Source organism: Suillus fuscotomentosus, assembly GCF_016647785.1.
Source record: "Suillus fuscotomentosus strain FC203 chromosome Unknown F5891scaffold_38, whole genome shotgun sequence".
NCBI classification, from domain to species: Eukaryota; Fungi; Basidiomycota; class Agaricomycetes; order Boletales; family Suillaceae; genus Suillus; species Suillus fuscotomentosus.
The window spans coordinates 336,487-469,594 of record NW_024539550.1 but is presented as its reverse complement, the minus strand read 5'-3'; the positions used below and the strand labels follow the sequence as shown (position 1 = coordinate 469,594).

At 47.7% G+C, this 133,108-nt stretch overlaps 38 protein-coding genes across 38 annotated transcripts in view; 16 read left to right on the top strand and 22 right to left on the bottom strand.

Annotated features, from left to right (window-relative positions):
* The window catches only part of F5891DRAFT_1190741 (uncharacterized protein), a gene marked incomplete at both ends in the record, with an annotated part of 2,346 nt that extends 235 nt beyond the window's left edge, over window positions 1-2,111 (bottom strand). Inside the window, 9 exons of the mRNA XM_041367352.1 lie at window positions 1-182; window positions 232-270; window positions 320-609; window positions 660-788; window positions 836-1,150; window positions 1,201-1,332; window positions 1,397-1,770; window positions 1,826-2,031; window positions 2,085-2,111. The exon at window positions 1-182 is cut by the window's left edge and continues 235 nt beyond it. Coding sequence (XP_041224226.1) covers window positions 1-182; window positions 232-270; window positions 320-609; window positions 660-788; window positions 836-1,150; window positions 1,201-1,332; window positions 1,397-1,770; window positions 1,826-2,031; window positions 2,085-2,111 — 1,694 coding nt within the window. The remainder of the gene's footprint in view (window positions 183-231; window positions 271-319; window positions 610-659; window positions 789-835; window positions 1,151-1,200; window positions 1,333-1,396; window positions 1,771-1,825; window positions 2,032-2,084) is intronic.
* A 2,247-nt stretch (window positions 2,112-4,358) lies between these two features.
* On the bottom strand, window positions 4,359-7,276 carry F5891DRAFT_1043214 (uncharacterized protein). The gene is given in 12 exon segments (XM_041362131.1): window positions 4,359-4,861; window positions 4,910-4,948; window positions 4,998-5,287; window positions 5,338-5,469; window positions 5,517-5,831; window positions 5,881-6,012; window positions 6,077-6,207; window positions 6,264-6,446; window positions 6,502-6,707; window positions 6,761-6,996; window positions 7,009-7,050; window positions 7,255-7,276. 10 exon segments carry the CDS (start codon window positions 6,785-6,787, stop codon window positions 4,454-4,456), a joined length of 1,863 nt encoding a protein of 620 aa, XP_041224225.1. The 5' UTR covers window positions 6,788-6,996; window positions 7,009-7,050; window positions 7,255-7,276; the 3' UTR covers window positions 4,359-4,453.
* A 3,122-nt stretch (window positions 7,277-10,398) lies between these two features.
* Window positions 10,399-12,722, bottom strand: F5891DRAFT_955285 (Rho family DH domain-containing guanine nucleotide exchange factor; the record flags this gene model as incomplete). Its single annotated transcript, XM_041375312.1, has 6 exons — window positions 10,399-10,503; window positions 10,618-10,693; window positions 10,877-11,136; window positions 11,353-11,792; window positions 11,839-12,331; window positions 12,384-12,722. Coding segments are annotated over 6 exons (1,713 nt in total), but the record flags the coding sequence as incomplete, so codon positions are not given.
* A 648-nt stretch (window positions 12,723-13,370) lies between these two features.
* On the top strand, window positions 13,371-14,389 carry F5891DRAFT_981793 (glycoside hydrolase family 12 protein; the record flags this gene model as incomplete). Its single annotated transcript, XM_041377154.1, has 5 exons — window positions 13,371-13,718; window positions 13,773-13,981; window positions 14,040-14,142; window positions 14,205-14,299; window positions 14,356-14,389. The coding sequence occupies 5 exons, from the start codon at window positions 13,371-13,373 to the stop codon at window positions 14,387-14,389; spliced, it is 789 nt and encodes a 262-aa protein (XP_041224223.1).
* Window positions 14,390-14,887: 498 nt separating this feature from the next.
* On the bottom strand, window positions 14,888-16,043 carry F5891DRAFT_1043187 (uncharacterized protein). The gene is made up of 3 exons (XM_041362130.1): window positions 16,025-16,043; window positions 15,703-15,963; window positions 14,888-15,646 (listed from the first exon to the last, which is right to left on the bottom strand). Exons 2-3 carry the CDS (start codon window positions 15,780-15,782, stop codon window positions 14,962-14,964), a joined length of 765 nt encoding a protein of 254 aa, XP_041224222.1. The 5' UTR covers window positions 15,783-15,963; window positions 16,025-16,043; the 3' UTR covers window positions 14,888-14,961.
* Window positions 16,044-16,837: 794 nt separating this feature from the next.
* F5891DRAFT_1043180 (uncharacterized protein) lies at window positions 16,838-18,141 on the bottom strand. The gene is made up of 3 exons (XM_041362129.1): window positions 17,381-18,141; window positions 17,205-17,327; window positions 16,838-17,152 (listed from the first exon to the last, which is right to left on the bottom strand). The coding sequence occupies exons 1-3, from the start codon at window positions 17,640-17,642 to the stop codon at window positions 16,983-16,985; spliced, it is 555 nt and encodes a 184-aa protein (XP_041224221.1). The 5' UTR covers window positions 17,643-18,141; the 3' UTR covers window positions 16,838-16,982.
* A 1,997-nt stretch (window positions 18,142-20,138) lies between these two features.
* F5891DRAFT_1190735 (glycoside hydrolase family 12 protein) lies at window positions 20,139-21,160 on the top strand (the record flags this gene model as incomplete). Its single annotated transcript, XM_041367350.1, has 5 exons — window positions 20,139-20,495; window positions 20,549-20,760; window positions 20,812-20,914; window positions 20,982-21,076; window positions 21,133-21,160. 5 exons carry the CDS (start codon window positions 20,139-20,141, stop codon window positions 21,158-21,160), a joined length of 795 nt encoding a protein of 264 aa, XP_041224220.1.
* A 688-nt stretch (window positions 21,161-21,848) lies between these two features.
* F5891DRAFT_1043170 (uncharacterized protein) lies at window positions 21,849-22,319 on the bottom strand (the record flags this gene model as incomplete). Its single annotated transcript, XM_041362128.1, has 1 exon — window positions 21,849-22,319. A coding segment is annotated over one exon (471 nt), but the record flags the coding sequence as incomplete, so codon positions are not given.
* A 1,628-nt stretch (window positions 22,320-23,947) lies between these two features.
* Window positions 23,948-24,385, bottom strand: F5891DRAFT_955166 (uncharacterized protein; the record flags this gene model as incomplete). The annotated part of the gene is made up of 2 exons (XM_041375303.1): window positions 23,948-24,131; window positions 24,180-24,385. The coding sequence occupies 2 exons, from the start codon at window positions 24,383-24,385 to the stop codon at window positions 23,948-23,950; spliced, it is 390 nt and encodes a 129-aa protein (XP_041224218.1).
* A 293-nt stretch (window positions 24,386-24,678) lies between these two features.
* Window positions 24,679-25,361, bottom strand: F5891DRAFT_1190732 (uncharacterized protein; the record flags this gene model as incomplete). Its single annotated transcript, XM_041367349.1, has 4 exons — window positions 24,679-24,835; window positions 24,888-25,082; window positions 25,135-25,152; window positions 25,210-25,361. 4 exons carry the CDS (start codon window positions 25,359-25,361, stop codon window positions 24,679-24,681), a joined length of 522 nt encoding a protein of 173 aa, XP_041224217.1.
* A 424-nt stretch (window positions 25,362-25,785) lies between these two features.
* On the top strand, window positions 25,786-26,516 carry F5891DRAFT_981787 (uncharacterized protein; the record flags this gene model as incomplete). Its single annotated transcript, XM_041377153.1, has 3 exons — window positions 25,786-26,097; window positions 26,147-26,227; window positions 26,280-26,516. The coding sequence occupies 3 exons, from the start codon at window positions 25,786-25,788 to the stop codon at window positions 26,514-26,516; spliced, it is 630 nt and encodes a 209-aa protein (XP_041224216.1).
* Window positions 26,517-26,621: 105 nt separating this feature from the next.
* F5891DRAFT_1190730 (uncharacterized protein) lies at window positions 26,622-27,819 on the bottom strand (the record flags this gene model as incomplete). The annotated part of the gene is made up of 6 exons (XM_041367348.1): window positions 26,622-26,780; window positions 26,825-26,924; window positions 26,972-27,022; window positions 27,076-27,225; window positions 27,281-27,367; window positions 27,725-27,819. 6 exons carry the CDS (start codon window positions 27,817-27,819, stop codon window positions 26,622-26,624), a joined length of 642 nt encoding a protein of 213 aa, XP_041224215.1.
* A 6,078-nt stretch (window positions 27,820-33,897) lies between these two features.
* Window positions 33,898-35,930, top strand: F5891DRAFT_1190728 (WD40-repeat-containing domain protein; the record flags this gene model as incomplete). Its single annotated transcript, XM_041367347.1, has 9 exons — window positions 33,898-34,104; window positions 34,155-34,377; window positions 34,435-34,735; window positions 34,790-34,997; window positions 35,051-35,177; window positions 35,237-35,497; window positions 35,562-35,683; window positions 35,742-35,863; window positions 35,918-35,930. 9 exons carry the CDS (start codon window positions 33,898-33,900, stop codon window positions 35,928-35,930), a joined length of 1,584 nt encoding a protein of 527 aa, XP_041224214.1.
* A 1,995-nt stretch (window positions 35,931-37,925) lies between these two features.
* F5891DRAFT_454942 (uncharacterized protein) lies at window positions 37,926-39,319 on the bottom strand. Its single transcript, XM_041371894.1, has 6 exons — window positions 38,892-39,319; window positions 38,815-38,838; window positions 38,659-38,766; window positions 38,338-38,607; window positions 38,021-38,286; window positions 37,926-37,968 (listed from the first exon to the last, which is right to left on the bottom strand). Exons 1-5 carry the CDS (start codon window positions 39,114-39,116, stop codon window positions 38,239-38,241), a joined length of 675 nt encoding a protein of 224 aa, XP_041224213.1. The 5' UTR covers window positions 39,117-39,319; the 3' UTR covers window positions 37,926-37,968; window positions 38,021-38,238.
* Window positions 39,320-41,849: 2,530 nt separating this feature from the next.
* Window positions 41,850-43,106, bottom strand: F5891DRAFT_1148153 (Sec20-domain-containing protein; the record flags this gene model as incomplete). Its single annotated transcript, XM_041365063.1, has 4 exons — window positions 42,852-43,106; window positions 42,712-42,803; window positions 42,524-42,661; window positions 41,850-42,468 (listed from the first exon to the last, which is right to left on the bottom strand). Exons 1-4 carry the CDS (start codon window positions 43,038-43,040, stop codon window positions 41,850-41,852), a joined length of 1,038 nt encoding a protein of 345 aa, XP_041224212.1. The 5' UTR covers window positions 43,041-43,106.
* A 5,711-nt stretch (window positions 43,107-48,817) lies between these two features.
* On the bottom strand, window positions 48,818-50,578 carry F5891DRAFT_454679 (uncharacterized protein). Its single transcript, XM_041371893.1, has 9 exons — window positions 50,409-50,578; window positions 50,246-50,352; window positions 50,163-50,191; window positions 49,976-50,037; window positions 49,590-49,920; window positions 49,510-49,538; window positions 49,410-49,459; window positions 49,324-49,349; window positions 48,818-49,266 (listed from the first exon to the last, which is right to left on the bottom strand). The coding sequence occupies exons 1-9, from the start codon at window positions 50,437-50,439 to the stop codon at window positions 49,062-49,064; spliced, it is 870 nt and encodes a 289-aa protein (XP_041224211.1). The 5' UTR covers window positions 50,440-50,578; the 3' UTR covers window positions 48,818-49,061.
* A 2,077-nt stretch (window positions 50,579-52,655) lies between these two features.
* Window positions 52,656-53,143, top strand: F5891DRAFT_1190724 (uncharacterized protein; the record flags this gene model as incomplete). The annotated part of the gene is made up of 3 exons (XM_041367346.1): window positions 52,656-52,778; window positions 52,871-52,953; window positions 53,008-53,143. 3 exons carry the CDS (start codon window positions 52,656-52,658, stop codon window positions 53,141-53,143), a joined length of 342 nt encoding a protein of 113 aa, XP_041224210.1.
* Window positions 53,144-55,865: 2,722 nt separating this feature from the next.
* Window positions 55,866-56,697, bottom strand: F5891DRAFT_900777 (uncharacterized protein; the record flags this gene model as incomplete). The annotated part of the gene is made up of 4 exons (XM_041373458.1): window positions 55,866-56,042; window positions 56,089-56,247; window positions 56,306-56,458; window positions 56,506-56,697. Coding segments are annotated over 4 exons (681 nt in total), but the record flags the coding sequence as incomplete, so codon positions are not given.
* Window positions 56,698-58,350: 1,653 nt separating this feature from the next.
* F5891DRAFT_1129435 (uncharacterized protein) lies at window positions 58,351-60,985 on the top strand (the record flags this gene model as incomplete). The annotated part of the gene is made up of 7 exons (XM_041364396.1): window positions 58,351-58,470; window positions 58,526-58,843; window positions 58,894-59,311; window positions 59,381-59,937; window positions 60,037-60,274; window positions 60,300-60,587; window positions 60,645-60,985. 7 exons carry the CDS (start codon window positions 58,351-58,353, stop codon window positions 60,983-60,985), a joined length of 2,280 nt encoding a protein of 759 aa, XP_041224208.1.
* A 178-nt stretch (window positions 60,986-61,163) lies between these two features.
* Window positions 61,164-61,805, bottom strand: F5891DRAFT_981778 (uncharacterized protein; the record flags this gene model as incomplete). Its single annotated transcript, XM_041377152.1, has 1 exon — window positions 61,164-61,805. One exon carries the CDS (start codon window positions 61,803-61,805, stop codon window positions 61,164-61,166), a length of 642 nt encoding a protein of 213 aa, XP_041224207.1.
* Window positions 61,806-66,603: 4,798 nt separating this feature from the next.
* F5891DRAFT_1174117 (uncharacterized protein) lies at window positions 66,604-67,682 on the top strand. The gene is made up of 2 exons (XM_041365655.1): window positions 66,604-67,162; window positions 67,358-67,682. The coding sequence occupies exons 1-2, from the start codon at window positions 66,675-66,677 to the stop codon at window positions 67,431-67,433; spliced, it is 564 nt and encodes a 187-aa protein (XP_041224206.1). The 5' UTR covers window positions 66,604-66,674; the 3' UTR covers window positions 67,434-67,682.
* A 5,224-nt stretch (window positions 67,683-72,906) lies between these two features.
* F5891DRAFT_1174116 (uncharacterized protein) lies at window positions 72,907-73,236 on the top strand (the record flags this gene model as incomplete). The annotated part of the gene is made up of 1 exon (XM_041365654.1): window positions 72,907-73,236. The coding sequence occupies one exon, from the start codon at window positions 72,907-72,909 to the stop codon at window positions 73,234-73,236; it is 330 nt and encodes a 109-aa protein (XP_041224205.1).
* F5891DRAFT_1043068 (MFS general substrate transporter) lies at window positions 73,114-75,431 on the bottom strand. Its single transcript, XM_041362127.1, has 11 exons — window positions 75,200-75,431; window positions 75,130-75,149; window positions 74,959-75,066; window positions 74,823-74,908; window positions 74,759-74,771; window positions 74,626-74,712; window positions 74,443-74,577; window positions 74,004-74,387; window positions 73,839-73,955; window positions 73,648-73,788; window positions 73,114-73,598 (listed from the first exon to the last, which is right to left on the bottom strand). Exons 1-11 carry the CDS (start codon window positions 75,380-75,382, stop codon window positions 73,415-73,417), a joined length of 1,458 nt encoding a protein of 485 aa, XP_041224204.1. The 5' UTR covers window positions 75,383-75,431; the 3' UTR covers window positions 73,114-73,414.
* Window positions 75,432-75,872: 441 nt separating this feature from the next.
* F5891DRAFT_1279404 (uncharacterized protein) lies at window positions 75,873-77,529 on the top strand (the record flags this gene model as incomplete). Its single annotated transcript, XM_041370353.1, has 1 exon — window positions 75,873-77,529. The coding sequence occupies one exon, from the start codon at window positions 75,873-75,875 to the stop codon at window positions 77,457-77,459; it is 1,587 nt and encodes a 528-aa protein (XP_041224203.1). The 3' UTR covers window positions 77,460-77,529.
* A 238-nt stretch (window positions 77,530-77,767) lies between these two features.
* Window positions 77,768-78,424, top strand: F5891DRAFT_1174113 (uncharacterized protein; the record flags this gene model as incomplete). The annotated part of the gene is made up of 2 exons (XM_041365653.1): window positions 77,768-77,797; window positions 77,954-78,424. The coding sequence occupies 2 exons, from the start codon at window positions 77,768-77,770 to the stop codon at window positions 78,308-78,310; spliced, it is 387 nt and encodes a 128-aa protein (XP_041224202.1). The 3' UTR covers window positions 78,311-78,424.
* A 5,131-nt stretch (window positions 78,425-83,555) lies between these two features.
* On the bottom strand, window positions 83,556-84,437 carry F5891DRAFT_955201 (uncharacterized protein; the record flags this gene model as incomplete). The annotated part of the gene is made up of 1 exon (XM_041375306.1): window positions 83,556-84,437. The coding sequence occupies one exon, from the start codon at window positions 84,435-84,437 to the stop codon at window positions 83,556-83,558; it is 882 nt and encodes a 293-aa protein (XP_041224201.1).
* Window positions 84,438-86,856: 2,419 nt separating this feature from the next.
* On the bottom strand, window positions 86,857-87,677 carry F5891DRAFT_1190712 (uncharacterized protein; the record flags this gene model as incomplete). Its single annotated transcript, XM_041367345.1, has 5 exons — window positions 86,857-86,907; window positions 86,959-86,985; window positions 87,037-87,136; window positions 87,187-87,378; window positions 87,436-87,677. The coding sequence occupies 5 exons, from the start codon at window positions 87,675-87,677 to the stop codon at window positions 86,857-86,859; spliced, it is 612 nt and encodes a 203-aa protein (XP_041224200.1).
* A 960-nt stretch (window positions 87,678-88,637) lies between these two features.
* Window positions 88,638-89,149, top strand: F5891DRAFT_955269 (uncharacterized protein; the record flags this gene model as incomplete). The annotated part of the gene is made up of 2 exons (XM_041375311.1): window positions 88,638-88,715; window positions 88,763-89,149. Coding segments are annotated over 2 exons (465 nt in total), but the record flags the coding sequence as incomplete, so codon positions are not given.
* A 203-nt stretch (window positions 89,150-89,352) lies between these two features.
* Window positions 89,353-89,985, bottom strand: F5891DRAFT_981770 (uncharacterized protein; the record flags this gene model as incomplete). The annotated part of the gene is made up of 4 exons (XM_041377151.1): window positions 89,353-89,491; window positions 89,533-89,685; window positions 89,737-89,795; window positions 89,845-89,985. The coding sequence occupies 4 exons, from the start codon at window positions 89,983-89,985 to the stop codon at window positions 89,353-89,355; spliced, it is 492 nt and encodes a 163-aa protein (XP_041224198.1).
* A 310-nt stretch (window positions 89,986-90,295) lies between these two features.
* F5891DRAFT_981769 (uncharacterized protein) lies at window positions 90,296-90,922 on the top strand (the record flags this gene model as incomplete). The annotated part of the gene is made up of 3 exons (XM_041377150.1): window positions 90,296-90,358; window positions 90,405-90,520; window positions 90,571-90,922. 3 exons carry the CDS (start codon window positions 90,296-90,298, stop codon window positions 90,920-90,922), a joined length of 531 nt encoding a protein of 176 aa, XP_041224197.1.
* A 3,547-nt stretch (window positions 90,923-94,469) lies between these two features.
* Window positions 94,470-94,967, bottom strand: F5891DRAFT_932255 (uncharacterized protein; the record flags this gene model as incomplete). Its single annotated transcript, XM_041373982.1, has 1 exon — window positions 94,470-94,967. A coding segment is annotated over one exon (498 nt), but the record flags the coding sequence as incomplete, so codon positions are not given.
* A 125-nt stretch (window positions 94,968-95,092) lies between these two features.
* F5891DRAFT_933303 (uncharacterized protein) lies at window positions 95,093-95,458 on the top strand (the record flags this gene model as incomplete). The annotated part of the gene is made up of 1 exon (XM_041374001.1): window positions 95,093-95,458. A coding segment is annotated over one exon (366 nt), but the record flags the coding sequence as incomplete, so codon positions are not given.
* Window positions 95,459-100,687: 5,229 nt separating this feature from the next.
* Window positions 100,688-101,697, top strand: F5891DRAFT_981767 (beta-lactamase-like protein; the record flags this gene model as incomplete). The annotated part of the gene is made up of 3 exons (XM_041377149.1): window positions 100,688-101,034; window positions 101,090-101,322; window positions 101,381-101,697. 3 exons carry the CDS (start codon window positions 100,688-100,690, stop codon window positions 101,695-101,697), a joined length of 897 nt encoding a protein of 298 aa, XP_041224194.1.
* A 2,859-nt stretch (window positions 101,698-104,556) lies between these two features.
* On the bottom strand, window positions 104,557-106,887 carry F5891DRAFT_454315 (MFS general substrate transporter). The gene is made up of 11 exons (XM_041371892.1): window positions 106,511-106,887; window positions 106,440-106,459; window positions 106,279-106,386; window positions 106,138-106,223; window positions 106,071-106,083; window positions 105,936-106,022; window positions 105,753-105,887; window positions 105,308-105,691; window positions 105,137-105,253; window positions 104,940-105,080; window positions 104,557-104,890 (listed from the first exon to the last, which is right to left on the bottom strand). The coding sequence occupies exons 1-11, from the start codon at window positions 106,697-106,699 to the stop codon at window positions 104,707-104,709; spliced, it is 1,464 nt and encodes a 487-aa protein (XP_041224193.1). The 5' UTR covers window positions 106,700-106,887; the 3' UTR covers window positions 104,557-104,706.
* A 3,633-nt stretch (window positions 106,888-110,520) lies between these two features.
* Window positions 110,521-112,610, bottom strand: F5891DRAFT_1279399 (MFS general substrate transporter; the record flags this gene model as incomplete). Its single annotated transcript, XM_041370352.1, has 11 exons — window positions 110,521-110,808; window positions 110,858-110,998; window positions 111,055-111,171; window positions 111,226-111,609; window positions 111,669-111,803; window positions 111,852-111,938; window positions 111,987-111,999; window positions 112,054-112,139; window positions 112,189-112,296; window positions 112,349-112,368; window positions 112,422-112,610. The coding sequence occupies 11 exons, from the start codon at window positions 112,608-112,610 to the stop codon at window positions 110,625-110,627; spliced, it is 1,464 nt and encodes a 487-aa protein (XP_041224192.1). The 3' UTR covers window positions 110,521-110,624.
* An 898-nt stretch (window positions 112,611-113,508) lies between these two features.
* F5891DRAFT_1043003 (uncharacterized protein) lies at window positions 113,509-115,457 on the top strand. Its single transcript, XM_041362126.1, has 11 exons — window positions 113,509-113,958; window positions 114,010-114,059; window positions 114,109-114,152; window positions 114,209-114,228; window positions 114,279-114,331; window positions 114,382-114,464; window positions 114,527-114,625; window positions 114,678-114,817; window positions 114,872-114,896; window positions 114,954-115,170; window positions 115,224-115,457. Exons 1-10 carry the CDS (start codon window positions 113,896-113,898, stop codon window positions 115,025-115,027), a joined length of 651 nt encoding a protein of 216 aa, XP_041224191.1. The 5' UTR covers window positions 113,509-113,895; the 3' UTR covers window positions 115,028-115,170; window positions 115,224-115,457.
* On the bottom strand, window positions 115,458-117,298 carry F5891DRAFT_1042984 (uncharacterized protein; the record flags this gene model as incomplete). The annotated part of the gene is made up of 2 exons (XM_041362125.1): window positions 115,458-116,950; window positions 117,003-117,298. The coding sequence occupies 2 exons, from the start codon at window positions 117,293-117,295 to the stop codon at window positions 115,942-115,944; spliced, it is 1,302 nt and encodes a 433-aa protein (XP_041224190.1). The 3' UTR covers window positions 115,458-115,941.
* Window positions 117,299-117,362: 64 nt separating this feature from the next.
* F5891DRAFT_453878 (uncharacterized protein) lies at window positions 117,363-118,643 on the top strand. Its single transcript, XM_041371891.1, has 4 exons — window positions 117,363-117,725; window positions 117,785-118,175; window positions 118,241-118,519; window positions 118,587-118,643. The coding sequence occupies exons 1-3, from the start codon at window positions 117,576-117,578 to the stop codon at window positions 118,366-118,368; spliced, it is 669 nt and encodes a 222-aa protein (XP_041224189.1). The 5' UTR covers window positions 117,363-117,575; the 3' UTR covers window positions 118,369-118,519; window positions 118,587-118,643.
* The last annotated feature ends 14,465 nt before the right edge of the window (window positions 118,644-133,108 follow it).

Sequence of the window (133,108 nt, the reverse complement as noted above, 5' to 3'; positions counted from 1 at the left end):
TGGACGAGGCTGTACCCAGCAGCCAATACGGTGGCGAGCCAGATCAGGGTGATTACCACGAGCAGCAAGATGAACGTTCGGGCTTGGCTTCGCCAGCCGTACGTCTCGATATACATCGTGCCGCTCGTCGACCTTGCCATATTCGACGGAACTCCCGAAGCAGAGTATCCGGATCGAAGTTGCTAGATGCAGTTTTCAACAACATCCACGGAATGCATCAAGGTCACTTACAGTGGAGGAGAACTCCGCAATACCGCGCCAGTAATCCTCCTGCAAAGTAATCAGTCATGCTGATAGCAAAGGAAGGGGAGACACTCACCAATTCGCTGTACATCACTGATACATTGCTCGTATCGTACGCGGTCAAAAAGTCACCAATCGTATTCTTGGTTACGGTTTGGCTTAACGACGCTTGAAAATTCATCACAGTCGCGATGTACTGAGATAAAGGAAAATTCGAACTGCTTGTCGAACCAGAAGATTCGGCAATCCGATCGACAGATATGATGCCTCCATTATAAGTGACATTGACTGTGGTCAGGTAGGGAGTGACTTCGCAAACGATCGTTGGCAGGAAGTTGTACTTGTACAAGCCAGACATGAAGATATCTGCAAGCAGTTTACTCGCAAGATACCGAGGAATATAAGAAAAGCCGTACCAAACTTATATGGGTTGAATACCCTCGAGTTTGGGTTGGGACATACAACAGTGGGGAGAAGTCCCTCCGTTGCATTGTCTGCCTGACCGTTCGCGTTGCCAACGGTGAGGGAGGTTATTGAATTTATGTCTAAAGCTAATCAGCCGCAGACGAGTTCATGGCAGAGATGAACGCACTTCCTGAACAATTCGCAACGGCGACCCACGTGATGAACGTCATATTCGAGCCCTTAGGTCCTGGCGTCGAGGAAGGGGTGAGTGAAAAGGTATTCTGGCTGCGGTCGATCGGCTGACATGTAACATTTGCTGTGAGACCCTGCTGTGTAATACTATAGTTCTTCGAAATGCCTTGAGTGCCTGCATCGCGTCCGAGGTGTCCCCAGTCAAAACTGGTATTAACTGGTACTTGTCCACCAGTGAACGCCAGGCCGACAGCAGAACCCGGTGGGGTTGATGATCCAGAGTACTCCTGTATCGCGGGGAGAATTCCACCTTTCAAGTTTCAAAGTGAGGACGTCATCTTTAAGTGCCGAGGCACTCACCAGTCGACTGATGGTATGAAACTCCGTTGAAGCTGAACATACTACTCGTCTCCACACCTCGCTGAATGTCAACCGCAGCAATACCACTGAGGAGAGTCAAAACATTCAAGGCTTCAAAAGCAGGTGCTTGAACTGGAACGGTTCCTCTTCAGCACTCCAACTGTTGCTAGCCATTGAAATTGAAGCAGTTACATACCGGTGTTCGCATTTTCGTCATTAATGTCTGTACTCAACTGGTTTACAAAGGCAGCAGATCCTAAGTCTAGTTCCGTTCCGAAGATTCCCACAGGCCGTTCGATAAGGGTGGGTAGGAGGAAAGTGCTCCAACTGTACGAATCAGCGTCAGACATATCTCCGCTGGTTTGGTTCGTTGAGAATAGTGCAGACCTCGTGCTCAAAAATGTGACCATCGCATAAACTACCAAGGTGAGGAGCGACAGCTTGAGAAATCTCCGTCTCAATACCCAGATCGGCCTGCTCAGCGCTATGGCAGTGCGAAGCTTGAACAGTGTAATCGATGGCCCTGAGAGATGGTGCCGAAGGGCTTCCTTGAGGGCAAATCTGAAGAACCTGTACAATAACAGAAGGGTAGTATTTCGGACCGAATGTGTAAAGGAAGACGCACATCGAAGTGGTGATCGACAAGGCAGTTGCGATCAACGTAGCTATCAAGGTCAGGACGGTCGGATGCTCTATGATCCGATGAACGACATTATCAGGTAGTACGAGAACCCCCGAGTACAAAATTGCCCCGGTGAAGCCCCATGCAAAACCCATGATCACCGTCTGGCCGCAGATAGTGAGTATGAGCAGAGAAGTCGCACTCACGCGCTGCGAGAAAACCCAATCAACGAGGCCCCGGAGAATAATGGAGGTTGGCTCACGATTTGGACAAAGTCTGCAAAGTGCATTTTGAAGGTAAGAGTGGGGAATGGAGATGAGAAGCTCTGTTCCACATCTTAAATATTGCTGCAGGGCGCTATTAACTAGGTGTGTATCACGGCGGAAGGTGAGAAGCGAGCAAGCGAATTAGGTCTAAGTTCACCCTGCTGTCCCTCGTGTGAAGGGTGCTATTAAGAAACAACAAACCATCGGAGTTTCTTGCAGAATGGAAGAGTCAGTCACTGATGAGCCGGTTGGATTATGTTACAGAATGCTACAGAGCGCTCTGTAGCACTCCGTGGTGAATTACGTTTCCCTGATTCGGAGGCTGCTTACCACCTGATTGGCGCGCTAATACATGCCTCGCTGGTGTGCTGAACCCTGCAATCCATCATGAGATACCACAAACTTATTACCTAACAAGTTACTGCATAGCCTAGATTGGCGTAGCGCCATGCGTCCTAAGTACTTACCTCAGTATGCTAGAGTATGCCTCGCGCAAATCACGATGCAGCTGCGTCATGCTATTCTCGCCCTTCGTCCTCAGAGTAGCCTGCAGTGCAGAAAGCTTTTTGATATGGCTATTTGCATGGGCAGCTGTCAAGTAATATGTTCCACTGATGCCCAATGATATACTTACTGGGGATCCACTGGAGAGTAAACATTTAAATCGAGATTTACATAATGTTGTAATGAGTATGCTTGATAATCATTAGTAAAGGAGTTGAGTACAACACAACAAACGGACTCACCTGGTTGTCATTCATGATGGCGACAATTAATTGATGCTGATACCATGCGGACTTAAGATTTAAAAAGTCGTGATGTGCGTGCACCTAGACTCTAGATACATACCTGACATAAATGAAACTTACTTTAACTTACAGATACCGTGCCAAAGGGATTGAAAGCAAACGAGGCCGTCTATTCAAAGCTATCTGGATCTACAGATGCGCCTGAATGAGGGGCCGGCGTACTAGTTGATATCGCCGGTTAGATATGACTTGTGGCAGGAAGTGGAGGATGAAGCTTAAGGCAGGTGTCCTGATTGGTGTCTATGACTGAGTCATTCTAGTTGCCAATAATTACGGCTTCTATCGCAACTTGCGACTCCTAGTAACCTACGGCTCAACACAGTGAGTGTTCAGCCAGGCCAACGAGATCACGATCGACGGGATTCCACCCCCAGCCACCAATTTATTTTATTTCCTTTTATCGCTTCTATTTAATTGTGGAGCTGGACAAACAATCTTAGTATTGTTCGGGTGCGCCTGCAACTTTGGAACTTCAGGGCAACATCCTGCAACTTCTCACTACTAAGGCCTTCCTCGAACCTGGTGTTGTGCACCCGACCACGACATTTAACCTGCTGCCGCTGTCCTACCTCACTTCGACCTTCCAGACCTTGTGCCTCACGCAGCCACCTGCGATATCTCGTTCTTTCCTGGTTAGCATCCCGATTCTGCGCTCGTCATCTCATCGAGTCATTCTCCTCACCACCTACACATTTGGTCTATTGTATTGGATATATTATATATCATATAGTTACCATCAGGGGGAGTTTGTCGTGTATTCGTAAATGTACTAAGCCCTCTAGCTCTAGCGCTCAAAGTCTCCACGGCATTAATGTTGTTCAAATACTGATTTGGGTGCATTTCCGAAACTTAAGCTTGTCAGGTATATCCATAGAATGCCCATTTGAACTTTGTAGTAGACGCCAGTTGTTTATGTGCATTTGTGCAAAGTTTCGTTCTTAAGCTTAAGCTTGATCATCTAGCTACCGGCCCCAAAGTTCGAGATTCAAAACCCCTTCGCATCAGCTGAATTCCTCCCTGATTCGGCCTACTGCAAAGTGGGTTTATTTAGAGGAACTTCTCAACACCTCTTTTACAGTGTGTTGCATATGAGACGCTGGCGAAGCCGAGTTTTGAAAAAAACACGTACTGCAATTTCATGCAACACACGTGTTGTATAATGCATATGAGCTAAGGTTGCGACTACTTGAGGCTTAGCGGTATGATCATATCCCTTATCATATTGGTTCCCATAAGATCGAACTTAATATTTTCAGCCTTCCTGAAGCAGACCACCACTGTCGACTTCGAGTTTTGTTTCCAACTCCGAAGAAGTCTTTCATGATTCTCGAGCAGTAGATGCTCGACTTTCGGGCTCTGATAAGCACTCTCGTTCCAACGGTAGTGAGCAATATCCATGTGGAGACGACCTTTGGAAACCAAGGTGGGAAGCGTTGGACTGGCGCGGCTGGCACACGGTGGGAGTATGAAATACATTTGTATTAAGACTCATAGGACTACGATCACCGCGTCATTATAAGGCGTGACAGATCCAGTAACTCGATTACTATACAACGTTAAGGGGTCCCCGGAGGACCCACAGTGACCAGTCTCTTCTTGCTCATTCTCCTCCCCATCTTGTCAGTTACATCTTCAAAGCGAATGACGACGTCCTCGCTATGATGTTCTTCCTCATCATCCTCATCATGAAGCTGTGATCCAAGTCTTCCGCCAGATGCCGCAATGATGAGATCAACGGGATCAGAAAAGTCGAAAGATGGATCGGAGGCAGTAATCTTTTCTTGGACGAGGCTGTACCCAGCAGCCAATACGGTGGCGAGCCAGATCAGGGTGATTACCACGAGCAGCAAGATGAACGTTCGGGACCGGCTTCGCCAGCCGTACGTCTCAATATACATCGTGCCGCTCGTCGACCTTGCCATATTCGACGGAACTCCCGAAGCAGAGTATCCGGATCGAAGTTGCTAGATGCATTTTGAATAATGTCCACGGAATGCATCAAGGTCACTTACAGTGGAGGAGAACTCCGCAATACCGCGCCAGTAATCCTCCTGCAAAGTAATCAGTCATAGTGATGACAGAGGAAGGGGGAACACTCACCAGTTCGCTGTACATCACTGATACATTGCTCGTACCGTACGCGGTCAAAAAGTCACCAACCGTATTCTTAACCACGGCTTGGTTTGACGACGCTTGATAATTCATCACAGTCGCGATGTACTGAGATAAAGGAAAATTCGGACTGCTTGTCGAACCAGAAGATTCGGCAATCCGATCGACAGATATGATGCCTCCATTATAAGTGACGTTGACTGTGGTCAGGTAGGGAGTGACCTCGCATACGATCGTTGGCAGGAAGCTGTACTTGTACAAGCCAGACATGAAGATATCTGCAAGCAGTTTACTCGCAAGATACCGAGGAATATAAGAAAAGCCGTACCAAACTTATATGGGTTGAATGCTGTCGAGTTCTGTGGGCTAGGACATACAACAGTGGGGAGAAGTCCCTCCGTTGCATTGTCTGCCTGACCGTTCGCGTTGCCAACGGTGAAGGAGGTTATTGAATTTATGTCTAAAGCTAATCAGCCGCAGACGAGTTCATGGCAGAGATGAACGCACTTCCTGAACAATTCGCAACGGCGACCCACGTGATGAACGAGTTATCAAAGCCCGTAGCTCCTGGCACCGAGTATGGGGTGACTGAAAACCCATTCTGGCTGCGGTCGATCGGCTGACATGAAACATTTGCTGTGAGACCCTGCTGTGTAATACTATAGTTCTTCGAAATGCCTTGAGTGCCTGCATCGCGTCCGAGGTGTCCCCAGTTAAAACTGGTATTCACTGGTACTTGTCCTCCAGTGAACGCCAGGCCGACAGCAGAACCCGGCGGGGCTGATGATCCAGAGTACTCCTGTATCGCGGGAAGAATTCCACCTTTCAAGTTTTCAGTGAGGACGTCATCTTTAAGTGCCGAGGCACTCACCAGTCGACTGATTGTATGAAACTCCGTTGAAGCTGAACATACTACTCGTCTCCACACCTCCCTGGATGTCAACCGCAGCAATACCACTGAGGAGAGTCAAGACATTCAAGATTTCATAAGCAGGTGCTTGAACTGGAACGGCACCTCTTCAGCACCCCAACTGTTGCTAGCCATTGGAATTGAAGCGGTTACATACCGGTGTTCGCATTTTCGACATTGAGGTCTGTACTCAACTGGTTTACAAAGGCAGCAGATCCTAAGTCAAGTTCCGTTCCGAAGGTTACCACAGGCCATTCGACAAGTGTGGGTAGGAGCAAAGTGCTCCAACTGTATAAACCAGCGTCAGATATATCTCTGCTGGGTTCATTAAGAATAGCGCAGACCTCGTATTCAGAAATGTGACCATCGCATAAACTACCAACGTGAGGAGCGATAGCTTGAGAAATTTCCGTCGCAATACCCAAGTCGGCCTGCTCAGCGCTATGGCAGTGCGAAGCTTGAACAGTGTAATCGATGGCCCTGAGAGATGGTGCCGAAGGGCTTCTTTGAGAGCAAATGTGAAGAACCTGTACAATAACAGAAGGGTAGTATTTCGGACCGGATGTGTAAAGGAAGACGCACATTGAAGTAGTGATCGACAAGGCAGTTGCGATCAACGTGACTATCAAGGTCAGCACGGTCGGATGCTCTTCGATCAGACGAACTACATTATCAGGTAGTGCGAGAACCCCTGTGTACAAGATTGCTCCGGCGAAGCCCCATGCAAAGCCCAAGATCACAGTCTGGCCGAAGATAGTGAAGAGGAGCAGAGAAGTCGCACTCAGGCGCTACAAGAAGACCCAATCAACAAGGCCCTGGAGAGTAATCAAGGTTGGCTCACAATTTGGACAAAGTCTGCGAAGTGCATCTTGAAGGTAGGAGCGGGGAACGGAGATGAGAACCTCTGTCCGACATCTTAAATATTGCTGCAGGGCGCTATTAACTAGGTGTGTATCACGGCGGAAGGCGAGAAGCGAGCAAGCGAATTAGGTCTAGGTTCCCCCTGCTGTCACCACCTGTGTGAGGGGCGCTATTAAGAAGCAACGAACCATCGGAGTTCCTTGCAAAATGGAAGAGGCTGCTTACCACCTGATTGGCGCGCTAATACATGCCCCGCGGGTGTGCTGGACCCTGCAATCCATCATGAGATACCACAAACTTATTACCTTTGAGACAATTGTGGTACATATGCTGAAAAGCCAAGAGGACACGATATCCCGGAAAGTTCAAGCAGCTTAATCGGATATGAAAGAGAATAAACGTAAAGATGGGACTCCGTCAACAAGTTACTGCATAGCCTAGATTGGCGTAGCGCCAGGCGTCCCAAGTACTTACCTCAGTATGCTACAGTATGCCTCGCGCGAATCACGATGCAGCTGTGTTGTTCTATTCTCGCCCTTCGTCTAGTACTGAGGAGTCTGAGCAGCTGCACTGCAGAAAGCTCCTTGATGTGGCTGTTTGCATGGGCAGTTGTAAAGTCATGTGTCCTGCTAGTGCCCAATATAATATTGGGACGTACTTACTAGGAATCCGCTGAGGAGTAAAACATTCAAATCGAGTGTTTGTGATGAGTGTGACTCGGTTTAAACTTCAGCCAGGCTGGCCAGTTAACGGCAGTGATCACGATCGACGAATATTAAAATATTAATAGCCAGTACCCCAGCCACCCCATTCTGATATTTATTACATTTCCTCTTATTGCTTCTATTTACTTGTGGAGCTGGACAAACAACACTAGGGTCGCGCCTGCGACTGCGGAATCATACCTTTTACATCAATCTCTCCAGGTTTAAGCATTGGCAGATTTGTCTGGGGGGCCATTGGATTCACATGCTTGGCCCTGCTCCTGATAGCATGTATCAATTTCTCGTGAGTCTTCCCTGAAACCATCAGGCGGAGTTTGTCATGTATTCGTAAATGTACTAAGCCCTTTAGCTTGATTGACGCTAGCGCTCAACGTCTGCAACGGCAATATTGTTCAACGTTCAACTACCGATTTGGGTGCATTTCAAAACCTGTCAGGTATGTCCGCAGAATGCCCACCTGAAATTTGCAGTAGAGTTTATGTGCATTTCTGCCAAGTCTAATTCTTGATAGCTACCGACCCCGAAGTTCGAGATTCAAACTCCCATCTCCCTGCTGCAAAGTGGGTTTGTCTGGAGAAACCTTTTTTATTCAAAAAATCGCATTCAACTTGTATAATGCACATGAGCTGAGGTTGCGAGTACTTGAGCCTTGAGGTCCATGTACGTGACCATACTGGTTACCATAAAATCAAACTCAAGATTCCAGCCTTCCTGACGCAGACCACCACTGTCGACTTTTGAGGTTTCCAACTCCGAAGAAGGCTTTATGATTCTTGCGGAGTAGATGCTCAGCTTTCGGGCTCTGATGAGCGCTTTCAACGTTCCAACGGTAGTGAGTAATATCCATGTGGAGACGATCTTTGGTAACCAAGGCGGGAAGCGTATTAGCACTCTAACTCAATATGTACGATCACGAAAAACCACCATGTGGGCCTGGGGACCGTCAACGTTCCATCGGAAATCTGCGCTTTACTGTTACTCCTGTGCCCGCGTTCAGCACTAGTAAACGTCGAGTATTTCCTGGATCGCATTTGTTCAATCTATCCGGGTTCTTTGCCACTCCTTTGAAATTTTTGCAGTCTGGCAAAGGCTCGCAATTGGTAGGTTCCGAACAAAGCGTGTCCTCTGTCTTGAACCTAGACTTAGGCTTTCAAGGAACCGAACGAATACAGGCCTGATGACCCACCTGACCCATCACTCATTTACCAGCCTCAGAAGATCACTGTCTTCTGCAACCTCAGTTTTAAGCCCAGCACCTCGTTGATTTTACGTGATAATGTGTCATATCTCACAGCGAAGTGTCGCAGTTCCGTTCCGCTGTGCACTATCATGATCCAGTGAGATCGTATACCGGGTGTTCACGTTCTGCCTATGAGCTTCCTGGCTCGGGGTCTGTCCATACTGATATTGTTTGATCGTGAATAGCAGGTATTACAGAGTGGAATTACAATGAGCTCCTTTCATATCAGCAGAATGACATGCCTTTTTACAAAAGTTGTTTATTGTCCACAATCCTCAATGCACAAAATAATTCCGAGCAAAATGTATGTAATGTATAGTATGTGAATCCAAGCCAAATGCGTTCAATGCCAAAAGATTACAGATGCGTATGTCCTTGATCAACCATCCCCTTTGCCAGTTCGTCGCGCCTTCCCTTTCCTCTCAACACATCCATCAATGCCCTCGCCGCAGAGCTCTCTTTACTACCCTTCCCAACCTTATCCCCACGAGAAGGCGAACGTGCACTTCGATCATCCCGAGAAGACAACAAAGAAGAGCGAGTGCTCTCACTCCCGCTCTCCCTTTCTCCGTTCCTTACCCACGCCCGCGCACCAAGCACGAGCGAAACTCGCTTCCCCCACCCACCATGCAAATTCCCACCAGGAGCGGAGCGCGCTAGGACAGGCACCGTCTGCACCGCTACTGCAGGCAACGAGAATCGTTTCTTCTTCCTGGTAGTATCTTCCTTCTTTTTGTGAACATATCCGGGTGTGGGCTCGTGTTCGCGAGGTTGTTTTGGTTGTACTCCGTCGTGAACCTCTTCTTCTTGATGCCTGTCGTGTATCTCCCCTCCCCTACCGTGCACATTCACTCCCTCGTAGACAGCATGCACTTCTTCATGGTACACCCGGTCATCAATCCTTGACGCTCGCTCCTCAGCCACGGCACCCAAAGAAGTTGCCACAGAACTACCCACGCTCCCACCCCTCGCATGAACCTCGAAGTCATCCAATATATCGTGGTAGCTCCGTGGGCGCGGGCGCGTGGAGGGGCGGATGCGGATGGGGCGGGATATAGGAGCGCGGAGGGTTGGTGCGGTTTCTTGGTATCGAGATTCTTGATCTAAAGTGGTGGCAGCGTAACAGTCCCGTGCCGATGGATCACGCACGCGCATAGTGGGCACGTCTGGATCTTCGTCTTCATATATGTCGTCTTGAGCCGTAAATCGGGAGGAAGAAGGAGAGAGCGTGGTAGGAGAGAGCGAGGGAGAATCGCCATCACCTAATAAGATCCGCGGGAGATGACGGGTAGGACTAGGTGTGAACGCGCGCTTGCTTGGATTTGTGCTGAGCTCGCGTTTGGACGGTCTTGGGCTCGCGTTTTTACCAGATGGATGACCAGCATGACCGGCATTCATACCAACATTTCCCTCCATCTCTCGCTTACTCGCACTAGAACTCAATCTCGTCCTCGACGGACTCGCACCCGACACAATTCGACCCCTACTAGGGCTCAACGTCATCGCCATCAACGCGTGAGCACCACTACTCCCTTCAGTGGGTATAGGCGTAGAGAGCCAGGCTGGGATACCGTGGAGGGTTGGGGAGTGGTGTGTAGACGGATTTGCTGATAAAGTAGATGGAGTACTAGAACCACCGGTGATGGACTGGATTGGAGGAAAGGCAGCTTCGTAGCACTCGTTGCATGCACGTGCAGGTTTCGCTTTGGTGTTTTTGCCAGAAGGGGATTGGGAGGATGGGTCGGTGATGTAGAATGTCTGAGTTTAGGAGTGTTAGTTTGCGGTGTGGAAAACCAAAGGATCAACTGTAGCGAAAAAGCAAACGAACGACAGGGAACAGCGAAACACAGCTGAATAAAACACAAGACTTACCCGTCCAGAACAGTCAGCACACACAACCCTTCCACAAAGCCTACAATGATGTCGTCTTCTCCACATCCCTTCACCACTCCCAGGTCTTCCTTCTCCCCCACCACTCCCACCTTCCTGTGCATTTCCCTCGCTGTTCTCACCCACGCCTTCTTCGTCCGTGCCCTTATCTTCTTGACCTTGACTCACACTCCTCCCCCACTCAAACGAGGTAAACGACGGCAAAGAGAAAGACACAGACATCGATAGAGGTACCGTGAACCTCACAAGCCCAAACGGGCGTGCACACCGCATGCATGCGTCTGTCTTTGCGTCTGGGACCCAGACTGGTGGTAGGAAGGGCAAGGGTGCACGTTGAGGTCGGGCGGAAAGAGGGAGCCCTTCTACGTGTGTTGGAGTTGTTATATTCGGTGCTTGTTGAGATGCTAAATCGGGGAGATTTGGCTGTCGAGTGTCTAAAGTAGGCACTTCGTATTCTTGGATCTGAGATACACGTTCATCCCTCTCCTCAGGTTCGTATGCCTCCGCCCACAACACCCCACGCATCCTAACACCCCGGAGCGCAATCGACGGATCACGCGCCAGGAGCGCAGATCGAGCCTGGCGTAAAAGATGGAGAAAGGTATGTAGAGAAGTATCGTTCGATGCCGAGGTTAAGGGAGCTGTACGACGAGTGGCTAATGCAGATTCCGAAGCAGAGGAAGAAAGACCCCTTGGTGATGGGGGTTGCGACGGGACCGCATATACCGCGAACGAGCCTCCAGGACTCAACACCTCCAGTCGGGGCGGGTGATGCGACGGATCGAGCACCGCCTCGATATCGACGAGGGAGAGATGATTTCTGTACGTGTATGTATGTCGCTCGTCGCTAGCGGTAGCATGTGCCGCGAGAGTGAACCAGTGGGAATCGCGCAGAGTGGACGGATCGAAGTCTAGCCATACCAATACGTCGTCGAATAGCAGAAATTCACATATGCGATCTCGCCTGCCTCTCCCTATCGTTGGGCCTTCTATGGCTACACCGCCAGAGTCTATCACGAGAGGGGCGCGGAAGATTAAGGTGCGGCCTGGCTGAACGAAGTGTAGTGTAGGCGGAAGGCCGAGGGTAGCGCGTTGCAATGCGAGGAGCGAGAGTGTATGTGCGTGCGCATGAAGAGATGTATTGAGAGATGATGTCACTGGTGGTTGTTCAATTTAGAGACACAGACGAATAAAGAAACTCACCTTTCTCAACAAGGGCAAGGACCTTTCCTAGTCTATCCCACTCTCCCTCTCCCTCCTTTTCTCTCCTTTCTACATTTATCAACTCCTTGAGCAATAAAACATACCTTGGGCACCTTTGTACGATGCTCAAAAGCCAATCCGTGAGTTTTAGCTGCCCGCAGCGTGGATCGCGCTCTTGTGTTCGTAGAAATAGGGCAAATGGCGCGGGTGGACGGGAAAGGAAGGATATAGAACTTGGGAATGCGGTTATAAATGGCGTGTAAAGAGAGAGATAAGGAAAATGCGAGAGAAGGAGTGCTGAAAGGGGCGGTGGGTTAGGATTTGGGACGTCAAAGTGAGACAGAGAGGGATGGAGCAGCGCAGTCAGGGCACTGAAAAATGCATGATGAAAGTTCCAAATGTCAATAAAATTTGAGAAAATGGTAGTCAATTCCGTGCGCGCAAGGAGCGGACGGGAACTGTCGAGCGACGCTATGATCGGCGTCAAGAAGTGCTACACAGGAAATCAGTTCATCTCATTCAAATCAAGGGCCATCAATACTCACATCATGCACGAGATCCAGTCCCTGCACATAACTTCTTTCTGTATCCCAAAACTCTCTTATTACCTTTGTTCGTTTTGCCTCTCGTGCTATATCTTCTGGTGCAGGTGTCCTGGATTGTTTGCGCTTAAGTGAACGACGTTTAGGGCGCCTAACGACTGGCTCCTCGGGCAGAGAATCGAATGATGCAAAACTGGCGACAGATTGACGGTGTTGGGCAGATAAGAGGCTCGAGCTCGGTACGCTTGGTAGTGAGATCCGTCGGAATGGAAGGTGAGTAATTGGGGCAGCTGGAAGATTAGTACTAGATTCAGTGCTTGGAAACAGAACTCTTGGTGTCATGGCCGTCGCATTGGAGAAGGAGCTGTGACCCAGGCTGGAATAGACTGCGACACACACGCCTTGGGGCAACAACCGCGCCCGTCCGTCCGCTATGAAATCACTGAAAGCTAAACTTGGTTCGTTCCCGCGGCTATATCTATCATTACTCCAATGTCCCCATTTGTAGGCCGCGGGACCGCAACTTGAAGACAGGTTATACTGTACCACTGGCACCAATCATAATGGTATCATCCATCTGTTCGGACAACGGTTGTTCAATTGCTTCCACGGAAACGGTAGCCAAGCACGGCTAAATCTGCGGGATTCACTCTGAACTTTGGGTGTACCATGTGCCTCAAAATCAAGTGCAAGTACTACTTCTTAATCATCGTTTATCAGATCATTCAGACATAACTGCAGGACTTGGACAAGTCTTGTGTCGCAGGCCACCTCGAGTCGATGCATGATCACATACGATCATCGGCCAGCGTACCGGTAATGCCAATGTAACGACAGAGACATGTACTCAAGTTGTCGGTTCGTGTCGTTATGTGCCACTTAGCGGGATAGAGGGATTGATGGTAGTCACCATTTGCTGGCGTCTTCAAACGTCCTATAAAGTATGTGACCTGCATGCTCTACTCTTACTCAACCCATTCCATTTTCAACATGTTTTTTTTCTCCTTCCTCCTCTTGTTAATTCCTCTCGTCTCCAGCACGTCTCGCCACAGTATGCACCGCATGCGCAAGGTGCATGCTAGAGCCGTCGACAGCACATTGCTCACCGGCAAATGGGACTCTGCTCAGGCGGGACAGTACTCGCTGTCCAATGATTTTTGGAACGAGCAAAATGCTAACTGGGGCTCCCAAGAATCTCAGATCACGTCATTCAGCGGTAGTACTATTGGCTGGACAACCACGTACACCTGGACTGGTGGATTCCAAGTCAAGACCTTCACCAATGTTCAGCTTAATACCGGCATCAATCAACAGCTGAGTGCTTTTTCCAGCATGCCCGTAAGTTTGTCGAAACCGCGGACCGCACAAGGCTGATTTTTTTTGACACCATAGACTAGCTGGCAGTGGACTCAGTCGACCGACGAAGTCCAAGCTGATGTAGCCTACGACCTGTTCACATCTTGGAGCCCTGGCGGCTCGGACGTAAACGAAATCATGATCTGGCTTGCAAACATCAACTCTGGACCAATCTCCTATAATTACGACGCCGAGGGCAACGCTGTTCCTATTGTGACCAACATCTCGTTGGAAGGTTACACCTGGTGAGGTTTGCATCTGCATAATTATCTGCACCGCATTGATTTTTTTGTTTGATCGCAGGAACTTGTACTCTGGATTCAACGGAGTCAACCAAGTTTACTCGTTTCTCCCGACCAGTGGTAACATCAGCTCGTTCAGTGGTGACATTTACTCATTCCTTTCGGTATGTCTCCCAGTCGTTGTATCTTTATGAGCGCGTGCGGACTGATTTTTTTCTGTCTTTAGTACCTGATTGACAATGAGGGCATGAGCTCATCACAGTATCTCACCACTGCTCAGGGAGGGACAGAGGTCACATTTGGAACAGCACAATTCACTACGTAAGTGATGCATATATTGGTGCTCTATGAAGGGACTGAATGTGTTTTGTTTTCAGGCAAGGTTACAGCTTGGCTATCAACCAAGATTAGTTGATGTGCCCATTGTACAGGTGTCGATGCACATGGTGCAAGGATATCTGTATCGCTAGTGTAAGAGCTTTGGCCTCTTTCACTCGGTACCTCATCAGAGATATGTTTTTATTCTTTCGACTTAATCACTCACATCGTGCTGTGCACGAGTGCTATCACAGTACCAGGTCTTGCAGACATACCCACTCTTTCGACTTGCCGTTTACTTAAGTAAATACCCCACTCGTTTCCTACCCGCTCACTTTGAAAGCCGGTTTCGGTATACAAAAAACACGGCATCTACATATATCTATTTGAAGTATCGTACAGCGCCAATTCCATTTTGAAGCCATATTGAACCCCTTCGTTCGCTTTGATAGCCATTTTCCGCGTACATTACCAATGTCATGTACAGCAACGGAATTTACCGTGTTACAAAATTCGCATAGGGGGACTAGGATGAAACCCAGAGCACCAGGCCCGAAGTCTATAGATCATTATTCCCATCCAAGCTCCCAAATTTGTTGAACCGCCGCAGCAGACCGATAATTGAAAGGAAGCTAAGAAACATTTGCTATCGACCGATAGGCTATTTATACTACAGCCATCCATTCCTCCAAGGCGGACATGTAACGTATCCATTTCCCATCATTCCAAGCCGAGATCTTAATCCAGGCTTCGTCCGGGCTGGTGTAGCGGAAAGTTAACAAAAGACCTCCTAGTATACAATCCGCCAGAGATAGATTCGATCCCGTAAATAATTCTCCTGTACCCCCAGCCTGCATAAATGTTGCAAGGAGGTCAAACGCATCCTCGATCTTCTTCCAATGTGCTTCGCGATCCTTGCCCCTGAGTTCTAAATCCTCGAGTCTCTTCCCAAACGCCGCTTCAGTGCGTTTACGGAAGTGGATGCGATCTTGTGGGGTCTTCTTGTCGTGCATGTGCATGACCATGACGGGTAGTAACTGTGCTGTTATGGAGTGCGCGACGTGATATTCGAAGAGAGCGTGGAGGGCGCGACTGGCGGGTGAGCAGAGTGCGTGGGAGGAATCAGGGTCTGGGTATATGCGCTCTAAATACTCGATTATGGGCGTCGAGTCCGAGAGAAGGGCAGGAGGAGATGTGGTGTTATCTATTAACGCAGGGAGCGTGTATTTCGGTGTTCCATCTGGTGATGTGCTCGTAGGCGGTATTCCGAGCGATTTGCACACAGATGCGATACTAGTCGTCTCAACCCATTTTGTGACATAGGTCAGTTTCTTGTAGTTCAGTGCGAGTCTGTGGAAGCGAAGATGAGGTAGCGGTGACAGGCGTTGAGTGTTATCAACACTGACCTGACTTTCCATGTGTTTGGTGAGAAAGGCACTGGGAGGGCAGTTGGGATGTCCAGGAATATGATGTTTGTTGTTGTCATCTGTAAGTTCTTGCGAGTTATTGACGTTCGCTGTTCGTGGCTAGCTATATATTGATCTAATGGGTGTAATCAGATAATGCTCTATGGCATCGCCCTATATAGAGCCCGTTACGGTGTTACTAAAATTACAACTTAACCGCCGGTTCTACTATAACAGATTAGCTCGAAACGGATCGCCCTGGTTGGTGTACCAAGAGTTGAGTCTGATCTGATCATTTTACTATCCTAGTTTTACTTTCCTGATTCCTCCATCTCAAGTCACAGCAATGTTATATGGCGGCGGCGGAGAGTCTTGGTATTGCGCAGGTAAGAAGGAAAGGAGGAAGATGGGTGGTTGCTAAGGCACGAGAATAAGCAGAGTTGGGTTTCAGGTTCCGGCGTGGCAAGGGAAGGAAGACAAGCGAAGAGAAAGGGGCCTTCCCATGGTTAGGCCCAGGGACAAGGATAAATCCGTCATCAGAAGGATTGGCCTGTGACCAGGTGCGTGTCAAGGGAGAAGACTCCAACCCCGAGGCACGCGAACTTGGCACGGCTGACAGATGCCGGGGAGGTATGTATTGGAAGACAAAAGAACAGGCAGAAGACGAGCAAAGGGCCAAAGACACGCAGAAACAAGCAAATGACCCAGAAGAGAGAGATGGAGGTCTGTGAGTCTTCAAGTCTCTTATGTAACTCTCTACGATTATCTAGCCGCTTTCAAGTCCGGTTCTTTCCGCTGCTTCTTCTTCTTCCGCCGCTGCAGATAATCAAGGACTTCGTTACTACTGTTCTTACAAAAAGCACAGACTCAGCTTTCCAGACCCATTCTTAACTTAGTCAAGGCTCGTGCATTCACGTTAAACTCGCACTCGTCACTGGGGCTTCGCTTCTCGGAAGATCCACAAATCCTTCGTGCAACTAGTCTCGAAATGTAAACCTTGCGTTAAAGTCTAAGAAGTACATCTATCAGAGCACCGTCTTATGTAACAGTTTCCGCGGTATATCATAAATATAGAAATTATCCCCAAGAAGCATAAAACTATGACGCCAGCGCCTCTGCGGATGCTTCCGGTGTTCTCGTGCCGGGTCAGTGCTTAAATAGCCGTATATAAACGCTGTATGATAATAGTATTTGCTGATGAGTCGTACTGAGCGGTACAGTGCACATTCTTGTCTATCAAGTCTACTGAGTAATGTAAGGAAAAGGAAAGATAGTGAGCATCAATGATTGGTAGGTGAACCATAGTAATTATGCACAGCATACATGTTTTGTCTGTCATAAGTGTTGTATGCGATGTTATTTGGCGATTGAGAAGGTAGCATATGTGGATGCATCGGCATCGTTTGTACGTCATGGTTCATTGACCAACTCTCAGCTGGAAATTGCGATGCTGGCTTGGTTATCAGCAACATCATCCAAGATTTGGTAGGCGACAAACTCACCTGACGGATAGAAAGTAGACTGTGGCGTAGAAGAGCCAGAGGGACAAGTAGGAACCAAAGCCGCAACATGTTCTGTGAGAAGAGACCGGTACTCTCTATCAAGATGCCTAATGATCCCAATAGCTACAACGAAGTTCAGTAAATTCTTCATTCCCGAGTTATTTAAACCTACGAACCTTTTAACAGAACATCATGTCTTGTGAGGGGACTCTCTTTGGTTATTTCTTGTATGATCTGTCGCAGTTGTTCAAAGTCTTCTGCCTCGGTTGAACGATAGAGTCGCTGTGAGAGCTTCTTGCGACTCTTGCTGAAGGTATGATTACCGCCATTGTCCATGGTAGACATGCTTGGCAGGGTAGGAGACGAAGCACTGCTCGGTACTGTGATTGATAGTCCCATACTTATACTATGCGGGGCATGACCATCCAGAGACGCCATCAACCTATTTTGGTTGCATACGGCATCTATCCCCCCCTAACCCGCACGGATTTGGGGTCACCGATCAACCGGTCAGCGGGGTGGTGGGCGTAATGTGGCCCAGAACCTATAGGAGCCCATTAGAAGTTCATTCGATAAATTTGATAACCTCACAGCCAGTCACTAGTCAGCTGATTGGCATGTACCAAGATTATTAGCATCACAGGCCAAAATTGGTCGATGAGCGCCAGTTGAATTGAAAATCGCACAGCCTTGGTGCAGGGTTCGAATTGTATCATTAGACGCGGAATGCCAGCGCTAGTCCAGGCACCGCCGACGATAGCATCACCGACCTGAGACGAACATGATCCTGAAAGCATCTCAACGATGGGCATTAGCATTGATCCACGTTCAAAGGAGAATTGAGAAAATCAGTATTCCGAGAGGAACAGACATACTTCGCTGGCACTAACTGAAACTACTTGATAGTGATTGCGCGGTCATGCAATATGATTTTTTCTGGTCCATGATGAGTGATTTTCCGCAGCAGAATCACAACTCACAGCATACAATGGCCCATGGGATCTACACAGTGAGAACCGAGGCATTGCCTTGTGCGCACATGCTGTATGGAATTCCGGTCGGGAGCGCGTATGGAGTGTCCGGTGCACTGCCACACAGCCCTCCCGCCAACTATGGCTTTAAAGCTCACCGGCAACCACGGTATACTGCACGCCGTCCATTTGGCAGTGCTTGAAGTAACTTCTGCTGCGCAGGAAGGCTGGTGCTTCTAGACATCCATACATATGAAGGCACTGCAAAACCGACATTGACCGCACTACAATAATGGAATTTACTGTGCACCACACAAACACCCGCACCGCACGGCGGCACCTGGCAAGGCCCGTTATCTACCAGGTACTCTCAGTCATGCGAATTTGAGGTGTAAAGACTGATGCACCACATTTGTGATAGCAGGTGAAGCGGTGATACTATCGGTCTAACGCATAAAGAATCACTGTCGTTTGAAGTAGAGGCCGATAGGGCAATGGAAACCTAACAATGTATTGAGACCCAGCCGTTCATGACTGAATGCAGCTCACTGATTTCGCGGGAACCTAAGACTTTGCGGTTGCTAAACTGTACCATACCTGTTATTAATGACATTAGATCAGTATATTGTTTATTTACGCATTCGGCGTGCGCACCGCATGTCTTCGGTATATTGTGACTGAACACTATTTTTCTCACAAACAAGCTTGCATGCTCAAGTTATCCGCGCTACTCTGATTATTCCATTTGAATTCCGTGACTTCTGGCTCTAACTAGTAAGCGTCTGTGCTACTGGTGTAGGCTGAAAACATGAACATGAAAATTGGCGTACCTCAGCCTGCCTGATATTTCGGAAGTAACAAAAAAAAACAGGCCTGCCAATGGAATGCTAGCAGGTGGGACTAGTCGCTAGTGCTACAGCGAATCATCTTCACTCCCTAAGACATTTTGTGGGCGACTGGCACGATAATTCTGAATACGCCGGTAATGGTTCAGTTTGGGAGCATGTTGCAACTGGTAGCTGGGATCCTGGATAGTGGCTTTCGTCTCGGATTTTTCTTTCCAGTCGGACGTGTTCCTTGCTTAGGCGGCAGAGCAAACCAAATCGAGCTCATTTTGACGGAAAACACGTGAAGTCATTGACGACCAGCTACCGTTCTACCATTGAGTCTTGCGTGATCACGACTAGCCATGGTACTATGTCGTCCATCGCCATTTCTAAACACAGTGGTGGGTCCCGGAACTCGGAGTTGGGTGTGAAAACGGGTGATTCTGGGTGACCACTGATGATCCCGACCCTAACACTTTAAAGTCCTCCTCCCACTAGGACTAGCTGCTAGGGCAGAAATCTGCAGGAACAAGGAACATAACTCAATAAGCTACGTGGACATTGGAAATGAAATTTGTGACTAGTTGTTGCATCACAATCCTGTCACAACCATTTTAAACTTCGCGCCGCCATATCTGTCGTCAACCCAAAACTTTGGTGTTCCTAGGTGTTTCTGTGGCTAGGTTATCTCACCAGCAAACAGGAGTCCCGCAACAGCAGCGCATTGCCAGCCCAATCGATGGACAGTCGCGAGTAGTTGCCAGTCGGCAAAAGAATTGGCTACTAGGGAACGATGGGCAAGCACATTAAATGTCAGGCAATATCTGAACTACAGGGGGTATGGCAGTCACCCCACTATCTATAAGGGTAAGCTCCCTCCAAGCTAGCATAACTACTAGCTTGAAATTTGAATATCTGCAGTGTATCTAGTAGCCATTTAAACACACTTGCACACTCGCTCCTCACTTCTAGTAGCATAACTACTGGAGTATGAAACAAAAGTGACCATTGAAATGGGCGTCGCACACGCATATTCGATCATGTCAATATGCATTGCCGAATGACAGGGAAACCATGATCAATCATTTGCTGGCATTCGGGCGTCGAGCAGCGTACAAATTGTGTGGCCTGCCAGAATGCTCTCGCAAATCTTCATCGACATGTTCTCTCTCTCTCTACTCCTCTTATGCGTGCCTCTCGTTTCCAGCACGCCCCACATGCACAAGCATTATGTGAGAGCCGTCGACACTGCGCCGCTGAGCGGCCAATATGATTCTGTCAATGTGGGACAGTACTCGTTGCTGAATAATCTTTGGGGCGAGAATGGTGCTGCCTCTGGCTCTCAAACCTCTCAGATTACGTCGATGAAAGGCAGTACTATTGCCTGGAAAACGAACTGGACTTGGACTGGTGGATACGGGGTCAAGAGCTTTGCCAATATCCAGCTTAACACCGGTATCAATCAACAGCTGAGCACTATTTCCAAGATGCCTGTGAGTTCGTCGAAACCGCAGACCGCATGAGGCTAATTTTTCTGGTAACATAGTCTACTTGGCGCTGGTCTCAGTCGGACACCGGAGCAGTCGTAGCTGACGTCGCCTATGACTTGTTCACATCCGACACACCTGGCGGCTCGAATACAAACGAAATAATGATCTGGCTTGCAAACGTCAACTCTGGACCAATCGCTGCACAGTACAATGCTGCGGGTCATGCTGTCCCAATTTCGAAAAATATCTTGATCGAAGGTCACAAATGGTGCTGATTTGTATTTGCACAAATTGTCTGCTCCGTATTAATGAATTTTAGGAACTTGTACTCTGGATCAAATGGATACAACCAGGTTTACTCTTTTCTCCTGACTAGTGGTACAGTCAAGTCGTTCCAGGGCGATATTTACCCATTCCTTTCGGTAAGTCTCGGCAATCGTTATATGATCGTGAACGCGTGTGAACAGTGTTTTTTTTTTTCGTTTCTAGCACCTTATTGATAACGAGGGCATGAGTTCGTCACAGTACCTCACCACTGCTCAGGCGGGCACAGAAGCTACATCTGGAACGGCGAAATTCACTACGTAAGTGATACTCGGACTGGCACTCTCTGAATGGGCTGAATGTGTATCATCTGCAGGTCCGCCTACAGCTTGACCATCAACTAAAGTGCGGCACAAGGACCATAAATTCTCTATGGCTGACCACCATCGAATCTAATCCTACCTTCACCACCTCACTACGCAACTCTATACCAGCTTGTGCAGGACATAAGCATTAGTACAGCACTTACAATCATTGCTACTCCATTTAAATCTTGCCTCTCACTTGCACACCCCACTCATTCTTTACCCCTTCGTTTTTCGTATAGACGGCATGCAAGTCTTGTACAGCATCGGAATTAACCTAGAATAAATAAGAAACGATTGTCTTCCGTCTATTTGGTCTGCCTAGGGGAGACTAGAACCCGTTTTGACTCAGACTCAGGATAAGTCTATCAATCCATCAACTCCCAAGATCTCATCTATTTTTCTCATTTGAACTCTATGTACAGGTGTTGAACCGTGTAGCAGCCTTATAACGGAAAGAAAGCTAAGAAACGTTCGGCATGGATGATCTAAGCAGTTACTCTACAGCTGTCCATTTCGACTTAATGCAGCCATGTAACGTATCCATTTCCCATTGCTCCAAGATGATACCTTCATCCAAGCTTCGCCCGGGCTATCGTATCGCAAAGCTAGCAAAAGACCTCCTAAGGTACAGTCTGCTAAAGATAGATTTGATCCCGTGAATAATTCGCCTGCGCCACTTCTTGCCCGCATAGATGTTGCAAGCAGGTCAAACGCGCGTTCAATTTTATTCCAGTGTTCCTCGCGATCTTTGCCCTTGAGCTCGATATCTTCCAGTTTTTCCCCAAATGTCGCTTCGGTACGCTGACGGAAGTGGATGCGATCCCGTGGGGTCTTCTTGTCGTACATGTGCATGACCGTCCACCATGCCAACAGGTAGCAACTGTGCTGTAATGGACTGAGCAACGTGATACTCGAAGATGGCATGGAGAGAGCGGATTGCAGGAGGACAGACTGCACGAGAAGAATCTGGGTCTGTATATGTGCGCTCGAGGTACTCGATTATAGGATTCGAGTCTGAGAGCACAGCAGGAGGGGTGAAGGTGTTATCAATTAATGCTGGGAGTGTGTATTTTGGTGTCCCGTCTGGGAGCATGCTTGTAGGTGGTATTCCGAGTGATTTGCAAACGGATTCGATGTCAGTCGTTTCGACCCATTTTGTTCCGTAGGTGAGTTCTTTGTAGTTGAGCGTAAGCCTGTGGGAACATCACCAAAAGTCCCAAATCTAGATATGGCAAGCGCTTGCCATATCATACGACAACACTGGGGAACAGATCCATCAGACAGGCCAGGTACCACCAGATCGAATTTGTCCAGATAATGTCTGCTCCTAAAACTGACTTTCTGCTCGCTGGCCATCATCCTGCTGAATTTTCCGCCACACGCTGGCTATATCTAAGTCATGCTCACCTTTCGTTATCTAGATGTTGTAAAGCCCATAAACTGGTTTGATGCTCGATGTCGTATTGTCTGGTGGCTGCGTCTAAGTCATGCCAAACTAGATATTGCAAGACTTAGAAACTCGTTTGACTCTCAATCACCAGTCATCTCCTGAACATCCCATCATCTGTTGGCCAGCATCTAAGTCCTGCTGAACTTCCATCGTCTAGGTATTGTATGAACGAGACGCGCTCAGTTGCTGAACGTTCACCTATATGCTAGTTCCTGCTGATGCCTGATCAGATCTGTCATACAATATAAGCACATATCATTCTGCTCGTACAGTAGTAGTTGAACATGTAAAAACACTCATAACCAGGGAAGTAGTACAACTTGAACTGAGGATGGTCGCAGTGCGGCAGAAAGCAAGTAGGATTAATATTGAAGATGCTGAGCAAATATGAGACACTCCGAGAGTGATAGTAATGATGTGCAACGAACGAGAGGAGGGCATAATCATGTCAAAACTGCATTGTTCATTCAGACGAGTCACTAGGCACAATAGGAGTAAGAACCAACCTGAATGCATCACTTTCTGCCCTTGCGTGTCTTCTTTGAGGTTGTGGTAGTCTTGCAAGCCTTCCTAGCACGCTTTGATGGAGCAGGCATGTCAGTCTCATCTTCAGTGAGAGGATCGTCATCTTGAAACTCCCCCAACATTCGTTTCAGAGACTCTGGGTCAATGGAACTAGGTGTCGCAGATGGAGATGCGAGGGGCGGAATTGGTGGGTCAGCAGCCTTGGATTGTCGCATAGAAGTTGGGGGCACAGCAGTGTCTTCAGTGACGGCAGCAGCTGGGGTAGCAGCTGCATTCTCGGGCAATCGTGTCTGAGTGTTAGAGGCAGTTAGTATTGGAGAATGATAGAGTAGATTCGAACCTTCTGATGCACAGCCACCATGCACATTTCGTGCTGTCTCTGCATGACAACAAGGTCATCGTCTTCATCATCCTCGGTCAAATCAATCACGATGAGGCCATGCTTGTTACCAAATACTGTTCTTCACAAAATTAGTGCGATGCCAAGGTAAGAGCAAAAATGGTACTCAACTGGTTCCACCACTGAAGCAGCGACTCTGCCCATGTTTGATCAGGTGCCTCTCTGATTGCCTTGATGAAGCGGGTGTATGCTTCATTGTACTTATAGCAACCATCGGTTTCATGCCACTTGTCGCGCGTGGCAATACTGAATCGGCTCTATGACATTTGTTAGATAGTCATTGAAATATATTAGAGCACGTACCTGGACGAATGCATAGGCAATATGTTCAGGCTCAACCTTTTCCATGCCGTGTAACTTGGCATTACATCCACGACTCGGAATAATCTCTCCATCTGGAACGAGCGCAGATGATGGAGATGTAAATATGTGACGAAAAACCTAAATACTACATGAGATGTTGTTGATAAGGTAATAGTAAGCTTACCCGTTTCAAATAATAGCCCTTTGAAAATCCCTCCTGAACATTGTCTGGGTCGAAGTCTTTTCCTGGCGGAGTACCTTCATATATAAATGCAGGCCATGCAGCGGAGTGAATCCTGATAACCCCATTCTGAAGTTCGGCTTGTACCCTGAAAGTCGTCAATAAGATGATGAACAATCATAGAATTCATACGTACTTTTTAGGGTCCTCATGATATGCTTTTGCATGCTTGATAGGGCACAGCATTGCAGCGAGTTGAGGGTGGTTCACACCAAGTAATGCGCGGGATTTGTTGTCAGCGTAAATCGGAGGTTCCAGCCCCTTGTCTGAAGGGTCTGGGGCTGCATACTGCGCTACACAATTCTTAAGGTGGCTAGCATCGTCAGAGCGTGCCTGACCCATAATGACTTGCATCTTCTTAGGTTTAGAGGTAAGATCACCAAGGGTACATCACCAGAGGCTTACCTCGGTGAAGGTACAACAATTCAGATGGTGAGTCTGAACAATGTGTTGGGTCTTGCAGAACCTAGCTGCTATTCGACCCTAAAGGGTTTCTGGACCAGGCTCAAGGCTCAGAGGAGAGGAAATATCATAAAAACTACTGAGGACTCTGACTCATACTGGTAACTGGTGAAAAGATTGATTGCTTATGTAAGCTACAAAAGTGCCAACATAAGGTAAGGTAAAAACAGTCTCTACAAGCCCAGCCAGAAATGAATCCCTACATCGGTAAGGATAGCGTGCAGCTCCGTCTGTTGTTTGACGTTTCCATGCGCAAGTTTGCGCAAGTATGGGGCTCCAAGTAAGATCTTTGAGTAATTTCTCATGTGTCGTTCTTGGGCATCTTTACCCCTGTAAACATGGTAGTTAGGAAGTGAAAATAATGGAATGTCTAAAGTCATACACGTAAGACAGGACTTGGTCTCGCTGCGCCTTGACATCTTCATCTTCTGAGTGACCCGACACCTTAGAAGCCTCTTCCTCTTCCATTAGCATCGCAATACGGAATGTATCAGTTAAGCTACAAAACATATCGATGGCACGAGGGATCCAGCGTGCAAAGTGCAAGCACTGTTCCCTCGCGGTGATGCTGCCTTTCCTATTGGTAAAAGGTGACGCAGTGCCTTTTGCATATCATCAAGTCAACTTACCTTTGGTTATTTACCGTGCTGCGAATATAATAGATCAGCTCAGTTAGTATACCAGGTTATTGTGCGACCACTTACTTGTTATGCTTTGCTTTAGACTTGGCCTTTGGATCTTGTGTTGGTGGCGACGAGGCATCTAAGCTGGAGGCCAACTCAGACTCAGAGCCGCTGTCCAATTCGGATGGTGTCAGTAAGCGAGTGGCCACACTGGAAGATCTGTGAGCAGACATGAGAGAAAATGTGGGAAGACGTTTGCATCAAACGCTCACTGACCACCACACTAGTACTACTAGTAGCATTATCATAGTTGCGGTACCATCAGGTACGTCATACACTTAACCATTTTCGTCCCAGGTAAGGTCGCCGCTCCTGAAACGGGATTTTTTTCAGGGAAGGGAGGTGGGGTGCTAATCCGGATCATTACCTTACAATAAAAAGTGGGGAGTGACCAGACGCTAGTTATTAAGCAATGAATCAATAAATCTATATGGATATAATTCAGCTCACCATGCTCCACATACTTTGGGATCCGACAGAGTGACGCATTACAATGCAGGGTCAATAATGACCCAAAAGAATTTCTGAAATGGAGCACAAGTCAGGCTAAGTCCCAATAATTTAAAAGCCTTACACTTGACGGAGTAAGCAAGAAACATGTCATCTGACTGTGACACCCTTAGCAACGACTCCCGCCCCAGCGACTTCAATGATGGGCTTGAGGCAATCTTAGCGAACGCTGACTTATTTGAGAACCATTCAAACAGGTCTACTCCAGAAAGTCACCAGGGATGCACTAGGCATCCTGGCCATGGGCAAGGCGCTCCAGTATATTCATGTGGATGCTATAAGCATGATACGCTATCCGGAGGGTTCGAACCTGATGACTGGCCTCCTAACAATGAGCAGGCGTTTCAGCTTGTAGATGAATTTCAACTTGGAGCTGAACAGCACGAACAACCGGAGCCAGTATGTATCTATGGATTATAGTTAGCTGCTTTGACGACTCCGATTTCAGCAGCTAGAAGCTCCAAGTCAAGATGGTCTTGAAGACGCTGATGAATCTCATCGAAAGCGAAAAAGATCTGAAGATAATGGTGTGAGTGTGCTGGCTCAATTTTTCAGCCGATGCACTCACAACTTACATGCAGACCCCATGCAACTTAGGCCGTGACGTTACTAACGCACGAGCAACGTCAGTACCTATCATCAAACTTCCGCCTGAGAAACGCAGGAAGATCGGAATATTTGAAGGCGGATTGGTGGCGAAGGTCATGCAGGAAGTTGTGGGAGTGCGTGAGGCTATGAGTAGGATCGAAACAATCATCAACAGGCAAAATGAAGTTCTTCATGAAATCTGTAACGCTATTGAAAACCATGGGATGTGAATTGTTGTATATAAACTCACCGTACTAGTGTAACAACAATCAGTATTTTAACGAAGGTGCATGCTGTTGGGCTGATAACAATGGGTAATGTCGAAGATACAATCCTCAAATATTTTCGAGGCCTGGCCAGTGGATGAGCGTGACAGAAACGCCCTTGAAGAAGTTCTTCAACTGCCTGAACTGCGGCAAATCTGGGCAGAGGTCCAGTGCATGAAGGTCGTTCTGCTTGAGAACAGCAAGAGCGGCGGTCTGAAACCTGCCAGCCTGTGGATGAGCGTGACAGAAACGCCCTTGAAGAAGTTCTTCACCTGCCTGAACTGCGGCAAATCTGGGCAGAGGTCCAGTGCATGAACATTGTTCTGCTTGAGAACAGCAAGAGCGGCGGTCTGAAAGCTACCCTGCTTGAACCTGAGATTTAGATTTACATGAGTGTTAAGTGAGACAGGCTTGCTTACATGACCGCTGTCGACACATCAATGTTCTTTCCAATGGTAGGGTGAACACTCCTGATAATTGTATGTTGGTCAAATGTGTGTCGCCACAGAGATCCTGAGCTTACTGGAAGTATCCGCGCCACAGTTCTAAACCTTCACCCAGGGTCTGTATCCCGGCATCTAACCTCTTACGAGTTCTTGAAGGTAAGGGGCGCCTGTAATGATCTTCTTGAACGTCCGGAGCATCTGGTCCTGCATGTCTTTGGATCTTGTCACTGTTAGCAGTAAATAAACACAAAAATATCACTTACATGTTAGCTAAGAGAGTACTGTGTGTCGTCTGCATTAGAATCATTGTCCAAGTGAGCATGTGCATCCTCGATGATAGGTGCAATGCGAAAGACATCTTTTGTATGGCTAATATGCAATATTAGTCAATATATGTGTGCATATAGGTGAAAAAAACTTACGATCATGGACATTTAGTAGTCCAGACAGTTGCTTTCGTCAGGCCAGGGTCGGCCCATTCTACTTGCACCTGAGCAGATGGCACCCGTTGTGCAGGAGTGATAAACGGTCCGCTAAGACTCAAACTCAATTGATTAGAACAGATGGGACGGACGGGACAGGCCGGCATGGATGGACGGACGCTGATTCCCTCATTATTTGTACATGTTGACGCATTTACTGCTTGACCGGCATTTGCCGGCGGACTTCTGAAAAGTCACATGCAACATTTCGGACTTCGTCAGAAACTCCATCCTCGACATCTACAATTCTTTGTTGGCGGCAGCGGCCTCCTCCTCCTGCTTGCGCGTCTCTTCGGCTTTTGCAGCCTCTTCCACCTCTCCGAGTATGCAGGAGCTCATCTTCGAGCTGTTTCCTGTGGGCTGAGGGACAGAGCAGGGCGCTGGATATTGTAGTATCGGTGAGCGTCCTTTCTTTTCGGTTTGCTTAAACTCCCCTCCCTACGAAGCCCGGTATGGCCCGTCCCCGCCCCGAGGCTGAGTAGTAGAGCGCTGCTTCCCCTTCCACCACATCCACCTATTTTGACCGTTTTCTTTCTTTCTTGCTCACTCTCTATCTAGATTACGTCCTGACCAGCGACTGCTGCTACCCAAGGTCGCGAGGTGAGATCGTCCCTTCAATTCATCTGCATCACCAACACTAACGTCGTCCTGTCCCTCAGTGTCATTTCAACGCCGACGCTCCGTTCAAATCCGGGTCGGATTTGCTCCGTGCATTCAAGCCTTCCTGCCATTCCTGTATCCCACCCTCAAAGCACACGAAGATACCCGGTGAGTTTTTTTTTTATTCTTATTTTTATTATATTTGCACTTCACTTCCTGGTCCAACACGCCTCTAGGAGGCGACTTGGACCAGAGGCTGTCAGGCTGCGAGGACACGCCTCTAGGAGGCGACTCTGAGCATTTAAGCCTGACAGTTTTTAACTTTTATCATATCGATTCCTACTACCTACTATGTGTACTGACTTCGTTTCTTGTACTAGGCTATCTATCTTATTTCCGGCCTGACTTCTGGCCGACTTCCACTGGCAAGGCCCTTCGTCGCATCTCATAAGGCGCTGCTTCCGTCCGCACCAAGGGCGAGGCAGGCACAGGTAACGTTGTTGAGGCGGTCCGCCACCAGCGATCGGTCATGAGTGAGATCCGAAAGGCTAGCATTATGAATGCCGCTGGGGGTATTGCCACATTGAGAGCGAAGTGCTAAATATTATTTATCTTGGCTGACGCTTCCATACGATATATATATTTAATATTAATATTATCAGCTTTGATCCGACCCAGGACTAACATTGAATCTTATTCAATAGCTCCGAGTGGGCCGAAGTTCCTCAGCCGCTGTCCGAGTCGCATCGCTCCGAGTCTGAGCCTTTCAACTCTTCGGTCAAGATGGAGCAGCCCTGCCTTGCCTGTGGTAAGACCTTTCACACACAAAGATCGCTCTCTGGGCATCGTTCCCGCTGCTTGCAGAACAAAGCTCTGAAGCTCTCGGACATTTTACACCGTGCCATCAAACGGCACAAGTCTAACGATGGAAGGAGGTCAAAACGGCCTCGGATTGAACAGGAGGAGGTGATGCAGGAAGCGAGGGATGGTGAAGCAAGGGCAATGGATGATAGCGGGATGGATGTGGATGATGATACAGCCGTGGTAGATCAGGTATGTTTTGTCTGGATCGTTAGAGCCAAATCTTACAATGCACTTACCAATTCCAGAATATTGGTGATCCATCAAATGTACCTCCAGCCCCTACGATCACATCAAAACGTTCTGGATGCACTATTCGCATGCCACGTCGATTCGTTGACTATCTTCCGGGCACATGTACACACCTTGCACACATGCCTTCAATTGTTCAACAGCGACATGCAGGCATGTCGGGTAATGAGAACGAAGCTCCCCAAAGCTGCATTGCTTCGTCACCCCAGCCGTCACCACCACCCTTTGATCTACCTGATCCTCCCCAGCCTATACCCTTCCAAACACAACCGGATACGTTCGGTCTGTACAGCATATATCCAATGCGCCCCACTCTGGCCCCAGAAGCTAACTGCACACTAGAGGGCGTCACAGATGCTCCGACCCTTGAGGGTGCATGCGCTACCCCTCACAGAGTGCACCCAGGAGTCTCCTCCCCCGAAATCAGTGATGACGATCTGTTTGGAGCATTCACAAATCTGTCATCAGCCCTCTTGATGGCCTGGCACTATTCTGGCAGTAATGCAAAATCAGCAACTGAACTCAATCGCCTTGCTGAGTTCCTTCGTGATCCCAGTTTTAAGCAGGCTGACTTAGTTGGTTTCAATCACACACGCGAGAGCAAATGGCTAGACGATTACCTTGATGGTAGATCCAATCCCTTCCACGAACATTACGGCTGGCAAAGGTCTACTGTCAAGATCCGCTTACCCAACGAGAAGGCTAAGTTCCCATCAGAGACCGACGCTCCTGAGCTCGCAATCCCTGGCGTTTACCACCGTTCTCTAGTTGATATCATCACGCGCGTGTTCGAGGATGATGTGTCACTGCATTTCAACATGACTCCATTCCGCCAGTACTGGAATACCCCAGATAATCGAACGCTGGAAGTTTTCTCTGAATCCTATGCCTCCCCTGAAATGGTGAACGCTTACAAAGAACTGAATGCTCTTCCCCGAGATCCTGATGACAAACTCGAGCGTGTCATTGCCTCACTAATGGTCTGGTCAGATGCCACCCACTTAGCAAGCTTTGGAGACGCATCTCTCTGGCCACTTTACTTATTCTTCGGTAATCAGTCCAAATATACACGAGGAAAGCCTACGGCTCGTGCGTGTCACCACTTGGCATATATTCCCAATGTATGTATACATCTCTTTACAAACATATTTTACTGAACCTACCTGCAGCTGCCACATAATTTACAAGATGTTTATGTGGATATATTTGGTGAACCAGCATCAAGTAGCACGTTCACGCACCTCAAACGTGAGTTGGTTCACGCAATTTGGGAGTTAATTCTTGATGGAAAGTTTGTGGAAGCATATAAGCACGGTATTGTTATTCACTGTAGTGATGGGATTACACGAAGGGTATTCCCTCGGTTTTTCTCATACTCCGCAGATTATCCAGAAAAGTGAGTCCTACCTGACATTACTTGGCTGATATTGATGCATTACTCGAGGATACTGCTCACTAGTATCAAATTTTTGGGGCAGCGTCCATGCCCTCGCTGCCTTGTTAAGAAGACCGACATTCATATGATGGGAATGGTACTAGACATGAGGCGCCGGGTCACACAGGAGCGCACTGATAGCCTACGACGACGGCAACGAGTGGAAGAGGCTCGGAAATTGATCTTCGAAATTGGAGCTCCAGTGGACGGCAGTCGTGTCAAGGCGATTCTTAACGAAGAATCATACGTGCCAATTCGTGTAAGTGCTACTATATGCCTATTAACATTCACACTGACTGATAATTATCATTAGAACACATTTTCTGCACGACTAGCAGACCATGGCATCGACATGTTTTCACTGTTTGTGATTGACCAACTGCATGAGTTCGAGATCGGCGCTTGGAAAGCACTTTTCACGCACCTGATGCGAATCTTGCATGCAGCTGGAGGAATGGCAGTGCAGAAGCTAAATGAACGGTAAGTCATTTTTTGATGTGGTGCATCGGTGCCAAAGGCACTCGCCCACTTGCAGATTATGTATGCTAATATCCTTTCTAGATACAGAGGAGTCCCTACATTTGGTAGAGGAACAATTCGCCGCTTTCACCATAACGCTTCAGCCATGAAAAAATTGGCCGCTCGAGACTTCGAGGATCTTCTGCAGGTCAGTAGCCATACCATTGATATCGCATATCATCTGAATTTTCTGTCAGTGTGCTATGGCTGTATTTGAGAATCTATTGCCCGAGCCTCACAATACCATAATCCTTGACCTTCTCTTTGACCTAGCGTCATGGCACGCATATGCGAAGCTTCAGATGCATACCACCGACACACTGGATTTTTTCGATATTGCCACCGTCATACTTGGTCAATCCGTTCGCAAGTTCTACAAGACTACATGCAATTACTACTTCACAACTGAACTTCCTGACGAGTATGCAGCACGAAGTCGTCGAGAGGCTGCATTAGCTGCGAAACAAAATGTAATGTCCACCGCTCCAGGGAAGAGAAAGGCTGGACCAAAGTACAAGTCCCTCAATATCTCGACATATAAATTTCATGCGCTAGGAGATTATGCTAACACAATTAGGCAAAGGGGCACGACGGACAATTATACTACACAGCCAGTATGTTTCATATTGATTATCTAGTATCATTCTCTTATATCCCTGCTTAGGGTGAACTCGAGCATTGACATGTCAAGAGATGGTACCCAAGGACATCAAAGAACAAGAAGACCATGGTTGCAACGATGACACGCCTGGAAGCTCGTGAACGACTTGTTGCAAAGGTGCTAAATCAACGTCAGAAGACCCTGGCATCTGTAACGCAGCAAGAAGCGCGCAAACGCACATCACCCTCAGCACACTATCACATATCAAAGTATCCGAAATGCTCACATGATATATTTGCATGGGTTGGTGAGCATGACGACCCGGCAATCAAGGTGAGTACCCAAAGTATTTTCACATCCCCTACTAACTTCATGGCCTTGTAGGACTTCATTCCACATCTTAAGGATCACTTACTGGCACGACTCCGTGGCATAGATTACTCTGGTGACGAGCACAATTTCTCTGATGAGGACAGGAATCAGGTGATCATTGTCAACAACCAACTCCGCGAGCACAGCGTACTGCGGATCAACTATACAACTTATGATATGCGAAGAGAGCAAGACTCAATCAATCCTCGAACACATGCGGATGTCCTAATGCTCTCGCATGAGAACGACAATGACCGACACCCTTATTGGTATGCCCGCGTCGTCAAGATTTTTGATCTTGATGTCTGGTATCGTGCTCAGGGTGCCACCAGCATATGGGCCCCAACTCGTATGAATGTGCTTTTTGTTCGTTGGTTCGGGCGTGACATTGAATACAAAGCTGGGTGGTCAGCCAAACGACTCTACCGCATTGGATTCTTCAAGCATGATGACCCTGAAGGCTTCGGTTTTGTAGACCCTGACCAAGTAATTCGGGGTGTACATCTGATTCCTGGATTTGAACACGGACACACTGACACTCGGCTTGGGCCTTTGTTTGGATGTGCTACGGATGATGACAATACAGACTTCAAGTATTTCTACATGAATCAGTATGTATTCTCTATATATTGATATCACTCTGCTAATACGTCTACCCAGTTTCGTTGACCGCGATATGTTCATGCGCTTCCGAGGAGGTGGTGTTGGTCACAAAGTAACACGAGAGTGGGATGAGTTTTTGCGGAACGACGGTGCTGTGCCATCACATGAGGAAGAAGACGTTCAGCTTGACCCGGAAGAGTCTGACATGGAGGATGAAGCTGTGGATGATCATGACAGTGATGGGAGCGCACATGAAGACCCAGGCGACGATGAAGAGAATGAAGTTTGGGTTGACGAGGAGCTAGATGATGATTTTCTTGCACGTGAGGGATATGGCGCCTTATAAACTGGTGAGGATCATATCTGCTTTTCCTGTGTATCAATCCTCAACTTTCGTACCTGCATTCACAGAGTTGCTCCAATCTATACTGGCAAACTTGCTCACACCAACTTTGCTTCTCCGCACTCATGTCAGGCACTCATAGGTTTTATCCTAGCTTCTGTATCTATCCCACAATCGTCATTGCATGGCCATCAAACATAGGGTGATGTCTTGCCAGTGGGCCTAAGTTCTTGCTGCATCTGCCGAGTCACTGGTGGCCTTACATTAGCTAGCTCCAGGTATATCAGGCATCAGTCGGGCTGCAGGTGGTATAGCATAGTAGATCATAGTGCATCATTAAAATTTCATTATGACAACTGACTTATCATGTACTCGTCAGCCTGAACATTCTCCATCTATTGCATGATTCAGCCTGATTGTGAATATGAAAGTGATATTTGGTGATCTGTGCTCGCCATACATGAGCTAGACAACCACGGGACCAGAATCCCTAATCAGGTGGCGTCAGGTTTTTGGACTTTTGGTGATGAAATGCTAAAGATGAAGTAATAGTGAGAGTGGTTGGCTACTATTGTGACTGACCTAACTTTCCATGTATTTGGTGAAGTAGGCACTGGGAGAACGGTTTGAATGTCCAGCAAAATGATTTTCGTCACTGCCATTCTGTAGTTGGCTCTTGGAACAAGTAGTTTGTTGAGCAACCACAGGGGTAAATTGTATTTTAGGTTAAAACTTAATTTCATACTAGGAGAGATATTCCCGCGATTGATCTGACCCAAATTTTCGTATACTACTAGAACCGTCTGCAGATTGCAGTTTGATATAATACTAATGGCGACACTTCTTCCTCCTCCGAAAAGACCAAAACTATATCACGGCGTCACAAAGCCCGAGCCCGAGCCTCTCAAAGCATCACCTAATGTCGTGGTTCAATTTGTGAATGAACATGATGGCACACCGATAGCACCTGCTGTGAACCTCCCAGCGAACATTGCGCGCGAAGGCCTTGAAGTACTCGTCAATCAGCTACGCACAAAGGTTAGACACTTTCTCTCTCTGTTTTCAGTTTACTGATTTTTGTGATCCAGGACGACGATGAGCACGTACCATTTTCCTTTCATGTTGCTCTACCTGAGGAGGCAATGAAACCAAATGCGCCAACGCGAATCGTGATATCTAAATCGATAGAAGTGGATGTTCTAGCACACGCATCTCATGCATTCTCAGAAGAAGACGTCCTGGTAGTACGCTGCGCTCCACAGTCTGTATTTAAAGTTCGCCCAGCTACTCGATGTTCTGCCACACTTTCAGGTCTGTTGGCTGTCCACTGACTTGCATCAATAATCGTTAATGTAATTGTGAAATCAGGACATTCTTCGCCGATCTTATGCGCTTCATTCTCCCCCACCGGCAATTTACTTGCGACTGGTTCAGGTGACACGCATGTGCGCCTATGGGACCTTTATACGGAAACACCGTCGCACACGTTGACCGGCCACACTGGGTGGGTACTGTGCGTGGAGTGGGATCCACTAGAACGCAAATTGGCAAGTGGTGGCCACGATGGCCTTGTAAGGCTATGGGATCCTAAGACCGGAAAACCGCTGGGCGATGCAATGAAGGGCCATTCAAAATGGGTGACGTCCTTGGCATGGGAGCCCGTACACTTGTGCGTTATTGTCTATGGGATCTCTCTCAAAGTTATTTACTCCTGACTCACCAGAAACCCATCTACTCCACGGTTGGCATCCTCGTCTAAGGACGGAACTGTGCGAGTATGGTCGACGGCTACACGAAAACTAGAATACACACTTGGGGGTCATACTGCAAGCGTAAATGTTGTCAAATGGGGAGGCGGCGGTTTAGATGGCCATGGAGTACTCTATACGGCCAGTAGTGACCGTACGGTCAGAGTATGGGATGCACGAGGGGTAGGCACATCTTTCCATCTTCCCCACGCAATTACTTGATGCTGTTTTCTCAGGGAAAACAACTTCATATTCTGAAAGACCATGCTCATTGGGTCACCACTCTTGCTCTCAATACGGATTTCGTACTTCGTACTGGACCATTCGATCACACCGGAAAGCGTCCATCGTCGGATGAGGAAGGTAAACTCTCAACTACACGAGTTATCTTCTGTTAGATTCTTAATTAATACAAACATCAGCTCAAGCACTTGCTCTCAAAAGATACACCGCGCTAGTGTCACGAACACCAGAGCTGCTGATATCAGGGTCAGACGACCACACACTCTTCCTTTGGTCTTTATTTGCATCGTCGAATGCGGAACCGGGAGGGGGTAAAACTAAGCCCTTGACCCGTTTGACTGGCCACCAACGGCAAGTATCCCACGTCGCCTTCTCCCCCGATGGTCGATGGGCAGCTAGTGCTGGGTGGGATAGTGCAGTGCGACTATGGGATTGCTCAGGTACGTTAGATGGCTGTCGCGTGTTAGATGGCAACCTGATTCAAAACTTTCCGTCACCTCGCAGGTGCTGGGCAACTGGGCAAGTTTGTAGCTACACTGCGCGGACACGTTGGCCCCGTTTACAGACTTGCGTGGAGTGCAGACTCACGAATGCTGGTAAGCGCCAGCAAGGATGCGACAGTCAAAGTAAGTTTAACATGTACGCGAGCGAGATATTCGTTTGATGGACGTGCTGTTGCATCAGATTTGGGACCTCAAAACGTACAAAATTAAGTCGGACCTTCCTGGTCATACAGACGAGGTCTACTGCGTGGATTTCGTTGCTGATAAAGTTGTCAGCGGGGGTCGCGATCGGACTGTGAAGATGTGAGTTGTTGATGCATCGACTTCATGCATTTCGGCATTGACGTTACTTTGCAGATGGAAGAATTAGCCACAAAACTGTAATTTGAGGAGGGTTGCCCTCACTGCTCAGTATGTCGAATCCACACACGTAGGGCAAGTGGCAACACACAAATGCTTGGTGTTCTGCGATAGCCACGCGGCTGCACGTAGACTGGCTAACAGTATGCAGAGGAGACCTGATGTAAGCTCAAAAGGCAGCTGCACCATGACAAGGAGAACTTGCGCCCAGTAGCCATGGCTTTCAACTTTGGCGTGTCCAGCCCCAAATCTAGACTCGTGACCAGTCCATCTATGAGGCAAGCCATCGATAGACGGACTGGTAAATCTGGGTTTGAATTTGGATGTCGAGCGGATTCTCACAGTAACGTGATGTCTGGCCAATGAGAAAACGAGTGCTTTTCGATGAATGTAAACCAAATGATATAATTATCTTGTTATTAACGCGACGCGACGCGAACTATAGTACCTGCAAATTCAATGGACCACATCAGGGAAACGTAACTCATTACACATGATTACAGAGTGCTACGAAGCGCTCCGTAGCACTCTGTAGCACGATCTAACCCGCTGATGCAATCTTCCATCATCCAAGCCATTCACAATGCTTCTCTTGATGCGCTGGATCATTTTGCGCGTGATTTAATCAAAGAACGACTCCCCATCGATTATATTCAGACCCTCAATAATAACGACAAAACGGATGCGCTACGAGCATGCCTCATTGTCTACGTTCTGACATCAACGGCCATAGTACCACGTCAATTCCAGCTCGAAGCTGAGTTACATGGGCGATGAAACGTCCGTCGAACGATGCCGCCCAGCAGCTAATGTTCCGTTGTCGAAGTCGACCGCAGACAAGGACTTAACGACTCTTTGCAAGGGCTTAGCAAAAAGCTCACGTGGTTTTGTTATGCCCGAAAAGGTTTATACGTCACGTTACTGTGAGAATCCGCTCGACATCCAAATTCAAACCCAGATTTACCAGTCCGTCTATCGACGGCTTGCCTCATAGACGGGCTGGTCACCAGTCTACCCCAAATCCAGCATTTGTGCGTTGAATCTTTGCAACAGAGTCTTGTGCGTAAAACGCATAGAAAGTCGGACTCGGAGTCCTCCATCAATCATATCATAAACGCCCTTCGTCAACTTTTTAATCCACATGCCTAGGCTTTTTCCCAAGTTTAAAATCAAGACTAGAAGAAGGCTTGGGCATGTGGATTCTTAATTGTACCATGCACGCATGTAACGAGTATGAGCGAGAAGAAGACACTACTGCTCAGCTGAACGACCTTTTAATGGAAGCAAACTGATCGCTCGGTAGCGGGCCGAGTCCTTCACAACTATACGTGTTATTAACCGTTATCTACCAAGGTCTGCCGGTCTCATTAGCAAGCGCAGTGCTCGTTTTATTTGGGGGCCACTGGATAAACATAAGTTACGACCTGCATTTGCCCCAAATATAATACATAAACCATAGTGAACAATGGTGTACCTATGTAGGCAAACTTATGAAGGAAAACAAATGGCTGGAACCTTGGCGGCGGGTCCAAGGACAAGTTCAAAACACATTTTTACGTATCTCGACCTTAGTTTCAGCCTTGATTGCGCAATCGGCTGCGCACATCACCGTGATACCCGCAAAATACTATGTAATACTGATCCAGGCAGCTTAGCATCGAAATTGGACGGCGGGTCAATACTGCCGTTTGCACACAAGTGGGAGATGCTGCTCGCTTGGGAACACGGCGAAATGAATATTTGAGCCTGCTGACACTCGCTGAGAGGAAGCGGCAAAAGAAAAAGCAAAATCAAAGATCAACGTCAATAAAAACGTCCTTCGGGGTTAATGACCATGGGGATTGTTCTCGGCCTTCTATCTTAGTTCGTTAATCGCCACGATCATAAGCCAACTTCATTACAACGATTGCCATGTCAATTCCTTGAAACTATATGTGGCATTGACACGACCCGCATGGCAATAGTCACAGGAGGACAAGGTTACATATCAACATAGTGCATGCCATACATAGAACACAGTCAACCAGGAGACGAGCAATATCAGAACGCTGATGCAATGCATGAATTAATTACGGCCACCTCAGATATGAAGAAACTCACCTTTGTAGCACAACCAATTCCAGAAAATATTCCAGCATCCATGCGCTTTGACACTCTGGGTATCACGCTCCGCATAGACCATCCCTGAATCAATGCTCGCCCGGTCCTCTACATCGATATGGTCTTGTGTATGTTCTGGTCGACCGGCTTGCCTAGAAGATTGTGCCGAGCCTTGTTCAGTCGACATCGTCTGCGATCGGGCATTTTCCCTGGTACTACTAGAAGACTGAGCCGTCGCTGTCCGAGGTGGACGCGAAACTACAATCCTCTGGGGATTTCCTGAGATGCGCTATTGAGAACGAATAGGCTGGACGTACCCTGTTAGCTTGTGCCAATGGTACGTCGACAGTCGACGCCACCCTGTGGGATGAAGGGTGACGAATGCGCGTCCAGATGTTGGCAAGATGTGGAATGCGCCGTTCCCGATTGGCAGATCTCGAGGACATCTGGTGGGCTTCCCTTGCCTCGGGAGACCGAGGATGACGAATTTGTTTCCAAATTTTTGAAAGAGGTGAGACACGCCGTTCCCGACCGGTAGAAGCCTGTTGGTGAACCGAGCTCGACGAGGGTCCAGATCCAAATCGAATCTAACAAATCAATTCTAGCATATATTTGAATTCGAGTCTGGGACGTCTTACGTGGCGACCTTTTGCATTGCCAGAAGGTGGCGGTTGATCGAAGAACGCTGGGTTGAGTCCTAACGAGCGTTGTTTTCCTTTGTCTTTTGGAATAATTGTTGCGGACAACTGTTGCATACCATGAGTTTAGTGTTCTACCATAAACGTGGATCTCACATCAAGAGGGCTGCGACCAAGAATCTAGTTCACTTCGTTAGTAGTCAGAATCGAACGCGTGATGTAAGTTTCCTTGCCTCTTCCACTGAACGGATAATTGGTTTACAAGAGCCATCCTTTGAATCTGAGGGCACGCTTGAGGCTGCAAAAAACTTGCCGTCCAGTGAGAATGCAAATGGATGAGTACATTTCATGTTGGAAGTAATGAATTCGTGGCCCTTCAGATCATAGAAATGTGTGGGGTGATCTATGTCGCCGTCAATTTCCAGCGCCAAAAGCTTGCCATCCGGAGAAGCCGCCATGGCAAGGGGAATGTCATCTTTATCAAGGCCTTCGAAGCATGCACTGTCATGCTTTCCTGTATTCGTGTCCCATATCCAGAAGGACCTGTTGCCAAATGCAAGCACCACTCGGGGACGATCATTCGGAATAATAGCGGCTTGAAGCAATGGTATATCTGGAAGTGCGATCTCCGCTATTCGGGCACACTTTGGTATCCCCCAGGCAACACCTTGCTTTGTATCGCTAGTAACGAGGAGACTGCTATCGGTAGATAGAGCCGCCACGAAAATGGTTTGAGAAGCATTTGACACTGTTACTTGTTGAGTGACTATCCCGCTCCCTGTGTTCCATACGAGCAACTCTCCATCCCTCGACAAGCTTATTGCGTGAGATGAGTCAGGAAGAAATCCCACAGTGATGATCAGGTCATTGTGTCCGCCAAATGGTGGTCCTACAGAGCGTGCTGAAGTAACATTCCAGCAACGTATCGTGTGGTCTGACAATACGCATATAATTTTTCCTCCGTCAGGAGACCATGCTACAGCAGTGATGTGCGTATGTGCATCTGCATGCATTTCTAATTGGTGCGTGTTCTTCGATGATATGTCTGTGATAGTCGCCCCCGAACGAGCAGTAGCACTGGCAATTTTCTGGCCGTCAGGCGAAATTGCCAGACATGTCAGTGCATCCGTGGTGCTCATTCGGCGGGACTGAAGCAAATGTTGAATGCCCTTGAAAACGAGTGACTTGTATGAGTCCAAAGATATATACGAAATGCGCAGTATACACACTTGGGAGGCGTGGATTTATGATCTACCGAGTTGTTGTCAGAGGCGAGGTTGAGAAGTGCCAGGCGATGATTTTGTATAGACTCTAGGTTATGCCAAGGCCTAGGTAGTACTAGAGGCTAGAGGGAAAGAATTGAAGAAAAACATTCTGAGCTGTCACTGCAGGGTCCTTTGTACTAATATGTAGTGTCGTGTCAGCCGCACACAGCCCGAGAGTGGACGAACGTCTGCAACTCATTTGAGTCGATATCGTTATAACTATACGTCGAATCACAGTACGAAACGTGCACTGCATGTGTCGAGTAACGCTGCGCGATAATCACGACTTTTTGTGTGCCGAGTGTTGCACTACATTGCGTGTTATGACACCACTGAAGTTGAGATTTATTCAGACACATCGATCAAAAACACGGGCGCTTTTCAAGTGCTCTTATTGGGTTATACCAGCGCCTCCGTGGGCCGAGTAGAAAAACAGTGGTGCCGGCTTCAACTGCTCCCCATGGTCGGTATCCTTGAAAAGTCAGCGCTTCAGCTCCAAAAACTTTAGCTTATCCAACACTCTCTCCTTCCCGGTAAATCATTCTTGTTCATCCTCCTTCCGGAAGATTCCAGAATATGCACTGCGCTGCTTCACTCCTTCAACACTACTACTAATACTAAGTACATCCTTGCCCAGTCCAGCTCCACAAGTTAGGCCACGGACGCGTGGATATCCTTCGAGGTATAGTTCCCAGAATGATACCGGGAGGATTCGGATGTTGACATCGCACAGATTCCCTTGGTTTCTGTCAACGGAGAGAGCATATCCAGAATGAACATCACCGATGGCGGATTTTTGTCCAAGGAGAGATTTGCCGAGCTGGAAGGAAATAAGTGAGTACCACAACGACATCTTCCTGATTATAGCGCGAGGAATGCTAATTTGTATGGACTTATCCAATCTACCAGCATGCACTTGCTTCCGAAATGGACATTGTATCGCTATAGGACTGTCAGAGAGCATGGATATCCTAGAACAGAGCACCAATCGTCGTCTCCCAGAGACAGCAGACTACCACGCGCTCCTGATATCGTATCACCCCGTGTCCCAGACAAAACCGTAACGGCGGTCATTACCACAATGGTCCTCTGAGATTTCGATATCTGGCTTCGCAAAATTCGGCTATCCAGGCGTCATTTATGCACAATGTTCACAGGAAAACTCGTTGCAAACACCAGATCTATGCCGTAGCTGATACTAAGAGTGCAATTCGCGGGACCCATAGATCTGGCCAACGATGAACATTATCAGGGTTGGGCTGAGTTTCAGAGGGCCGGAGAAGTCGTGGAAGAGATAAGAAGACATGGGGCAGACGAATATATCATAGAGATGGGTCTTGGAAGCTCAGCTTCCCAATGAACCAACATGCTGTGCACGGGCGAAGAACATTTCCGTTGCGGTACATCCTTCATTTAGCGGGCTGTGCAAACTCTGAGGATATACATAGTGCAAGGAGGTGAGGCAGGAATCAGGATGCATCGGTGGTCCCGATTCAGGTACATTTGGTAAGTTATAACCTATCCTATCATATGCATGCCCGTCGTTAACCGGACATGGAGATACCAGCTTTCACAATGGCATAGCATGCGGCAGGGGCTCATGTAGAGAACTGAGCAGATCCGCAAGAAATACTCCGCCCACTCACTGTTGGCATTTGTGTGACCATCAGTTTGGTCATTAAGACCACGTCGTCAAAATACCTCTGTGGTGCAAGGGATTCTCCTCTGACTATGTCACGGGGGTGTCATTTTTCCTAAATGCGGTGCAAAACAGCCATATAGTAGCCTGTACAGTGCTGGTTACGTGGATGCTCGTGGTTCTGACGTTTTGATCACCCTGGTGCGACGGTTTCCCTGCGTGATACTCCTTACAACTTCAGTACGTGCATTGCCTGTATGCGTCTATCAACGAAATCGTCAAAATGATCATAACTCAACATGTGCGTCTCCTGAGCTGCTATGCTGTCCAGTAGTCCATGACTCCGTAGCCGATATTGTAAAACTAGGGGATTCAAGTATGTCTATGCTGGGTTCTATCTGTCCACCTATCGACGATACCAGTATGGCTGACACAGTAGTAGTGGCAGCCGACACACTCGTTACAACCTCCCCAGCCTTCTGCACCACCGAGCGCGTACTCGAGGTAGAGCTTGGTAATAATCTTGTCCAGAAAAAGGCAATACGTAACCCGCGGTCGATGATGCGCTGCTTCAGGATGAAGAGGACCACAAGGCCGAAAAACACGAGACCGGCAATAATAAGGATGCGGTCGAGCCAGTCTGTCTTTTCAAGTGCGGTAATAAGTTGTTTGGAGGTGCCGAGGATGAGATCGAGCTTGTCGTGCGTTGTGGATGCGGATTGGATAGTTGCAGTAGAGGATTCTGTGTGAAATGGACAATAGGTATTAGAGAAAAATGGTACTGCGAGGAACTTGCCTAGTAGTTGACTTGACAAGACACTGCGCTCGAGCTCTTTCTGCATGAGTCCAATTGTTCGTTGCAGTGCTTCTGTGACATCATGGTTGGCTTTCATGAGTACGTCTTCGCTGTAGCTCACAAGTTAGCTGTATCAGAGGGTACAAATGCATGCAGTGCACGAACGTGACTTTCTCGCTCGAGGAGCTTGTACTTTTCTGCCAAATGGCAGGGGACCTCAACAACTCCTCTCGCCGTGATCGACTTTGGGAGTCGATTGCATGTTTCGACGCTAGCAATGCTGCCCGAGAGTCTTTGCGTAGACTGAGAGACAGACCTGTCAGAGGCTGGAAATATACTGAACAATTACACACTTGACTAATGAATCACGAAACACTTCAGCCCTTTTCCTCAGCTCTCTCCTCGCCTTTTCAGTCCTGTGGTCATCAACCAGGACATCCAGCTCCTATAAATGGTGAATATGGGTTGAGTTTCGATGCACGAACAGACAAACCTCGATTTGCCTTGCCAGACCTTCAATGTCCTCCCTTACCTCCGCAGCCCATGCTTGTTGCGTGGGCAAAGGACCTGTACAAGCTCTCAGACGAGGAATCTGAAAAGTTGAAAGGTCGTTATGGTGCCGTTCAATGGACTCGATTAGAGAGAGAGCTTCAGCATCTAGCATTGTTGGGATTGGTGGCATGTCTGAAGGTGGACACTACAAATACAAATATAGCGCATCGTTGACACCTGCAGATGTTATTATTGGAACTTTGAGGCCGAGGAATCATCCATCTCACATATTGTTTCGACATTCTCCCCGCTGCATGACATTCGTCCTCCCGGCCACCACAATCAGATATCCCTTTTCCTTTTGCCTTCTCACTGTCATTTTTTCCAATGTTCATTGCTGCTTCATTGATCTTAACCCTGACTGAATTTCTTAAAACTCATACTGTGGAGTGGATCTATCCCAGACGGGCATCATCCTCTCCGTGATATGGAATCTGGATATATCTTCCAGGTTGGTATTCCGATTTGACTGTTGTTCTGTTAAGGGGGCCATGGGGGTGGCTGAGTGCATGTTTTCAGGCTTTCGAGAATCGAGATCTACCAAATGCATATGCCTGACACTGACTTACGGATGACTATATCAACTTGTCGCACTTCCAGAATACGAAGGGTGGTACATCGGGAAGTGACGAGACCTAGAGTTCAAGTTGAATCCAAGCACCAATATGCATGCAGGTAGGTGATGAGCATGAGACATTAGTCTAGTGGTATCGAACGTGGAAATGCTGCAGATAGGTCTCCACGGTCTGCTTTGAAAGGAAACCATAGTCCAATACAAATACATACGTGTAGTATGATATATACGAAAGTACCAAGGAAAATTGATCAGATTCTAATCTTCAAAGGAAAATGCATCTACAGTATTTCAATCATCCTGACGTCCATCAGGTCTCGGACAGAAGCCATATCTTTGACCTGCGCAATGATATCACGATCCGGCGCGACCCTCTTGTATTCTCCGCCACGCTGCCGCGCTAGTAAAAATGCCCCAAAAGGCTCCCCAAGGCGAACAACCAACCGCAATGCTCGCGATTCTAGATCGTCCACCTCATGTTTTACAACAGAACGGCTAGGTGAGTCGTCAGGTGGAGACGAGGGCGGCGTCCAATAATCCCCTTCGTTCTCCATATCGTCTTGCAGATCTGTAAAGTCTGGTAGCTCGAGGACAGACCGATCCCAGGGACGGACAAGGACAAAGGCTTGCTGAGTGGGCCTTATCTGCGAGAACTGAACAATCGGCTGTGCAGTGGTGACCAACAGGTCACAAAGCCCGTCTGCCTTGACTTCATATCGAGTCTCCTGGGATGGTTCGTAGCTTAGACAGACCTCTGTAACACGGAATACCATGCAAGGCAGACGCAATCTGCAGTTCGCGAAACGAGCAGCGCTGATGTTATCAAGCCGGTGGTAGAGTTCCGAAGCAAACTTCACAGCCATGGGATTTTGTCGCAACGAAGACATAGCTGTCTGGATCTCATCATCGGACAAGGATGGAAGGGTGCGTGGAGGAGTGGCGTAAGAAGTAATGTAGGCCGGAAGACAGCTGTTGAACTCGGAAGGTTGTCCGATCCAGTCGAGGACCGTGATGTCTCCCGAACGAGCCACGATCTCCTGCAGGAGTCGCCCAAGCGCGTTCTGCTTCTCGCCATACATGACAGGTAGGTGGACACCGAAGATACCAAACAATGAATACGCGACGTCCTCTTGCAATGTAGTGACACGAGATGACGCCCATTGAAGTCTCTGTCGAGCGTCGCTCATTCCGGGACTAAAGGAGATCAAGGCCCGTGCATCGATACCCGTCACACCCTCCAATTCCTTCATGATTACAGGGGACTCTTTGTGGTTGGGAGAGCGATCGTCGAGATACAATGACCAATCCTTCTGATAGAATATTACAACTTTTGGAGCGACGAACTCTTGAAAGGTTCATCCTCGCTGGTTCCAAACACTCCTCGCCAATGCGCCGGGATGGGATGAAGGAGGCACATCGGATAGGTATACAATAGTGAGCGCTGAATGACGGTACCAGACGAACATGGAGTTCACCGATTCTTGAAGCTCAGTGTTGCTCCTCTTGTCGATGCAGCATGTGTCCATCCACGCCCAGCGATACCCAGAATTGCGAGCGACCACGCAGAACGACTGAAGTTTCGCGATCCCGCCAAGTCCGTTCAACTCGCGCACATCTTTATCCTGGATGTCGTGCAGCAGCACCTCCGTCTCTTCCCACCTGTGTGACAGTAAGACGCAGCGGAAATGTGTTGCTACCACTTGTTTGATGCGGTCCATTTGAAGATCTGAATGCCTCGTTGTGAATGACAAAAGCTCCTTATACTCTGCGCTCGTTTTGAACGCATATATTTGGGCTGCTCGATCGCACAAAATACCCGTGGAGGTATTAAGTAGACGCAGCGGGGCATATTCGAGTTCAATCCAGACTGCCCTTTGAATGGCGTCTTCTGCTTCAGACGGACAAAGATATTGCTCACGTAGATCTACAGAACGAGATAGGCATTTCGAGATCATTTAGGCGTTTCCCATGGCTCACCTCGTATCTGAGCTTCGGGAGAATCGTCCAACTTGGACAACATGATTTTGAAGGCCTCGATGGCTTCGTCGTAACGTTGCGCCTCACGCAGCGCTGCATGCATCAACTGGTATCCAACGTGAGACGAAGGATCAAGTTCGGCAGCCTATGCGTGCATTGCCGAAGTCAACATGGGCTACGAAATCTTGGATGCCATCGTACCTTTTGCGCGTCAAGAAGCGCCTGCTCCCAGAGCCTTTCCCCCAACCTCGCCCTGCTGCGATTTGCGAAGACGATGTGGGATCCAGAATCCAGGTCGATCGCCGCAGAGTACAGGTCAATGGCTATGCCATACTTGTTTGCAGCGAGGGCATCGTCTCCGTTGGTAAGACAGAGCGCGCTGCATTCTTCCATGAACGCTGAGTGAAACGGGGGCGAGAGTTGTAGCTCGTGCGACATTAAGAACTCCAGACTTGCCTTTGGACCATTCAAGGCAGCTAGCCTTCGTTGTTTTATCGATATTGTCCATCATGTATTGGTATGATCTCACGGCATCTTGAAGTTCACCTGCCCGGAGGAGTGCATTGCAACGTTTCTGGTGTGCTGTCAACCACAAAGATTTGAGATCCCAGCCGAAAAGCTGAACAAGGGATTTGGTTATGAAAGCGTTTCGGGTATGTGTTGACGTACCATCACCAAATCCTCGTAGATTTCATGAATGTCCGATTTCGACGATAAATTGCTAGAATCGAGGGCGGTAGTAAAATGGACAGCGGCTTCTTCGTGACGTGTGCTATCCAAGGCTTTGAGTCCAAGTTGAACGCGAAGATATGCCTAATATGCAAGTTGCAAAGATTAGCGTCGATGCAGATGACTCAGCGTTGGCTGCACGATGCTTACTTCCACGATACGACATGCGCGAGTGTCGGCATTCGGACAACCGGTAGTGAGTTCTTTGAGGAGCAGGTTGGCCTCGTCATGTTGATCTGCATTGAAAAGCGCGATTGCCTAAAAACGCGATGAAGCGGAGAGTATGCAAGGCAACTGCAACATACTTTGATCAAGAGCAGAAAATGGATGATTTGTGAGTCTTGGTCCGTGTACATGGATGCAACGTCAAATGCTGCCCTCGCATCTGGGACGAGGCCTTTTCCGCAGAGGGCAATACCCTTGGAGATATACCCTGTCAACGAGGGCTTAATGTTGATCGACTGTGTCACCATCGAGTTAGTAATTCATAAGGGAGGGATGATGGTTCAGCAAATCTCACATTCATTGCATCCTGAAGGGCACGGTCCCAGTCGTGTTTTCGCGCCATAACGAATGAACGATGGGCGTAAGAAGTATGGTTGTTCGGATTGGTGTTGACATCTTGGGTGAGTAGGTCTTTGGCGGTAGATAAGTCTCCGTTTACACATGCAATACGGGAGGTTGTGATGGCTAAGATCTGCGAGAAACATACTCGATTTGTGCTATATGAGTCAGGGACGGAAACATGCCTTTGGATGATGTACTGCCCACTCTGATATCATCTTATCGCCGCCTCCGCTGAGGACGTGCTTACCGTCCACGGAGAAAGTGACGCATTTCATGTAGGATGAGTGCTTGAAGACGGCAATGGTTCGTCGATCTGAGAGCCGCCAGAGACGAACGTTGTCACCAGATGCGGAGGCAGCGAGTGTGCCAGCAGGATGAATGACAATGCCATTTATTTGGTTTGTGTGGCCCGTCCAGGGATCACCGTCCTGATTCCAGGTTGTTGTATTCCATTCGCGTATGGTAGGATCGAGAGCGCCGCCGCCTGTGAGAAGGCGTGTGCCATCAGGTGTCCACGCGAGTGACAAGTGGAATGACGTGTGAGCCTGAAACTTTGCGACACATTTCCTCGTGGCTGAATTGTAAATTTCGATATTGTCATTTGTTCCGATGGCAAGAAGTTCTCCAGACGGTGAATACCGTACGCAGTTGACATTATCACCACACTCGATTGGATTTCCTTGCAGCTGCCAGGTCTCGGTATTCCACAGTTTCGTCATCTTTTCCCAAGATGCAGCATTGGCAAGCACTGTTCCATCGGGAGAAAAATCAAGCGAGATGATATCTTCGGAGTGTGCTTCGATTTTGGTGAGTGATTCGCCAGTTTCTCCGTGCCAGACCATGACATCTCCGCTCCAATCACCGCTTGCTATCAATTGTCCATCTCGTGATACAGCCAATGCCCGCACACCATTGCGATGCCCTTCCATCTTCTTCAACACGACACCTGTCTTCAGGTCCCACATAAGAAGCGTGCTGTCCTCCGAGCCCGTAACCATCCATTGTTTATCGGGGAAAACTGCGACTGCAGTTATGCTATCTGTGTGGCCATTGAACTCTTGCAGGGGTGTGATGGTTGTAATGATGTTCGACATTTTACTGGATGTTGATGGTGTTGAGCACGGTCGAGGTGGACTTTGGAAGGATTGTTTAAGCTGTATATTTGTGACCTCGCCGGGGAATCGGCGGGGCGCAGGGGTCCAGCTTCCGAAGACGGAAAACGATCCCAGGAGCCCGTTCATCCACCACGAACTTGCACCCTCAGGCTCGGAGGACATCCAGGAAATGGCCCTAGTCTGGGGGCCAGAGTCTGGCCCAGGTTGTGGCTGACGCGTGCGGAGCTTAATGTGGAGTTCAAATTATATCTGATCACGTTTGCAAAGCCTAACCCGATCAGATGCAAATGTGAGAACTATTATTAGGTGCAAAACAGGACCAAAATTTCAGAACAATTTTCAGAGACTCTATCTTCATTTACATAGTCCCAACCGTCACAAATCAGTCCGTATCACCCATTGTACTGGTCCGGGTATCAAGCTGACCTGAACACTGATCGACAGACTTTGACCACGACGGCTATGACTCCTTTGCCGTGCGTAGCTCCTTACAAATTTACGGATCCTGACATGGTTGCTGTCCAACGAGACTTTACAAACACAGAAGGTAGGGTTGGAAAATGAAAATTTCTCGAGGGGCTCTCGCATTGGACGCCAGTTGCCCGGGACTCCGTCGTACGTTGATGTTGAAACAGACACCGCTGTCCCTGTGGCGAGCATTACTAGCGTCAGGCTCGTCTTATTCGGCTCATCACAAAGCATCCAAACACTGGTGCCTGTAGAAACAAGGCAAGGACGCGAAAGTATACGAGGGATCCATGAAGCACAGGAACGGTAGTATTGAACGGCGCTGGACGACAGATTGAGCTGCACGGTAAGATTATGTCAGCGGATATCGCTGGTACAAAGTGAGTTTATTCACATTTAGTCTGTAGGTGGACGGTACCTGAAATCTTTATTGGGGCAGACCCATGTTGAATTCCAAACGGTAATGAAATGGCATTCACTACATCTCGGCAAGCCTTCAAAATCATCATTCTGACTCAAATTTGTGATGCCTCACCCTGGCTTGGCCACGGCCCCTTAGTTCCCTGTTCCTCCAGCACACTTTCCAGCATATCACAGTAGGGACATCACCAACAATTACTCTTCGTTTAGTGTCCCTGGCTATTTGACCATGTTCCTTAACTTGTGTCATCGGAGGTGATATTTGATTGGTATTATATCGTTTATTATGTCACAACTAACATCATACCTTTTGTGCTACTGGTTCATGTGTGTCCATCTCGACTACGATGCTCCGGCCATAATCACTAGAGACAGCCCACCACCTTACCCTACTGAGCTCAGACGGGTTGAATAACCAATTTTGATCGATTTTCAACTTCCCAGCGAGGGAGTGTATGCTGAGCATAAGTCGAGATACTGCAACTGCACTGATCGCTAGCTGTGAGCTAAATAATTACGCTGTTTAGCAAACATTGATGAAACATGCGAATGGAAAAATTCACTTTGACCAAGTTGCTGGCCCGTTGATCTGTAATCTCGGAGTATTAGGCGCCACGCAGGCGATCTTAGAGAAAGATAGGTAACATACGACAGGATCTTTGCTCAAACGAGCACCGACTACGGAAAATGTAGCTGAGGCTGTGTTCTAATTAGCGCGCTGACGAGTGCACGAATTATTTATCATTCACCCATCGAGACGAAGAAGACAAGGCCACCGCTGGATAATCGGTAAGTGGGCTGAGGATACTACTCACAGAATGGAACTCACTCTCGTACCAAACGTTGCATTAATTGATCCATCCGCAAGTCACGAGAGACCTTCACAATTCGTGCGATCGTGAATCCAAACAAGATCATGTGGATGATGGTACTTGGAACGAAAACCGTCCAGATTATCGATGGTGAAGGCGCAGAACATCCTGGAATACTTGTTATCTGCCGCTGAAGCTGCAGAGATTCCGTGGTTGACTGCAGGAATGGGAGGCTCAAGCCCGTCATTGTGAGGGATGATACAACGCATGCTGCATAGCTGAAACATGCAACCGTTCGCGCAATGGCACTATGAGAGTACATGTACCACACACGGAGGAGGAGAATTCCTATTATTGCGATGTTTTAGCCAGTCTACGGTGACTTATATGAGACCACTAGGACCTTGGTTGACGCAGATTGCGATTATGGAAAGCTCAAATGCAGCGCGGATCCAATGAGTGCACCTTGAACAATGCGATGATTAGTTCATGTGCCATTAAGAAGAGTAATTTTAGCCTTACGACTAAGAATCATTGATTGTGATATGACTGAGTGAGAGCATTTAATGGTAAGAAACAAATTATCAAACCTGAGCTGGTATCCTGGCCCCAAACAGTGCTAAGACATTCGATCATTCATTGAAAAGTTGAAGCCAATAACCATAGTACTCACCAACATTCGTTGGTCTTCGATGTCCGAAACCAGATAAATGTCAGGACAACCCCTTAAGCGGCAGCTGATTGGACCTACATCATGGCGACAAATGGAAGGTATCGGTTCTAAAGTAGCTCCGTCAGATAAGAGCTCACTTCAGAGAAAATGCAGCCACACCCACCAAGAAAAACAAAACCCGGGATAAACTCCATGGACCGGACCAGAAATATTCAACCTGAGATACAAACATGATGGAGGGAAGTCCTGATAACGCTATGAGCCACCACACACCTCTTCTCCGAAGGTAGTCAGTAGATCGTAAACCAGAAGTGTAAAGCATGCTATTTCTAAATAATGAGCACTCTGGAATGCAAACAGCACACTCAAATTATCATCGATAAGATGAAACGGTGCACTAGCAGAGTTGTTCATGGTCGTGGGCATCGAGAAGCTGTCCCGTCTATCTTATGAGTACTAGTATGACCCTTAGATGCCAAGCGATGCCGTTGACATGCCGATGCATCATTGGTACATTGCCATAGGAGATACGAGAAAGGAAACGAAATTTACTGATGGGCCAGTCACACCGGTGACGATCAAACCGATCCTGTGCGTTGTTCAGGACCTCGTAAGATGAAAATAATGCTTATTGACCGCCGATCAGGGAACTGGTGAGGAGAGAATATCGTTATATGATGACATAGGGTCACATTGGATATGACCATGTAAAAGCACCGAGATCAGCATAACCGCAAGCAAGGACTCACCAGTCCACTGGTCAGCGCTTACTGACACGTTCCACTAGGAGCTTGTTCACGCCTCCAGGTGGTTTTAAGAAAGTCGTTATGACCCGGAGATCCAGTAGAAACGGACCCGGCGCAATGCTAATGATAGCTCTCCAAAGAAGGAATCCCCGAGAGCCGAACCGAAACCCTTTGTCTCGTCCAGTCCTGCACTACCCTAAGTTTGAAAACACAGCGTTAGTTGACAGCTCCCATCTACTACTTAGTAAGTGCAGCACGCACCCTGTCTGGTTTGGGTAGTACTTGCCAAGTTAGCATGGGCAGTGCGGCTGCGCCCTAGATAGCGATATCGACCTGCCCCTGGACCACAGTAGGCTCTAACTAAGTTCGATTTCTCTGTGTGGATGAGTGATTCATGAATGAGATCTGCGAGTAGAGCCATGGCCCATATACATCATCGTCAGTGGTGATGATCATGATTGGTGTCAAGCATTGTGACTCAGGTCGGTGTTTGAAAATCACGGGTTCCGCGGGAGCAATGATGTAGTAAGTATATCAGAGCACATCAACATCATGATATTGCTATACGCATGCCCGATCATCTTCCACGTCGTCAACACTTGATCAAAGTTTCGTTGTGGAGTTAACTGTATATGGTCAACGCTCGAGTTTCCGTGCGCAAACTTTGTGATATGTCTGGTCGTTGCCATAGTTGAGGACGTATCAGAACGTATCTAGCTGTGCTTTTAACGAGGTCACGTATGCTTTGGTCATCCTCACGTAGTATCAACGTGGCTTACAGCCAAGGTACTAGTACCTGTTCCGATCCTTACTAGGCGCTTGTCAGACAGGTTCCGATTCGATGAGTCGACATCGGTCACCAAGACTCTCAATCCGCTGGAACGATGGCAATGATGATGGCAATCCACCCGGATCTGCGGATGTGGAAGTATGTAGGATTTAAACCTTAATTGAATAGGCTGTCAGTTCGTGTTCGTTCATCTTTGCTTTCTGGGCTGTATTCATGGCGCGAATATGCAAATGCTGACTGCAGATGTTCATCTATGATGTCAAAATTTGGGGTGAGTTCTTGCAAGTTGTTGAAATCCAGTGGAATGCGACGTTCAACAATTCGTTTACATAGTCTTCAAGTTACCAAATGTTCTTGTCCATGTGTTATCTTTCGTCCAGCACACAACTTCAGGCTCGATCCAGGTAACATCATTGATCAGTCGGTCATTCGTGTGGAGTCTTGTAAAATTAAACAGCAACTCCATTATCTAGAATTTTCAGGATTACTCGGTGTGGTTGAAACAGGTAACCAGCGTGACGTATGATGTTAAAGAATCCAACTTCCTGGAAACATGAACTTTCAGCTGACCGTTGGCTTTTCCTATCTGTTGTCATTGCTTTATATGAGCAGGTGCATTTGAGTCTTACATCTTAAGATACGTCACTCTCATACCTTTTCTTTTACATACACAATCTCTAATTCTCCGTCTTAACATATTATTTCCTCTCCGCTAAAACAATCTCTGTCAGTCTTTTGATCCGAAACTGAGGTGAGTTTTCTTATTTACAGCCCTACGTACATTTCCTGACTATTATCCTCTTTCTCGTCCCTAGTCCGAGCCTCTTCATTCGCGAGGTTGCATCAAATTCATTTCAACTTGAACTTAATACCGATGTCGGAAGCGCCTTCACTCCCTTCTCTGTCTGACGAACAGGCGTATATGTATGCATCTGCCTTCAAGGCAGACTCTCGAGTGTCCCTTGGTCCCCTCACTTCCTGCGTCACTCGAAGAACAGTAAGCGAGTCGTTTTCGACCTAGGAATTCACAAACACATAAAAGAATTTGCGCCTACTGCAACAGAGCAGTTCTAACCTGACGTGACGCAGACGATGGCAGAATCTCTGGAATCTGGTGGAGTTACCCCTTCATCCGTTGACTCGGTAGTCCTGATCCACCTCAATTGGGATCAGTGAGCCGTTCAGCGTCCAAGGTGAATAAAATTTTCTAATTCGTCTTGCCTCAGCATCGGAGATCCCAGGATGCGTGTTGTGTCGTCTCGTGATCGTCGTGACCTCCATCTTAGGTTAGATGAGACTGTTGTTGAGGCACTCGTCCACGCTCTTGATGTAGAGATATTCAAGAACCGGGGTTGGGAGTAGGAAGACGAGAGACACGTGATGCTGTTCCTAGTGATTAGGGTATGGGTGGTAATGGCAAGCAATAGAGAAGCAAGATAAACCCATTTTCTCCGTCTTCGTATCTTGGAGAGGACAGACTCATCAAATGCTTAAGCCATGCAGAGTTTGATTTGAGGATATTACCAACAATGCACTTATTTCCTGGTCAAAATCTAGCGCGATCATAACCAACCATACGAGTGAGCTTGAAGCGATTCTGCACCCCTATACAAAATGGCCTAAGGACTGGGCAAGGCTCGTCGCAATATTGCTGGAAAGAGAGAAAGAGCCGGCCGGAAGAAAAGCGCTCTGTTTAGAATTGTTGACGAGTTGAGTTGCCAGAAGGATGGAATTTGGTGCACAAGCAGGTCTTGAGAGTCGGTGGTATGAAGGGTGATGTTTCAATAGGCTATCTGCATGCGTTCGAAGGCTGAGTGACATGGCGACGTGCTGGAGTAGCGGTTCGACTCAAAAACAAGGCTAGGAAGCACCGACTGCTCCATTGAATGCATTCTGCAAAGATTGAGAACAAGAGTGGGACGCGTGTATGCACTACAGGAGTCTGGAACGGCATACCGTGGAGGACAGCGGGTATGGCAATAGGGTACAGGGAGGCGGTCGGAGGCGTGGAAGCGAACAGCCTTAAGCGTCCTGGGCGTCTATTGAGGTCGAAGCCATCAAACGCATGATACACGCACCTCTCACATCGGGGTGAACGATATTTAAAAGAGGTTTATATGTTGTACAAAATGTGAAGACAATATTTAATATTCAAACTAACATAAAGATGAGTGCACGACTTCAAATTTTGGTGGTGTTTTATGTGTGATCCAAAATATCAAATATTCACAACCATATTCCCACAGACAATATGTCAACAAACATAAGAAATATAGTCAGATTTTTCATGTCTGCTTCCACTGCATGTTATCAAAAATTTCGGCTGTATGAAACGAGGGTAGAACCTGACCCTAGGTTAGGTTTCAGCCATGTCAGCGCCTTCGTTGGACACCGGCGTCAACATGGCGGTTTTGTCACATTTCCTCTATGTAGCAGTCAAGGTTTCGCGCTCTTGTCGACACCGGCTGAAACCATGGCCTATCCTTGATAGGGCGACCTCGCGAGCTTTATATATTATATATACACATATATATAATATTAATATATAGGAGTGCTGTAATTATATATATATATAGCACTCCTGCTGCACGCGTACGGCCGCGGTCAAATTCAGCTGGTGGCCACCCAATATATCATACAATTGCGGTAGCAGACTGCTCCTCCGTGCTAGATACAAGTATAATTAAGGATCTATACGGGTAAACCCTAAGGTGTCGGAGACCTCACTCACACCCGCACCCTTACCCGCACCCATGTGAGCCTGTGACCTGTGGGTAATGACACACTCACTTCCTGCAAACAGTAAGCAATGACTTGACTCAGCATGGTTCGAGCTCGTAGGAGGACATACACTCACTTCCTGAGAACGGTGGGCAACGACTTGGAGAGTCAGCATGGCTGTTGCTCGAATGAGGGTCGACACACTGACTTCCTGTGAACAGTGGGCAACGACTTGACTCAGCATGGTTCGAGCTCGAAGGAGGACAGATACACTCACATCATCCTAAGAACGGTGGGCAACGACTTGGAGAGTCAGCATGGCTGTTGCTCAAATGAGGGTCAATACACTCACTCTCTGCGAAGAGTGGGCAATGACTTGATCAGCGTGGGTGTTGAGGATCGACACACTCACAAACAAACTGCGAACGGTGAGCAATGACTTGTATCAGCATGGCTGTTGTTCGAAGGAGGATCAATACACTCACTCTCTGCGAACAGTGGGCGACTTGGGTCAGCATGGCTGTTGAAGATCAGTGGGCAATGTGGCTGTTGCTCGAATGAGGGTCGATACACTCACATCATCCTGCGAACAATGGGCAACGACTTGATCAGCATGGCTGTTGAGGATCGACACACTCACCAACTGTGAATGATGGGTAACGACTTGGATGACGTCAAGAGCAAAGGTAGTTTCAAACTCCACGTATGTGGGGTCTTGATTAAGCAAGTAATACTACTAAGTCTGACTATACTTATACCGGCGCACTGCAGTCTGCAAGCGCATACATTCGACTCACAGAGCGGATCAAAGTGCAAACGTCCTTGTTGAGTTCATTATTGTATGAGTAAGGGTAAGTGTTGCCTCCGACATCAGTGAAAAGTGGGGCTGCGGGGTAGTACTACATAGCCTATGTTGTGTGAATAGTCAGGTAGCTACCCCCCCCACTCTCAAACACCTGGTAGCACGGAGTTGTTACAATATAGCTTGTGATAGTGCTTGGTGGCTGCTGAGTCCAGTACCTGCATTGCAGAAGTAGGTTAATGTAGTACTCTATAGGATAAACCATATGTGTGGTCATCAGCAGTATAAGTCTATAGTTGACAGTAATTCCACACAGTCGCTCGAACCATTGACAAACCGTCAAAATAGCATGCATTGGCTGATATAATAATGTACACTACTACTACTCATCATCCTCATCATCACTTGATACACCCCTGCATTCATTGTACTCCTCGATTGCAGCCTCGAATGCACTACGAGCCATTGTGCGGCCAATTTCATGACCAAGTGGGTCAGCCTTTGAGTAAATGCTGAAGAATGAAGGTAAGATGAATTAATAAGGCCAAGGACAAAGACATACCGGCCATTATCATGCAGACGTGACAAAAGCTTGGGTAGCAGGCCTTGAGCCTTGGTGTGTTCATCGAAGTCTGCAAGGTTGTTGAGATGTTCGTCGAGCACATCCTGATACTCATCCACAGTGAACATCTTGTTCGTTTGAGCTCCACTGCTCCACTCATCGATGCAACTTTCAATCTGATGGCAATCAGCACTCAATCCCCACAGCAAAAAAAAACGGTACCGCAGTCAAAAGCAATGCAAAGGCAACCTCTGGGAATGGTTTGTAGAACTCGGGATATAGCACACCTTCATCTTTCTTGTCGCGGAACCATATGGTGTTGACCCCCTTCTGGATAATCTTGGCACTGTATAAGCCTTTGTTACCATCAGGGGAGCGAGTCTAAAAAATCATGTTGAGCAAACACACGGCAACGTAAATAGGTACTTGCCTTATAAACGAAGGCAAAATCCTTCTTGAGTTCTCGTGCAAGCATGATGTTGCGATCGATGACAGATTGCTTGGTGCTCGTCTCGAACCCATACTCATCTGCAACATATGGCCGGACCTTAGTCTTGACTTCACCACGAAGGTGGGAACCTCGCGAAGTGATCTAGGTAACACATTAGAGATAGCATGTTCACGATAAAAATCACTGACCATTTTTAAAATCTCCGCATCATAAGCAACTTGAGTATGTAGCCTCTTACATGCTTCATTCCATGCTAACTTGGCCCACGTCACCTCCTGCATATGGTCAGGCATGGGACCCTCTGTGCAGAGACGGCCACGATAGAGTGCCCATGCCATGCCGAAGATGGTGCGAACAGATGGTTCATAATCAGCAGCCTTCGGCCATCCCTTACTTTCCTGTATCTTGACAGCCTTCCGCACTGGTTCGCTGTTGTTGTCACCATCAGATGCTCCACGGCGACATTTGCCCACACATTCGATGCTGGGGGATGGGGACCTACTACCTTCATCACCAATATAGTTGTTGTTGTCAGCCACGAGCGAGTCATTACCCTGGTCCCCATCCATGTTGAAGTCGACCAAGCCTTCAATAGCTTTGTCGAATAGGGCCTCGTCAGTTGGGCTAGGAGAGTGAGTCATAGTATTGTTGAGGCTCGAACTAGGGTGGGGACCACCTGCAATTGAGTAGACATAGTAGGCTGCTATTAAATTCGGCACAATTTAAATAAATACAGGTACTCACCTCGAGACAACGCCGCAACTGGACTCATTGCTTGTTTGGCCAGCACAGCCTCACGCAGACGCAACAGCTCAGCAGCTTTTTCTGGTGTCAATGTGTTGAGACGTGGAGTCTTGTTCTAGTATTACTAGTCAACGAAAAAGCACAATGTTGTAAATAGACATACCAATGTGACCCGGTGTGGTGCGAGTGGCACTGTACTTTTCCGTGCAACCAAGTTCGGGTCCCTGGCAGGTGTTGACACAGTTTGACTTGTAAACTAATGGTGTGAGGGTCATTACAATTGACTATTGACGAGAATACTAACAAACATACACCAGGATCGTCACTCGACAGCACTGTGGAGACTTGAGTGCGTCCAGTATTGTTCTTGTAAGCTTCGCGTTCGGCAGCCTTGCTTGCCTTCTGACGAGCCTTCTCTTGACGTTCGTGGGCCTTATTGACCTGCTGGTGCTGGCGATTTTCTTTGTCCTTGTGAGTCTCAGCTTCAATTGAAGGTCAAATCAACATGACGTGAAAAAAATTGTAATATGAAGACTTACAGATATACTGAGCTCTCTCAGTAGGACGGCGATCACGACGGGCCACTGAACGTTCAACTGCAGACATTCTGTTGGAGAAGAAGGAGGGGAGGAAGAAAGATCAACAAAGTTGACGACACGATAAGGTTTATTTGCAAGCAACATTCACCGATATGGCCCGAGAATCGTGATGGAGCCTGTCAGGATGTCAGTCTGAGACATGGGCTGATTTTGGCACAGAAACGCACTGAAACCACAGTAAAAATACAAAATACAGGCAGAATCTGGAAAAGAATCTACCTAAGTGCCTTCAGTCAGAACTTTGAGTCTTGAACAATGTCATACACCAGGCAGAAACCGCGCTGTAATTTCTGTCTCAAAGAGCTCAGCCGACACAAAGATGTAACCTTACACATCCAAAACACTCCGACATGTCGCCAACAATGGGACCTCATGGTCTCGCATCAAAACACCAGGTGTTCAGAACAGGTCGACAGCCAATCTAGCACATCAGATACATTGACACCCCAAGACTATGAATATGACATACCCGAAGATGTCGACTATGAATTTCCGCACAGATCAAGATACGAGCCAGAGGACATAGAGTCTTTGACGAATTCTGGCCCCCAATCCAAACGTGCAAGAATGGAGGAGGTAGCAGACGAAGAAGAGCCGACACGATTTGCCAAGGTCTTCCCGCGCCCAGTTGCAGATGTTTTGGGGGTCGGACAGACTGTGTTTGAAGAAATTTGGGAGTCTCAGGTTGACATGGGTCTGGAGAAAAATCCATGGGCACCTTTTGATGATGAATATGAGTGGGGCCTCGCAGAATGGCTGTCGAAGAGAGTCAACAAGACTGCGACCGATGAATTCCTTAAACTGGCCATTGTAAGTCTCCAAAATGTCTTGGCATCTTCCGTCACAGACAAAACCACCTATCTAGACGAAAAATTGCACTCAGCCAAGTTTTACGAGCAACTATACATTTCAAAAGAAACTTGATAAACTACCTACAGGTCCTGGATGGACTTGTGAAATAGTCACGTCAACAGGAGATCGAGTGGGTGGAGATCGGAAGCCATTAACAGAACAACATGAACTTTGGCGGCGTGACCCTGTGGAGTGTGTGCGTGATTTGATTGGTAATCCCGCATTCAAGGATTACCTTTCATATGTTCCCGAGCAAGTTTTTGCTGATCCGCAAGGGAAGACGCGGGTATATGATGAGATGTGGACTGGTGATTGGTGGTGGAACATGCAGGTAAGTGAGGCAAATGTGTGAGATTGAATGATAACCAATTGTGACATTAGGAACACCTACCTTCAGGTGCCGTTGTTGCTCCAGTAATACTCGCATCCGACAAAACAAATCTTACTCGTTTTCGTGGCGATAAAGCTGCATGGCCAATATATTTGACCATCAGAAATATCAAAAAGGACATTCGCCGTCAGCCTTCTAAGCATGCAACAGTGCTGATAGGATACTTACCAATATCGAAGATGCTGCATTTCAAGGATGACGAAGGATGGCAGATTGCTCGTTATCGTCTCTTTCATAACTGTATGCGGTTGGTGACAAAGCCACTTGTCGATGCCGGCCGTCACGGAGTGGATATGATATGTGCTGATAGGAATATCCGACGCATTCATCCTATTCTTGCAGCATATATCGCAGATCATCCCGAGCAATGCCTGATTGCCTGCTGTAAAGAAAACCACTGCCCTCGTTGTGTTGTAGGAATGAAACATCGCGGAGACCACTTCGACTCACCTCTTCGAGATGTCAATGAGACTTGAGCAACTCTCGAACACCATAAAAACAGCGAAGACCCTCACCTTTTTGAAGATCACGGTCTTCGCGCGATATATTTTCTGTTCTGGTCACATCTTCCACACACCGACATTTTCATGTGTATCACTCCGGATATTCTACACCATTTACACAAGGGTGTTTTCAAAGACCACATTGTGAGCTGGTGTTCTACAATCATCTCTGACACAGAGTTCGACGCACGTTTTCAAGCTATGTCCGATTTTCACGGTCTCCGTCACTTCAAACGGGGAATTTCAACTGTCTCTCAGTGGACTTGCACGGAGCATAAAGAGATGCAGCGCGTTGTCTTAGGCGTCATCGCTGGTGCTGTTGAACCCCGTGTGTTCCGGGCTGCACGTGCTGTTCTCGACTTTATTTACTATGCTCAATACCAAGCTCACACAGACACGACTCTCGCGCGGATGCAGGAAGCACTGGATGTGTTTCACGTGAACAAAGATGTTTTTGTCGACCTTGGGCTTCGTCAACACTTCAACATTCCCAAGGTTCACTCAATGCGCCACTATGTGCAGTCCATCCGAGTGTTGGGCAGCGCAGATGGTTTCAACTCGGAGAGCCCCGAACACTTGCATATCGACTATGCAAAGGATGCTTACCAGGCAAGCAGCAAAGTAGATTAGATCGCGCAAATGACTCATTGGCTCGAACTTCAAGAAGCTGTCTTTCGACATGGCATGTTCCTCAATTGGGTCGCATCAAAAGGTGGACTCGGCGAACCTCTCGACTCAGATTTGCTCGAAGACGAGGATGAGGAACCGACATTCGCAGATTCAGACATCATCCCATCAGGACTGCTGGCATCGCATGGTTACCATGTTGCCAAGAGTTGCCCGTTTCTCGCCGTCTCCGTGTCTCACCGTCTCTGTGTCTCGCCTGCAAACAGATTTTGGCGCCATCGACTTCATCCCCGCCCTTCAAACATTCCTCACCCATCACTTTCCCCATTCCTCTATTTCTGCGAGCCAGTATGACCGGTTTGACTTATTTAAATCGGTTTCACTTCGGCTCCCTCGACGAGACCACATTAGTGACCTCAAGCGGCTGAATCGAGTTCGCGCTCATCCAGCTATTCCCAATCGCGATCGCCGCAAGCCACCTTCACCTGCACACTTTGATGTGGTGTTTGTAGTCGAGGATCACCAGCTATGGGAGAGTGGTACAGGCTTGGATGGTATGTCCAAATCACTCTCATTGTTGTGGGCCCATGATGCTGATACCTTGGCCACAGGCTTGCGGCTCGCACAGATACGTGCAATTTTCAAATTGCCCTCTCACTACGGGAAATTTCCTCATCCATTGGCATACGTCGAATGGTTTCGACCTCTGCGCGATCCGGAACCTGCGACCAACCTTTATCGACTTGCACGTTCGACTCGTAACCAATGGCGTTTCGCATCCGTCATCAGTGTTCGAGACCTTCTGCAAGCAGCACACCTGATGCCCAGGTTTGGATCGAGTAAGGTAGATGTATCATGGATCAACGGCAATGTTCTTGAGCTCGCTGATGAGTTTTATGTTAACCCTTACATTAACTTTCACATTTTTGATACTATACAGCACTTGTACTAGCGGTCACGCACAGCTTGTTGTTCATGTAGTTGCATTGCTATACATGGCCCTTCGCATCGACAACTAGACTACCTACAGCTATGGAACACAAGGGTATGTCTACTGTTGCTCAGGTGTTACATGACTGTCTACCCCGGGCTACTGAGTCTCCCAGTCACGACGTAGCGTTGGCGTGGCGCTACGACCCGAATTGCTTTTTCCAGATGGAGTCTGCATGTGTTGCATGTCGGTATGCAGCATTGACAAACACAGTCAAGTAACCATTGAGAAGAGCTGGATGTTCTGATAATGCATGTGGGAGGATATCCTCCAGCTCGCTCTGGTCTTCTTGTGCAAGGCCATCCTCGAGGACAGCATCGTTTGATAAGTATTCAGGATCCACCTCTGGGTCCCAAACGTGCTCGTCACCTCCCTCAATATCTTCACCTGTACTAACCCATTCGTGATGCTCGTCATGTGTGATAGCAGAAGTGCCGAGATCGAGAGAAAGTATACTTTGATTGTCGAGAGACTCATCATCAGATGCTGGAAAGTGTAGAGGAGGGGAATCAGGTCGGGAAGGGTATTCTCCGTTGCTTTGATGCATGCCAAAATTCTGTCGAAGGATGGGGTCTCCGTCAACACAAACATCCTCGTCAACATAAAAGTCTCTGTCAACAGGATCCTCATCCATGCCCATGATGATATCAGTGTCTGCCTCGCGATCAAAATACTCATTGTCGCCCAGAGTAGGTGAGGCCCGTGAGGGTGGACAATCATACTTGGCAGCAGGTTGTGAGGTTTCGAATTCCTGATCGATATCTAAGTCATCTTCGAACATGAGCTTGTTCGCGATTGGACCTGGCTGACGACGAGCATATCCGTTTCTCGTGACATGGAGTCTGATTATTCAACTGGTCTGGTAGAGACCCGCTGGTGTACACACAGTGCAAGGACACAAGCGGCGCTATGAATCAGATCCAACAGGTGATCAAAGGACAGTCTTTGGAAGACAATGTATATTACAAGCCATACATGAGTCTTCATACTTGTAATTATCCTCGAGTCGACGGCCACGATAGATGTTCAAATGGCAGGCAGGCAAGGCTCGTACAATTTGAGTGATGTGGTGTCGGTTGTGTTGGTTGGAGACAAGCAGCACTAGCAGAACCAACGACGCTAGAGTTGCCTTTGTCGTTGAATAAACCCTAGCTATGGGTTAACGTTATATGTACTAATGTGGTAGGTCTGCAGCTGGGTATGCATTGAGGCGTGTTGAAGGGTTAAGTCGACGCCGTATATACGAAGAGGAAATCAAAGCAAGGAGGCCCGGCCGATAGCTATAGTATCTGCCATCGTTGCGTGGAGCGTCGACTTAGAGTATCAAGTTTACGACTTAGTATCGGCTGGCTGATATTTGGTGGCGGTGACGTGGCTGAAACCTTGGGGACCCCCCAGAATCTCCGCCAACTCTCAGCCGTCGGAATTTTTGGACAACACGCAGTGTTCAACTTAAAGTTCAATTTCCATGTAAAACTTTGGAGAAAACTTGAAGTTTTACAGATGACATGACATTAAAACTCAATTTAAATGTCAAGCTGTGGCAAAACTTCAAGTTTTCTCCAAAGTTTTATGTAAGGATCAAACTTTAAATTGAAGCGGATATGGAAAATCTGATTATATTTCTTATATTTGTTGACATATTGTCTGTGTGAATATGGTTGTGAATATTTGATATTTTGGATGACACACAAAACACCACCAAAATTTGAAGTCGTGCACCCATCTTCATGTTAGTTTAAATATCAAATATTGTTTTCACATTTTGTACAACATATAAGCCTCTTTTAAATATTGTTCACCCCGATGTGTCTACAGCTTAGACAAAGATACAGTCCGTCCAAAGTCCACTTCGACACCATTAACGTCCAGTAAAATGTCGGAGCTCGTTACGATCACCACTCCCCTGCGAGAGTTCAAAGGCCATGAAGGACACATAAAAGCAGTCGCGGTTTTCCCCGATAAACGACGGATGATTACGGGCTCGGGGGACAACACGCTTCGTCTGTGGGACTTGAAGACAGGTGTTGTGTTGAAGAATATGGAGGGGCACCACAGTGGGGTGTCGGCATTGGCAGTATCACGAGATGGACAATTGATAGTAAGCGGTGATACCAAGGGAAAAGTCATCGTCTGGCACGGAGAAGCTGGCGAATCACTCAGCAAAATCGAAGCCCACTCCCATTGGATCTCTTGGTTGGATCTTTCTCCCGATGGAACAGTGCTGGCCACTGGTCCATTGATCGACAAAATGACGAAACTGTGGAATACCAAAACCTGGCAACAGCAAGGAAATCCAATCGAGTGTGGTGATATTGTCGAATGCGTACGGTATTCACCGTCTGGAGAACTTCTTGTTATCGCAACAGAAAACAATATTCAAATTTACGATTCAGGCACGAGGAAACGCATCGCAAAGTTCAAGGGTCACACATCATTGAACTTGTCACTCGCGTGGATGCCCGATGGCACACGCCTTCTCACAGGTGGCGGTAAGGACGATCCTACCATACGGGAATGGGATACAACAACCTGGAAGCAGGTCCGGGATCCTTGGACGGGCCACACTGACCACATCCGTGCCATTGCCATTCATCCTGCTGGTACACTTGTTACCTCCGCATCTAATGACAACCATGTTCGTCTCTGGCAGCTCTCAGATCAACGAACCATTGCCGTCTTCAAGCACTCATCCTACATGTTATGCGTCACTTTCTCCGTGGACGGCAACCACATCCTCACCGGAGGCGGTGATAAGATAATCTCAGAGTGGGCAGTGCCCCAGGGTACTCATCCAAAGGCATGTTTCCGTCCCTGAGTCATATACCACAATCCGAGCATGCTTCTTGCAGACGATCACCATCACAACAGCCCGCGATGCATGCATAGATGGAGACTTATCTACTGACGAAGAACTACTCACGCAAGATATTACCACCGATGCAAACAACCATACTTCCTACGCCCATCGCTCAAAGGCATGTCTCTGTCTTTGACCCATATATATCACAATTCGAGCATGTTTCGTGCAGATCCTAGCCATCACGACTGCCCGTATTGCATGTGTAAATGGAGACCTATCTACCGCCGAAGAACTGCTCACCCAAGATATCAACATTAATCCGAACAACCATACTTTCTACGCTCATCGCTCATTCGTTATGGCGCGAAAACACGATTGGGACCATGCCCTTCGGGATGCAATGAATGTAGGATTTGCTGACCCGTCTCTGCTCCCTTATGAAATGGCTAACTCGATGGTGTCACAGTCTATCAATATCGAGCCCTCGTTGGCAGGCTATATCTCCAAGGGTATTGCCCTCTGCGGAACAGGCCGCGTCCCAGATGCGAGGGCAGCATTTGACGTTGCATCCATGTACACGGATGAAGACTCAAAAATCCTACATTTTCTGTGCCTGATTAAAGTATGTTGCAGTTGCCTTGCATACTCTCCGCTTCATCGCATTTTTAGGCCATCGCGCTCTTCAATGCAGATCAACACGACGAGGCAAACCTGCTCCTCAAAGAACGCACTACCGGTTGTCCACATGCCGACGCTCTCGCATGTCGTGTCGTGCGAGTAAGTATCATCTATGCTTGGTCATCGACACTCATCTTTACAACTCGCACATCAGGCATATCTACACGTTCAACTCGGAATCAAAGCCTTGGGCGGCGCATGTCATGAAGAAGCCGCCGACCATTTCATGGCCGCTCTCGACTGCCGCGATTCATCAAAATCTAACATTCATGAAATATATGAGGATTTGGTGGTGGTACGTCAACACACACCCGAAACGCTTTCATAGTCAAATCCGTTGTTCAGCTTTTCGGCTGGGATCTCAAATCGTTATGGTTAACTGCACACCAGAAACGCTGCGATGCATTCCTTCGGGCAGGTAAACTTCAAGATGCCGTGAGATCATACCAATACACGATGGACAATATCGACAAAACAACGAAGGCCAGCTGCCTTGAATGGTCCAAAGGTAAGTCTGGAGTTTGCAATGTCATGCAGGCTACAATCCTCACTCTCATTTCACTTAGCTTTTACGAAAAAATGCAGCGTGCCCCTTCTTACCGGCGGGGATGCTGCCCTCGCTGCAAGCGATTTTGACAGAGCGATTGACTTGTACTCGGCGGTGATCAACCTGGATTTTGCATCCGATGTCGTCTTTGCAAAATGTAGTCAGGCAAAGTTAGGGAACAGGCTATGGGAGGAGGCGCTTCTCGACGCGCAAAAGGTAGATGGCATCCAAGATTTTGTAGCCCATGTTGACTTCGGCAATGCACGCTTAGGCTGCCGAACTCAATCCTTCGTCTCACGTTGGATACCAGTTGATGCATGCAGCGCTGCGTGAGGCGCAACGTTACGACGAAGCCATCGAGGCCTTCAAAATCATGTTGTCCAAGTTGGACGATTCTCCCGAAGCTCAGATACGAGGTGAGCCATGGGAAACGCCTAATGATCTCGAAATGCCTATCTCGTTCTGTAGATCTACGTCAGCAATATGTTTGTCCGTCTGAAGCAGAAGAGGCCATTCAAAGGGCAGTCTGGATTGAACTCGAATATGCCCCGCTGCGTCTACTTAATACCTCCACGGGTATTTTGTGCGATCGAGCAGCCCAAATATACGCATTCAAAACGAGCGCAGAGTGTAAGGAGCTTTTGGCATTCACAACAAAGCATTCAGACCTTCGAATGGACCGCATCAAGCAAGTGGTAGCAGCATACTTCCGCTGCGTCTTGCTGTCACACAGGTGGGAAGAGACGGAGGTGCTGCTGCACGACATTCAGGATAAAGATGTGCACGAGTTGAAGGAACTTGGCGGGATCGCGAAACTTCAGTCGTTCTGCGTGGTCGCTCGCAATTCTGGGTATCGCTGGGCATGGATGGACACGTGCTGCATCGACAAGAAGAGCAACACCGAGCTTCAAGAATCGGTGAACTCCATGTTTGTCTGGTACCGCCATTCAGCGCTTACCATCGTCTACCTATCTGATGTACCCTCTTCATCTGAACCCGGCGCATTAGCGAGGAGTGTCTGGAACCAGCGAGGATGGACCTTTCAAGAATTCGTCGCTCCGAAAGTTGTATTATTCTATCAAAAGGATTGGTCATTATATCTGAATGATCGCTCTTCCAACCACAAAGAGTCCCCTACAATCATGAAGGAGTTGGAGGATGCGACAGGAATAGATGCACGGGCCTTGATCTCCTTTCGTCCTGGGATGAGCGACGCCCGACAGAGACTTCAATGGGCGTCATCTCGTGTCACTACATTGCAAGAGGACGTCGCGTATTCATTGTTTGGTATCTTCGGTGTCCACCTACCTGTCATTTACGGCGAGAAGAAGCAGAATGCGCTCGGGCGACTCTTGCAGGAGATCGTGGCTCGGTCGGGAGACATCACCGTCCTCGACTGGATCGGACAACCTTCCGAATTCAATAGCTGTCTTCCGGCCTATATCACTTCTTATGCCACTCCTCCGTGTGCCCTTCCATCTTTGTCCGAAGATCAGATTCAGACAAATATCTCTTCCCTCCGAGAAAATCTCATGGTTGTGGATTTGGCTCCGGAACTTTACGACCGGCTTGATAACACGAGCGCCGCTCGTTTCGCGAACTGCAGACTACATCTGCCTTGCATGGTATTCCGTATCACACAAGTCAGTCTGAGCTATTGTACATCGCAGGAGACTCAATATGAAGTCAAGGCAGACGGGCTTGACGACCTGGTGATCACCACGAAAAGGCCGATCGTCCAGTTCTTGCGGACAAGGTCCACTCAGCACACCTTCATGCTCGTCCGTCCCTGGGATCGGTCTCTCCTCGAGTCACCAGACTTTGCAGATCTTCAAGACGATACAGAGAGTGAAGGGGATGATTGGACGCCACCCTCGTCTCCGTCTGACGACTCACCTAGCCGTTCTGTTGTAAATCAGGGGGTGGATGATCTAGAATTGCGAGCATTGCGGTTGGTTGTTCGCCTTGGGGAGCCTTTTGGGGCATTTTTACTAGCGCGGCAGCGTGGTGGAGAATACAAAAGGGTCGCGTCAGATCGTGATATCGTTGCGCAGGTCAAAGATGTGGCTTCGGTCCGAGACCTGATGCATGTCAGGACGATTGAAATACTGTAAGTAGATGCATTCTAGATTAGCCTAGGGTCTGAGCAGTTTTCATTGGTACTTTCATATATATCATACTACATGCATGTGTATTTGTACTATGGGTTCGCTGTGTGAATTTATGACCTTACTCCGGACACAGACCGCGGAGCCCTATCTACATCACTTTTCTGTCCGATACCACTATGCCCCATCACGCTCAGTACACCTACCTGCATGGGTGCTCGGGTTCAACTTATGCCGTTACCTCTCAATGTACCACCACCCTTCGTCCTCTAGAATTCTTGGTGGCGACAAGTTGATGTGTGATCCGCAAATGGGGGCCAGGCAGGCTATGCATTCAAGTACAATCATTAGTAGCACGTCTCGAAAGCCTGGAAAAATGCACTAAAGCACCTCCACGATCTCATTGACAGAAGAACAGTCAAACGAAAAGAAATAACATCCCATGAAAGAAAGACTCACAATGCTTGCAAAACTCAAAACATGCCTTGACGGAAGCTTGACCTTCAACGACTCAACTGTGATTTAAGATTCCCTGGTCGAATTTTTCAGCCATGTCGGGGGAATGCCAACACGGCGTACGGAAGATGTATCCGGATTCCATATAACGCAGGGGATGATACTTGCCCGCACCTGCGACTCCCACGTAAGGAGTCTAATTATAAAGTGACCCCAAATACATCAGCCGCAAGCCTCCTTCAACATCTCCTCAATAAAGGGCTTATAACGAGAAATAGTAGTTGTATGTGGAAAGGCGGCATGGAACGTGGTTTGGGATGAAAGTGAGGTGAGTGATGTCTCTTGGCTGTCCGACTCGGCGCATCGCTGATTTTGTTGATTCCCTCCACTGGGTGTATCATATCCGTATAGTTCCGAAAACATCAACTCCCTGAGTTTCATTACCCATCAACCACGGAGCGTAATGTCAAATCAAAGATCAAGTAGTGATTCAGCGTGTTGATACGTTCGAAACACATACCCACTTTGGGGCTTCGAGCTTTACCTTCCATCTTTGCGGCCCAATTCGCCCTCGACATCCCCTAACAAAAACTAGTGTGCAGTCGCATCAACCATGTGTACCAATAGCGGCCACAGCTGTGTAGGATTATTAGACCTCGAAGATACGTCAGTCCCCGGGCCACCATCAGTGCTCTCCATGACTCGGCTGAATGTGTAAACCCGTACGGCTGTGGTGGATGCTGAAATACGCTTTGTGATCTTCGTGACCTCCGTCCTGTGTTAGATGAGACCGTTGTGGAGGCACTAGTCCACACTCTCGATAAGGGGAGGTTCCAGAGCTGAAGTTTGGAGTAAGAGGACGAGAGACGTGATGTTGTTCCTAGAGATTTGGATACGGGTGGTAATGAGGACAAGTGAGGTAAACCCATTTTCTCCATCATTTTCGTATCTTGGGAAAGATCCATCCTTCAAATGTTAAAGTTAGGCAGAATTTGATTAAAGGATATCACCAACACTTCAATAATTTCCTCGTCAAAACCTAGCGCGATCACAACCGTACGTGTAAGCTGGAAGGGATTCTGCAGCACCTCCGCCCCCCAGTACTGACCGGCCCAAGGGTCGGGCTGCAGAACAATATTTGCGAGAAAAGAGCCGCACTGATAGAAAGCGCTTTTTCGTTTAGAATCGGTGACGAGTTTGAGTGGAGGCGTGGAAACGAACAGCCATAAGGGTCCTGGGCGTCTATTGAAACGAGGCACGAGAAGCACCATAAAACGCGTGATACACGCACCTCTGCTTAGACAAAGATACAGTCCGTCCAAAGTCCACCTCGACGCCATCAACGTCTAGTAAAATGCCGGACATGATTCCGATTGGTACACCCCTACGAAAGTTCAAAGGCCATGAAAGAGGCGTAACGGCAATCGCAGTTTTCCCCGATAAACGATGGATGGTTACGGGTTCGTACGACAACACGCTCATTATGTGGGACTTGGAGACAGGTGTTGTGTTGAAGAAGATGGAAGGACATGACAATGTGGTGCAGGCATTGGCTGTATCACGAGATGGACAATTGATAGCAAGCGGTGATAGAGGCGGAAAAGTCATCATCTGGCACGGAGGAACTGGCGATTTAATCACCAAAATCGAAGCCCACTCCCGTTATATCAGCTCGCTGGATTTTTCTCCCGATGGAACAGTGCTGGCCACTTGTTCATATGACATAATGACGAAACTGTGGAATACCAAAACTTGGCAGCATCAAGGAGATCCAATAAAGTGTGGTGCATATGCCCGCTGCGTACGGTATTCACCGTCTGGAGACCTTCTTGCCATCGCAACAAATTACAACATTGAAATTTACAATTCAAGCACGAGGAAACGCGTCGCAAAGTTCACCGGTCACACGTCATCCAACTTGTCACTTGCGTGGACGCCCGATGGCACACGCCTTCTCACAGGTGGCAAGAGTTCTGATCCTACCATACGTGAATGGGATACAACAACCTGGAAGCAGGTCGGTGATCCCTGGACGGGTCACTCTAATCATATCAATGCCATTGCCATTCATCCTGCTGGTATACTCGTCGCATCCGCATCTAGTAACGAACATGTTCGTCTTTGGCAGCTCTCAGATCGACAAACCATTGCCATCCTCAAGTGCTCATCCTACATGGCATGCGTCACTTTCTCCGTGGACGGCAACCACATCCTCAGCGGACGTAAAGATAACACGATCTCGGAGTGGGCAGTACTTCAGGATACTGATCCAAAGGCATGTCCTCGTCATTGATTCATACCACAAATCGAGCATGCTTCTTGCAGACTATTGCCATTACAACAGCCCGCAATGCATACATAGATGGTGACTTATCTACTGATGAAGAACTACCCACACAAGATATCACCACCAATACCAACAACCATACTCCCTCAGGCTACGCCCATCGTTCAAAGGCATGTTTTCGTCCTGGACTCATATATATCGCAATTCGAGCATGCTTCTTGCAGATCCTAGCCATTACGACCTCCCGTATTGCATGTGTAAATGGAGATTTATCCACCGCCAAAGACCTACTCACCCAAGATATCAACACCAATCCGAACAACCATACTTCCTACGCCCATCGTTCATTTGTTATGGCGCGAAATCACGATTGGGACCACGCCCTTCGGGATGCGATAAATGTCAGATTTGCTGACCCGTCTCCGCTCCCTTATGAATGGCTAACTCGATGATGACACAGTCCATCAACATTGAGCCTTCGTTGACAGGCTACATCTCCAAGGGTATTGCCCTCTGCGGAACAGGCCGCGTCCCAGATGCGAGAGCAGCATTTGACGTTGCATCCATGTATACGGATGAAGATTCAGAAAACCTCCATTTTCTGCTGTTGATCAAAGTATGTTGCAGTTGCCTTGCATACTCTCCGCTTCATCACGGTTCAGGCCATCACGCTCTTCAATGCAGATCAACATGACGAGGCAAACCTGCTCCTCAAAGAACTCGCCACCGGTTGTCCAAATGCCGACACTCGCGCATGTTGTATCGTGGAAGTAAGCATCGCGCAGCCACGCTGAGTCATCTGCATCGACGCTAATTTTTGTAACTTGCATATTAGGCATATCTTCGAGTTCAACTTGGACTCGAATCCTTGGATGGCGCACGTCACGAAGAAGCCGCTGTCCATTTCACTGCCGCTCTCGACTGCCGTGATTCATCATCGAAATCGGACATTCATGAAATTTACGAGGATTTGGTGGTGGTACGTCAACACACACCCGAAACGCTTTCATAACCAAATTCCCTGTTCAGCTCTTCGGATGGGATCTCAAATCGTTGTGGCTGACTGCACACCAGAAACGTTGCGATGCACTCCTTCTGGCAGGTAAACTTCAAGACGCCGTGAGATCATACCGATACATGATGGATAGTATCGACGAAATAACGAGGGCCATCTGCCTTGAATGGTCCAACGGTAAGTCTGGAGTTTGCAATGTCATGCAGGCTACAATCCTCACTCGGACTTCACTTAGCTTTTACGAAGAAATGCAGCGCACCCCTTCTTACCGGCGGGGATGCTGCCCTCGCTGCAAGCGATTTTGACAGGGCGATTGACTTGTACTCGGCGGTGATCGACCTGGATTCTGCATCCGATGTTGTCTTTGCAAAATGTAGTCAGGCAAAGTTGGGGAACAGGCTATGGGAGGAGGCGCTTCTCGACGCGCAAAAGGTAGATCGCATCTATGATTTCGTAGCCCATTTTGACTTCGGCAATGCATACATAGGCTACCGAACTCAATCCTTCCTCTCACGTTGGATATGAGTTGACGTATACAGCGCTGCATGGCGCACAACGCTACGACGAAGCCATCGAGGCCTTCAAAATCATGTTGTCCAAGTTGGACGATTCTCCCGAAGCTCAGATACGAGGTGAGCCATGGGAAACGCCTAATGATCTCGAAATGCCTATCTCGTTCTGTAGATCTGCGTCAGCAATATGTTTGTCCATCTGAAGCAGAAGATGCCATTCAAAGAGCAGTCTGGATTGAACTTGAATATGCCCCGTTGCGTCTACTCAATACCTCCACGGGTATTTTGTGCGATCGAGCAGCCCAAATAAACGCCTTCAAAACGAGCGCAGAGTGTAAGGAGCTTTTGGCATTCACAACAAAGCATTCAGACCTTCGAATGGACCGCATCAAGCAAGTGGTAGCAGCATACTTCCGCTGCGTCTTGCTGTCACACAGGTGGGAAGAGACGGAGGTGCTGCTGCACGACATTCAGGATAAAGATGTGCACGAGTTGAAGGAACTTGGCGGGATCGCGAAACTTCAGTCGTTCTGCGTGGTCGCTCGCAATTCTGGGTATCGCTGGGCATGGATGGACACGTGCTGCATCGACAAGAAGAGCAACACCGAGCTTCAAGAATCGGTGAACTCCATGTTTGTCTGGTACCGCCATTCAGCGCTTACCATCGTCTACCTATCTGATGTACCCTCTTCATCTGAACCCGGCGCATTAGCGAGGAGTGTCTGGAACCAGCGAGGATGGACCTTTCAAGAATTCGTCGCTCCGAAAGTTGTATTATTCTATCAAAAGGATTGGTCATTATATCTGAATGATCGCTCTTCCAACCACAAAGAGTCCCCTACAATCATGAAGGAGTTGGAGGATGCGACAGGAATAGATGCACGGGCCTTGATATCCTTTCGTCCTGGGATGAGCGACGCCCGACAGAGACTTCAATGGGCGTCATCTCGCGTCACCACATTGCAAGAAGACGTCGCATACTCATTATTTGGGATCTTCAGTATCCACCTACCTGTAATCTATGGGGAGAAGAAGCAGAACGCGCTTGGGCGACTCTTGCAGGAGATCGTGGCTCGGTCGGGAGACATCACGGTCCTCGATTGGATCGGACAACCTTCCGAGTTCAATAGCTGTCTTCCAGCCTGTATCACTTCTTACGCCACTCCTCCACGCACCCTTCCATCCTTGTCCGAAGATCAGATTCAGATAACTATTTCTTCCCTGCGAGAAAATCCCGTGGCTGTGGATTTGGCTCCGGAACTTTACGACCGGCTTGATAACACGAGTGCTGCTCGTTTCGCGAACTGCAGACTACATCTGCCTTGCATAACATTCCGTGTCACACAAGTCCATCTGAGCTCTAGTACATCGCAGGAGACTCGATATGAAGTCAAGGCGGACGGGCTTTGTGACCTGCTTATTACCACTCAAAAGCCGATCGTCCAGTTCTTGCGGAGGCCCACTCAGCAAACCTTCATGCTCGTCCGTCCCTGGGATCGGTCTCTCCTCGAGTTACCTGACCTTCAAGACGATACAGAGAGCGAAGGGGATGATTGGGTGCCGCTCTCGTCTCCATCTGACAGCTCACCTAGCCATTCTGTTGTAGATCAGGAGGTGAATGACCTGGACTCGCGAGCATTGCGGTTGGTTGTTCGTCTTGGGCAGCCTTTTGGGGCATTTTTACTAGCGCGGCAGCGTGGTGGAGAATACAAGAGGGTCGCGTCGGATCGTGATATCATTGCGCAGGTCAAAGATGCGGCTTCTGTCCGAGACCTGATGGACGTCAAGACGATTGAAATACTGTAGATGCATTCTAGATTAGGGATCTGAGTGGTTTTCATTATTACTTTCGTATATATCATGATTCATACTACATGCATGTGTATTGGCATTCTCCACTACGTGATTTACATTCAACCCACTACTACAGCTTTATTTACATAATGAAATCTTAATCAAACATTACCGCCTTGATCAACGAGTGCTATAAGAGATATCTAAAGCCTTTATGCAGCCCTAGAGCCTGCTCTTCGACTTCAGCAGCTTCATTGCACCGTGAAAGGTGCCTCCTGAATACCCAAAGCATCACAATACACATGGTGCTTGTCAAGATGCATATGCCACATGAGTTCGCGTATGAAGGTCCCCAACGGGACGGCCAAAAGTACCTACAACACATTAGCAACACCAAAAAGTAAGAGTACGCTATGAACTAACGATGAACCGATATAACCAAGTGATGACATAGCATTGATGAATGCGATGGCCACAGCGCATTTCGATCGTGATTGGGAAAATGTGTTCATGATCCAGGTCAAAGACACAACATGTGCAACTGGGGCCTGAGCCATAAAGAATCTTCACAGAAAACGTCAGGCTGTGGAATTGCAGAACGAGAAGGTTCGTACAGAGACAGATATCGAACGGCCGCATTCATAGTAGAAATTGCCACCATGAACCCAATGATGGCGACAAATAGAGGACCGGCAGTATGCCAGAAGCGATCGCCGGTAGCATCGGAGTGCCTTAGCTATTGTTAATTCATCAATCGGGACTGGCAAGTAGATACTGACCTAGCCACAAGAAACAATGTTGCAGTTCCCAAAATCCACGGAGGTGCACAGAGCAAGAGGGTGATAGTGGAGTTGTAACCCATTGTAGCAGATAGTGTCGGGAAAAAAATGCGGAAAGATAAAGAAGCCTCCATCAAAATAAGAGCAGCACCGAGCCACCATACTCTCCAATCTGTAAGTGCCTCAATAAGGCCAGACCAACCCTCCACGGGCGTGCCTTTGTGCGCATTCCTGACCGCAACTTCCTCCTCAATCCGTAGTTTGGCCAGGATCCGTTCATCGGGTAAAAGCCAAACACTCGACGATGACGGAAAATCTGGCAAAATCCAGATTGCAGACACTGCAACCACAATTGTCAAAATCCCCTCCACAAAGAATAGCCATCTGCAGCACAGTCAGAGCAGTTCTACTTTGAGAGCATGCATATTTCGCCTCTGACCTCCAACCCGCAAAACCTAATGTACCATCTAGACTTGCCAAAATTCCCGACGCTGTAAGAGCACTGAAAGCATTACTAATTGGGCTACCGCAAGCCAGAAGTGCTGTGCGGTACCCCAGTTCATTGCGCTTGTACCTAGAGAAATTTCAGGATATATCGTTCGAAGGTATTGGGCAACTATACCATCGTGAAAGAAGGAAGATAGCTCCAGGAAAGAATGCCGCCTCAACCACTCCAACCATGAAGCGCAAGATAAGAATGGCATGATACCTAAAGCGACGTTAACTCCAGAGCACCAAAAGTAATAGATACTAACGTTTGTGCTACGCCTTTTCATGACCCTCGTTAGGCAATATTGATTAGGCGAATGATGCACGTACCGATAAACAGGGTGATAGCGCCACATATTGCCATGCAGTTTGAGAGGTATAGCGATGGCCTTGTCATACGAACTAAGAACATGTTGCTTTTGAATTCTCAGACGGGCCACAGAAAGGATAACGTGCTAGTACATACGAAGGAGTTTGTGTCAACAAATACCCCACGTAAAAGATGCTCATGAGTGTGTTAAACTGATTCCCCGTCATACCAAGGTCCTCCTCGAAACCACTCAACCTTGCTGCACTGTTATGACCGAGAAGCAATTGAGCCACATTACTCCAATGGTGAGTGCGAAAGGCTACGTACGCTGCATTAGTACGGTCCATCTATGCAAGAAATTAATGCAATAGTGGAAATAATAGAAACACCAACTCACGCAGCTCATAATGTACATCAGAACGAGGAAGGCAAATCGGAGGTCTAACTTGCGGAGAAGCCTCTTCTCTACTGTCTGTCTGTTCTGTTCATCGTATTCAGAAAGCACCGGACTATCACTGCTTCTGTCAGAGGCACCGTAGTGGGAACTGTTGTCTGCACTGAGCAAGGGGCGATCTGACATTCCTATGGAGTATGGACGGAAGAGACCACAAATAGTAGCAGATTCCCGCTAGCCCGTCAGCGCACCGGAATCCGGATGCCCTCAGGTTCCGATTCATACTGCTTCGGAGCCTATGCGACTCCCGAACTAGTACATATACGGTGTCAATGAAAATAACCCATATTAATGATGGCGGCATTGGCCCTGGAAGCGAATACTTGATCCTATTTCTGGAACGTATGCTCACCCTGGCTGACTAAGCGCGCCTAGCGGCCCTGTCACCGACTCACCGTGGTCTGGTCATGGACCATGAGATCCATTTAATGGACTTGGAGGCGAGGTAGAAGAAATGTCTACATGACTTCCAACTCGAGCAGATGACTATCATATGACCTTTGGTATCATGAACGGTCATGATACGGTAACCCCTGTAGTTATTTATTTTGAAATATTAATATTGGGAGAGCCTTTGAATTCAACAAGCACAAACAACGCGTCGTTTGGAACCCTCATGTCCACAGCATACACCTTCCAGTCTCCGTCCGTCACGCTCGAAAAAGGCGCGTATCGGATGCGCGCACCACACAGCACGCGACCAGGTTCTTCTCTCAGCCAAAGCCTCATGACCGCCAAACAATCGCCATCCCACTCCCCAAACAGAAAGCTCGCGATCCTCGTCGCATTACTAGCTTTCGCATCAGTAACATGCTTTTTCTTCGCGTATCATTTATTCACCACCAGGTTCGCTCCCTATGCACAACCGCACCCGCACCGCGCTGACGCCCTCCCAAAAGCAAACCCACCCGCTCCTGACACCAAATACCTTTCCTACTTCCCTCATAGCGGATTACACAACCAACGCATCGCACTCGAGAATGCTCTCGTACTCGCTAAAGCACTTAATCGTACTCTTCTTGTTCCTTTTCTAAGGCTTGGAAAACCAATTCGATACGTTTCATTTGAAAAACTAAGACGCTTCCTTGTGCTTGGGTCTAAAACTGGGCTTGAACACTGTCCACTCGTCCCTGTCGGCATACCAGCCCCCGACGAATGTTCAGGGTACGAAGAGTGGACTTCCATCCCATGGGACCACCTCGTCGATCTACAAGGAATAGGAGAGAAGATCGGAGTGAAGATGATTCAATGGGACGGAAGCCCAGCAGCAGAATATATGAAAAAGTTTCATATCAATATCTTCGACGCGGATACCTTGACGTTGCAAGACTCTGGACCTTACGATTTTCGGTTCTTGGACACGCTTGATGATGTGTCGCCTACGCGAGACAAGTATCTCTATTCCATCTACATTCCAACACTTGCTCAGGCACCCGAGAGATTGGTGCAGATAGGAACGTTGTTCGGCTCGTCGAGGCTTAGGCTAAGACAGAATGTGAGTAAGAGCGTGCGGAAAGATGTAAGGAGCGGAATGGCGTTCACGAATCCACACCTATCTCCTGTGGCCGATACGATATATGAAGCCTTGGGCACTGTCTATATTGGTGCCCATCTTCGTGTTGGGGACGGTCAATTCGAACAACGAAGCACCGATAATGCAAGAACCATCTGGTGGAAACTCGTACACCTTGTTTGTGGACTCGATCTCGAAGAGACTCTGGCGCTTGAACAGCAGCTCAGTCCTTTCGACGAGGACCTCGATCCGCCGTTTATTCAACCGGATGTACCGAGTCTCAGGGTACCTCATCCGCCTTTGCCTCCTTTGCCGCATACATTCAAACCCAAGATCCGATGTCGTGCACCTCTGCATACTTCAGCACCGTTGCAAAGACTGAACGCTCCTCTGTACATTGCTACTGACTCCCCGAATCCTGCAGCAGACCCACTGTTTTCCGTTTACCTTCAAACTTTCCCTTGTATATTCTTCCTGTCTGATTTTACATTCCGCTTGACTCCTCTCGACGCGTTGATCAATCCGTATGACCAAGTCTTGTTGAAGGGATTTTTGATGCCGGTGTTGGACGCGATGGTGTTGGCTAGAGCGAGAGAGGTCGTTGTCACAGATGGAAGCACTTTTGGAGCGTTTGTGAAGGATGTGCTATGGAGGCGGCATTGGGGATTTGAAATCGTGCAGAGGGGATGAGTATTAGTGCTAGAATGCACGTCGAACAAAACTGATCTAGTATTGTCCAGTCAGCATCAGTGAACCCGTGAGGAAAGTAGATAGCAATAAATAACAATATATAGTACATAATCGCAAGAACTAGCATAATTTTGCTATCGACAATCACATTGTTATGTTTGACCTTATAGAGGAAAGACGCGTCCCTGATTATCGTATAAAATGTTATGAAATGCCATAATGAAAGGGAGGTTCACAACTCCGAAGCATTAAATAATTGACGTGAAAATATAAAGCTTTACAATGCTTTATCTAATTGCAAAATTTACATGATATCTGCGAGAATGATACTACCTGGAGTAAGTTAGACAGAACTATCAAAAGCGCCAGCATGACAGATTGCCTGCAACAACCTGCCATTTTGTCACCAGTACCAAATTATTCTCATCCTCAGCACTCGTTTTGTGAAGCAAATTAATTTTATTTATATTTAAATACTACATATGTAGTTACAGGACAAAAAGAAAACAGGAAAAGATAGCGGAGAGATGAATGAAAGGAGGGACCAAGGTCAGCAAGGAACCACGAAAAAAGGCCAGCAAGGAGCCACGAGGAAAGGAAAGGACCACCATGAACGGCCAGAGGAAGGAACCATGAGGGAAGGACGGACCACCACGAATGGCCAGGAAGGAACCACGAGGAAAGGAAGGGCCACGAGGAAAGGAAGGGCCACCACGAACAGCCAGGAAGGAACCATGAGGAAAGGCCAGGGAGGAACCACCACAAACGGCCAGGCAGGAACCACCACAAACGGCCAAGGAGGTACCACAAGGAAAAGGCCAGGGAGGGACCACCACAAATGGGAGGAATGAAGATGCTGAGTCGAGAGGTGGTGGTAGTAGCGGTGAAAGAAGGATTGAAAGGAACTTGCGTGTAAATTTCCGTCCTGCGCAAACAATGACAAATCAATTTCAACCACTTGCGCTGGTCACATGATTTGAGGTTGTCCGAAAATTCTAAGGTAAAATTTGAGGCTGAGGTGATAGTCACGTGCATGATTTTGGATGACATTGTAATTCACGCAATATTTGAACCGATCTATATAGTTTTGTAAGTCAAAAATAAATGAGGTAATATGATGTTGCTCAACAAACGGTACCTAATTACACTATCATACCTCGCTGGTTGAAGCTCTCATAAGAATATAAATTAGGTTACAAGTGCTAACGGTTCTTTCCACGATAAAGTCTTATATCACTTGGTAGTTTAAAACATAAATGAGGGAACATGGCATGAGTCAACAAATATAACTTAACCATGCTATTGCATATTGATTGCTGCAACGGCGCAATGTTGTAATCTTGTTGCGAACTCCTCATGGTAAAATGAATTTTCAGAGATTCATGGCTATGTACCGATAACTAATATTTATTGCTGTATACATAGGTATATTCAGCCGTAGCAAAATGATATCATCTTATACTTCCCATGGCTACAAAATCAAGGACTCATGAATTCACTGATGCACGCACTCAGGTGCACGTCTCAGATATACCTTACACCATATCTCACCCGAACTCAAAGTACTAGTGACCGGATAACTTCATGGTTCCCAGTAGTTTCAGGAAACAAAACATCAGGAGCATGACACTACCCACATAGGTTGACTGTTGATGCTACTGTTCTGATCAAAGATGCTCATCCCGGTCGCCTTTCTTTAGCGAAACAAGTCGCTGACACCCATGTTGTGGTGATCTCTGACTCAGATGACACCTGGATCAGTATTAGTAGTACAATGACTCTGCTTCCATTTTGAGGTCTTGACTAATCGGAGATGTCACTAGTGCAGCGCTTTGGGGATAAGTATGTAATTAACGGTTGACATGGGTACTATGACATTTCAGGTACTTTTTGAACATGCACAACTAGCTACAGCTGGTCTTCCACCCTCACATTTCTCAATCTTTGAGGTTCACCTTGTCGCGGTTCACAAGTAAAGGCAAAGTTTTATTAGGTACTATTTATGAGAAGGAGAATGGGGAGGTGGGAGTTAGTGATAGGTTTTCGGGCAAATGTGCGCAGCACTTTCTGGCCCCGGGGAAATGTCTAAAGGAGAGTTGAGCTGCGATTCCCAAGATTTTAGGAGTTCAGCGACGCATTGAGCAAAACTCAGATTCCCAAATTGTAGGAGACGGACAAGGTACTCACATTTAAGTTTCTAGTCTTCGATTGACATCTAGCGCGCCAGGGGTATCATGTAACGAAGGAATTGGTCATGCAAGGTAGGTATGGCTTGCATGTATGGGGCCATTATTTGAGCATGTTTCCTCAGATATATGAGGAATGCATCGCTCGCCCATCGGCCCTTTATCTTGACTACGTCGAAGGGGATGTTCCACAGCAAGTATTCTAAGGTGGATCCAATTCGGATTCCATGTCCTTGTAAAGGTTCATGGCCTGCGGCTCTTGTTGCAGTGGCTAGCCTGCTTAGGAATTTCGGTTTCGTGAGTGGGCGGTGGGTGTTGTCTTTGTGCCGGTATGCGAAGAGGGCAAAATTGGATGGGGGTTGATTGATCTGCAGGTGATTGAGAAAAGCTTCTTCTGGGTCTGATGGTCTGATCTGTTTGGCCCAATGGACATCTTCACCTTCTGGTGCTGATTTCGTCCGAGGCAGGTGGAAATTCTTGGTGATAAGGTTCTGTTGGTCTCGCATGTCTTTGACGTTGTCCAGTGAGACATGCACCTTTGGGTCGAAGGCATTGAGACGAGGGACTGTGAACTCACCGACCCTGGCGGTAGCATAGAATATGGTCGTGAGGCAAGTGAATACTGAAGCATCTGAGGGATTGTTTAGATTGAGTTTTTCTTGTATAGTGACGATGAGGTTGATGGTATAGGGTTCGTGTTTGTCTCTTTTGGTGCTGGTGGGTGTTAAAGATACGGCCGCTTTTAACATGGCATCTATACTGGCATCATTTAAAGACCATTCTGCACCGTGCACGATGTGCCATGCGCATACTCCATTGACGTAGTTGGACACCGTTTTTCCAGAGTAATGGCCGACCATGCATGATATGAACGATTCAATTAGGATATTGCTTGCTGGGGCTCTCTGTTCTTCTGGGATGGTCTTACTGTCACAGAAGACGTGGAACACGAGAAGCCTGGATCCGTACATCTCTCGAGTACTCTCTGCGTATGCGTGGACCATCATGTCCTGGATCCGGTCTATATCAGCGGCACTCAAGGGGAGATGCTTTCCTTGTGCATCTTTTGACAAGCACTTCGTCAGTGGCTGCCAGAGGTACAGCCTGTCCTTTGCAGGGCAATGCAGGCGCAGCTGGCAGGGGATGGGAGTTAGGTTTGCACTATAGGCTACGCTTGCTAGGTAAAGGTCTGACCTGTACTTCTGAGGTATTTTGCTTACAAGTTCTTTGACACTTTGAAGAGCCTATTTCCTTCTGCCTCAAATTTGTGGTTGATGCGGGTGCGACACTGGTATTCGTCTTTCCTGTGTCCTCTGCCCATTGGGTGAAACAATTCGTGTGAGCGGGACTGGGACTGGTCGCTTCGATTCGGGTTGCTCGAAGGAGGGAATGGGGGTTCGGAGGCTTCTGTGAGGAAGGGCAGTAGTTCTGATGGGATTGGGATGGGAGGAAGCCTGTCACATGCGGGGGGATATATCCTGCGGGAAGGTCTGTCTGCCGTGTTCTCTTTACTTGGTATGTACTGAGTAAGAATTGTGCATTTGGAATTAGCAGCGACCCGGTGAATTCGTTTGAAGACTTTGTTACATGCCTGGCTCCTGCTGCATCCTTTCCACCAACCCTCAACGACTCCCCAATTATTGCCATATACTTTGAAGTAGGTTCTGGGGGGGCAAGCATTCGTGATTTATTGCACGAGAAGTTCGAACCCCATGCTTTCTGCCCAGCCGATATCGCGCCCATCTCTCTTCCATCCTGGTAAGAGCTTCCATGCGCGCCATTTTCCGTTGATGACGATTCTGATCCCATGACCAGAGCTAGCGTCAAAATAGGCGTTGAAGTCGTGTAGACACACAGTCCTGGGATTGGGCATGTGACATGGGTGTAACTGAGGGTGTTCTCCCACCACTTAATGTCGTCTGGAGTACTGCGTGGGGGAGTTCTGGCCATGTGCGGGTGGTCTTCGAAAATGCACAGCATTTTTTCCAGGCTGGTAAGGTATGCGCGGCCAGCCGGTTTGATAAGCGATGCATGTAAGAGTTTTCCATAGAGTTTCTGAACTTCTTGAAGGATGTGAGTTCTCTTAGCTTGCCATGCCTTGATGGCCTCAAGGTACTTAACATGTTTCTTGTTTGACAATGCAACTGTCCATCTGTCAATGTCCCATGCCAGTCCAATGTATGGTGGCTCATCACTGAAGGGTTTGTCCTTGTACAACTCCCAAATGATCCCCAGGGTGGTAGAGAGGGTGTCAATGTCTTCCATACCATATGTGAACTGCGCTTCTGCGCTAGAACGCGGTGAGTGGTCCGAAAGATCCCGAATGGGGAAGTGCACATCTTCATCAAATTCTTCTTGTGATCTGTCTGATAAGGTTTCCCCCCTGTACCACTTACGTCCGCCGTTCGTGATGGTGCCTCCGTTCCTCGTGATTTCATTTGCCCACGACTTCCGTCTTCTATTATATTCTTCCATGTATATCTTCTTAATACGGAAAAATAGATGGTCATTGACCCATTTTGACAAAGGGCCGATGCCTTTGGATTGGAATATATTAGCGCTGGCATTAGCCACATTTCTGTAAATACTAGCTGATGGACTGAAACTGAAGCAAAAGGATGTATCAATGGTGAAGGCGTCTTCACCCAGCCATATTGCCAGTCTCACCCATTGAGATTGGTGCAGTGGAATGGTCCTGTATGCTTCGGCCACATCATGAATGGCTCCTTGAGAGCCTGGAGGGAGATGCCATATCGTTCGGCAAATGGTTGCAAATGTGCCATAGGTGCAGGGGAATAAATCAGAGTCGATTCTTGAATTAATAGAGCTAATAGTGGGGAGTGGATTGATAGGGTAGGATAAGTTCTGTACAAGGCGGAATTTCCCTGGTTTGCCAGGTTTTGGAACAAGTGAGAGTGGGGCCATTTGGAAACTTCCAACAGCTGATTCGAGATCTCTGCCTATGAACGGGCCAATGAAGCATCCTTTCGAAAATTCACATTCAACGATTTGTTGGAAAACTTCTCTGTGTTCAATGATGGAGGCGCTATTAAGGGGTGTATATGTACATCTAATTGGGGGTATGCCTCCCGAAAAACCGAAGATGAGTCCTTCTGTAATGGACAGGTATTTATCCAGCAGGTCCGCTTCCGCCAGTAAGCGGTGCCAGTTCTCTGGGTTATATGGTGTGTGTGCCCTAAGCCTTCTTGCCTCGATGGCATGACTGAGCTCCATGTTCTTTGCTTCCACAACCTGAGCATTCATGTGGTGCTTCGTGGTTTGGAATCTGGCAACCCCCGGGGCATTGCCACTTGTAACACACCGGGATTCCCTGGGGATTGACAATACGTCCGTCTTCCATTTGACGACAGTGAGTGTTGGCGCCATCCCACGTGGTGAGAGATGTGCACTGTCCAATATTGTGTGCAAAGCGGCTGAGGCAAAGGGCGCAGGCTGAGCGGCCGCGAGAGCCTGCGCCATGAGAAAAACCCCTTTGATGTTGTTGGCGGTCATGGGTGTTGTTCGGGGAGGTCTGTTTGCTTTTCTGGTTGTCCGGTTTCTGCGTGGGGGAGTGTGATCTTGAGTTACGGTTCCGGTGATCGTTGAAACTGTCCTGAGGGTCTCGGTAGCTCGACCTCCGGTGCTGGTTCGACGATGTGTCTCTGCTGGAGGTCTACATGGTGTCGTAGTGTTGGTCGTCCATGTTATGATTGTGGGCATCCGCGTTATGTATGCAGGCATCCATGTAGATGGGGTTACGGGCATCCACGGGAGAACGTCGCAGGCATCCGCGGGATCATCATCGCGGGCATCCGTGTCAGACGGGGATATTGTTCGTTGCATGTACAACATTTGTGAGTGAAGAAAGGAAAGGTTCATAAATTAGTGAGTTTATTCGGCATTGGTTTGGTTAAGGACATACAATGTTTAATGTGCGAGATCGAACTTTGTCCCACAATTCTTCGTTAATCGTGCAGATGAGGTTCTCATTGACATTGCCAATGTTGAAACCTTCATCTCGTTTGAGACGATCATGCCAGTCTTGATGTACACAGGACGCATATGTCAGGATCACCATATCCCCAATGTTGCTGTTGTTCTGTATTGAGTGGTTCTCGAGGTGCCAGAAAAACAGGGAGAGTGCATCTATGTGAGGCCAGGGCCATTTAGCTTTGCTTATTTGTATGAGGAACAGATTCTTGGCTTGTAGAAAAATTGAGAATGATAACTCATGGTCCACTATGGCTGCCTTCAACGCTTTGAACACTGATGTAGGTCGCAGCATGAGTTGGTCGTCGGTCCTCGTTATGCTTAAGTCATTCTCTGCTATCAAACGCGAAGACTTTAGGGCATCTCTGCAACCTTCCGGAGAGAAGTACCACAGTTCTACATATTCAAAATTGGTGAGTTTCTGAATCGCATATTGGGCAGGGCGAGGAGTTAGATAATCCCCTATGGATGATGCTTTGTCGAAGCTGTTCATCTTCGGTTTCTTCTTCTCTGCTTCTAAGCGCTCCCTCTCTGCTTCAGCTTCATGTTGGGCACATTCTGCATCTTCCTGGGTGATTCTTGCTCTTTCCACTTCTGCTAATACTCTGGCTTCTGCTTCTTGATCTTGATTCCATTCTGCTATCCTTGTGTTGTGGTCTGCATTCCATGTGTCTGAGAGGCGTGTCATGACCTCTTCTTCGGTCTGATTTGTGGCCGCTTGGAGGTCCATGCGAATTCCTGCATATGCGTTACCGGCAAAGTCTGGGATTACTTTGAGTGTGGGGTCGGTGACTAAAGCCATTATGGTTGATATTTAGGAATAATCAGGTTGTATGGTTTTGAACAGTGTTTTTAGTTTTAAGAGAGTGTCTTAAGTAAAAATAGAAGCGAGCAGAGTGAGGCTCAGTGAGCTGCACGGTGACGAACAGTGATTGTGGCACGAAAGCAAGAGTTTCGGTGCCGCGTCTCTTGTTCACTCGAAGACCTTACTCTATTTTTCCTCTCATACCTCATTACATAATAGAGTGCCAACTTATCTATATCATCAATCATCACTTCACTGCCTAGATTCTCATTAACCAGGCACTTTCAACTTTACTCTGGATAGTCATTAGTACACCCTTGCTGTCTGTGGGTCATGCACAGCCAGGGCGTATTTCGAGTGGTGGGATAAGGTTGACTTATCCAACACTCGATAGTACGCCCTGGCTGTGAATATATTCATATACCATACTGACGGGTATGACCACAGGTAGCACATCTTTGCACTGTACCCATCTATACCCTAATTGAGCTCGGAGTTTCTGGCCAGCGTAACTCCTTGTTGTCTTTGAACTTTGTGGAGTGATGGGTGCTGCCATTGTGCTGCTGCTTGTTTTCCTTGCTTATATGTAGGCACATTTGAATCTTAGTTCTGATTCACCCTTGAATTTGATACCAATGTCCACAGAGGCACATTCACTCCCTTCTCCGTCCGATGAGCAAGCGTACATGTACGTATCTTGAAGCCGGACACCTCATCGTTCCTTTGAGTCTAATGGTAGCTGGTCAATTGGACAATCCCATAACTTTCCCCCCACTCACATTCCTACTGCATCATTCAAAGACCAATAAGCGGTGTAGGGATTCATTTCTGGCTGGGCTTGTAGAGACTGTTTTTACCTTACCTTATGTTGGCACTTTTGTAGCTTACATAATCAATCAATCTTTTCACCAGTTACCAGTATGAGTCTGAGTGCTCAGTAGTTTTCTATGATATTTCCTCTCCTCTGAGCCTTGAGTCTGGTCCAGAAACCCTTTAGGGTCGAATAGCAGCTAGGTTCTGCAAGACCCAACACATTGTTCAGACTCACCATCTGAATTGTTGTACCTTCAGCGGGTTGTTTTCGACCTAGGAATCCACAGGAACATCAAAGAGTTTGCGCCTGCTGCAAAATCAGTGGTGCCTGATGTGAAGCAGACTGCGGCAGAGTCTTTGGTTGATCAATCCATATGACCAGGTCTTGTTAAAGGGATTTTTTATTGCGGTGTTGGACGTGATGGTGTTGGCTAGAGCGAGAGAGGTCATTGTCATGGATGGAAGCACTTTTGGAGCATTTGTGAAGGATGTGCTGTGGAGGTGGCATTGGGGATTTGAAATCGTGCAGAGGGGATAAGTACTAGAATGCATGTCGAACAAAACTGATCTAGCGTTGGCCAGTCACGCACGGAGGTGCACGTCTCAGATAGACCTTACACCAAATTGTACCTCACCTGAACCCAAAATACTAGTGACTGGATAACTTCATGATTCTCAGTAATTTCAAGAAACAAAATATCAAGAGCATGACACTACCCATATAGATTGGTGCCACTGTTCTGATCAAAGATGCTCACCTCGGTCACCTTTCTTTGGCGAAACAAGTCACTGACACCCATGTCATGGTGATCCCTGATAACACCTGGATCAGTACTAGTAGTACAAATCAGTCAATGACTCTGTCTTCCTTCTATTCTAAGGTCTTGACTAAGGGGGATCTAGTAGGCTAACATGAGGTTTCTGGACGAACGGATCCATCGGAGATGTCACTAGTGCAGCGCTTTGGGGATAATTATGTAATTGACGGTTGATTTGGGTATGACGAATCGTGGTACTTTTTGAACACCACAACTACTCACATTTCTCAACTTATCTATATCATCCAGCATTGATACCCAGTAAGAACTGGTTGTGATGGGAAAGGACTGTATGTGTTGGGATGTGTTGATGAAAGTGATCGTGAAGAAAATACTAGCAGGGCACATTCCGGTTATAAAGTGGGACAACCCGCACATTTTCTATATGTTGGTGCGAGATCCCTAATGCCCTCATATGTTTTTTTTTGCGAAAACACATCAGAATCATGTAGTAGCATATAGTCAAACAGTCTTGGTGCTGTATCAGAATGTACTCAAATAGTCTCAAATATGGTTTTATTGTGTATTGCATGCTTTTCACTTGCGTCTCGAAATATGCGCAGGTAGCATTGGATGTGATATTATTGTACAACTGGGAGTACTAAAATAACAAACAGCTATGAAAACATGTCGACAATGGGTGCGTGAAGGTATCGAAAGTGCGTTGGAAAGAGTCCATGAATGGGGGAAGTCTAATGAGACCGAATCTGAAACATGCGGCGGAGAGCGGGGGAAGTCTAATGAGACTGAATCAGAAACATGCGATGGAGAGGAATGGGGTAAGTCTAATGCAATGTGCTGTTGTAGACTGTCTTGTCCCAAGCATTATTGGCAACCTGCACGCTGTGTCAAAAACACAACTGGCACAATAGAGACATGCAACTCACTAGCTCTGCTGCCTCGTTATCATATTCCTGAAATTCACCATGAATGTAGCATGTATATACGGCGACAAAATGACTTACCTTGCACTGGTCCGCAGAGAGATCCCTGTAATAAACACAAAATTCTTCTGTTGTCTTGTTGCTCTCAACTTGCTTGAGCCAACGATGCGCACATAGATTACTAGAAACTTGTAAGTAATGTGATTAGTGCAATTTGAAGGATCCACGTACTGTCCATTTTTAGTTTGACTTGGATGCATCTTACCCTTGCTGATTTTGCTGCCCCTCCCATTTGCAGCGTCGCTGGCCTTGCCTGGGCCCTTTATAGACGTCAAGCCAGAAGCTGAAAGACTCAGAGGAGGATCAATAGAGGGTGGGAGAGGTGGTATCATCGTGCCGACAGCAGCTAGAGCGAGTGTAGAACTATTGAAGCATATTCAAGTTATCCAATGATTGACAAAAACAGCACAAAAAATGTACAGTGGGTTTGTCATATTGATTTTAATGATTGGCTGCAGTGCAATGCTAGGTGCTGCCACTGGTGGTGGGGGAATATTCTCCTTCTCGGTTGGCACAGTAACTGTGGTACTAGGTACTGGCGGGGGGATACTCTGCTTCTCTGTCGTGGTTGGCAAAATTTGAACAGACTTTGGGGAAGCTGCAGTGTCAGGCAACTTTGGAGATGGTGTGTCTAGTAAATCAAGTGATTGCAGGGGCAACATAGCCGGGGAGAGTGGAGCTAGTGGTAAATTCGGAGACGGTGTAGAGACTCGCGCTGAAGGTACAACAATTCAGATGGTGAGTCTGAACAATGTTGGGTCTTGCAGAACCTAGCTGCTATTCGACCCTAAAGGGTTTCTGGACTAGGCTTAAGGCTCAGAGGATAGGAAATATCATAAAAACTACTGAGGACTCTGACTCATACTGGTAACTGGTGAAAAGATTGATTGATTATGTAAGCTACAAAAGTGCCAACATAAGGTAAGGTAAAAACAGTCTCTACAAGCCCAACCAGAAATGAATCCCTACAGTGCGTCTCAATGCCGAATATCCGGCCTTTACCCATACATTCCTATATGCTACAGCTCTAATCCTAAGGACCAGTCTCGCACGCACTCGCGCGTGCCTTCTCCTAGGTCTTTGTGCTATTGTCCGTCCATTCGTCCCATGTCCTTACTGATTTGCTGGTGCGTTATTCCTATCTTGTCCATTGAACTAATGAAATCTTCGGTCCGACGTCCGCACTACATATAGAAAGTCTATTTAAACTTAGTTATAATTAGAGTTGATATGGTTACTCGGTTCGGGAGCGCGCTCGGAAGCGCGCCGCTTAGCGTAATCTCCATTCTTAAATACAGAAGGGTTTCCTTTGGTTCTGGTACTTACTTTCCCCTTATCTTTGTGTACTGGAAAGTGTATAGATCACCTCCTCACTTGTTATCAGATCTTATTCTCCTGTCAATCATCCATCTGTGCATTCACTCCTCAATAGGACCTTTCCTTTAACGCTCAAGGCGCGCCTTCGCTTCGCGCGCGCGCGCATTCTCGAACCTCCTGCTCACGCGCGCATTATCTTCTCGCGCCTGTTAGCGCCCGCCTAGCTCATAGAGTTTCCCTCCACTTTTATTTCGAGGAACTTCTCTCAGTGGTTGTCCTTTGGGTCGAGTCGTTGTCTCGTATCCAATGGACAAATTGCTCGTTCGGCTTGGCAAGAGATGCTCAAATCATTGGATCAAACACGCATGTTGCGCAATGTGAAGGTGAGCATTTCTGGTATTATATTTTGTAAAATACTGATGTACTGTAGCTAAAATACGATGGGCAGATTCGATTCGGTGAAGTTTTATACTTCACCAGGTTGTCAGTTGAAGCTGACCCTAACAATGATCGCGACTGGCGTTTTGCAGATGTGGCCATCATTTGCCTGTACTCCCATCCAGATGAAGACCTCCTCTGGCTCTCCTCGCAGACCGTTGTATCTTGCTCCCGACTTGAGGACATCTATGTTGTTGATGTTAAGCAGATCCTCAGTGTGGTTGCTATGATTCCACACACACCAACGTTACCGTCAGGAGCTACGGAGGCCCGATTTTTTATGATGGAGAAGCCAGGATTAGATATCTCGCCTCTCAGTGGAAATGCCGCTAATGTCAATCATTTGGATGATAATTATAATGCTCCAGATGTAGAGTAGTCAGGTGCTTGTTTCATTACAATTTGAGTTACATTGCAAGTATAATAATGACAATACAAGTTATAGAGCTATTATCATGCGAGGTATCGGTTACAACAGAGTGCAAAATTAGATGAGTAGAGCAGAATATGTGAACAAAACATCACAAAGCGGCATGCATCAAAAAAAGAATGGTCGTGATCGTTCCAAAAAATGATTGGGAGTCAATACCCTGAATACTCCTCGAACTTATGTTTCCGCTCTTGAATATCTGCTACCTTCTGCAGAATCTCAGATGGATCAAAAAGTCGGATGATGTGACGCCAAGGGCGGGACTGTGGACGTAAGATAGCCCAGAAAAATCTAACTTGAAATGAATGTCACATAAACAGTCAAAAATGTACCTTGCAGACAGATACAACAAGTTGTTATCCTCCTGCTTTATTTTGAGATCCTCCGAGTCCCCTTCGGCTATCATGGTATCGTCTTCTTCAAACTTCACTGCATCATTGCACTCTGCTTCTTTCTCCTTTGGCTCGCTCTCAGTTTGGACAGCACTGTAGTACATAAATCAAATGAATCTGTTTGATGACGATTCAAATACTCACTGTGTCATGCTTGGTTTCAGCTGAGGGTCTGCACCTTCATGAAGACGGAAAACAATAGTCTAAAAGATTATGATATATATTAGTTAAGCCGAAAGAGAAAAGATTGACCTTGGTTCTGGGAGTATCAAATGAGACTTTGATGCAGTAGTGATTCCAGTTAGGCAGAACACCATCAAACTCTAGGAAAACAACATCTCCACATACATCCACAGTATGAGTCTTATCCACAAGTTCATTAGTCGAGGACATAATAATAATAGCCGAATTTTGAAGTGAGAGTTTAAACGAGTGCGTGGATTGGACTTTGAGATAATCAGCTTCAACTCTAGAGTTATGGCGGAAAAGTCTGGCGGAGCTTTTATTATTGGACTTGCTAGTTACTAGTATATGTTGAAGTCTGTCTCTTACCAGACTGTTGACCATGTTTCCATCCAGTGACAGTGGGGGCTCTCGTTTTAACAGCGGGTCTTTCTTTCATGCTACACCCTCTAGTAATAATTAACAGGATCATCCACATTGGGGAGGATACTCCCCCTCCCCCCTATCTCCTGGTGTTCCTATGTCGTTACCAGAGGATCCCTGCATGGATTCAATTACACCACATCTGCAACGGTTCTCACAGGTAAGTACTCTGTGACTGGTTCTTACACTTATAAATGTATTTTTAGGGTGCATATATGCAGCTTAGTATTCAGGAGAATCAGCAAGTGCTGGCCTTGCGTGAACACTGCAAAGTGTTAGAGCTGCAAATAGTCAAATTGACTAGCGAGCATGACACACTCAAGTATATGTTCACCAGCGAGTCTTCATTTGTTCAAACCAATCATTTTTTAGATCAATGTTTCAGCAGCTCACAAGCGCTATTCAGCTACCACAAACAGACTTAGGCCTTGAGCTTGATTCTGTCATTCCTCCAGTACAACCTGTCACTAAGCGCCCTACCCGCCTAACTCATCCATATGTTCAATTTTGGACCAACGAAGACTTCATAGCATGGCTGGATTCTCCTGATGGCCGTCAAGCCAACCACGGGAAAGTACCATACCTCGAGGACAAAAAAGGTGACCCACTTACAGATACGATGATCAAGGCTATTCAGAAGCTGCTTCATGGTGCTTGGGCAGAACTTATCAGGCGCAAACTTGCACCAAAGACGTGGGGTAAAGCATCTGCACCTGCACGATAGGTTGTTCACACCCTGCTGGAGAACACATATCCGTTGTTTAAGTTTGCTGATGACGGTTGGAAGCTCGATTATCTCATCAGCACCTCATATTCTGCCTGGCGATGAAATCATGTTGATGACCATGGAAACTGGAAGAAGAAGAACATTGACGACGACGATGAGGATGAGGAGGAGGAGAGTAGTGGATGTTCTTCCAATGCCAGGGGTAAGAAACGTAAGCAGTCGAAGAACTCTTTCAAGTCTGACGTTCCCGAGAAAAAAATAAAAGGTATGATTTTAATATAACACATCATCCTACTAACTATCCTCTGTAGTCGATCCTATTCCTATTAGTGTGCTGCTCTCTCCTAGTCCAAGTCTCACTCCTTCTCGAGCACCGTTGTAGATGAGGAATCTTGACTATACGTGAAAACACTTAAAACAAAAGGGTGCTCAACAGCAAGACCAGGATACGAGACAACGACTCGACCCAAAGGACAACCACTGAGAGAAGTTCCTCAAAATAAAAGTGGAGGGAAACTCTATGAGCTAGGCGGGCGCTAACAGGCGCGAGAAGATAATGCGCGCGTGAGCAGGAGGTTCGAGAATGCGCGCGCGCGCGAAGCGAAGGCGCGCCTTGAGCGTTAAAGGAAAGGTCCTATTGAGGAGTGAATGCACAGATGGATGATTGACAGGAGAATAAGATCTGATAACAAGTGAGGAGGTGATCTATACACTTTCCAGTACACAAAGATAAGGGGAAAGTAAGTACCAGAACCAAAGGAAACCCTTCTGTATTTAAGAATGGAGATTACGCTAAGCGGCGCGCTTCCGAGCGCGCTCCCGAACCGAGTAACCATATCAACTCTAATTATAACTAAGTTTAAATAGACTTTCTATATGTAGTGCGGACGTCGGACCGAAGATTTCATTAGTTCAATGGACAAGATAGGAATAACGCACCAGCAAATCAGTAAGGACATGGGACGAATGGACGGACAATAGCACAAAGACCTAGGAGAAGGCGCACGAAGCGCGCATAGCGCATGCGCAGGTAAGGCGCGCCTAAGTGCGCGCGAGTACGGATAAGGCGCGCGCGAGTGCACGCGAGACTGGTCCTTAGGATTAGAGCTGTAGCATATAGGAATGTATGGGTAAAGGCCGGATATTCGGCATTGAGACGCGCGAGTCTCTACAGCGCATAGCTTGTGCAGCAGCTCCAACTGGCGAGAACATGTACCTATCCCGTTTTCACAATAGTGTGTATCCATCACCCAGGTCTACCGAACCTTCTGGGAGACCTTTTGCAGGTTCATTGAGGTCAGGTATAATAGATGAAAGGGTATTCACTTTACAACGGCGAACCCCCTCCTGTGACAAGTTTGCATAAGGCCGCGATGGTTGGCGTATCTCTTGGCCAAGGTTACCAATCATCCATTCCATTGTCCATTGTGCATAGCACACTGGTGGACCTTTCTGAATGGTCTCCGCGACGAGATGGTTAGTTTGGTGGACACAGGGGTGGACGAAGTGCAGGTGATCTTCTCTGAGTTGATAGTAGATAAGCTCGAATTCCCACTCCCAGGCACAAAGAAGTACATTGGCTTGTTGGAGATCATGGAACGTCGCTGAAAAAATAAACACAGGTTACAAGACATGGGAGTTCCAGCTCTATATGTTCAGTCTCGGCCCTGCACTGCTCTATAATGTTCTGCCTCAGCAATACTGGGCTAATTATTGTAGGCTTGTCCGTGGCTTTCAACTTATGTGCCAACACGCCATCACTACACAAGGTTTGCGGTCAAACGAGGGGGGTAGATATGGACCTGCACGTTCTACTGATTCTCCATGTGCGCTCCAGGTTTCTGCATCTTGAAGAACTGCCCAGTCCCATGTAGCTACATCATCTGTGGGGCCACAATCAATTGTTCCACGCCAGAGATCGAGACACAGATCACTTAAGTTTGCAGCAAGGTGCATGATGTCCGTGGTCATGCAGTGTGGAACACCGAGACAATGAGAAGGGCTAAGGCCCATAATGAGGGGAGGCTTGGTGATACCTGTTTCCATTTTTCGCATATCCAGCTGCCGCTGATTTTGAGATGCTACAAGCCGACGTAGGTTTTCAGTATAGTCTAAAGATCCTCCCAGAGGAAGTCTGCACACATCAATGTCTGGATGGTCACTACCCTCGGCACACCAATCTCATGGCTTGAGAAGTGCAGGGTAATAGTGTGTCGCGCGAGTTTTGCGTCTGCCTCTGACTCCACAATAGATACAGCAGCCATTCTTTCTGCTGTGTCCAACCATACCATCCCAATAGACAAGTCCAGGGCCGTCAGCAGTGGTGAAAAGCAGATGGAGATTGGAGATGAAACAGTGTAGAGAATCATGCCTCTCATGGCGTGATATGGCAATTTCCACTAGGGAGTATACAGCACAAACTCGCAGCACCACTCTGTGTACTGTCCACAGCTATTCCTATATGAGGCGCAGCTTTCCCGCGCAACACGCGCCATTCCCGTGCTTCACGATGTATACGCACGCGCGCGTTCCTGCGCTTGAGCGCCCTATAGCGCCAGCCATCCAGATGCATCCATCCACTGTCCTCCAAGTTCTCTAGTGCGTATATTTCTCTTTCTCTCATTTGTATATTATTCCACCTTATTTTTATCATGGACCCTTACTTATATATATCTCTACATACCTACTCGGTAGCGCTTCGGCTCCACATTACAGCGCTTAGGCGCGCTATATAAGCGCCAGCAGTACATAGTACTACTCACTTTACATTTTTACCACTTACCTTACCTTACTTTACTTTCCACCCACTATCTACCTAGAAGAACATAGTAGAAATCCATTTTGTCTATACTTCACATCTCTTTTCACTTATCTTGCATCATATCCTCACTTAAGCTTACTCCTTCTCATTTCCGCACACGCGCGCGCGCATTCCCGCGCCTTCGTGCCTTGCGCGCACCTGCGCTTTCTCACGCTTCGCTTCAGCGCGTACCTCTAGATCTTCGCTGCACTCACTTCCCCTTTAGGGTCGAACGCACTTGTCTCCTCAGGTAACGCAGACTAGGCAACGCGCGACCTTACAACATTTTTTTAGATACAGTTAGGAGCTTCATTTGTTCCTCTCTGTATTGTTGTTTCTACAACGGACATCACAAGATGCATCCCAGACAGTTAGCCCTTCGTTTTGAAGTGCTGTGAGATGGTGAAGACCAACAGCGAGGAAGGAGTCTACGTTTTTAGGTTTGTTAGGGCCTGGTATAAATCCACCTGGGCGAACGTGCAGTTTGCAATAGCATTTGTTAGGAGCCAGGTTTAGGATGACCTACATGTACATCCAGCAATCAGATTGTTTACTCTCATAAAGCTGTGCCCCGTTGAGCGATACCATGAGAACTATGTCATTTTCCTTGATGTCGCCGTCAAGAACTGCTCCAAGGTAATCATAACCCATGGTGATATCATCCACGATCGGAATCTTCATGATTCTCTCTATTTGTGCAAGAATCTCCTGCGTGTGTTCATGAAGATATCGCATACTCCATGCGTTCTCAGGATCACGATACAGTGACTGGAGCTGCAGGCCAAGAGGGATAGTAATGAGCTTCTGGGCGGTGACTCTACTGCGTCCGTTGCTTGCTTGAAGCTTCACCTGGTCCCAACGTGACGTGGTACACATAGGACAGTTATCCAGGTCTGCATATGGGCTGGTAAATGCAAGGCAAGATTTTGGGCACATATCGTGCTCGATCGATTCAACACCAGTATACTGACTAATGAGTTTCTCCACACTATAGAAACTGAGGAGGTCATCGACACCATCCGCACCAGCAAAGTTCTGTGTGGTGGCTCTGCAAATGCGATTGTACACATCTTGCAAGGCATGCTCGAGTGCAAGGTACATTGAAATACTCTGGCATACTCCTGGGCTATCGATCACAATAGGTCCTTGGGGGGGATTGTGGAGCCGCTCGAGGGCATCATCACTCAAATTTACAATTGGTTCATTGAGTGAGGCATTCCTTATAGCAAGGATGAAATCCATTATTTCTCGGATTTTGGGAAGAATGGCACTTTGTGCCAGAGTAACAATATCAATGTTGGGTCACTGCCGGTGCTCTATTCTAATCTCATACTGCTGTTGCTGTTGCTGCAGTGGATCTGGGGGTCCGTCTGGGTGCGGAGGTTCATCTGGGTCAGGAGGCTGCAGTGGATCTGGGGGTCCGTCTGGGTGCAGAGGTTCGTCTGGGTCAGGAGGCTGCGATGGATCTGGGGGATTGTCTGGGTGTGGAGGCTCGTCTGGGTGCGGAGGCTTGTCTGGGTGCAGAAGCTTGTCTGGGTGCAGAGGTTCGTCTGGGTGCAGAGGTGCATCTGAGTGCGGAGGCTTGTCTGGGTGCAGAGGCTCGTCTGGGTGTGGAGGTTCATCTGGGTGCAGAGGTGCGTCTGGGTGCGGAGGTTCGTCTGGGTGCAGAGGTTCGTCTGGGTGCAGAGGTGCGTCTGAGTGCAGAGGTGCATCTGCATCAGAAAATCGGTGAGGGGATGGTTTTCCTAGTTGTATTTGGTAATATCAGATCAGAAATTCATGAGATTACATGCAAAAACAAAGGTAGATAAAGTAATATACAAGAAAAACAAACTGAAATTCAAGGATAAAATATGACAAGAAACCTACAATTCAGATGAAAATAGGTCTTGATCACGCAAGTGCACCAGCATTTCTCGACCGAATGGTAACCAATGGCATCACATTGTAATCCAGCGCATCACAATGCTCGGCCTTAAAGGAAGCTTATGTAAGTGGGCCATCTGAAATTTCGTCAAGTTCAACTTTCTACCGCTACTTCCCTTTCAACCACTACCACCGCTATTATTATTATTTTGCCCTCCTCACTCAAGGTCACTCCGTGGTTCTTTGTCATGGTCCTAACTCCCCTTCAATGGTTGGCCCCCAATGGTACCTCCTCAATCCTGGTCCTTCCTCGCGATCTCGGTCCTTCCTGGTGGTCGTGGTCCTTCGTCATGGTCCTGGTCCTTTCTCGCAGTTCTGGTCCTTTCTCGCGGCCCTGGTCCTTCCTCACGGTCTTGGTTCTTCCTCGCGGTCCTGGTATTTCCTCGTGGTCCTGGTCCTTCTTCATGGTTGTGGCCCTTCGTGGATCTGGATCTGGACCCTACTTCCTCGTCCATACTCTTTTCTTATCTTGTTGCTTCCATTTGTTGTAGAATTACCTATGTATATTTGCTACTTTGTTTTTATCAAAAATTTCAAAAAACCAGACCAACAAATGAGTGAAAAAATTGTGTGCAGCCCAGGCCATTAGCAAAGTATGTAACAGCTGATAGCACTGACAAGTGATTGCAAACATTTGCCGGTTTGGTGATAAATGGCAAGTAATTGCAAGTAGTCTGTCATAATTGTACTGTTGGCAGTGTTCATCCAACTTAGTCCGGGTATATAAAGCTTTATCTTTTGAACTGCAATTTTGATGGATATTATACAAATGTCAGGCCAGGTAAAGCTTTACAAAACTTTATCATCTTCGTGTCGGTTACCTGATGTGGGTGCAGAGGCTCATCTGGGTGCAGAGGTTCGTCTGGGTGCGGAGGTGCATCTGGGTGCAGAGGCTCATCTGGGTCAGGAGGCTGCGGTGTATCTGGGGGATTATTTCGCTGAAAATCAAAGAGTTAGCACTCCATTCGAGTCAAAGATACTGATAGATATACAGATACCTCTTGAACATCTTGATGCACAACTCGTGCGTGTTTGTCACGCTGAGCAGTGCGTCTAGAATCTTCCTCATCCCTAGCTCGTTTGACAAGATCTCAAAGTGCGGTGTAGAGACTCATGCCTCTCATGGCGTGACATGGCAGTTTCCACCAAGGAGTGCATAGCACGAACTTGTAGCGTCACTCTGTGCGCTACCCACAGCTATCCCTATACAAGGTGCAGCTTTCCCGCGCACCATTCCCGCGCTTCACGATGTATACGCGCGCGTGCGTTCCCGCGCTTGAGCGCCCTATAGCGCCAGCCATCCAGAAGCATCCATCCACTGTCCACCAAGCCCTCTAGTGCGTATATTTCCATTTCTTTTATTAGCATATCATTCCACCTCTATTTTTATAATGGACCCTTACTTATATATATCTTTACATACCTACTCGGTAGCGCTTCGGCTCCGCATGACCGCGCTTAGGCGCGCTATATAAGCGCCAGCAGTACATACTACGAGAGGGAGTTTTCCACTTACTTTTCACTTACTTTCCCTTTAACTTACTAGTTACCACCCACCATTTTACTTAGCAGAACATAGTAGAAGTCTATTTGTCTACACTTCGCATCTCTCTTCTCTTATATTGCATCATATTAGCACTTGAGTCTAACTTCTCTATTATTTCTGCATACACGCACGCGTGTTCCTGCACCTTGCGCACACCTGCACTTTCTCGCGCTTCGCTTCAGCGCACACTTCTAGATCCTTGCTGCACTCGCTTCCCCTAGGGTCGAACACACTTGTCGTCTCAAGAATAGCAGACTAGGCAATGCTTGACCTACAACATTTTAGATACAGTTAGGAGCATCATTGTTCCTCTCTGTATTGTTGTTTCTACAGCGGCCACACAACAAGCACTTGGAGGCAAGGACATTCTATCTGAGTTGCCGGCGTTGCTGGCAGGTGCAGTGTTGCCTGCAGCCCCGATATTTGTTTCCAGTGGGATACTATGTCCCTGTAGTGCTCTACCAGATTGTATCCTCTCTCATTCCTGTTCCGTAGTAGTAGCTTCTAAATGTCGGTGCCAGGTGGATTTCGAAACTTGATGAGGTTGCCTGAGATTGTGCTTGCTGCAAACACAGACATAGAGCTGCCTGTCTGAACTCGAGTCGGGAGACATTCTAGAGTAGTTGATCAGTTTGGTAAAAGTGGATGCTTAAATAGTATAGTGCCTCCGAAGTCCAGTTCGGTCAGGTTCATGGCCCTATGTCTGTGAACCCTGAACTCGACCATTGGTCAGGTTCAGGCATGGTGGCCGAACCTTGGACCGGTGTAGAAACAGCAATACAACAAGGAACAAAAGAGGCTCCTAGCTGTATCTATAAATGTTGTGAGGTTGCGCGTTGCCTAGTCTGCTATTCTTGAGACGACAAGTGTGTTCGACCCTAGGGGAAGCGAGTGCAGCAAGGATCTAGAAGTGTGCGCTGAAGCGAAGCGCGAGAAAGTGCAGGTGTGCGCAAGGTGCAGGAACACGCGTGCGTGTATGCAGAAATAATAGAGAAGTTAGACTCAAGTGCTAATATGATGCAATATAAGAGAAGAGAGATGCGAAGTGTAGACAAATAGACTTCTACTATGTTCTGCTAAGTAAAATGGTGGGTGGTAACTAGTAAGTTAAAGGGAAAGTAAGTGAAAAGTAAGTGGAAAACTCCCTCTCGTAGTATGTACTGCTGGCGCTTATATAGCGCGCCTAAGCGCGGTCATGCGGAGCCGAAGCGCTACCGAGTAGGTATGTAAAGATATATATAAGTAAGGGTCCATTATAAAAATAGAGGTGGAATGATATGCTAATAAAAGAAATGGAAATATACGCACTAGAGGGCTTGGTGGACAGTGGATGGATGCTTCTGGATGGCTGGCGCTATAGGGCGCTCAAGCGCGGGAACACACGCGCGCGTATACATCGTGAAGCGCGGGAATGGTGCGCGGGAAAGCTGCACCTTGTATAGGGATAGCTGTGGGTAGCGCACAGAGTGACGCTACAAGTTCGTGCTATGCACTCCTTGGTGGAAACTGCCATGTCACGCCATGAGAGGCATGAGTCTCTACACCGGACACCTTTGAACGCGTTCGGAAGGGTTCAGTTCAGGTTCAGAACATGTTCAAACTCTCAAACCATTGTTTAAATTGCAAAAACAATTAAAATTGACAAAAAATGAGAACAAAACCTATAACTACTAAAACCCTTCCTCAACAACAATGCAGTTATCGTAAGGAGCAGCAAACTCAGCCTGGGATGTTGCAGAAATGTGGCCTTGACGGTACACGCTCTTGAGCAACTGGAGAGCCTCGAATGTTGCTGGCTGCAAACAGCTGCGATGTGCGGTCCCAGTAATGCCGCCACTTGAAAATGCACGCTCGGATACAACTGCAGATCCCTGGATGGCAAGGTAATCCTTTGCGATGCGGGAGATGGTCGGGTACTGGATAGAATGGTGCTTGAAAAGTTTTTTGATTGTATTAGTATGCAAACAACATAAATTAAACAATAAGACGTACCCCCCACCAGCCCACTACGTTGTCGACATCCTCAAGGGGTGCATCTAGGTAGTCCTCAAGTTCTTGACGAGGCCTTCGTGTGGTTGTGTCATTCACGACACGCGATTTGACAGAGCTGCCCATCCAACTATGGCCGTACGATCCTTGGCGAGTGAGCAAAGATGGGATGGTGACAGATGGCTCTGCAGGAGCCTGTGAGACAGTACTGCAACGATGATATATATCAAACTATGTAAGATTAGTATACAATTGAGGTGCGTGATGACAAGCGACATACCACTCTCCCGAGGGATTGCATCCCCATTTCGAAAAAATGAGGGGCCCATTTGTCTTTGGCGTATGCAACCTTGTAGTTGGGGTCAAGCGCTACATCAAAAAGCCCCGATACATGAACATTCCGCACCAGAAAACGCCAGAGTGTGAACAAATGCCAGAACAGCAGTGTGGTGAATCAAAAGTGCGGACAGTATGTCCTGAAATAAATGGCATTAGAAGTTAGCAATGACAAACAGTGAACGTGTTGTGAACGTACCAGCACCTTGATAAGTCGCATTGCTGAAGAGACCAAGAGAAGAACACGGATGAGGGCAATGTAGTTACTGCAAGTAGGCTAGAAGGGGGGGAAGACAGTAAAGCGACAGGCAAGCACAATGCTTAAACAGAAAACCTTACCAAAAACATGAGGCTTCGTTGCCGGTTTGAGAATCTAAGTTGGATAAAAATACATCAGGTTCAAACCGGTCCGGACGCGTCTGGACCGGTTCACGTGCTCCAGGAAAATACCGGACCTCGGACCTATTAGGGGGTTCGGTCCAGCAGAAATACCGGACCTGTGACTGAACCAATGGTCCAGTCCGCAAAGGTTCGAGTTCGAACCTAGGTTCGGGACCGGACTTCGGAGGCACTAGAATAGTACATACTTGTCATAGTTGTCTTTGCGTGAGTCGGATGCAATGTGGTGCGTTCTTCGCGCGATACAATGCAATGTCTGTGTGATACGACACGATGTCAGTGTGATGCTATACAATATTCTACAAAAACATACGAAGTTGGTGTGATACGACGTCGACGCCGACGATGCTAGTGCAATGCAAAACGACGATTTGCAAAACGAGACGAAGTTTACATTATTCAGCATATTCCAACATAGTACTAAACGGGTAATTCACATATCGTCGCATATAGTCCTTTCCCAGCCTTTCCCGTCACAACCAGTTCTTACTGGGATCATTGATATCTCGCTTCACTGCTGAGATCCTCATTAACTAGACATCGTCTTCACTCTGGACAGTCATTAGTACACCTTGTTCGTGAGTTATGTACAGCCAGGGCGTACAAGTATCCTACTTTGTCGATAGTGCACAACGGACCCGGCTAGCGTGACTCCTTGTTGTCATGATTTGAACCTTGTGGAGTCATGGTGCTGCCGTTTGCTTTCCTTGCTTATATATAGGCACATTTGAGTCTTGATTCTGATTCACCCTTGAATTCGATACCAATGTCCACAGAGGCACATCCACTCCCTTCTCCGTCCGATGAGCAAGCGTACATGTACGTATCTGCCCTTGAAGCCGGACACCTCATCGTTCCTTTGAGTCTAATGGTAGCTGATCAATCGGACGATCCCATAACTTTCCCCTCACTCGCATTCCTACTGCGTCATTCGAAGACCAATAAGCGGGTTGTTTTCGACCTAGGAATCCACAAGAACATCAAAGAGTATGCGCCTGCTGCAATATCAGTAGTGCCTGATGTGAAGCAGACTGCGGCAGAGTCTTTGGAAGCTGGTGGAGTTCCCCCTTCATCAGTTGACTTGGTAGTCCTGAGTCACCTCCATTGGGATCAGTGAGCTTTCTCAGCGTCCGAGGTGGTATGAATAGCCTAACCTGTTTCCCCCCAGCGTCGGAGATCCCTCCCCGTTTACGAGTGCTGAGTTTATCCTCGGGGAAGGATCGAAGCAAGCTTTTTTGGACCCTGGTTCCTGCCACAGTCCCATAGCCTTTTCATCCATTCGTCCACCAGAAGACCGTCTACGCTTCGTCACAGCTTCTGACCTAAACGTGGCAATCGGTCCCTACCCGCACGCAATGGACATTTTCGGTGATGGCAGCATGTACATCGTTGATGCATCTGGTACTTCTTTACTGCATGCACGAGACTGGAAAAAGTCACTCAGGCTTGTTTATTGTAGGGCACACTGATGGGCATATCAACATCCTTGCGCGCACTTCCCCTGACGGCGCTTGGATCCTGCTAGGTGCAGATTCAGCTCACCACCCTGATATGATCACTGGGAAGATGCAGATTGCGTGCCATGTCGATGGGAAAACGGGCGCGGTCACATGTTCCCACCAGTACAAGGAAGTCGCGGAGGAAAACATTCGCCGGATGAGGTCGTTGTTGGAGATCCCGAGGGTACAGGTTCTGGTAGCACATGATATAGTTTGGTATGAAGAAAACAAGGGTAAGGAAGTTTTCTTGCCGCACACAATACCGCCACTCGTATGATATCATGATCGATGCCGTAGGAGTCATGTCATGGTAGATGCCATGCATTCATGACAGTAAAGTACAAGCAATTGCATATATTCTCCACTACGCGCAACGCAGTTGGAGGAGCGCAACTCGCATTAATGTATTTTGGTCAACTGTGTACAGTATGTCAGACCCCCGCTCCCATAATTTCACCCAACAAAGCATAACCGCTACCGAACCTCAGCAGCGACTCGAAGTGCTAGAGGAGATATCTCAAACCCTTGGGCAGCCCTAGGGATTGCTCTTCAGCTTCAGCAGCTTCATTGCACCGGGAAAGGTGCACCCTAAATACCCATAACATCGCAATAGATACGATGCTTGCCAAGATACAAATAATATACGAGTTCACGTATGAAGGTCCCCAACTAGATGGCCAGAAGTATCTGTGACGGCGTCAGCAGTAGCATATATCACGAGGTTACTGTAAACTGACGACGAAACGATCACGCCGCTTGATGCCATGGAGTTTATGAGTGCGATGGCTGCAGCGCGTTTAGACTGTGATTGGGAAAAGGTATTCATGATCCAGGTCAAAGCGACAACATAGGCGACTGGGCCCTGAGTCATCAAGAATCTTATCGGTGCGCGTAAGTCACCGAAATCGCAGAACGGAGATGGGAGAGTTCGTACAAGGATATATATCGCAAAGTCGTATTCATAGTAGAAATCGCGAGTATAAATCCAGAGATGCTGACAAGTAGAGGACCAACAATGTGCCAGAATCGATCACCGGTTACATCGGAGTGCCTTGACTCAGTATTGTCAATTCGCCTATCGGACCTGTGAAGTGAATACTGACCTGGCCACAACAAATGAGGTCGAAGTTCCCAAAATCCACGGAGGTGCACAGAGCAAGAGGCTCGTAGTCGCGTCGTAACCCATTGTAGCGGCTAGCGTCGGGAAGTAAATACTGAATGACATCGAGGAAACCATCACGCTAAGGGCAGCACCAACCCACCACACCCTCCAATCCGTAAGAGCGTCAGCAAGACCAGAATAATCTCCTCCGGGTTTACTTTTGTGCTCATTTTTGGTCTCGACTTCCTCCTCCATTCGTTGTTTGGCCAGTATTTGTTCGTCAGGCAGAAGCCAGGCGCTCGGCGTTGAAGGAAAATCAGGTAAAATCCAGCCCGCGGACACCGCAACCACGATGGTCAACGCGCCTTCCACAAAAAAGAGCCACCTGGAGCAGGGAAATCAGAACAATTTGACTGTTTGAAAGCACGCGCATCTCGACTCAGACCTCCAAGCCGTAAAACCGAGTGTACCGTCTAAGCATCCCAAGATCCCTGATGCGAAAAGAGCACCAAAAGCATTACTAATCGAGGCGCCGCAAGCAAGAAGTGCTGTGCGTAACCCTAGTTCGTTTTTCTTATACCTGAAGAAATTTCAATATATGCTGTTCAGAGTCGCTGGAGAATTATACCATTGTGAAAGAAGAAATACAGCTCCGGGAAAGAATGCTGCCTCCACAAATCCGATAAAGAAGCGCAAAATAAGAGCCGCATGATATCTAGAGCAGCGTTAAGAGAGGACAGCGGTAAAGATATAGGTACCAACGTTTGTACCGCACCTTTCATGACCTCTCGTTAGCGAATGTCGATAAAGTGGACGTGTTACGTACCCATGAACACTGTGAGAACACCCCATATTGCCATGCAGCTCGAGAGGTATAGTGATGGCCTTTTCATGCGATGTAAGACCATGTTGCTTTAGAATTATCAGAGATGGCGCAGAGTGATAAGGTGTCAGAACATACGAAGGAGCTTGCGTCAACAAATACCCCACATAAAGGATGCTGGTAAGTGTGTTAAATTGAGTCCCGACCATGCCAAGGTCCTCTTCGTAACCACGCAACCTCGCTGCACTTGCAAGTGGACAATTAAGTAACTCTACTCCATGCAATTTCGAAAGCCCACATACGCTGCATTAGTGCGGTCCATCTGTGAAGAGATTTTAGGTAGTTAAGGGAACACGAGGTACACCGACTCACATAGTTCATAATGTAAACCAGAACTAGGAAGGCTACCCGAAAGTCCAACTTACGGAGAAGCCTCTTCTCCACAAGTGATCTGTCGATGTAATCCAAAACAGGTGTTGGATTATCATCACTGCTGCCAGAAAGATCGTATTGGGAACCGTAGTCGTCTGCAGCAAGCAGGGGGCGATATGACACTCCTGAGGATGATAGTTTCCATCTCTGCAACCAAGGATCGATATATGCGTCGTAGAGTCTTCCGGGTTCAATCATGATAATATGGAGTTGGAGATTAATACCGTACTTCCAAGTTGAACTTCGGAAAAATAACTTTACCACGTCATGACTTTACGGCAGTCAAGGAATGGCGGTCGCTGAGTCCGCTGCGGGCCTGCGGCGCTGCCCCCGGAAGCAACTTTAATATCAAATGTCGATTACCGCACTATGTAGTATCTAGTTAGGCGATATTGCTTCCGATCCCGCTGCGTGCGAATCAGACCCTCTCTCTTGCATAGTACTCAGTGATCGCACCACGTTAACATGACTCTGCTTCACAACCTCAAGACACAAAGGCTTCCCTTATCCATTGTCCCAGTTACTCCGCCGCTGCGTCCTCCGAGGTGGCGACGCCTTTATTCTCTCGTTTCTTGGACACATCTTCAAGTTTCCTCTGAGTACTTAAGCAGACTACTGTGTCATTCGTGATTCATTCTATTGTTGATACTGAAGTTGCTGATTGGTATCTCGAGGTCGATGTTTTCTTTCCGTGCGACTGTAATTCTCGCCATCATGCACATATCAGCAGGTCAATAGCAAGTCTTCTGCGCAATTCTCACATCAATCCGACCATAAAAGTCGATGCCATAAAACAAGTACCATCATCATCATGATAGAGCTCTCTATCGCCAATTTATGACTCGCCAAATAATATATTTTATTTGTGTGCTTTGGGGTCCATCCATCCACATTTAACTGACAGGATCCTATCAGTTGCCAACCACACCCTAGAGGAGATATCTAAAACCCTCAGGTAGCCCTAGAGCTTTCTCTTCGGCTTCTGCAACTTCATTACACCGAGAAAGGTGCTCCTTAAATACCCAGCACATCGCAATGGACACGATACCTGCCAAGATGCAGATGAGATACGAGTTCACATATGAAGGTCCCCAACTGGACGGCCAAAAGTATCTGCGACAGCGTCAGTGCTAACTAGAGCATGAGGTCGTTGTGAACTGACGATGAACTAACGAGGCCAGTTGATGCCATGGTGCTTACTAGTGCGACAGCCGCAGCGCGTTTAGACTGCGATTGGGAAAAGGTATTCAAGACCCAGGTCAAAGAGACAGCATAGGCCACTGGACTCTGAGCCATGAAGAATCTGCGTGGAGCACGTAAGCTCGTGGAATCACAGAAGGAGGAAGGGATGTTTCCTACAGTGACAGATATCGCACAGCCGTGTTCATTGTAGAAATTGCAATAATAAACCCAGCGATGCCAACGAGTAGAGGACCGGCAATATGCCAGAAGCGATCACCAGTTACGTCGGAGTGCCTTAATTCAGTATTGTTAATTCACCTATCGGACCTGCGTGAAGTAAATACTGACCTGGCCACGACAAATGAGGTTGCGGTTCCCAAAATCCACGGAGGTGCGCAGAGAAAGAGGCTAGTCGTCGCGCTGTAACCCATTGTGGCGGATAACGTTGGGAAAAAAGTGGTGAATGACATCGAGGAAAGGATCAAATGAAGAGTAACACCAAGCCACCATACCCTCCAATCCATAAGAGCCTCGGTAAGACCAGAGAAATTCTCCTCGGGCTTGCCATCGTACTCGATTCTAGCCACAACTTCTTCCTCCATCCGTTGCTTGGCCAGTATCTGTTCATCAGGCAAAAGCCAGACGCTCGGCGTTGAAGGAAAATCGGGCAAAATCCAGATTGCAAACACTGCGATGGTGAAGGTCAAAGCGCCCTCCACGAAGAAGAGCCACCTGCAGCAGGGAAATCAGGACAAAATTACTTTTTGGAAAGCACGCGCATTTCGGCTCAGACCTCCAAGCCGTAAAACCTAGTACACCATCTAGGCTTGCTACAATTCCCGACGCAATAAGAGCACTCAAAGCATTACTGATGGAGTTGCCGCAAAAAAGAAATACTGTGCGCAACCCTAGTTCATTGCGCTTGTACCTAGGGAAACTCCAGTATGTACTGTTAGGATGTATTGGGATATCATACCATCGTGACAGAATGAATATAGCTCCGGGAAAGAATGTCGCCTCCACAAATCCAATAAAAAAGCGCAAGATAAGAGCCGCGCGATATCTAGAGTGCTGTTAATAGTGGGCAGCATTACAAAATCTGGTGACCAACGTTTGTACCGCACCTTTCATGATCCCTCGTCAGCCAATGTCGATCGAATGAAAGTTGTGCGACGTACTCATGTACATGGTGATGGCAGCCCATACCATCATACAGCTCGACAGGTATAATGATGGCCTTTTCATGCGGTGTAAGATCATGTTGCTTTCAAGTCCTTGTCAGATATGCGGCCGCAGAATGATAAGGTATCGGAACGTACGAAGGAGCTTGCGTTACCAAATAACCTACATTAAGGATACCGATAAGTGTATTAAATTGATTCCCAGTCATGTCAAGGTCCTCCTCGAAGCCTCGAAGCCTCGCAGCACTTGCAGATCACTAGGTGGTCAAGCTATTTGATATTTTCGAAGGAACACTTACACTACATTAGTACGGTCCATCTGCGCAGGGATTTGAGGTAGTTAAAAACAGTAAGTGTACTCACGACTCACGATATTCATAATGTAAACCAGAACTAGGAAGGCTACTCGAAGGTCCAACTTGCGGAGAAGCCTCTTCTCCACGGTTGATCTGCCGATGTTATCTAGAGGAAGAGTTGGACCGTCATCACTGCTTCCGCTAGAGGTAGCATCGTAGCGGGGACTGCAGTCGACGGAACCAAGTAGGGGAAGATCTGACATTCCTGTGAATAAGAGAGATTCGGAGTTCCTAGATGTATTAGCCTGCAGTTTTACGGTCGGTAACCGAGCAATATAATGCAAACCCGCCGTGGTAAACACTAGACCAATCGGACAAATGGTAACAGAACAAACCCGTGGATTTTACATAGAACATGATACAAATAACCAATGTAGTAGATAAGAAACCGCGGAGTCTGCGATAATCAATGAGCAAAGCGGCCCGGGCATCACAATCCGAACAACCACGTGACCAAGTGCAAGACCGTTTCAGGAACGCCCTCATCTCACTCAAGTGTTTTCATCTTCATCTGACGAGTTTGCCTCTACGTCTTTTTTTTGTTCGCAGCTTGCAGGTCGCTTCTTACTTATGTTTGCTTATTTCTTAATCCTCTCTTACCCTCGCCTTTGACCGGGTTATGGTACTTTGTTGAATTGTTCAACTACAAGTCTTTTTATATTCGTCCTGTTCGCCTCCACCCCACCTATTCCTTCATTCCTGACCTGTCTTTTTCGTTTGCCAATTATTAAAGGTATGTATCGCATGTCTCTCACCTTGTGTCTGCTGATGACCCATATTTCATTCTGTATTTATTAGGATTAGAATGCACACACTCGCTTGTTCGCCATTGTGCGTGATTATGCCCACTCCTTCGTTCTCCGTTTCAAGCAACCACCCTCACTCTCGCTCGTGCCATGAAACGTGCCGTTCACGCTCACTATTTTTTTTTGATCTCATCAGTACCAGTCTCTCCGTCCCCTTGGAACAGTTTTTCACGGATGGAGGAGATTTTTTTCTTCAACGAATGGCAGATTTCTCTCTGATTATCCCTCTCCCAACCAGCTATTCGTTCCTCAAACTCATCAACACGATTGATCTTCTATCCACCGGTGCATCCATCCGATTCCACCATTACTTACCGACCACCGAACTGGATCATCACGCATTCATTAACTTTGCATTCAAGCGTGTACCGTCACCGCCCCTTTGTCACCGCTTTCGTTCCTACTGCCTCCGTTCCTGTCTAAATCACTGATCGGTTTTTCTTTGTACAGCAACTCCCTCCTTTTGTACAAATACCCTTTTCTCCCCTTCTTTGTACATCCTCCCACTTTCTTTGTACGACTGCCCTCATCGCCACATACGGCGATCGTGTTTTATGACGAGGAATCGAATACTACGCATGTACTTTTGGTCGTATTCAGTGTGTAAATGAATTAGAAAAAAGGTTTTACTGATAATCAGAACGGATTCAAACAAGATTAAAAAAAACTTTGCTAACCTTGAGAGAAAATTAATATCTATTATGATGGCAACCTCAGTGAGTGCTGTTCAAACCTGTGTTAGAACAATGGAGTGATTTCATAATCCCTCTGCTGTACTTCGAAGATCACACTGCTAGCCATGGCACGTTGCCAAACCTAATCACGAACAGTTCGATCTTTTGCGGCGTTCGAACATTCTGCGCGCTAATTGCTGCTTTGCGACTTTATTAACAACTTCCATGTTGATCTCATCGATACCTGGATACACGTTCCCTTGCTAATTAATTCATAGGAGCGCCGGATGGTGGTATATCAAGCACGAATGCAATCGTTATATATCCACCAAGTTCCCCGACTCGCTCACACTCATCCTCTAATAGCATGACCCAAGTCTCGAATGATCCCAGTTGGTGGCCAGTCATCAATGGAAATCTTATTAGCAGCTATTTTATAGGTTTGTTCAGAGCCAGCTGCATGATGACCGTAATGACTCGATTAACTTTTGGCTGCGGCTTTGCAGTTGCCTCCTTTGCTGGGGTAATGTACGATTGGGGTGAGCAACATAACGCATGAAAAGATCACTAACATGAGATTTTTAGGACTTACGTTCGGACAAGAGGTAGGTCGACGCCTTTGCAGGAGCAGTCACCTCGCTGATAATAGTTTTATAGGTCGAACTGGTCTGGGTGAGCGCACTCCCACATCAAAAGAACGATATGGAAATAACACAACTAATTTACTGCAGAGGCAGCGTTGGTCCCTGATGACCGTTCTGTATTTTGTTGTATGTATAGTAATTTGTGTTTCAAGTGTGGTTAGCAAGTTGTACTGACGCGAACATATTTAAGGCACGTTATGTTGCAGTAGGGCACGCTGTGTAAGTTTCGACGTTCAAGCCATTGGTATTACGCTCATCAACCATCTCTCACGATAGGATCAACATATTGTGTATGTCTCCTCGCATAGACTCTGTTTCTTTCTTGTGACGGGCGGCATACAGTCAGTGTTCCAACATTTTCGGTGACAGATGCAGTGAGTATTCCACATCAATGCCTTCCACTCCCATCAGAATGACTGAACTACAATGTAGGGGTGAGTGAGATTCTCGAACAACTCGTTGGTTCAATATAACGACACCCACAGTTGTGAGTTTTTTGACCCTGCGAATCCCCCAAGCTGAGAACTAATCGAGTTACTGGATTCGTCAGGCCTCATCATATTCAATGCACTTGATTGGACGGGCGATGTTGTAGATATAATACTGAGCGGTGAGCATTACACCTCCATGATTTGACTTGACTGAAACACCACGCAAGTCATCATGATTGCTCGGTTGCATGCCATGTATCAGCGATCTAGAAAGGTGCTGATATTTCTCGTTGTCATTTTTCTGGCCACCAGAATCGCCAATGTAGTGATGGGCGCAATAATGACGATAGACACTTCAGGGGGTAAGCTCTAATTATGTATGAAATATTTGAGTGCATCAGGCTCACTGACAAATACCAGAGGAATTCGTTCTCTCAGGCACCTATCTGTGTCTGACTGAGTATGCGGGAGATTCCCCATTTTTGTCTTGCATGACTTGGGTACTTGGCACTGTATGGGAGGTCCTTGCACTGTGTCTCGCAGTCTGGATTGCTGTGAAGCACTTCCGTGAACTGCGACAACACTCGTCAGGAGGTATCATCGGGGACTGTTTTACGGTGTTGATGCAAACTCACGTTAGTTACTTTGCGAGGTGAGCTCATAATTTAAATGCGGTTGTCTTCGTCCGCCTCACGTTCTCCACGTGCTAGCTTTTTTGCTGTTGCTTGCTTCCGTATCGGTTTATTCTCTCCAACGCTCGTAGCGGTACGCCGACCTGTCACCAACTTCTACATGCGGCCATGATTCATCATTTCTATAGAATGCATTTTCCCTGGACGTTCAAATTTATTATGGTTTTACTCAAATCTTCGTCGCTGCGCAGCTGTCTGTGCTAGGACCACGCCTCATCCTTAGCGTTCGAGAATACCATGCCAAGCTCGTGGCCGACTCTGATACAGCAACCGCTATGACTTCAATTGATTTCCAAGAAGGTGTCCATGTGGAAACTAACAGTAGTGTGTAACATGGGAGATGTTCGACACGATTGTCACTTATCGGGTACTAGTCTGCAGAATGCACGAGAATTCCTTTGTATTTATTTCAAGTTTCGTCGTGGTCTTTTTAAATATTTACTACTTCGCGAGCCGTTCACCTTCGGACGTTTACTTTGATAATGCCGTACTTGAAGGGTGACTCACTGAGCAGAAACATAGATAAGAGGGGTTGCACCAGCAAGCTACAGCTTCTTAATGCAAAGCACTGTGAGCTTTCCATAGATTACTGTGTCATTCATGATTCATTGTCAACACTGAAGCTGCTGGATCATGTCTGCCACTGTCCGGAGGTTAGTGCCTTCTTTCTGCGCGAAAGAATACCATTATCATGTACAGGTCAACTGCCAGTTTCTGTGCAATCATCACATCGATCCGACAATAAAAGTCAAAACAAGTACAATGGAGCTCTCCGTCATTAATTTATGACTCACTAAATAAGATATCCCGAATATCTTATTTGTGTGCCCTGGTATACATTTATATACACCAACGGGATCCTATCAGTAGTCAACCACGCGCTAGAGGAGATATCTAAAACCCTCGGGTAGTCCTAGAACTTGCTCTTCGGCTTCAGCAGCTTCGTTACACCGGGAAAGGTGTTCCCTAAATACCCAGAACATCGCAATGGACACGACGCTTGTCAAGATGCAAATAAGACACGAGTTGACGTATGAAGGTCCCCAACTGGACGGCCAAAAGTATCTGTGATAGTGTCAGTACCAGCTAGAGCACGAGGTCGCTGTGAACTGACGGTGAAGTAGCGTTGCCAACTGATGCCATAGTGTTTATCAATGCGATGGCTGCAGCGCGTTTAGACTGTGATTGGGAAAAGGTATTCATGACCCAGGTCAAAGCGACAGCATAGGCGATGGGGCTCTGAGCCATAAGGAAACTGTGTGGGGCACGTAAACCTGTGAAATCACAGAAGGAGGAAAGAAAGGTTCCTACAGTGACAGATATCGCATGCCTGTATTCATTGTAGAAATTGCAATGATAAACCCAGCGATGCCCACGAGTAGAGGACCGGCAATATGCCAGAAGCGATCACCAGTTATGTCGGAGTGCCTTGATTCACTATTGTCAATTCACCTATCGGACCTATGTGAAGTAAATACTGACCTGGCCACAACAAACGAGGTTGCAGTCCCCAAAATCCACGGAGGTGCGCAGAGAAAGAGGCTAGTCGTCGTGCTGTAACCCATTGTAGCGGATAGTGTCGGAAAAAAATTGGTGAATGATGTCGAAGACATGATCAAATTAAGAGCAACACCAAGCCACCACACCCTCCAATCCATAAGAGCCTCGGCAAGACCAGAGGTGTTCTCTTCGGGCTTGCCTTCGTGCTCAATTCTAGCCACAACTTCTTCCTCCATCCGTTGCTTGGCCAGTATCTGTTCATCGGGCAAAAGCCAGACGCTCGGCGTTGAAGGAAAATCGGGTAAAATCCAGATTGCACACACTGCAGTGGCGATGGTCAAAGCGCCCTCCACAAAGAAGAGCCACCTGCAGCGGAAAAATCAGAACAATTTGACTTTTGAAAGTACGCGCATTTCGGCTCAGACCTCCAAGCCGTAAAACCTAGTACACCGTCTAGGCCTGCTAAAATTCCAGACGCAATAAGAGCACTAAAAGCATAACTGATAGAGGTGCCGCAAAAAAGGAATGCTGTGCGTAACCCTAGTTCATCACGCTTGTACCTGGAGGAACTTCAGTATGTGCTGTTAGGATGTATTGGGATACTAAACCATCGCGAAAGAAGAAATATAGCTCCAGGAAAGAATGCCGCCTCTACAAATCCAATAAAGAAGCGAAAAATAAGAGCGGCAGGATATCTAGAGCAACGTTAAGAACGGACAGCATTAAAAGATCTAGACACCGACGTTTGTACCGCACCTTTCATGATCCCTCGTCAGCCAATGTCGATCAAGTGAAAGCCGTGCGACGTACTCATACACATGGTAATAGCAGCCCATGTTATCATACACCCCGAGAGGTACAATGATGGCCTTCTCATGTGGTTTAAGATCATGTTGCTTTCAAATTATCAGATATGCCGCATGACGATAAGGTGTTAGTACATACGAAGGAGCCTGGGTGAATAGATACCCCACAAAAAATATGCTGGTGAGTGTATTAAATTGATTCCCCGTCATTCCAAGGTCCTCTTCGAAGCCACGCAGCCTCGCTGCACTTGTAGGTGGTTAAGCTATTTTATCCCATATGTTTTCGAAGGCCCGCTTACGCTATATTAGTACGGTCCATCTGCGCGGGCGTTTTAGGCAGTCAGGGCAAAAGTACGTGCGCTGACGACTCACGATGTTCATAATGTAAACCAGAACTAGAAAGGCTACCCGAAGGTCTAACTTGCGGAGAAGCCTCTTCTCCACAATTGGTCTATCAATGTCATCTAGAGGAAAGGCTAAACCGCCATCACTGCTTCCGCTAGGAGCTGCATCGTAGCGGGAACTGCAGTCGACTGAACCAAGCAGGGGAAGATTTGACATTCCCGCGAATGAGAGAGATTTGGAGCTCCCAGATGCTGTTCGCTCGCAGTTTTGTATGTCGGTAGCCGAGTAATACAGGACCTGTGCCGTGGCAGGACTAGTAGAAGTGTCAAGCCTTTTCCGGTTCTATATGATTCCGATATTCGGAGCCTAACCGCTCTCAAATTGATATGAGCTTATTCGACCTTTAACGGCACCAATGATGACTGTTTGACCTGCATCGGGCGAGTGTCAGGATCATGATCATGATGGCCCTGCAATTGAATAGTCCTTTGACAAGTTAGGCTGCGAGTTGTGAGCGTCAATCGGCGCATGCGGGAATTGAAGTCTGGCGTATTTATTAGATGTACTATAGCTATGCATGCAACATGCAGACAATTGGCAGAATGTAGGAAAGAGCCGATCCAGGTCTGCCAACTGCAGTACTGCGACAAAAGGGCGTTCTAACGCTTCATCCCGGAGTCCGTGACATTGCACCTGCTTGTTGAGTATATGGCATCTGTAATGGAACATATGGAAAAGCGAATGGAAAGTCTGTGTTGACTAAGCATTAATTTTGTTTTATAAGTGTCGTTGATCGTACCGTAGGCCGCATCTAGTTCGCGTTCAGTCTTTTCCATCCAGACCGAGGCTCGTTTCTCTCTCGCAGCCTGGGGCCGTTGCAATTAACAAGTTGCCCATGTTTTGAAGTCTGATCTGTCCATGGGTCGTCAGATACAAATCACCAACTTAACAACAAGTCTTCTAGATGCCCTGTGGCACGTCTCTCGAATCCTTTGACTAGGTAAATCAGACATGGTCATAGTGTTTGAGCTCTGCATCGTCAGTTTATGACTAGCGTGACAACAGGTTCGCAACAACATGTGTGTGCATGTGACCGTCCACCCAAACTGGTATAAGTTTTTCAGGGAACTTTGCAACTTTTGGCCCACTCATCGTTCCTTCCCATGGACGTCGGACCCTTAAGCTTGGGACTGAAAAGCTGTTTCAATGGGTGATGCCGGGTCGTATATCATATATCAAGACTCATCAAGCTTTCCGATCATCTCATCTCACGCCACCCTCCTCCCTTCCGACAACAGCGTCGAATTTGCTTGGGGCCAAACCTCTCCTGTCCGCTGTGCCTCTCGATATGGTCAATTGGCAAGATTCACAAGTGATCGAGGACTGGAGCGCAGTTCTCGTCGATATCACCTTTGTCATGCTAGGATTATACGGGTGTGTTTCTCCTTCATGTTTCCACTGAAGCTTACACAGAGATCGATATATCAAAAGATGGAGTTACATGAATTCCTGCCAGGTCGAAAGTGCTCTACTTCGTCGCCAGCTTCCATTTCGATGGCGAATGGTGAACACATTTATGGTGTCGTTTGTGATTGAATTTGACGCGTTTCTTCAGGTTCCCTATTTGATCGGTCGGACGTGCTTTCTCGTGACTCTTATACTCTCGTCAGTGCGTCTACGACAATACTCGGTGCTGGTACTCATCCAACTTCAGCTCCGTGACCAGCGTCGCCATCCCGTCCCATATCGACTGCTATTGTAAGCATCAGAGCAACCACTGCGTTCGTTTCCCTTACACTTGTCAATCATTGCAGACGTGTTGAAATTCCTGGCGGTAGGGCGTTCGCTTGTCATATGATTTCTTTCTTTTGATATTCGTCCCAGTTCTCGGGTAATATCGTTGTGGCTTGTACATCCACGAACCTTGTCATCCGGACGTGAGTCTCTCCTGTTCTTGGTGGTTACTTGGTCTCATACCATGCTCAAGATGGACCGTTTGGAAGACCAACCGTTTTGTCTGTCTGTTCATGGGGCTGATGACTCTAGGACACTGGTTCATGATGATTCTAGGTATGCATCCTACATCCGTATACACGCCAGCCACCTGACCTCTCACCCCTCCTCAAAAACAGACTCAAAAGAAACACAAATCTCATCATCACCTCCAACTTCCGAATTCTGCGGATTCATGATTGTGAATCCCACATATTCAGCTGCTACGTCCCTGTACAGTGAGTCCCGTCTGGTCTTGTATCAAAGCACAGTACTTAAGATTTATGACAGCTACGATATTAGACTTTGTGCTCTTGAAACTGACGATCTTCGGCTATTGGCGCTCCTCGTCATTGTCTCTCGTCACGATCATCCGTACCCAAGGCATCATCCTGTATTTCATTGTGTTTTTTGCTAGTGTCCTTCCGGCCGTACGTTCTTTTCTTTGTCGTATCATGTTCGTGCTCGTGCTGAAGTATGTCTAGATATTTTCTTGGTTGGACCTTAATTGTGAGTGGCGACCACGTGTCCTGAGGCGATGTTGATTGATTGATGGGGTGATATAAGATATTATGAATGTGTTCTTTGCTTGGCCTGGTACGTCCATGTCGAGATTCGATCTTGTCTTTGATGCTCACTGACGGGGAACTGTAGCAACTTGTGTCATGTATGACACCCCTTCTCTCCCTCTCCACATCCACATCCACTCACTTTTGCACAGGACGATAGCATCAAGCTACGCAGTGACTCCAACATTCCCCACGCCTCAGAGTACAAGCCACAGGTAAGCCATCCAATCCATTCTACCCATGACCACCCTCACGCGGTGATCGTCAGAGCTCCTGTGAATACGATGGTGGAGAAATCGAACGTGCGGATTATGAATCCCGTTTTGTCTGAGTGAACACGGCAGGCGGGTTTTCGGTTTAGTTCGGTTGTGAAAAGATAGTGTTGGATTCGATAGGGTGGGGAGGCTGTGCGTTGCAGGTCTTGTACTATCCTAGTACAGCCTTTAAACATGGTTTCTGCAACGCTCATTATGATACCTTCAAGTTCTTGCTGCGACGTCGCCTGAGGTTCCACTCAACTAAATCAAATAAGAAAAAAGTCTAAGCAAATACTATGTATGTATGTGTATAGCTAACCGTAAGACGAGTTGAAGTGAGGTATGATATGATACATGCGTCGACGGAGCGTGAGCGTGCGCGTACTATGCTGGGGATGTGTTGGAGCTTGGGGTCCGAGCTATAAATATATGAGCGGCAGAAGGAATGAGGCGGTGGGTAGGTGGCTACGGAATGAATGTCCGCTGTGTATAGTAATAGATGGAATAAACGATCAAGGAACGTCGTTGTACTCGAATAAGGTAGCAAGCGCAGGAATCCAATGTCCAGTGTAGAGAGAAGGAGAAAAGGAAAAGAGGGAGTCCTAGTCCAAGCAATAAGAGATACGACGGCCCTGAGAACGATCAACGTGAGGGGCGATCCGAGCGCGCTCCGCTTTACCTCCCAGGCGCGGGGAGATAAGGGAGAACCAAGGTCCTTGATAGCTCGACTCACTGACAGCGCGAGGGGCTCTTTTGTCTCTGTCCATTCCCCTGCCCTAGACTATTTCCTTGTCCATCGCTCCCAGCCCACAAGTGGGTGTACTCGCATCCGCCCATCCCCAAAGATGAAGACGGTGACTCGGCGAGCGCTACGATAGGGATCGTGAATCTCTTCCTTGGTGGACCCACGGGCTTCATCGGTGCATCCAACGGCTTGACCTGCATCGTTCCTAAGTCTATCGGAGAGGGCACTGATGATGTGCGGCGTGGGTGGAAATTTGATATTGGCTTGTCAGAGGTAGGCATCGACATTTTATCGCGCATAGGTTCACGCATAGAGTTGTGCATATGGGGATAATAGGAATCCTCAGCAGCAGCATCATCCACGTCCGAGTTCAGGATAAAGGCTTCTTCTGGATAGTCGCATTCCAGATTTGGACTGGTAGTATTGCTATTAGCAGGAGACTCTGGTGGGCTACTTGAGGCGAGAGAGGCAGTTGTGAGAGAGGGAGTGGAGAATTCGGTGTCTGATGCGAAGAGGGAGCAGTCTGTGTCTGAGTTGTAGCATGATTCTGGTTCTGAGAAGGGGTCCTGGGGTGGACTAGCGGTTGTGCTGTCCAAAAGAGGGATGAAAGCAAAGCGTTTTCGGGGAGGGAGGTTACTCTTTATTAGGGGGAGAGGAGAGGGTGTTGTACGTGGTGGAGGGAGGGGAGGAGGTGGGACTGGTATGTTATGTGGCTTAAGCTCTGCTGATTGGATCGGTCTACAGCGTTGCTTTGACGGGGACGCGAATAAGATTGAATTTGGATGAAGGTCGAGCGCTGGATAACCTGTTGTTGGTGGTGGTGAGATTGGTGGTGAAGCCGGTGAAGCTGATACTGTTGTTGGATTTAGTGGGAGGAGTGGGATTGGTACGTTGCGAAGAAATACGCCAGAGTAAGGCCTGGATGAAAGTGGGTCGTGACTCTGCTGAGCACGAGGCAGGGAACGTTGAATCATCTTGAGCTCAAGTACGTCCCTATAAACCCCCAAAAGTCAGTATATGAAATTTACAAAGTCGTGTGACTGACTCGTATGAGAGACGTTGTGAAATTTCAGTGGGTGTTCTATCCCACTCATCAGCTTCAAAGACTTGTTCAGTTCCAAATGCGACATGTTTCTTGCAAGTGCCATCGTCCGTGTCAGATTCTACGGGGGTGGCAGAGCCAGAATGCGAAGGAGATTTTAAACAAGATTTCATGCGAGGTAGAGAAGGTCTACAAGTTGAAGGATCGTCGCAGCTGTCGTCAACCTCGCTCATAGTAAAATAGTATTTGAACATCCCATGAACTATAACTTTTCTTCTTTCAAGCCTATCGGGCATGCACGGAAACGGATGATCCCGTGATTTGATCCGTGGTAGGCCTGGTAGCCAAGCCACAACCAGACCTCTTGGCCAGACCACCAGATCATTCCAGACCACCAGAACCCTGAATTCAAGCCTTTATTTTGACAGACCAAGCCTTAATGTTGGCACTTCTGACCCACTGCATGTCACCCAAGTACTGCTCGAGTACCCCACCTTCACTATTTTGCCATTGGTTTCTATTTCAGGATCACCGCATGCACCACAACGAGTCACCCACACCTCCCAACGGCTCTTAATGCCCAGCAGTCTCCCGATCATAACCGAAACTAAAAACTTTTCATTCAAAGTTTCATCACTCTGTATCCATTCAAAAATAGAAATAGGTCATGAACTTCGAATTACTTGTATGCCTTGGACCGTTGTGGCCATCGTAGGCTACCTTTCGGTACCGCTTTATCAGCAAGTTGGATAGGCAGTGGTATACACTGATACTCCATGTTCTAGTGCATGTCTGGTTCGAGCACCTTCCCGTACTACCCATACTTGGATCCGGATGACACAGCTCGCCAACCGTTGCATTTTACTTCCAGTGCATCGCAAACACATCTCTCCATTCAGCCGACTCAACTTGGACCCACCCGCAATTATCTTTTTGGTTCCGATTCAGTCCAACGTCCTCGACAAGGCCAGCGAGGATGCCACACTCCGCACGTCATAGCATCAACTGGGGTGGGGTTCTACTTCTACCACAATTACGTTCCACACCTCTATAACGCTGGCATCTCATACTTCTACCATAATTACGTTCTGCACTTCTACATCGGTGGCGTGTCATACTTCTGCCAGTGTGATCTTCCACGCCTCTACAATGGTGGCGCCTTATACTTTTACCACAGTTACGTGTGGCGTCTCATACTTCTACTAGTGTCCTTCTCTCACTAACATACTATCCGTAAGTAGCTTGCTCTTTACATCCACCACCATTAGTCACCCTCCATCAGATCGGAAACCCTGATGTCATTATCATGCAATGTCAACAGCCGACGCTTGGGATCCCGAATAATATCAATATGTGTGGATGGATTTGAAGATGAGAATACAGAACTAAGCCTGATTGTTGAAGCTGAAGCTAGCTAGCGTAGCGCGCAGCAACAGCGATACGAAGTGCCGGTACGACAGCGCATATCTATCACCTTGCTATCACCGGTACTTGCAATAACACATCCTATAAACAGCCAAGTAAGTCCGTTTTATCTAGTTGCATCAAGCGCCTTCCATCTGAATGATTTCATATCTGGGTTGGAAGTTGATACCGCCGTTGATCTTTTCTGAGCATGGCTGCGGCTGGGATTTGTCCTATTTATGGAGGGCCCGTTATGCAGCGACGACAACGACCGCGATAACTGCTAATAATATGACGGTTATCCATCCCCGACTACAAGATCAAGGTCACCGAGTCGGAGTAAAGCTTGGACCCCAATTTCAATGCCGACGCCGACGGGGACGTATAGCCGCTTAGCACTCAGGACTCAGGACTGGTCGTTGCTCACCTGGCAGGGCATCCGGATCTATCATACCCCGCATCCAAAGAGCGGAATCCAAGACGTCATACTTGCATACGATATTTTTTCCCCAGATCGGATCCGGATACTGTAGATTGGAGACCTCCTCGGATGTGACGCGAAAGAAGGTGAACGACCGTGTGCTAGAAACAGAGTTGCAACAGCGCTTATTATTACACCTGAAACACGGCCAGAAAGTTCCATGTATGGACAGATGCGATGCATATCCCGAGACATATTGTATGTATCGATTTTGAATTTGAGCAGCATTTGTCACGGACGGCCATGTTATTATCAGCTGAGTGACTTAGTGTCCGCTTACTGGTAACTGGTCGATGTTGGGGACTTGACAGAATCAGTTTCGATAATAAATATGATTCATATCCAGGTCGAAACTTCCAAGTGGGTTTCGTCTACACTTGAACATGGCACGCGGAAACCCATTTTCCAGAGGGTCACCATACAACAACAGCCAGCTAATAAAATTATGGTCATGATTATTGATGATCCGCTTATACATCCATGAGCTCCCAAGTCGAGGCAGAATCTTCCATTGGGAGGGCCGGCCGGGCCCGACGGATTCAGGATTCCGAGAAGCGACTGCTGGAAACTCGGTCGTTAGTCGGGAAGTCTGAGTCCGAGTCACTTGGCAGGGCAAGAAGCCGCAATTGCAAGGAGATCGTCCGGAACTATCGTATCCCGCACGTCTACATCCGAAGTGGACGTCATAATCATATTCACATCCCATATACATTTCAAGATCGGAAACACGTCAGGTGTTCATGCACATGCGAGACCTCGTGGATTGTGGTGAATGAGGGTGCGGAGCAAGCCTCATGACTTACTGACCTATAACAGTCAGCTGACATGGTCACCCCTCCATGCATCCCCAGGAGGCTTTTGTTGATTGACCGTTAGAAATCGAGTGCATCCTTTGTCAGAAAGTTTGTGGGGTTTCTTTTCTCTGACCTGCATGTGTCTCGTGGTATCGGACGGAGAGGTCGTACAAATAGGTCTCCATGGTCTGCTCTAAAAGGAATCTGTATTCCAATACACACACATGCAGTATGATGTATACGAAATGCCAATGAAAACCTCTCGGATCCCCAATCTTCGGAGGAAAATGAATCTATAGTATCTCGATCGTCCTGACGTCCATCAAGTCCCGAACAGAAACCACATCTTTGACTTGCGCAAGGATATCACGATCCGACGCGACCCTCTTGTATTCTCCGCCGCGCTGCCGCACTAGTAAAAATGCCCCAAAAAGCTGCCCAAGACGAACAAGTAACCGTAATGCCCGCAATTCTGGGTCATCAACCACCTGTTTTACAAGAGAATGACTAGGTGAGTCATTCGACGGAGAAGGCGGCGTCCAATCATGCCCTTCGCTCTCTGCATCGTCTTGAAGATCTACAAAGTCTGATAACTCGAGGAGAGACCGATCCCAAGGGCGGACGAGGATGAAGGTCTGCTGAGTGGGCCTGGTCCGCAAGAACTGGACGATCGGCTTTTTGGTGGTGATCAGCAGGTCATCAAGCCCGTCTGCCTTGACTTCATATCGAGTCTCCTGCGATGTACTATAGCTCAAACTGACTTGTGTGACACGGAATACCATGCAAGGCAGATGTAGTCTGCAGTTCGCGAAACGAGCAGCGCTCGTGTTGTCAAGCCGGTCGTGAAGTTCTAAAGCCAAATCCACAACCATGAGATTTTCTCGCAGGGAAGAGATAGTTGTCTGAATATGATCTTCGGACAAAGGTGGAAGGGCACGTGCAGGGGTGGCGTAAGAAGTGATATAGGCCGGAAGACAGCTATTGAACTCGGAAGGTTGTCCGACCCAGTCGAGGACCGTGATGTCTCCCGACCGAGCCACGATCTCCTGCAGGAGCCGCCCGAGCGCGTTCTGTTTCTTCTCCCCGTAGATTACAGGTAGGTGGACACCGAATATCCCAAACAATGAGTACGCGATATCTTCTTGCAATGTGGTGACGCGAGATGACGCCCATTGAAGTCTCTGTCGGGCGTCGCTCATCCCAGGACTAAAGGAGATCAGAGCCCGTGCATCTATTCCTGTCGCATCCTCCAACTCCTTCATGATTGCAGGGGACTCTTTGTGGTTGGAAGAGCGATCATCGAGATATAACGACCAATCCTTTTGATAGAATAATACAACTTTCGGAGCGACGAACTCTTGAAAGGTCCATCCTCGCTTGTTCCAGACACTCCTCACTAATGCGCCGGGTTCAGATGAAGAGGATACATCGGATAGGTATACAATAGTGAGCGCTGAATGGCGGTACCAGACGAACATGGAGTTCACTGATTCTTGGACCTCGGTGTTGCTCCTCTTGTCGATGCAGCATGTGTCCATCCAAGCCCAGCGATACCCAGCGTCACGAGCGACTTTGCAGAACGACTGCAATTTCGTGATCCCGCCAAGTTCCTTCAACTCGCGCACATCGGTATCCTGAATTTCGTGCAGCAGCACCTCCGTCTCTTCCCACCTGTGTGATAACAGGACGCAACGGAAATACGTCGCTACCACTTCCTTGATGCGGTCCATTTCGAGGTCTGAATGCTTCGTTGTCAATGATACAAGCTCCTTGTACTCTAAACTCGTTTTTAAGGCGTGTATTTGTGCCGCTCGATCGCATAAAAGACCCGTGGAGGTATTAAGCAGACGCAGCGGGGCATATTCGAGTTCAATCCAGACTGCTCTTTGAATCGCGTCTTCTGCTTCAGATGGACAGATATACTGCTGACGCAGATCTATAGAACCAGATAGGTATTTCGAGATCATGCAGCAGTTTCCCATGGCTTACCTCGTATCCGACCTTCGGGAGAATCGTCCAACTTGGACAACATGATTTTGAACGCCTCGATGGCTTCGTCGTAACGTTGCGCCCCACGCAGCGCTGTATGCATCAACTCGTATCCAACGTGAGATGAAGGATTGAGTTCGGTAGCCTATGTGTGAATTGCTGAAGTTAACATGGGCTACGAAATCATAGATGCCACCGTACCTTTTGCGCATCGAGAAGCGCCTCCTCCCATAGCATTTTCCCCAACTTCGCCCTGCTACGATTTGCGAAGATGGCATGGGATCCAGAATCCAGATCGATAGCTGCCGAGTACAGGTCGATGGCCATGCCATACTTGCTTGCAGCGAGGGCAGCGTCCCCGCTGGTAAGACAGAGTGTGCTGAATTCTTCCATGAACGCTGAGTGAAATGGGGGAGAGAATTGTAGCTCGTGCGACATTAAGAACTCCTGACTTGCCTTTGGACCATTCAAAGCAGCTGGCCTTCGTTGTTTTGTCGATATTGTCCACCATGTATCGGTATGATCTCAAGGCATCTTGAAGTTTACCTGCCCGAAGGAGTGCATCGCAGCGTTTCTGGTGTGCAGTCAACCACAGCGATTTGAGATCCCAGCCGAAGAGCTGAACAAGAGATTCGATTATGAAAGCATTTCGAGTGTGTGTTAACGTATCACCACCAAATCCTCATATATTTCATGAATGTTAGATTTCGATGATGAATCACGGCAATCGAGAGCGGCGGTGAAATGGTCGGCGGCTTCTTCGTGACATGCGCCACCCAAGGCTTTGATTCCGAGTTGAACGTGTAGATATGCCTGATGTGCGAGTTGTAAAGATAAATACGAGTGTTGATGACCAAGCATAGATGATACTTGCCTGCACGACACGACATGCGAGAGTGTCGGCATGTGGACATCCGGTAGTGAGTTCTTTGAGGAGCAGGTTTGCCTCGTCGTGTTGATCTGCATTGAAGAGCGCGATGGCCTAAAATATGCGATGATGCGGGGAGGACGTCAGGCAAATGCAACATACTTTGATCAAGAGCAGGAAATAGAGGGTTTGTGAATCTTGGTCTGTGTAGATTGATGCAACATCAAATGCTGCCCTCGCATCTGGGACGCGGCCTTGTCTGCAGAGAGCGATACCCTTGGAGATATAGCCTGTCAACGAGGGCTGAATGCTAATGGACTATGTCACCGTCAAGTAAGTCTTTTGAAAGGGGGCGTGATGAGTCAGCGAATCTCGCCTTGATTGCATCCTGAAGGGCGTGGTCCAAATCGTGTTTTCGCGCCATAACAAATGAACGATGGGCGTAGGAAGTATGGCTGTTCGGGTTGGTGTTGATATCTTGAGTGAGTAGTTCTTCGGCGGTAGATAAGTCTCCATTTACACATGAAACACGGGCGATCGTGATGGCTAGAATCTGCACGAAACATGCTCGAATGGTGATATATATGAGTCAAGGGCAGAAACATGCCTTTGAGAGATGGGAGTAGGGAGTACGATTGTTTGCATCGGTGGTAATATCTTGCGTGGGTAGTTGTTCACCAGTAGATAAGTATCCATCTATGCATTCATCGCGGGCTGTTGTGATGGCGATAGTCTGCAAGAAGCAAGCTCGATTTGTGGTATATGAGCCAGAGACAGAAACATGCCTTTGGATGTATACCCTGAGGTACTGTCCACTCTGAGATCATCTTATCTTCACCTCCGCTGAAGATATGATTGCCGTCCACGGAGAAAGTGACGCATACTGTGTGGAACGAGTGCTTGAAGACGGCAATAGTTTGTCGGTCTGAGAGCCGCCAGAGACGGATGTATTTGTCGATGGATGCGGAGGCGGCAAGTGTGCCAGCAGGATGAATGGCAATGGCATTGATTCGGTCAGTGTGGCCCCTCCAAGGATCCCCAACCTGCTTCCAGGTTGTTGTATCCCATTCGTTTATAGTAGGCTCGTAACGATCGCCGCCTGTGAGAAGGCGTGTGCCATCAGGCGTCCATGCGAGTGACAAGTTGTATGTCAAGTACACCTCGAAGAATGCGACGTGTTTCCTGGTGCTTGAATTGTAAATTTCGATATGGCTGTCTGTTGCAATGGCAAGAAGTTCTCCAGACGGTGAATACCGTACGCAGTTGACATTAGCCCCACACTCGATTGCATCTCCTTGCAGCTCCCAGGTTTTGGTATTCCACAGTTTCGTCATTTTTTCGTCAGATGGACCAGTGGCCAGGACTGTTCCATCGAGAGAAAAATCCAGCGAGGAGATCCAATTGGAGTGTGCTTCGATTTTGATGAGTGATTCGCCAGTTTCTCCGTACCAGACGATGACCTCTCCGTTAAAAGCACCGCTTGCTATCAATTGCCCATCTCGTGATACTGCCAATGCCGACACCCAATCGCAATGCCCTTCCATCTTCTTCAACACAACACCTGTCTTCAAGTCCCACATAAGAAGTGTGTGGTCCCATGAGCCCGTAATCATCCGTCGTTTATCGGGGAAAACTGTGACTGCATTTATGCCACCTCCGTGGCCTTTGAACCCTCGCAGGGGAGTGGTGATTGTAATAAGCTCCGACATTTTACTCGACGTTGATGGTGTCGAGGACTCGAGGTGGACTTTGGACGGACCGTATCTTTGTCTATGCTGAAGAGGTGCGTGTTTTATGTGCGTTTTATGTTGTTTCACTGCTTCAAGGGTCCAATACACGCCCAGGACGCTTAGAGCTGTTTGCTTCCACGCCCCCATCACCGTGATGTCACACCTGCTGTCCTCGGCAGTGTGTGGGAACGTCACCGGGTTTATTGACGACGAGATAATGAGCAGACACTGAGAAGGAAGATGAGTACATCTGATCAGAGCTTCCTTCGCCCCACTGTGGATGGGGGGATGGCCTAATCAGATATGTCGACTAATAGTGTCTGGCGCTTATCAGTTCGATCCGACCTAATAACCACTTTCCCTACTCTTCCACCACAATGCGGGCTATAAGCAAGGTGCGAGGTGGGTCTATTCATTGTACCTCCGTCTTAGTAACTATCCCCGCTGTCTTGTTGCTTGTACAGTCCTCAATGAAATTCTTCTATTGCCATTTGTACCATCAGACTCCTTTCTATGGATTAGGGACAAGTACGACCGAGAAGATGAGTCAGACAAACACTACGCTATACTTACTCGGAATGAATCGAATGAAAACTCCCGTTTTGCAGAGTACCCAGTCCTGACTCTGCAGTATTGTTGCATATTCGTCTGAACCATTGGCACAACACATTTGAAGATTAGAGTGCAAATCCATACTTATCGTCCATACCATGCTCGATCTCATCAACCGTAATTGCAGGTGGGTTTCAGAATCTAGTTCACTCAGGCTATCAATCTGGCGTGACGATAAACGATCTCCCGAAACTAGTGTAAGATTTTCGAAAGGGTCCACGCATACAGCTACAGTACTTCTAGTGTCCTGATGTCCATCAGATAGCTAATAGAAGTCATGTCTTTCACCTGTCCAATGATATCGTGATGTGATGCGATCCTCTTGAATTCTCCATTGCGCTGCCGCGCTAGTAAAAATGCACTGAAAGGCTGTCCAAGGCGAACGATCAATCGCAATGCTTGCGAGCGAGAATCCGAATAAATCGGCTTAGTTTGTGCAGGGAACAAATCGTGCGACGGAGATTCGGGCACAGACCAATGTTCCACGCTGTGCGCATCGTCAGCAGAGTCAGCAGAGTCATGCAGCTCGAGGAGATCGCGACTCCATGGACGGACAAGCAAAATCGTCTGCCAGGTGGGCGGCGGGCGTGCCGGCGAGAACGGGGTGAACTTTTCTTCGGTGGTGATCTCCAGGTCGTTGAGTCCGTCTGACTTGACTGCGTACACAAATGTGTCCTGGTCTCGACCGGGCCTCAGCCTGGCTTCTGTGACAGGGAATACGATGCATGGCAAATGCAACCGGTGGTGCGCAAAACGAGCAGCGCTCATGCGATCAAGCTGGTCATAAAGGCTTAAAGCCGAATTCGCAGCCACGAAATTTTTTCGCAGCAAAGAAACTACCGTCTGAATCTCGTCCTCAGATACAGATGGTAGGGCGCATGGCGGGGTTGCATACGAGGTGATGTCGGCAGGGAGACAGCTATTGAACTCTGATGATTCTCCGACCCAGTCCAGGGAAGTGATATCGCCCGACTGAGCTATGATTTCCTGCAGGAGCCGCCCGAGCGCGTTCTGCTTCTTCTCGCCATAATCAACACGCAGGCGGAGGCCAAAGATACCAGATAATGAATATGCGATATCTTCTTGCAATGTGGTAATACGCATCGACGCCCACTGCAGTTTCTCTCGGGCGCCTCTCATTCCTGGATGGAAGGCCACGACGGCTCGTCGATCTATGCCCGTCGCGTCCTCCAACTCCTGCATGATCGCGACAGAGTCCTTGTGGTTGGGAGTACGATCGCCGAGATAAGGGGTCCAATCCTTCTGGTAAAATAGAATGACGTTGGGAGCGAGAAATTCTTGAACCGTCCATCCGCGTGTGTTCCAAGCGCTCTTTTTCAATGCACCACGCCTTGAGGAAGGTGGAACATCCGAGAGATATACGATCGTGAGCGCGGAGTGGTGATACCAGACGAACATGGAGTTGACCGATTCTTGGACCTCAACATTGTTGCTCTTGTCAATACAGCATGTATCGCTCCATGCCCAGCGATATCCCAGATCGCGAGCAGTTTTGCAGAAGGACTGCAACTTCTTCATGCCGCCAACCGGGTTCAACTCATAGACGCCCTTGCCTTGAATGTCCTGCAGCAGCGGCTCCTTCCCTTCCCACCTGTGCGATAGCATGGCATATTGGAAGTACGTCATCACCACTTCTTCAACGCGCTCCATTTCGATATCTCGATGCGTGATTGTTGATGACACAAGCTGCTTGTATTCTATGCTTGTTTCGAAGGTGCGTATCTGCGTCTCTCGATCGCATAAGAGACCGGTGGTGGTGTCGAGGACACGCAGCGGAGCGTTGTCAAGTCGAGCATTGATGACCTTTCGGATGGCACGTTCCACTTTGGAAGGACTGAGATACTGCTGGCGCAACTCTGCGGAAACAGTTGAAGTATGTTGACTTATGAGGTATTGTGGCTTACTTCGTGTTTCAGTGTCGGGAGCATTATCCGATTTTAAGATCATCATTTGAAAGGCCATAATGGCTTCATCATAGCGTTGTGCGCCATGAAACGCGGCATGCTCCAACTTGTATCCAACATGAGACGAAGGGTTGAGTTGGATGACCTGCGTATCATCGCAATGAGCATGGGTAAAGAAACAATAAATGCCATGGTACTTTTTGCGCGTCGAGAAGCGCCTCCTCCCATAGCATTTCCCCCAACTTCGCCCTGCTGCGATTTGCGAAGACGACATGTGATCCAGAATCCAGGTCGATCACCGCCGAATATAGGTCGATCGCCATGCCATACTTGCTTGCAGCGAGGGCAGCGTCACCGCTGGCAAGAAAGAGCGCGCTGCATTCTTCCAAGAATGCTGAATGAAATGGGGGTAAGAATTGTAGCTCGTGCGACATTAAGAACTCCTGACTTGCCTTTGGACCATTCAAAGCAGCTGGCCTTCGTTGTTTTGTCGATATTATCCATCATGTATTGGTATGATCTCACGGCATCTAGAAGTTTACCTACCCCAAGGAGCGCATCACAACGTTTCTGGTGTGCAGTCAACCACAACGATTTGAGATCCCAGCCGAAAAGCTGAACAAGGGATTTGACTATGAAAGCGTTTCGGGTGTGTTGACGTACCACCACCAAATCCTCATATATTTCATGAATGTTCGATTTTGATGATGAATCACGGCAGTCGAGAGCGGCCGTGAAATGATCGGCGGCTTCTTCGTGACATGCGCCGCCCAAGGCTTTGATTCCGAGTTGAACGTGTAGACATGCCTGATGTGCGAGTTGTAAAGATAAGATGAGTGTTGATGACCAAGCATAGATGACACTTACTTGCACGACACGACATACGAGAGTGTCGCCATTCGGACAACCGGTAGTGAGTTCTTTGAGGAGCAGGTTTGCCTCGTCGTGTTGATCTGCATTGAAGAGCGCGATGGCCTAAAAACGCGATGAAGCGGAGAGTATGCAAGGCAACTGCAGCATACTTTGATCAAGAGCAGAAAATGGAGGATTTGTGAGTCTTGATCCGTGTACACGGACGCAACATCAAATGCTGCTCTCGCATCTGGGATGAGGCCTTTTCCGCAGAGGGCAATACCCTTGGAGATATAGCCTGTCAACGAGGGCTCAATGTTGATGGACTGTTCACCATCGAGTTAGTCACTGATAAGGGAGCGATGATGGTTCAGCAAATCTCACATTCATTGCATCTCGAAGGGCACTGTCCCAGTGGTGTTTTCGCGCCATAACGAATGAACGATGGGCGTAAGAGGCATGGTTGTTGGGATCGTTTTTGACATCTTGGGTGAGTAGATCTTCGGCAGTAGATAAGTCACCATCTACGCACGCATTGCGGGCTGTCGTGATGGCTAGGATCTACACAAAACATGCTCGGATAATGGTTTATATGAGTGAAGGACAGAAACATGCCTTCGAGCGACGGGCGTAGGAAGTATGGTCATTTGCATCGGTGGTAATATCTTGTGTGGGTAGTTCTTCGTCAGTAGATAAGTCTCCATCTATGCATGCATCGCGGACTGTTGTGGTGGCGATAGTCTGCAAGAAGCATGCTCGATTTGTGGTATATAGGTCAGAGCCAGAAACATGCCTTTGAATGAATACCCGGAGGTACTGCCCACTCTGAGATCATATTATCGCCGCCTCCGCTGAGGATGTGGTTGCCGTCCACGGAAAAAGTGATGCATTGTGTGAGGGATGAGTGTTGGAATATGGCAACGGTTCGTCGATCTGAGAGCCGCCAGAGACGAACATTGTTGTCATCACACGCGGAGGCGGCGAGTGTGCCAGCAGGATGAATGGCAATGGCATTGATTTGGTTAGTGTGGCCCGTCCGAGGGTCCCGGACCGGCTTCCAGGCTGTTGTATCCCATTCACGTATGGTAGGATCATCGCTATCGCCGCCTGCGAGAAGGCGTGTGCCATCAGGCGTCCATGCGAGTGACAAGCTGTATGATGTCTGAACCTGAAACTTTGCGATGCATTCCCTCGTGCCTGAATTGTAAATTTGAATATTGTCATCTTCCGCGATGGCAAGTTCTCCAGACGGTGAATACCGTACGCATTTGACATATGCATTGCACTCGATTGGATCTCCTTGCAGCTGCCAGGTTTTGGTATTCCACAGTTTGGTCATTTTGTCGTAATATGAACCAGTGGCCAGCACTGTTCCATCGGGAGAAAAATCCAGCGAGGAGATCCAACTGGAGTGGGCTTCGATTTTGGTGAGTGACTCGCCAGTTTCTCCGTGCCAGACGATGACCTCTCCATCGTAATCACCGCTTGCTATCAATTGTCCATCTCGTGATACAGCCAATGCCCGCACACCATTGCGATGCCCTTCCATCTTCTTCAACACAACACCTGTCTTCAAGTCCCAGAGACGAAGTGTCTTGTCGTACGAGCCCGTAACCATCCGTCGTTTATCTGGGAAAACTGCGACTGCATTTATGCATTCTTCATGGCCATTGAACTCTTGCAGGGGTGTGGTGATGGGAATGATGTTGGACATTTTACTGGATGTTGATGGTGTTGAGCACGGTCGAGGTGGACTCAGAAGGGATTGTGTCTTTGTCCAAGCTGTAGAGGTGCGTGTTTTATAGTGCTTCACTGCTTCAACCTCACTAGACGCCCAGGACGCTTGAGGCTGTTCGCTTCCACACCTCCATCACCGTAATGCACCCTATTGCCATACCAGCTGTCCTCGACGGTATCCGTTCCAGCACTTCTGCAGTGCATACATGCATCCCACTCTTGTCTTCAATGTTTTCAGAATGCATCTAAATTATAATTGACCAATTGGTGCTTCCTAGCGCTCGAATCTGACTATCTCAGATCCTGCATGGTTGCACGGTATCCGTTTTTTCAGTCGAACGGCTACTCCAGCATATCGCCATTCACTCCTTCGGCATGCAAATAGCTTGTTGCAATATCACCCTTCATCCAACCGGCTCCCAAAACCTGTTCGTGGACTGGATACAGGCGAAGTTCTCCCTTCTGGCGTCTCAATCTCGTTACCAATTTTAAACGGAGGAGCGCCTTTCTTCCAGCGCGGCTCTTTCTAGTAATATTACGATGAGCCTTTCCCTGTCCTTTTGCCATTCGGTACGGTGGTGGAGAATCGCTTTGAGTTTACTTCTACGGTTCTGATCGCGCTAGGTTTTTAATATCCTTAAATCAAATCCTGCATAACTTAAGCAATTGAAAGGTCGGTCTTCCTCAACATACCAAAATGGAGACAATGGGGCCGCGTTCACCTTACTTCTCGATTCCTCGCCACTACGTAGGAACAACATCAGGTGTCGTTCGTCCTCCTGCTCCCAACCCTGTTCTTGAATCTCCCAACATCAAAAGTATGGACGATCATCTCCACAATAATCTCATCTAACCAAGGACGGAGGCCACGCAGATCACGAAACAACACAAGACGCATCTTACCATCCATCACAGTCGTATGTGTCTGCGCATCAGCCGAGTCCTGGAGAGTACTAGTACTGATAGTGCGGACGACTGATACATCATCCAGCGTCCTATACGGCTGTTGGCGGTACTGCGCATGGTTAGTGTGACCGAGGGTTAAATTGTGTCAAGTTTCACTTTGGGTGGGGAGATGGCGAGGATGAATGGTGCCGCAGAGATGGGGAGGGAAAGCCTGACCAAAGTGAGTGTACACGTCGAAGTATCAATACCCTTCTGTTGGTTGAGGAAAAATCTAGAATTAGATTTGACGGATGTGGTCCAGGTCTCGTGAACCGTTAATAATATGTTGTGCCCCTCTAATTGCTGCTGAGCGCTAGAGGCGGGAGAAGGAGTCCAAATCACAAAGTTCCAATCCGACGTTCAAGGCACGTCTACTATCTCAGCGAAAATGACATTGGCCCCGGTTTGACGCATACACACCACACTGATTGTCTCAACATTCTCCCCACTACATCATCCTCTCAGCCATCATAACCCAATATGCTTCTTCCTCATGCCCTCCCACTGTCATTTCCATTGCCACTTCATTAATCTCGCCTAACTTGATTTCTTACAACTCATCCACGAACCTATGTTAGCAATGCGGATGAGACTGGGTCTATCCCGGACGAGCATCATCCTCTCCGCGATCTGGAATATGCATACATCTTCCGGATTGGTATTCCCCGACGTAGCCGAAAAATTCGTTCAGGAATCTTAAATCACGGTCCAATCGTTGAAGGCCAAGCTTCCGTTAAGGGATGACGCATGACTTACGTTTCCCAGGCATCGAGAGTTTCTTTCTTATTGGATTTTCGTTTGACTGTTCTTCTGTTAATAGGATCGTGGAGTGTATTTCTTCAGGCGTTCGAGACGTTACTAATGATTGAACTTGAATGCATAGCCTGCCAGACAGCAATTTGCGGATCATGCATCAACTTGTCGCGGTCCCACTCACAGAAGGACAAAGGGCGGTACAACCGTGCAACAGCAGCCAGCTAATAAAATTATAATCATGGTTATTGATGACCCGCTATGCGTCCATGAGCTCCCAAGTCGAGTCAGGATCTTTCATTGGTAGGGCCCGACAAATTCAGAGGAGCGACCGCTAGAAATTCTGTCGTTAGTCGGGATCTCTGAGTCCGAGTCACTTGGCAGGGCAAGAAGCCCAAGGAGATCGTCCGGAACTATCGCACCCCGACATCCGAAGAACAGAGTCTGGACGTCATAATCATATCTACATCTCATATACTTTTCAAGATCGGAAACACGTCGGGAGTTCATGCCAGACCTCGTGGATTTTGGTGAACGGAGGTGCGGAGCAAGCCTTATGACTTACTGACGTGGTAACTACAACAGTCAGCTGATATGGTCGTCCCACCATACATCCCCGGGAGGCTTTTGTTGGTCGACAGTTAGAAATTGAATGCACCCTCGGTCAGAAAATCTGTGGGGTTTCTTTTCCTTTTCTAACGTGCATGGGTCTAGTAGTATCGGACAGCGAAGTCGATCTCCATTTTGAAAGGAAACTATAGTCCAATACACATGCATGCAGTACGATGTATATGAAATTCCAATGAAAACCGCTCGAATCCCTAATCTTGGGAGGAAAATGAATCTACAGTATTTCTATAGTCCTGACATCCATCAAGTCCCGAACAGAAGTCATATCTTTGACTTGCACAATGATATCACGATCTGACGCAACCCTCTTGTATTCTCCGCCGCGCTGCCGCACTAGTAAAAATGCCCCAAAAGGCTGCCCGAGACGAACAAGTAACCGTAATGCTCGCGATTCTGGATCATCCACCTCCTGTTTTACAAGAAAATGGCTAGGTGAGTCATCCGACGGAGAAGAAGGCGGCGTCCAGTAATCCCCTTCGTTCTCCGTATCGTCTTGGAGATCAAGATCCGCAAAGTCTGGTAGCTCGAGGAGAAACCGATCCCAGGGGCGGACAAGCACCAAGGTTTGTTGAGTGGGCCTTGTCTGCGAGAACTGAACAATCGGCTCTTCAGTGGTGATCAGCAGGTCATCAAGCCCGTCTGCCTTGACTTCATATTGAGTCTCCTGGGATGGACCGTAGCTCAAACTGACTTCTGTAACGCGGAATGCCATGCAAGGCAGACGCAATCTGCAGTTCGCGAAACGAGCGACGCTCGTGTTATCAAGCCGGTCGTAAAGTTCTGAAGCCAAATCCACAACCATGGGATTCTTTCGCAGGGAAGAGATAGTTGTCTGAATCTGATCTTCGGACAAAGACGGAAGGGTACGTGGAGGAGTGGCGTAAGAGGTAATATAGGCCGGAAGACAGCTGTTGAACTCGGAAGATTGTCCGACCCAGTCGAGGATGGTGATGTCTCCCGACCGAGCCACGATCTCCTGCAGGAGTCGCCCGAGAGCATTCTGCCTTTTTTCGCCATAGATTACAGGTAGGTGGACACCGAAGATACCAAACAATGAGTACGCGACGTCTTCTTGCAACGTGGTGTCTCGAGATGATGCCCATTGAAGTCTCTGTCGAGCGTCGCTGATCCCAGGACGAAAGGAGATCAGAGCCCGTGCATCTATTCCCATTCCTTCCTCCAACTCCTGCATGATTACGGGGGACTCTTTGTGGTTGGGAGTGCGATTGCCCAGATATAATGACCAATCCTTTTGATAGAAGATAACAACTTTCGAAGCGACGAATTCTTGAAAGGTCCATCCTCGCTTGTTCCAAACACTCCTCGCCAGTGCACCGGGTTGGGATGAAGGAGGAACATCGGATAGGTAGACGATAGTAAGCGCTGAAT

Bases quoted from the DNA above. Each gene is read 5' to 3' on its own strand.
- F5891DRAFT_1043214 (XM_041362131.1), bottom strand. From the start codon at position 6,787: ATGCACTTCGCAGACTTTGTCCAAATT. The intron at 6,208-6,263 runs GTCTGCGCTATT...TGGTTTATACAG, and splicing joins GTCACATTTCTGAATACGAG to TTGGAGCACTTTGCTCCTAC. The intron at 6,013-6,076 runs GTATGTAACCGC...GTGCCGTTCCAG, and splicing joins TGTCGAAAATGCGAACACCG to TTCAAGCACCTGCTTATGAA.
- F5891DRAFT_1043187 (XM_041362130.1), bottom strand. From the start codon at position 15,782: ATGACAACAACAAACATCATATTCCTGGACATCCCAACTGCCCTCCCA. The intron at 15,647-15,702 runs GTCAGTGTTGAT...TCGCTTCCACAG, and splicing joins CCAAACACATGGAAAGTCAG to ACTCGCACTGAACTACAAGA.
- F5891DRAFT_1043180 (XM_041362129.1), bottom strand. From the start codon at position 17,642: ATGGCGTCTCTGGATGGTCATGCCCCGCATAGTATAAGTATGGGACTA. The intron at 17,328-17,380 runs GTTCGTAGGTTT...ACTTCGTTGTAG, and splicing joins ACATGATGTTCTGTTAAAAG to CTATTGGGATCATTAGGCAT. The intron at 17,153-17,204 runs GTGAGTTTGTCG...TAACCAAGCCAG, and splicing joins GTCTACTTTCTATCCGTCAG to CATCGCAATTTCCAGCTGAG.
- F5891DRAFT_454942 (XM_041371894.1), bottom strand. From the start codon at position 39,116: ATGGCGGCTTCTCCGGATGGCAAGCTTTTGGCGCTGGAAATTGACGGC. The intron at 38,608-38,658 runs GTAAGACGTCCC...TTGATTTGTTAG, and splicing joins GCAATGCAAAAGGTCGCCAC to ATTCGATTTGGATCTGGACC. The intron at 38,287-38,337 runs GTACGTCCAGCC...AAATCCCCAGAG, and splicing joins CATTGGCACAAGCTAACAGG to GATTGTAGTTTCGCGTCCAC.
- F5891DRAFT_454679 (XM_041371893.1), bottom strand. From the start codon at position 50,439: ATGGAGTTTATCCCGGGTTTTGTTTTTCTTG. The intron at 50,038-50,162 runs GTTTGATAATTT...GCATTGTTCAAG, and splicing joins GGGCCAGGATACCAGCTCAG to GTGCACTCATTGGATCCGCG. The intron at 49,460-49,509 runs GTGAATGATAAA...ATTAGAACACAG, and splicing joins TGTCTTCTTCGTCTCGATGG to CCTCAGCTACATTTTCCGTA.
- F5891DRAFT_1174117 (XM_041365655.1), top strand. From the start codon at position 66,675: ATGGTATTCCGTATCACACAAGTCAGTCTGAGCTATTGTACATCGCAG. The intron at 67,163-67,357 runs GTAAGTAGATGC...CATCACGCTCAG, and splicing joins GTCAGGACGATTGAAATACT to TACACCTACCTGCATGGGTG.
- F5891DRAFT_1043068 (XM_041362127.1), bottom strand. From the start codon at position 75,382: ATGTCAGATCGCCCCTTGCTCAGTGCAGACAACAGTTCCCACTACGGT. The intron at 75,067-75,129 runs GTACGTAGCCTT...CGGTCATAACAG, and splicing joins ATGGACCGTACTAATGCAGC to TGCAGCAAGGTTGAGTGGTT. The intron at 74,388-74,442 runs GTCAGAGGCGAA...ACTGTGCTGCAG, and splicing joins TTAGGTTTTGCGGGTTGGAG to ATGGCTATTCTTTGTGGAGG.
- F5891DRAFT_454315 (XM_041371892.1), bottom strand. From the start codon at position 106,699: ATGTCAGATCTTCCCCTACTTGGTTCCGTCGACTGCAGTCCCCGCTAC. The intron at 106,387-106,439 runs GTAAGTGTTCCT...GTGATCTGCAAG, and splicing joins ATGGACCGTACTAATGTAGT to TGCTGCGAGGCTTCGAGGCT. The intron at 105,888-105,935 runs GTATGATATCCC...GAGTTTCCCTAG, and splicing joins ATATTCATTCTGTCACGATG to GTACAAGCGCAATGAACTAG.
- F5891DRAFT_1043003 (XM_041362126.1), top strand. From the start codon at position 113,896: ATGAATTCCTGCCAGGTCGAAAGTGCTCTACTTCGTCGCCAGCTTCCA. The intron at 114,465-114,526 runs GTATGCATCCTA...CCTCAAAAACAG, and splicing joins CTGGTTCATGATGATTCTAG to ACTCAAAAGAAACACAAATC. The intron at 114,626-114,677 runs GTGAGTCCCGTC...GATTTATGACAG, and splicing joins AGCTGCTACGTCCCTGTACA to CTACGATATTAGACTTTGTG.
- F5891DRAFT_453878 (XM_041371891.1), top strand. From the start codon at position 117,576: ATGCCCAGCAGTCTCCCGATCATAACCGAAACTAAAAACTTTTCATTC. The intron at 117,726-117,784 runs GTACCGCTTTAT...TCCATGTTCTAG, and splicing joins CCATCGTAGGCTACCTTTCG to TGCATGTCTGGTTCGAGCAC. The intron at 118,176-118,240 runs GTTACGTGTGGC...ATCCGTAAGTAG, and splicing joins CGCCTTATACTTTTACCACA to CTTGCTCTTTACATCCACCA.